The sequence below is a fragment of the Pseudochaenichthys georgianus genome, chromosome 12 (assembly GCF_902827115.2).
Source record: "Pseudochaenichthys georgianus chromosome 12, fPseGeo1.2, whole genome shotgun sequence".
NCBI lineage: Eukaryota > Metazoa > Chordata > Actinopteri > Perciformes > Channichthyidae > Pseudochaenichthys > Pseudochaenichthys georgianus.
This window is the reverse complement of record NC_047514.1, coordinates 25,476,812-25,620,990: the sequence shown is the minus strand read 5'-3', so window position 1 is coordinate 25,620,990 and position 144,179 is coordinate 25,476,812. Positions and strand designations below refer to the sequence as shown.

The 144,179-nt window shown below is 42.0% G+C and overlaps 4 protein-coding genes across 6 annotated transcripts; 2 read left to right on the top strand and 2 right to left on the bottom strand.

Annotated features, from left to right (window-relative positions):
• Positions 1-22,538: 22,538 nt before the first annotated feature.
• On the bottom strand, positions 22,539-24,246 carry foxd1 (forkhead box D1). The gene has a single exon (XM_034096167.1). It carries the CDS (start codon positions 24,014-24,016, stop codon positions 22,979-22,981), a length of 1,038 nt encoding a protein of 345 aa, XP_033952058.1. The 5' UTR covers positions 24,017-24,246; the 3' UTR covers positions 22,539-22,978.
• Positions 24,247-29,171: 4,925 nt separating this feature from the next.
• btf3 (basic transcription factor 3) lies at positions 29,172-33,099 on the top strand. Of its 2 annotated transcripts, none has more exons than XM_034096168.1 (6): positions 29,172-29,272; positions 30,390-30,458; positions 30,655-30,768; positions 30,866-31,067; positions 31,784-31,846; positions 32,602-33,099. In XM_034096168.1, exons 2-6 carry the CDS (start codon positions 30,390-30,392, stop codon positions 32,646-32,648), a joined length of 495 nt encoding a protein of 164 aa, XP_033952059.1. In that variant the 5' UTR covers positions 29,172-29,272; the 3' UTR covers positions 32,649-33,099. The 2 variants fall into 2 exon arrangements, with proteins under 2 accessions (XP_033952059.1, XP_033952060.1); XM_034096169.2 differs by lacking the exon at positions 29,172-29,272 and adding an exon at positions 29,301-29,335.
• A 793-nt stretch (positions 33,100-33,892) lies between these two features.
• ankra2 (ankyrin repeat, family A (RFXANK-like), 2) lies at positions 33,893-38,761 on the bottom strand. Of its 2 annotated transcripts, none has more exons than XM_034095819.2 (9): positions 38,652-38,761; positions 38,070-38,396; positions 37,227-37,385; positions 37,079-37,144; positions 35,374-35,471; positions 35,153-35,278; positions 35,012-35,078; positions 34,792-34,872; positions 33,893-34,643 (listed from the first exon to the last, which is right to left on the bottom strand). In XM_034095819.2, exons 2-9 carry the CDS (start codon positions 38,350-38,352, stop codon positions 34,588-34,590), a joined length of 936 nt encoding a protein of 311 aa, XP_033951710.1. In that variant the 5' UTR covers positions 38,353-38,396; positions 38,652-38,761; the 3' UTR covers positions 33,893-34,587. The 2 variants fall into 2 exon arrangements, with proteins under 2 accessions (XP_033951710.1, XP_033951711.1); XM_034095820.1 differs by lacking the exon at positions 38,652-38,761 and adding an exon at positions 38,475-38,645.
• Positions 38,762-41,896: 3,135 nt separating this feature from the next.
• On the top strand, positions 41,897-110,275 carry arhgef28a (Rho guanine nucleotide exchange factor (GEF) 28a). The gene is given in 38 exon segments (XM_034095770.2): positions 41,897-42,146; positions 44,519-44,573; positions 56,409-56,553; positions 56,641-56,997; positions 65,476-65,665; positions 65,797-65,980; positions 66,694-66,763; positions 69,118-69,164; positions 69,335-69,407; positions 72,952-73,049; positions 77,695-77,966; positions 78,050-78,233; positions 78,350-78,461; positions 79,146-79,232; positions 80,559-80,601; positions 81,889-81,990; positions 83,853-83,976; positions 88,097-88,232; positions 88,519-88,574; positions 88,689-88,749; positions 88,856-88,970; positions 89,065-89,180; positions 89,722-89,862; positions 91,048-91,298; positions 91,384-91,509; positions 91,949-92,066; positions 92,189-92,443; positions 93,781-93,857; positions 94,006-94,184; positions 94,444-94,535; positions 94,639-94,824; positions 95,666-95,901; positions 97,331-97,378; positions 98,943-99,461; positions 102,673-102,726; positions 102,728-102,824; positions 102,827-102,955; positions 108,132-110,275. Coding segments are annotated over 37 exon segments (5,283 nt in total). The 5' UTR covers positions 41,897-42,146; positions 44,519-44,540; the 3' UTR covers positions 108,302-110,275.
• The last annotated feature ends 33,904 nt before the right edge of the window (positions 110,276-144,179 follow it).

Sequence of the window (144,179 nt, the reverse complement as noted above, 5' to 3'; positions counted from 1 at the left end):
GTTGAGGGTGTTTTGCTGGTGGCTCTGTGCTCGTTGGCTCGGTGCCCATGCAGCCGGTTCATTACCACTGAATCAGCTACAGCAGACTGACACCCAGACTTCAACCCGTGCTCCTCTCCGCTCAGACCGCCTCCTCCTCTCCTCTGCCAAGATGGTGTGAGACCTCCTCTTTGTGAAGCAGGCTGCAGCCAACGGTCCTGTGACCTCTCCAGCAGGAACACATCTGAAAGTGCTCTCAGGTTGTTTGTGCTCTCTCCACCTGGGGAACTCTTTTCTAGATTGCCCTGTTTGTGTGTCAGAGTTATTGATCTGTTCATTCTGTTAAAGGAAAGGTTCAACATTTTGGGAAATGTTTGTTTTCTTTCTCCCCCATGTACTTTATCATGTTAGTACTTATGCAACTGTTGAAAAGGCTAGATTAGCATTATTTCTTTTATCCATATTCAGACACATTCATAACTGCCTGCCAAACCTTCATGTAGTTTAAAAGGGAAATATAATTAACACTGAGCTAAGCTTAGTTTATGGGCTAATAATGTGACGCTGGTATAACAACAGTTGAAATAAAAAGAAAAGGTCAAATTAGCACACACAGTCACAGTGAACAGCTGAAATTGTAAAAAAAGTAAGAGATTTAAATATGCATATTTCTGTGGAGAACTGGACCCTGTACATTCAGGTGGCAAATTAGATCTATCTGAAAATAGAGGTCTCTCTGATACAGGATGCCAATTGATACACTAATTGAACCATTTTTAAGTTGGTTGCCATGTTGGTAAAAGTAGGATGGGGCAAACTAACCCATCTGCCCTTTAACAAATAGACTGACATTTTAGGAAATGAGATTATTTGCATTTTTGTCAAGAGTGATATGTTTGACTGTAAAAAAGAAAGTTGCCTTTTTTCAAAGAGAGCAATAAATAGTCAGGCACAAAACCCCTCATAAAATATTGAATTGTCTCAACACGTTGTTTTTATGAATACAGTCACAACGCTTCCTCCTCCTCGTCATGAATCACCCTGAAGTAAAATGTGCTCTTACATAGTGAGCTTTGGAGGTGCTGGGTAACAGATTTAGTTACCTTTCCACATTATCTTGAGTTTTCCCTGTTTCCAGATTTTATGCTAAACTATGTTAGCCAGCAGCTTTATATTTACTTATTTTAAAATAAGGTAAAATAGTCATCTTTGGACTTGGCTCTATGTGTGAACAAGTAAGATGTAACAAGATAGTCGGTAAGATTTAGAGGCACAATTAGGTCTATGTTGTTATATACCTTTAGAAAGATCTAGGCTAGTTCTTCCTTTGCTACGCAATATGTGCTAAGCTACACTGAACAAAAATATAAATGCAACACTTTTGTTTTTGCTCCCATCTTTCATGAGATGAACTCAAAGATCTAAAACATTTTCTATAAACACAAAATAACCTTTTCTCTCAAATATTGTTCACAAATCTGAAAAACTCTGTGATAGTGAGCACTTCTCCTTTGCCGAGATAATCCATCCCACCTCACAGGTGTGGCATATCAAGATGCTGATTAGACAGCATGATTATTGCACAGGTGTGCCTTAGGCTGGCCACAATAAAAGGCCACTCTGAAACGTGCAGTTTTGCTTTATTGGGGGGGTCTGGGGGGGTCCGAAAACCAGTCAGTATCTGGTGTGACCACCATTTGCCTCACGCAGTGCAACACATCTCCTTGGCATAGAGTTGATCAGGTTGTTGATTGTGGCCTGTGGAATGTTGGTCCACTCCTCTTCAATGGCTGTGCCAAGTTGCTGGATATTGGCAGGAACTGGAACACGCTGTCGCCGATCCAGAGCATCCCAAACATGCTCAATGGGTGACATGTCCGGTGAGTATGCTGGCCATGCAAGAACTGGGATGTTTTCAGCCTCCAGGAACTGTGTACAGATCCTTGCAACATGGGGCCGTGCATTATCATGCTGCAACATGAGGTGATGGTCGTGGATGAATGGCACACCAATGGGCCTCAGGATCTCGTCACGGTATCTCTGTGCATTCACAATGCCATCAATAAAATGCACCTGTGTTCGTCGTCCATAACATACGCCTGCCCATACCATAACCCCACCACCACCATGGGCCACTCCATTCACAACATTGACATCAGAAAACCGCTCACCCACACGACGCCACACACGCTGTCTGCCATCTGCCCTGAACAGTGAAAACCGGGATTCATCCGTGAAGAGAACACCTCTCCAACGTGCCAGACGCCATCGAATGTGAGCATTTGCCCACTCAAGTCGGTTACGACGACGAACCGGAGTCAGGTGGAGACCCCGATGAGGACGACGAGCATGCAGATGAGCTTCCCTGAGACGGTTTCTGACAGTTTGTGCAGAAATTCTTTGGTTATGCAAAGCGATTGTTGCAGCAGCTGTCCGAGTGGCTGGTCTCAGACGATCTTGGAGGTGAACATGCTGGATGTGGAGGTCCTGGGCTGGTGTGGTTACACGTGGTCTGCGGTTGTGAGGCCGGTTGGATGTACTGCCAAATGCTCTGAAACGCCTTTGGAGACGGCTTATGGTAGAGAAATGAACATTCAATTCACGGGCAACAGCTCTGGTGGACATTCCTGCTGTCAGCATGCCAATTGCTCGCTCCCTCAAAACTTGCGACATCTGTGGCATTGTGCTGTGTGATAAAAATGCACGTTTCAGAGTGGCCTTTTATTGTGGCCAGCCTAAGGCACACCTGTGCAATAATCATGCTGTCTAATCAGCATCTTGATATGCCACACCTGTGAGGTGGGATGGATTATCTCGGCAAAGGAGAAGTGCTCACTATCACAGATATGTTCAGATTTGTGAACAATATTTGAGAGAAATGGTTATTTTGTGTTTATAGAAAATGTTTTAGATCTTTGAGTTCATCTCATGAAAAATGGGAGCAAAAACAAAAGTGTTGCATTTATATTTTTGTTCAGTGTAAGTAAGCTGGCTGCTGGTATCTTCATATTAACCATATACACATTTGAGTTTTATCAAAAGTAAAGCATATTCACTTTAGCATATTTATCAGTATATTAAACTGTACCTTAAGGTGTCAATTGTGTAAATAATTTTTTTTAAACGTGAACAATTTATTTCAGAGCAACTAAATGGCATCATTATTAAAACAAGTTGTATTAATATCTCATAAATGAAAGCTGTGCAGCTGGCCCTTTAGAGGGAAAAATGATTGAGAGGCGCAATTGAAAGAGGAAGTAAAGAGGGTCAAAAAGTTATCTTTATTTTCTTTAGCATCTCTGCTATTAGCCAGTGGTAGTTCCTTAACCTTTTTGGTCTTGAATCAAGGGCCCGCTCAGTTGAGTTTCCCCCAAAATAGAATTAGACTAAAATTACAGCATGAGGTCATGGCTCCCTGGCAATGAACTCCACAACTAAAAAGGGCTTAGCAAAAAATATGTAAACCTTTTGAAGAACAGGGCTCGGTATAGATATAAGCGTAAGAAATAAAGTCAATTATATTTACTGAAGTATGTCAGAGCATGTTAAAGCCAGAAACCTCAAAGTGGGAGGACTATAGCAGGAGTTTTATGGAAGTGGCCGGTTTCGGCATTCTTGTGATATTCCCAAAGGAACTAAAGATAGCAGGGCTGTAAAGTACACATGGAGGACACACAAACACAGCGCCTTAAGTCAATTCAAGTTTGTTCAGAAAGGTGCCTAAAATATCAGGTCTGTTTAATTGTTTTTACAATCATGGCCACTCGCCTTCTAATTATGTGATCTGCAGAATAAAATGGTTGCGGTATTGCATAAAGTTTATATTGTGAGGACTGCAGCATGTAGACAACACCAACATGGAGGGGAAATCATCACTGTTCTCAAATGTGTGTAAGAAGTTTCAACAACAGAACTCCAAACTCTTGGTTATGATAGCTGCGTGTTAGGTTGGGAGTTGTGTTAGCGTCTGGTTTTAAACATCTTTAAAGTGCAGGTTTGTTTTGCCTTGCTTGTGGTTCGTCTTTGTCAAACAGCTTTCCTTATGGGGCTTTTAAAACAAACGTCCTGAGGCATCATTTTAACCACCTTCACATGGAGCAGACCCTCCTCAGTGATGTGCTCCTCCTGCTTAAAGAGCATTGTTACAGGAAGAAACAACTATGTACTCATCTTACTACATTTAGAATTCATTTCATACTGTACCTTCTTACTAATAGAAAATCATGTTGCTGTGAGGCTGACGGTGACTCATCAGCTGTTTGATGTGATGACTAAATGCTGGGTATTTTTTTTCGTGCAGCGCTAACAACATAGAAACATGCATACAAAAAATGGGATTAAATCATCTTTGAAATAACTTTACATAACTTGTTAATATAGCCAGTGGCCAGGGAGTACGGCATGTCAATGTATCCCTGGGCAAGATACTTAACCCTGAGTGGCTCCCGATGGTCAACGGTGAATGAATGTGTGGGTGTTAGCTTCCCCTGAACAAGTGGTACTGCTCTGCATGCACGAGGGGTGAAAGGGGGAATGACTCGTAGTATGTAAAAAGCTTTGAGGGGTGGTAAAGACGTGAGAAAGCGCTGTATAAGTACAGCCTATTTACCATTTATATAGAAATGTTTAAAAAATAACGTTACAAAGTGGTCCAGTGGCTGGAACATGGCACTAAAACACAGACCTTAATGGTCAAATAGATATATAAATCCCACAGGACAGATAAAGGCATATTGCAATGATACGGCTTATGACAAAGGTCAAGGTCATAATATAAATATCATTTTGAATTAGATTTAAAAAATTGAATTTGAACATGAGTTACCTTTCCTTCAGATTCTGCAACTGCAGAATCTCCTTTAACATTAGGTTAAGTTGGTGAGACAGTAAGGAGATCTGGGTCAGGTGACCACAGACTAAATGTACTCTAGGGCTTTGCTGAGTCATGGTAATTAGCATAAATAACTAAATGATTTGAATGCGATGGGAGCCATTGTAATGAGACGGAGTAATGTGAGCAATCTGTTTTGGTGTTTGTTAAAAGACTGTTGGAGCACAGGAACAACAACCACCAACACAGATGAACCCAAAAAGGAAGTGACAACATGTTGTTTCAACACAACAACACTTGCACTGTAATTGTCTACAGCCAACAAATGAGCCTCACTGAGAATGGCAGAACAGCCTGGCGTGTGCAGCGGCCTTTCTCCACGCTGGGGAGCAGGAAGTGATTATCTGACAAAGACAAATGTATGGACAGTATCTTCAAGTGAAGCATTATCAAACTGCACTGGAAGAAGACTCACACGTTTTCCAATAGTTACAAAATACTGTGCACTCTGCTACACATGTGACAATATATTGAGTGTATCACACTGCTGTTCTAACTGGCATATATTGTATTCTCTTCCTGTTTTTCATTATTGGAAATGAATGCAATGAAGAATTAAGCTCTTTAACAAAGAAATCATTTTTGTATTGTTTCCCAAAAAAGGAAAATCAGTTCAGTTCCCCTGCTCTGATTGGCTCGTGAGAAAAATATGGTGCACTGTTTTCAAAGGTTCACAAGCTGTGGGTGGAGATCAAATCCAATTGTGTGTGCACAAGCGATGAGAGCAACGTTTTTTATTTCATTTCACTTTTAAGCTTAAATTCTTCTACAAATACACAGACTAAATCATAACGGTCAGAGAGAGATTTAGTTTAGTTTAGTCAATTTATTGAACATGTCAGAAACAAAAAAATATAACAATAATATATATATATATTCTCTTTTTTTCTTTTTTTCACTCGGATTAATAATTATAACAAAGTACCAAAAAAAAAAATAATAACAAAAAAAAAAAAAAAAAAAATAATAATAATAATAATTTTCAGATAGTCTCTGTTCATGTTCAACAGGGGCAAGAAGAAGCTTAAAAAAACTTTTCTGGTCCTACCACCTCTAACATATATTTTTCTTATAAAACATTAGGTCATCGTCATCAGCGACATGTTTTCGAGACATGATGAAATGGAACACATGTCACGTCTCTGTGCTGGTAGTATTCCAGGATGAATTCATCATACAATCACCTGCACTGCTGTATTAAATAAATGCTATGAGAGACATTCACCCTGATGAGTGTTAGAGAGTGGGTGGTCGGTCCCTACGCCACGCGTCAGCCAGACTCACATCCAGTACACTTCCTTCAACACAAAAAAGACGGGACAAAGCATAATGTATGTATGCAAGCAATCACACACATGCTGTGGAATACTCACAACACGACGCAGCAGACGCTCATGACTTTGCAGATTCATCCCTCTGAATGTGCCTTGAAGCCGTCGCCCTGCTCTTTGTCGTATCCTGCACGTACGACTTTAATGACCTCAGCTGTGAAAACAGAGTGGACTCATCTCCTCCTCCGCCCTGTCCTACGGCTCGTCCCTGGGGGCCGCTGTTGGCGAGGGTGGGGGGGAGGGGGGTTTGCAGCGGTTTTGGGGGTAGACCCAGATGCTTGGTTTGGAGGAAGCTAAATAACTTCAAGGTTCACTTGGTTAAGCGCCGTAAGACATATTTCAACACTTCCTTCACTCTCTCCCTCTCCCTCCTGGCGGGTGCGCCTCCACTGTATGTTTGTGTAAGGCCGTGTGAGAGAGTGAACGTTTGTGTTATTCTTCAGTGCATATCAATCCTTCTACATGGACGCAGCCCAAAAGGTGTTCTGTTGAATGAGAGAATATCAGGAATCAAGTGTATTATAACGCCAGAGCACGGAGAAGGAAAGCAAACAAGCGGTGAAGGGGTGAGTAGAAATGTTATTGTGGGTAAGTGTCAGTAAAGTAGTTAAACGCTTCCATCTCGCTCCTCTTCCCCTCCTCCTGCCCCTCAGGCTCCACAAAATGCCGTCCCTGAGGAGCATCACTAGGATAAACACACACTCATGAATGGCCTGCATTGAGCCGGGGCTGGAAGGGGATGCAGGGGAATACAGGGGTCACATGCGGACCCCTCCTGCAGGGGAGAGGTCACCACACTGACCGCCCTCAGAGCAGCCAAAGACAAGGAGGATACATTCTTGGGTAAGCCCCTTCTCCACTCCTCCACTGGCATCAGCCCTCGCTCCCTCCTTCATCCCCAAAGAGTGAAATGATAGCCCCATGAATCCCCCTGCCCGGCTACTGAGGGGCTGAGTATTTGTTTAGACTGGGAAAGTCATTAAGCATTAACGGGAGAGTATCAATCTGTCAGGCTGCTTCACTGTCAGCTTGAGCCATTTTGATCTCGAAAATAAGGTTACAGCAGTGGAAAGTATTTTGAAAGCATAAGGATGTGTATCATAATGAACTGTAACGACGGATTATTATCTGACATATTTGTAAGGCTTATTTGATTCAGTTAAAGTCTTCACTTCCTGGTTGAGCTTGAATGGAACTGCAGGACATGTTTGTCTTTGATACCTTCAGAAAAGTGAAACTGACAGGAAATGATAGTTTGACATTGGGCAAATACGCATGTTACTACTCATTCTGTACATGAGGACATGAGTGTAACTACTTGGATACATTGCTATGGAGTTTTAAATGTGTTTGTATGGTAAAGGGTTTGTTTTTACCTTTGGACAGAGCCATGCTAGAAACATTTAAGATTAAGAGAATACAAGCTGTCCACAGTGCTGTTATAAAACCATTTTTAATCCATTTCCTGTTTCATAAAAGACCCATTTCTAGCATCCAGGGAAAGGGAATACATTCACAACAGGAGAATTACTAGTTTTGTTTAGGTACTATTCTGTCCTCCAGACAGTCAGGAGAGTATTTGAAGTTTTATGGGCCATTCGTTTTTTTTGATAAGTTAACTGTTGCATCTCAATACTAAGTAATAGCTGCTTTTTGATCTCATGAATATTCATAAACTAGTGTCAACTATTTGTATACTCTATACTTTGAGAGACACAAGGACATTGATGAATTTGTCTGACTCTATTAAACCATAGATAGACTATGGTTTTCCATAGTTGCAAATGAAGTGTGAGGTTCATGAAGGAGGACAGGTTCCACAGCTAACAAAGGATCACCGTTTACAGATGGATGTGCACGCTCATCACATCCCAGCTCCATCCAAGCAGCTCTGCACTTCCTCCTCTTCCCTCTTCGGCACGCGGTAACCGTATCCCCTCTGGTGACGGGCAGAGAAATGGAAACACTGATCTGTGCAGCATGTGTGCTCAGGCTGGACTGAGACCACGTCCTGGACCCCTAACGCCTCGCTCCACCTGAGTGCTGAGTGACGAGGAGGATGGAGAGATGAAGAGGAGGAGACCGGTGTGACCAGAGAATCAATTAAGCTACTGTAGAAACAAGGAGGCGCAGAGGCAGGAGTGCCAGCTGGTGCATCCTGTTGTCAGGTTCTCTGAGAGCTAAACATCTAAAGACACATCTTTTTCGATGAGGTTTTTATTAACGACACCCCCATTTTAAATGGTCTTTTAATCTTCATTATTTCTTTATTTTTACATTGTTTTATTTATTTGATAGGTTTTTACTTTATTAGCGACATCCCTGTCACGATTCTCATGTTATGTCACGTTTTTAGTTTTGTATGTCCTAGGTTTGGGTTTATTTTGCTGTTCGGTTCTCCCCGTCTCCCTTGTGTATCGTCTGGTCCCTCTCTCTGTGTCTTCCCCTGTCGTTAGTTTCCCTGGTGTGTCTAGTTGTCTGATTGTGTTCACCTGTCGCCCTTGTGTTTCTCCTCCCCTGTCCGGCTGTTTCTCATCTCGTTTCTCGTCCCTCCCTGTAGTTAGTCTTGTCTCTTCCTGTGTTCAGTGTTGGTTCGTCTTTTGTTGGTGACTGAGTTCACCGGGGAGTGTTCTGTTTTGGGTTTATCAGAGTTATCTGCATTTGGGTCCTGCTTCCTTCACTCAACCATAACAGTACGAGCCGACCGAGAATGGACCCAGCAGACAGTTTGTACGAGGTGAAGTACAATTTAAAATGCTTGAGGAATGACTTTAGATATGCCTCCAGTAGTGAAGAGAGGCAGTCAGTTATTTCTGCGGCACGCCAGGAGGTAACCTCAAGGCTCTGGTTGAGGGAGTTGCTCCCCGAGTAGGTGGAGGACTTTTTGGGCAGCTTTGGGGTCAAACCTGTTTCCCGGCCTGCTAGCCCCTGGCATGCTAGCCCCCTGCCTCCCAATTCCCAGCCTGGCACCATACGCCTCGGTGGGTTCCGTCTGGAGTCAACCCGTGCTTCTGCCCCAGTTCCTGCTCCTGTCCAGGAGTCGTTTTCTGGAACTTGTGTAGGTCCACGGAGCATTCAGGCGGCTTCTAAGAGAAGGAGTCGCAAGTCCAGGCTCGCAACCCAAGCCCCAGCAGCCATGGTTCCATGCTCCAGTGCCGGCCCACACAGCCATGGTTCTGTGCTCCAGTACCATCCCACACAGCCATGGTTCCGTGTTCCGGTTCCGTGCCCAGCAGCCATGGTTCTGGCTACAGAACCGGCCCACACAGCCATGGTTCCAGCCCCAGTCCTGGCCCCAGAAACCATGGTTCGGGCCCCATTACCGGGCCCAGCAGCCATGGTTCCGGCCCCAGCAGCCATGGTTCCGGCCCCAGCAGCCATGGTTCCGGCTTCAGTACTGGCCCCAGTAGCCATGGTCCCGACTCCAGTTTCGGCTCCAGGACTGGCTTACCGGCCAACGCCAGCTCCCCGAGTCCTGTCGGCGTACCGGCCGACTCCAGCACCTCGTCTCCTGTTGGCTCTCCAGCCGACGCCAGCTCCCCGTGTCCTGTCGGTGTACCGACCGACACAAGTTCCCTCTCAAGTCCACTCTCAAGTCAACTCTCGGGTTTCCTCTCGAGTTCCCTCTCAAGCCCTCTCTCGAGTCCCCACTCAATTCCCTACTCAAGTGCCGTTGGAGGTTCCGCTGGGGGTCCTGCCAACCCTGTGTCCTGTGCCGTTGGAGGTCCCGCCGACTACTCTTCTGCCGGGGGTCCTGCCAACCCTGTGCCCTGTGCCGTTGGAGGCCCCGTCGCCGATTCTTCTGCCGGGGGTCCTGCCAACCCCATGTCCTGTGCCGTTGGAGGTTCCGCTGGGGGTCCTGCCAGCCCATGTCCTGTTCCGTTGGGGGTCCTGCCGACTACTCTTCCGCTGGGTGTCCTGCCAATCCCATGTCTTGTTCCGTTGGATGTCCCTCCTTCACCTGTCTCGCCGGGGGCCGTCCGCCCGAGTCCCCCTTCCGGGCCCTCCGCTGTGCTCCTGGGCTGTCAGCCCAAAATGTATTTTGTATTGTTTAATTGTATTATTATTATTTTGTCATTGTACTTATTCATTTAGTCTTTTATTTTACTGAGAGGGATAACAAAAATGTGTTTTTTGTATTATGATACCTTTAACCTCCTGTGTCCCTTAGTAACACGTATTGTACATCAAATCTGCACTGTTTGCACAATAACTTGACCTGCACACATACATGTAAATATATTTAACTCGGACTCAAATATATATGTTCATTTAATGTATTTCTTGTTTTAAAAGTTACTTATCTGTATATAATTACATTTGTATCTTTAATTGTATTAATCTTGTGTGAATCTGTTCTGTACTTTCACTCTTACTCTGTTGCTGCTTAAACTCCTGAAGTTCCCCACGAGGATTAATCTTATCTTATCTTAAAGTGTTATGTTAATACGCTGCATACGTGCAAAAAGACCTGACCTGACCTGAAGTGAATTAGTTGTTCTCTGTTTTAATTTGTGATGTGTGCCATGTTGTTTAAGCGCTTTGAGTGCACCTGGCGTATAAAGATGCTATAAAAATAAATAATATTAATCCTGGGTTTGAGGAATGGACATGAACACATGCTGTTTTCCTTTAAACGACTTTAAGGAAACATACCAAGCTCCTTAAAGCAAGTTTCCTCCTCTAAGCCGTCTCACTCATTGTCAAAACTCCTCCATGTTTGTCTAGCGCCTAATATCTTTCCTCCAAAAACAAGAACTCTCTTTAATCCAGTTCTGTTGAAAGTTTCCAAATGTATTATTCTACCATGTGTGCGTTGGCTGGATGTGAACATGAATCTGTAAAGAATAAACAGCCACTGAAGAGTACTCAGGGCATCGTTTGAGAAAGCTCCTCGGCTAAAGAAACAGAAACCGACTTTAAAACAAATGTTGATAATGTTATCTTAGGCTTCACATACTGCAGACCACAATTAGTGAAGCCCTGCATGTTCAGCGAAACCCACCACACATATTGTCTCAGGAAGAGGAGAAGGTCACAATGTTTCAGATGCAACACATAGTTAGGGTTGAAGTTGCTGCTGTCCATTTGTTTTCTTTTTTGATCGTTTAGTTGCTTAATTTGAACAACAACTAAGAAACCAGAACAGACCCATTGAACAAGTCTAAATTAGAGCATATGCAGGTTTCAACCCTCCTAGTGTCTTCATTCCCCCCCCCCTTACTTTGGTGTTTGCGGTCAAGTTTGACCGGTCCTGTTTTAACTGCTATTACATTAACACAAAAACCACATTCATCATCACCACATTTCATTTAACACCCTTTCAAACTGTAAACGTGTGTGTGTGTGTGTGTGTGTGTGTGTGTGTGTGTGTGTGTGTGTGTGTGTGTGTGTGTGTGTGTGTGTGTGTGTGTGTGTGTGTGTGTGTGTGTGTGTGTGTGTGTGTGTGTGTGTGTGTGTGTGTGTGTGTGTGTGTGTGTGTGTGTGTGTGTGTGTGTGTGTGTGTGCTAGCATTACTATACTTGTGGGGACCTACATCTGTTTACATAGTCACGTGTGGGGACTCGCCTCCCTTATGGGGACAAATTGGAGGTCCCCATGAGGGGGGTCATTAATTTTAGGGTGAAGACTTGGTTAGGGTTAGGATTAGGGTTAGGGTTAGGATAAGGGTAAGGTTAAGGGTAAGGGTTAGGGTTAGGCATGTGTTGGTTATGGTTAAGGTTAGGGTAAATCTCCAGGAAATGCATGTAAGTCAATGTAATGTCCCCTGAAGTGATGTATACATGGTATGTGTGTGTGTGTGTGTGTGTGTGTGTGTGTGTGTGTGTGTGTGTGTGTGTGTGTGTGTGTGTGTGTGTGTGTGTGTGTGTGTGTGTGTGTGTGTGTGTGTGTGTGTGTGTGTGTGTGTGTGTGTGTGTGTGTGTGTGTGTGTGTGTGTGTGTGTGTGTGTGTGTGTGTGTGTGTGTGTGTGTGTGTGTGTGTTATCTGATCCGGATGGTTACTAATTCCTTCCTTCTTTATGGACGGGAACACCATGGTGTTACAAAGTTGACTAAATCATCCAAAACTCAATGAAAGTGTGATCAGCAGTTTCATTGTTCAAATGTCTCCTCTGAAGGATGTCATGAAGCCTTAATGCAATCGAATGTAAAACTAAAAAGTTATGATTGATGAAAGTAGTAAATCGGTCAGATTTGACCCGAAGACAACAGGAGGGTTTTTAAAAGAATACTTAGGTCACAAAACGAAATACTCCAAGTGCCAACCCGACTGTAAAATTGTCTAATTATATAAATGTATGTTTCATTATTGATAATTACTTGTATTCTATCTGAAGAGATGCAGGTTTGGAACCTCACCCCCCTTTCATAACTTTATGAATTATGGAAGAAAATACCAAAACCATGTCACATGGTAACATCTCACAGGACACTCCATCATTTGAAATGAAGGAGATTTTCTTCAATAATAACAAATATGATGTTATTATGATGCTTTCATATTTAACAATAATATATTAAATTAGATATAAGTATAAATATCGAGTTGATGATTTGAATGACAAAAAAATAGCGTTGGAGACTGGCAAGAACAAATGAGGAATAATGAACTTGGTTAGCTGGTTACCTTAGCATGCTAACTATAGCTACAGTTACATTTCACACAATTAATCAATTGACCAAAATTGTGGCACGTATTCCAGGTATGATTCCAGTTGTGTTGTAAAGTGACTTCAAACTCCAACGACACCACGGAGAAGGAGAAGGAGCAGGAGCTGCCAATCAACTCAGGATAAACAAATCACCAGGGAAGCTTTATACTGTAACTATAACAACAGTTGGACATCTTTTGGTGAGGAGATGAATGTATAATATAATGTGGTTCCTGCTATAACAGATATGTTGCTGTTTGGAGAAAAGTCTGCCTGCATAATGATCAAACTGAATGACCACTATTGGGCGGTGGTAATTAGTCTTGGTGTTCCCATGTAAGAGTATGTGTGCACTGATGGCATGTGGGTGTGTAAAAGCCACTTTTCCAGCGTTGCCCCGTATGAGAGGGCAAAATGGAGCATAAGTGAGGCACTCTGAGCGTTGATAAAAGGTGAAATAGAGTGATTATGGAGTTAACTTGGATTCATGAAGAGGTTTCATTTTATGGAACGTCAGTAAACACACAAGTCGGACCTCTTTACTACTAATGTTGCACTTTTTGTGAATTGAGTAGGAGTGCAGATGTGTGGTACTTATTACGCTTGTGTTAGCAGTGGACTTGCATACGAAATCAGCCTGTAAAAGTAGCCTGTGCTAACATCAGAGCAAGGCTACATTTCAGCAGGTCTGCGGAACCCTGCTGGGCCCTGAATGTGTATCTGGTTACCGATCAGTGGAGATACTTCACATATCCAACAGAGTTCTGCTCAGAATTGGCGGGCTTGACCACCCTGGAGCACAGGGGCCAATGGACACCCCCTGACGACGTTATACTTTGATAGAGGCCCCTGAAAATGTTGTGACGGGGAACAGGAAGTGCCTACTGCCTTGGGAGGAAGTATCAAATAGAACAGAATCTTTTTTCAACTTTAGTGAGATCTTGCCAGTTATATGTTTTAGCACTGGCACTGCCGACAAACGGAGGCTTTCAGCAAGACAGTGTTGTTCCAGTGTCCTTCCTTCCTTTGAGAGTCAACATGGTTGTTGCACTCAAGGTATATGTTTTATTTTTTGATTTGATCAAACCTGTGGAGAGGAAGGAAGGGAATGGAGGTGGGTTTGACAACCTCTGTCACTCTCCAGAAGGTCCTCCAGGCCACTGTTAGCTGCATACATTAGAACATGCTTGGGAAATGAACACTCAAATACTCACATGTACTGTATTTCCTCTCACTCCCCCAGTAATTGATCTTTTTCCAGGCATTATCGAGTCATGACTCAGAGGGCAGCTGACAATTTAAGAACGTGTCTCTAAGGCATATCCCTCACCTCGACAATGTCATACATAACCATGCAGTGTGTGATCACAAAGTCAAAGCCTCACATCCCTAATACATAGCAGAGGGTCATGGTTGTGTCTTTTATGTGGCTCACAGTTTGGCAAAGCCTACATCCAAAAGTCTCTGTTTCTAATTGTGCGTTGATCTGTTTGCTGTGTGAGAAGAGCCCGTTGTCAAACATGGAGACGCATCAGGCAGACTTCCAAAAGCCTTGGAAGACACAGTGACACAGAAAGAGAGGTGGGGCGGATTGAAGCCCACCACTTAAATGCTCAGCTCCACGTCTCCCTGTTCCCTTTCAGAGATCGAGTCATCTGCCATAGACACTTTGTGGTCGAGTCAATGAGGCGGAGAGAGAGAGAGAGGAGGATGGGAGGCGAAGAAGTGTACAAACAGGAGGGAATGTTTGGGGGAGGAGAGAGCGAAGGGTATTTAGGAAAAGGAAGAGTGAGGAGTGAGTGGGCCGGCATGGGTGGCTTCCACTGTTGATGTCTTCCCCTTTGAGTGACAAGGCCATCGTCGTTGAGGAATCCGTGACATCAGGCAGAGGATACAGACTGAAGTTTCAAACTTGGAAGCTTTTTGAGGAAGTAAAACAAGTCTTTAGCCGCGTTCACACTGCGGTACTTTTCCCACAAAGGTTCATGCGAACTTAGTTCATGAGAACTCTTTAGTTCTCATGAACTAAGTACAGATCGCGTTCACACCAGAAAAAGTCCCTGGGGTGGATTAGGCAAATGAAGCCGCTGACGTCACTTCTTCTTCTTCTGCTTTGGGTTTACTGGCAGGCCGCAAACCACTTCACGGCGTATACTGCCGCCCAAAGTCCCCGGCCGGAAGTCCCCGGAGTTGGGGAAGGCTTCAGTAGAAGCTGCTGGGAGTCCCAGCAGCTTCCACTGAAGCCTTCCGAGTAAATCGCCAGAACGCCGACACCTCCTCATCTCCACCGCTCCCATGTTTTATTTTGTGTTGCCATAAGTTAGTCTCTCTGCGTTTCTGCGCTGGGCTAATGCTAATGCTAATAATGCTAATGCGAGGATAATAAAATGGCGGCTTCACAAAACTTTTTGGGAGTTTTACGGAGCGTGGTTTGCAATCCGCCCAGCCAATCAGAAATATAGCTCTTTTCTCACAAATGAGCCGCTCGAAAGTCCCTGCTCTCTAGCAGGGACTTTCGAGGGGGTAAAAAGGTTCGCATGAACTACTTTTAGTACCGGCTCTTTTTGGTGTGAACGCGATCATGAACTAAGTTCGCATGAACCTTTGTGGGAAAGGTACCGCAGTGTGAACGCGGCTTTTATGTTTAACCACCAGGCTAGAGCTTTCTATCTCTGTTTGTTATGGTTTTATATGTATTCCATTTTGTATTCATGGCATTTATTATAACACAAAACATGTACACTTTAGGCATTCTCTTTGTAGCCCATGGAAAGAAGCAGGGAGAAGAACGTCTTATTTGACCTGTCACTTACTCAAAAGCAGATGCCAATCACAGCTGACCACAACCAATACTTACAGTATCATGAAGGCACTTACACAAACACAACAATCTTCACTGAAAAGCTGAAAAGTTGGTTTTAATTAAATGTATCATGTCAACATATTTCACATAACTGTATTAGGTCAGTTGAAAGCAATAATATGAAGTTGAACCTATTTAAACGTAATAGTATTGCTCTCAACTAACCTAATACAGTTGTGTGAAACTGTTGACATAATACATTTAAATAAAGTCAACGGTTCATTTTTAAGTGTACCTTCACCGAAACAGTTTACCTGCCATCAATCAATCAATCAATCAATCAATCAATCAATCAATCAATCAATCAATGTTTATTTATATAGCCCAATATCACAAATGTTACATTTCTCTCAGTGGACTTCACAGTTTGTACAGAATATCAGAATGACAATATTATGACATCTTCACACTGTCTAATTATTCTTTTTTATAAATTTCCTTAAAGCGAAGGATGTCATACAGCTCTTTGAATATAATGAAAGTTCTGAATACTTGCTGTGATATGACTGTTAGTGTACCGCTCTGAGGGCTGGCAGTCTGTGCCGAGAGGCTCGAGGAGATGCTGTGTCCGCTGCAGCTCCGGTGTGGATTACCTGCGGGCGTCACCATGATGAACGGCTGCAGGAGCTCCATGAAGTGTTTACGACTGAAAGGCGTTGTTGCATGTAACCAATCAGGCCTGAAGCAGGTAGTGAAAAGCAGAGAGCCTTCTGAACGGTAACGCGATGATGTTAAACGATGTGTGGGATGCAGACGCTCGGCGGATGCTGCGATGACATCACACAGCTGCTGGACTTTGTGCAGCCAACTTCTTTTTGTACTATTTATTGTTGTAATCTAAGTAGGAGATGTCTAGGTAACCTCTGTACTTTGTTTCAAGTGGACAGAATAATACATTCTGCTAACAAATGGTTTGTTTCAAGCCGCCTGTTATTTTATCATCACATTCTGCACAAGCGTGATGGATAAGCTACGGGCCCCAGTTGTTTGCGTGAGCGGATAGCATGCCAAAGCAAACACGTGGAGGGCGAAAAAGAAAAGTGAAAAATGCAGTGAGAGGCAGTAACATAATTCTGCAGCAGATCCCGGATCTGCGGGTTCACACCGGGGTTAGACAGGCAAGATGTAGAACAATAAAAACACCTCCGAAAGTCTTCAGCTAAATAAATGATGTGCAAGGACGCGTCAGCGTGTATAGTTCATGAGGTGGTGAAAGCTCAGTGTTGCTTCTCCTCTCTGTCTGCAGCGGCCTGGAGCCAGACTCTTTCATTCTCTGTCAAACACTTCATGCTGAAACTGTACGGCTCATCGTGGACCATCACTTCTGTACAGTGAATGTAAAAGTTGTAAAAGTCCTGCAGTGCCATTGATGCCCAAGTAAAAAGTATTAGCATCAAAATATACTTAAAGTAAAAGTAGTCGTTGTGCAGATTGGTCCATTTCAGAATAATATATATGATGTGTTTTATAATGATTGATCATGAAAGTGTTCTCAAAGCTGGTGGAGGTGCAGCTAGTCTGAAGTACTTTGTAGACTGCAGGGTAGCTGGTGGATTTACTCCAGGTGGAACTAAAGTCTGATTCAACACTTGATTATATTTCACATCATTCATCCAGATCTGTGAAGTCACTAAAGGTGTTAAATACATGTAGTGGAGTAGAAGTACACGGTTTACCTCTGAATTTGAGTTGAGTTGAAGTACAAAGTAGCATAAAATTGAAATACACAAGTCCCTCAACATTGTAAGTACAGTACTTGAGTACATGTACTTAGTTACCTTCCAGCGCTGCGCCTGTATGCTTGGGCACTTTCCCCATCACTCTGTCTGGATCAAAAGTGCTAAAACATGATGAAAGCTTGGTTCTCCTTTTTGTGTGAGCAAGCTCCGATGAGAGGACACCGAAAGAAGAAAGGGAAGAAAGACAGAAAGAAAGTTGTAATGGGTCAGAAAAAGAGCGAGCTAAACGACGGCGTGACAAAAGGGGGGACGCAGAATCCATCCCAAAGCCACTCTTGTGTGGCAGGTCCTTGCAGCTCCGAGCAACCTCTAATTAGGGTAGCATTCAGGGGTGGCATTAGTTCCCAAACTTTTTAATGGGGTGGAAAGCGGAGCTCCCTTTAGAGAGGGATAAGTGTAGCGCCTGCTCACACTGAATAGCAGATGGAGAGATTCTGCACCTCCCTGGGAGGTATACACTCTTTCTACTTTTAAATGTAATTCCTTTTACTCGCCCCTTTTCCAATTGCTCTCTTTTTCTTCATATTCCTCCTCTGTTTTCCAGACAGGTCACTTCAGCAGAGGATCCCAGGTTAAGGCACACAGTCCTGCCTCTGATTCAAACCCATGGTCTGAGGGATAACATGACACACGTAGTGCTGCCGGTCAGTGTGAGTTATCCCTGTAATAAGTACAACTTTCTAGTTCAACAAATTCTATTGTATTTTTCATTATATATATATATTTAAGAAACACATATATGTGTTCTCGTGTGGGGCTTACACATGAATGGAAAAAGTAAATGAATGAACTTAATGATGACATTTGCATATATATTGACAACTTGTTTGAATACATATTTAAAACTTGAGTCAAGATAGAAACACATACTTTCTCTGTGGTTATTATGTAAGCTCTTTAAACGTATCTTTCTTTCAAGACATATTTCTTTACTTATTCATATATATATATACTCTATGTTTTTATTGCTGTTTAAATGTTAAAGAGACCATTTGAGATGTTGAATTTGTATTATCATGGGGTAAAACCATATTTCTAACAGCAGTCATTATTATTGGTTTGTTCGACTTGCACAGTAATTCACGATTATTATGATGATGTTCATTTTTAACTTGCATTATTAATTACAGAACAATTAAAAACATATACATAACTTGGTTCACCTCACTGAGGACTTCCGCTCACACTTGACGGAGGCATTACGAGGCCAGAAGCACAACATGTTAACTGCACCGCTTCATAAACTGTTTTTAATTAGACTCAACTCCTCTGACTGCAGGTCAACTTGCATTTATGATTTATTTTTATTTATTTTTATATAACGGTGTTAGAAAGGTTAGAATATTTCTTATACAAAAACAATCTTATTACAAAATCCTATTTTACAGCATTGTTGTTATTTATATTAAATACAAATAAAACCTCATGAAAGCAACAGACTGGTGTATTTAAGCATATTGGGGCAAAAAGGTTTTTTGAAATGAGTGATCAATACTTATTGTTTTTATTTCGTAGCACACATTTTAAGCCAGGAAAAACTCCTATTTTGCGTGTTTTCACAGATTAAATCCACGTCCAAATAGTTTTAAATGTTCCCTGCTGCTGCTCTGTCTTTACAAACACTGCTAGTGGCGTGATGTGCAGCTGCTGGGGTTGATACTTATTTATTCATATAGGTGTCTAAAGGTGGTGCAAAATGTGCCGTTTACTGGCACTAGGTTTCTTATTAGTAGCAAAAGTCTTTACGACTTCCTTTGAAATATAGATTATTCCCCCCGTGTTGAATGGCCCAACACATTTACCCAAAGCCGAATGTGTTTTATGGGCTGAGTGTGGTGCTTTGTCCCCTCTCCTCATGACCTGTGACCCAGCAGGATAAACTGCTAACTGAGCTTCAGTCATGCTCAAGAAGGCTGATGCCCACATGATCCATGACAAGCTCCTTTTTAACTGCAGGATTACCCACCTATTCTGCTGTTGGCGCTAAACTGCCCCTGACAAAACACTTAACAAAGCTAACCCTGAGACTCTGGATCAATGTTTTCCCTTCTTGAAAACAAACCTTATATTTTGTTACCACTCTTTGTTCAGCTTTTTTAAATTATGTTTTTCTTTGTATATATATCTTGCTGTGATTTGTTCTTTAACATGTGTGTACTATAAGAGGTTTGTGTACAAAAGTAGCCAATACAGCATTATGATTTAAATGACGTTTAGGAATTGCACCTGATTTGACTTTGTATAAATTCAATCAAATAAATGCCCTTAAATATTGACTGCTCCATTTTAAACCCAACAAGGCTTTATTTAAAATAATAGGCCTGTTTAATTATGTTTTTATTATATCTCTGAGTGATACATTTGAATATGTGGGATACTACTATACTGCTAATAGGCTTAAATGAATAATGCATTTTAGTAATGGCTATAGCCTAGTCTGTTTTTATCAGGACGAAAATCTTAAAGACCTTTGTGGTGATTTACCATACAACCCGGAACCGGTATATTTATTTATGTGATAACCTTTTGTAATCAACCGAACGAGTGCACGTTTCCCATTGGCTAAGAATGATAGAACTTGCCGTCGTCGTCAATTTTCTTCAAAAATATAATTATTATTCATTTTATTGAGTCTTTTTTTTAACCAGGATTTATTTTCAGATACATTATATCTTATTCAAAATGGCATCATTTAAAAACGATTCTTTCAAAAATGTAGCCTTGTAGCTAGGCTATACCACGATAGCATGGCCTGCAGAGGCATAAAGGAGAGTCTGCTTCATTCATTCTTAATGGAACGTGTTTTCAATATGGCGAAAGAATGCTTGGTATTAAATCCGTGTGTCCAAAGTATGATTTTAAATAGTTTGAAGCCCAGGATACGTTTGGAAACATCCATTCATTCGCATTAACAAACTCATATTATTAGAAACGAGTATTTAGAAAATAAGCTAACACCACAGCAACGAGACAGAGGAAAGACTGCTAAATTAACTTTAAGTTGAGTACAGGAAATCCTACAGAATATAACAGGACCGTAGACACATAGTTGCACCATTGTATAGAGAATAGCATTTTTGTAGACCATAAATCACCATGATATGTACCACAGTATTCAATATATCACATCTAATGCGTAAAACACATTATGTGTGTATACACGGCATAATAAATAGGCTTTTCAAGGCTAATATAAACACCGTAATCCAAACACACTGTTAATGGACTCTTATAGTAATTTGGAAAAGCACTATATTATAATGTATCATTATTTTAAACGCAATTGGAATATAAACTTATCGGCTACACGTCATTAAAGCTCGTCCTATTGCATTATGTATTCTCGCATGTTCCCTGTTTAACCTATACTCTATTTGTAAACAAGTCTATACACTACAACTGACCTCCTTCTCTTCAGTGTGTGTGTGTGTGTGTGTGTGTGTGTGTGTGTGTGTGTGTGTGTGTGTGTGTGTGTGTGTGTGTGTGTGTGTGTGTGTGTGTGTGTGTGTGTGTGTGTGTGTGTGTGTGTGTGTGTGTGTGTGTGTGTGTGTGTGTGTGTGTGAGTGTGTGAGTGTGCCTGTCAGTCTCTAGTTGCGTGTTACATCATCACGCAATCACTGTCCTCCCGTGGCCTACTGAACTGGCTCTAAGCGCTGCACCAATTTAGCTATCTACTACACACGCTGCTTGAATCAGGGCTGCAGACATGCGCAGCGGCCGCGCGCACACATCCAGTCACGGAAGCAGCGCGGCTACAGTACATGCTGCATGCAAACTCGTGAAATATTAAAGGGAAACACATGCAGCCTCACACAGGAGCTCCAGCCCTGCAGCACCTGCTTCACAAAGAAATATGTTTTTGAAAATAGTAATGTAAAAATATAACGTAATCCAATTCTACTGGCCCCTATATACTTGTGTGTACGCATGCCCTTCTGTAGTCAAATGAATGAGAAAGATCTGAGGGCGAAAAATAAAACCAATATTTTTGGTATTTTCTAAAACTGATTATTTGTATTTCATATAACAATTGTAGGCTGTGTAATTCATCACTTCTTGCTACTACACAGTTACTATCTGCACTTGCACATATAGAAAGTCAATATACTGTGCATTGATTGTTGTGTTTTAATCCAATGCAAACATATAATCTCCTAGTGTGTTACTAACCCTATTTTACTGTGGCTATTTTGGTGCGTAATTTTCTGCGTAAAACGTGGCACACTATTTGGCTTCTTGTGTCACCACACATGCCCTTTCCTGTCAAATAAATGGGAGTAAACACAAAAAAATGTAAAGTGGGTGAAGATGATTTTAACCTGCACGACATATCTGCCTGCACGCAGACCCTGTTGTCCCCCGTGGCACAGCAGAGCAAGACTCCACTGCAATTTCTTTTCTCTGGTTAGAACACCGTGTCAAATCAGAGCAGATCGTGACATAGTACACGAGGATTGTTTTCTCAAGAGCTGGCCAGCTGTCGACACCAGCACCGGGATAATCACCGACCTGGAGCAGGCAGAATGCAGCCTGCTCACCCAGTGACACCCTCCTGTCCGCTCACCGTCATTACGAGGATGAGTGTGAGAGAGGTCAGATGGACACGCAGGCCTCGTGTGCGCGCATGTTCCAAAGCATACAGCACTGACTTTAGATAATGTACCACATCTGAACAACCTGATCACAAACACTTCCTGCAATATAAAACACTTTCAAACCCCCATTAAAGCCATACTGATGTTATATATCCGTGTCCTGTCAGCTGAGAGAACATTAGCATAATCCCATGTAAAGTTCAAATAAAGTTTTCAAGGGCAAATCACTTCCTATTTGAGATATGTTTGCAGTATAGCCTCATTTCTTCCTAACTTTAAACCCCTGTGGTGGTAATATAGGCCCAGAAGGCTCTATGTTAATTAATAATTGTATTTCCAAACAAATTACCTTTTTTGCAAAACGAAATTTATTCTTGTTGAAAAACAAACTGTGTAAAAAGATCACACTTCAATTACACAAAACTTGCCAAAAAATGTACAATGTTTTATTACTGAAATAAACACACACTGCATATTATTATTATTATTATTATTATAAATGTATGACTTTGCTCTCTGTGTTTTTTTAATACAAAGTTCAAATCAAAACCTTAAAAAAAACGTTCTGATTTGCCAATAATACAAAAAAACATGGATGTGTTTGACACAAATACATCATCAGCCTATTCTCCACACATGTGATCATTAGTAACCCTTCCATTGAGTCCTTATCCTGAGACGCCCTAAACAGTGACTGAAACGAATTGCTCCATGGAAACACAAGTGGTAGTCTGATTCACACCGAAAAACATGAACATAAATATATATTTTTAAACAGCATGAATATAGGCACAAATAGTGATTTCTTTGTTATGTCCATCATTCAGCTGCGTGCTATCCAACAAACATACAAAAATAATCCTACCTTCGAAGAGGGGCGTTTTTTGTTATTGTTGCTGTTTAGTCTCTGGAAAAGTTTTTAAGACATTTAACAGTCGCTAGAGCCGCTCAACAGTCTGCTGGGGAAGATCTCTGCGGGGTGGCCGGCTGCTGGAGGCCCCAGAGAGGAGGCTAACACCGAGATAACGGCCGGGGAAGTCCTGGAGGGGCTCAGCGACCCCCCAATGATGCTCTCTATGGAGAAGGGGGACCTCTGCACCGGGGAGCTGGACTTCTGCACCGGGACTGCAGCCTGCACGCTGGCTGAGCCCAGGCTGGAGCTGAGCTGGGGATAGAACCTAGTCCTGGCTAAATCCGTGGTCATCAAAGAGGGCGCGGGGATAATGGTCCCGGTGTGTGAGTGCCTGGAGTGCAGCTGCTGCTGCTGCTGCTGCTGCTGCTGCTGCTGCTGCTGCTGCTGCTGCTGCTGCTGCTGCTGAAACGCAAAAAGTGCAGAGTGTGTGTGGTAGGACTGGAGCTGGATGCCGTATCCTCCGCAGCCGTACGGTCCGTACCCGTACGCAGCAGCCGCGGGGATAAAGCTGTTGTGTTCCCGCAGCAAGTCCTGTGCCTGCTGCCGCTTGAAGCGCTTCCTGCGCCGCAGAAAGCTTCCGTTGTCAAACATATCAGCAGACTCCGGGTCAAGGGTCCAGTAGTTGCCCTTCCCAGGGTTCCCGGGCTCCCTCGGTATCTTCACGAAGCAGTCATTCAGGGACAAGTTGTGTCTGATGGAGTTCTGCCATGCCGGGAACTTCTCCCTGTAGTACGGGAAGCGGTTGCTGATGAAGTCGCAGATCTCGCTGAGAGTGAGCCTCTTCTTGGGGCTCTGCAGGATGGCCATAGTGATTAAGGCGATGTAGGAGTAAGGGGGCTTCACCAGGGTGTTCTTGCCCGCCGGCTTGTAGGAGGAGGTGGAGCCGTCCAGGCACGGAGGAGAGCCGTCCAGGAGGATGCCGTCGTGCATCTGCGCCTCCTCGTCCACGTAGGAGCGCGTCTGGCTGTCTCCATCCTCCCCTTCGCCGACCACGTCTATGTCGGTCTCTTCCGAAAGGATGGAGGCATCCGACATCTCTGAGCTCAGAGTCATGGCTCACACACGGTTTTGCGCTCCGACGCCAGATGAGGAAGACGATGAGATGCCCTCCCTCTTCAAAAACTCATATGAGGAGGGGGAGAGGAGAGAACCACGTGTCGCCGTCGGTGAGAGCTGTCCCCCTGTTTTCTCGCTATTTCCATATGTTTTCAGTTTTTTTTATCGCCCACTATAACGAACGGTCCCGATATCAGGCAAGGGAAATGTGCCGGGAAAACCTACAAACGGTGCCAAACCTGAATAACAGAGGGGGCGGATCATATCCCGGTATTTATATTGCCGCCCTGGTCACATGGGCAGGAAACGTCACCGAGGCAAATGAAAAGAGAGAGAAAAAATTAAATAACACAAAACAAAAGGTCTTTGAAAATTAACTGAGTGGTTTAAAAAAAGTAAGTTTGGTGTGGCCTCCATCCTTTTTAGTGGTCATTCAGGGTGGCCTGTAGTCCGCATTAATCTGAAGTTTGTATTCTACCGCAGTGTTTTTGCGCAAAAATAGATGTTGGAAGAATAACAGATTGTTCAGAAAGTGTAATTGCAAAGATCGAAGTGGATATCTTGACAACCGTTGTATTTCTTTAAGCAGTTACTGGTGTGTTACATTGAGGAATCACATGCAATTTTGTTCTAATATGCAGAAATAATATATAAAAAAATACTCACAAAGTGTCCGCTAAAATAAAAATAGATTTATGTGGTGATTGCTTTTCTCTTTTTCTTCCATGACTGCCTTGTGAAATAGTGCCGCAGACTGGTGCACCGTATCCAGGCAGCTCAGTTTGCGTGATCCGGTAGTTATCTAGATTATCCTCAAGCCATTTGTAATGGAAAAGAGTCAGCTGTTAACTCGCATCAGTCACGGGTCACGCAGAGCATGCACGCCCCAGATATAGAAGGCCTCTGCCGTGCGTCTGGAGCACAGTGCCGGGTGTGTGTGTGGACATTTGTAATCATCTTTCTTTATTTCATGGAATGAGGAAAATGAAACGAATATTTTAAACGAGTGTCTAAAAACATGAAATACATTTTATACAGGTTAATCACATAAAATAAATAACAAAATGTGAACTATATAAAAAAATAAACAAAACATGTAGGGCCATTACAAACATTGTAACACGTAACATATCTATAGATTGACCCTTAATCAACGTGAAGTGATGTTTGTTGAATTAACATTATTATTCGGTTCATGGTTAATTTACAGAGATGAGTAAACTGAGTTTATAAATAAATAAAAGCGAGGGAACAAAACAAAGTAAGAATATGCTATAGATTATGTTGTATATTGATATTATTTTTAACGCCATCTTGCTGCGTTCAGATCTGCCTTTAAAACTGTTAATAACTTAGTTGGCCGAAAATTATTTTAACGTGGTTTCCTTTTATTGTTAGCCTGGGTGAAACATCAAGAGTTGCTTTAAATAGCGAAAACAAACGCATTTACCAAATGATTGCATTTTGCTGACTTAAATCAGATGTATTTTTTAAACTTTACCAAACTTATGTAAAGTTTACTTTTTTCTATCTAAAAACATAAACCCAGTTTTGTATAGATGCACTAGGCGTAAAAATACTTTTATACTTCAAATAAAACATATTTACCTGAAGCTTATGCTGACACAAGTTGTTCAGGTGTCAATCACCTTCTGAGGTTCCCATTGGACCACCGCCATCTAGCGGTGACAGAGTCTCACAATTAAAACACTTGACGTCCCATAAAAGTGAAAAACTGTTGCAGCTGTCACAACCATCAACTCACTAACCTCCCTTAAACTATCATTTTTTAATAAAGAGTTTGATTTAAAGTGGAAGTGCTTTGTCATCCTGGTAATAAAGCTCTAATTATGCTGGCCCCTATATGAGTATTTGTTTGTACTGTTCTGTTGTAAAATGAATCAAACATACAACCAATATTATCTGTATTTGTTGTGAACAGTAAACTGTTATTTTCCATTTAGATGATTGAAGGCTGTATTTTATTCATCGCTTCTGCATTTTCTTTTTTTTAGAAAGTATAAGTGCACTAAAATAAGTCAATAGCCTAACTCAGTATTTATTATTGTTTTTTTAATAAAAAAAAGATCTGATAGAAACTTTAAAAAAAAAAAAAAAAAAGTAGATATGACTCGCACGTTTTGTATGAATGAATGAATTATTCAATTTAAAGTTTCAAAAATATATTTAAACTAAGGTGAATCTTTCAGTGTCGTTTCCAAATGTATTGGAGTCATTGTTGGAACAAGTTTGTATCGTTTGCTATGATTCCTTTCGAAGCCATTCATCAATAGGCCGTATGGTTTGTGCAATGATTTAAGAAGTGTTAGCAAAAATCATGGATTAATCAAATCAAACTTTAAACTTCATTGAAAAAAAATGGATGTGGCTCTTTACAAATAAACACCTTATGGACATTACAAAAGTTATTACACGCCTATACATTATCCTTTATTATTCAGACCTTATTTTCAAGCCCAACGACGTCGTGAGTGGCTAACTCACGAACCTTTTTATTTGTATTTATTTGATCAAGTCAACATCAGACCTTCAGTTTGATTCCAAAGAATGGTTTAATTCTTGCTCGAGTTAAAAATGTATAGAAAACTGTTTTTTTTTTTTAAAAGAGAGCAAGTGCATTTCACTCTAAAGCGAAGTTTCGGAGCCAAAAAGGTTCAAATTAAGCGAAAGTGTCTGACTATCAGAAAAAATATCCACACTGAATAAAGACCAGGCGATTATATGTTCTCGTCTTGAGCCGACACTTGCAACACAGCTCTCGCATGTGTGGTAAACCACCTCTAAAGTGTTTCAATTCCCCCTCTGAGATCCGAGGGAGTTTCCGTGCTACGGGGTACCAAGAAAGCACTTGGCTGGTTCAACGCGATCCCTGCCTGCTGCTGCTCCGACAAAACCCGAGTGTCACCGACCCGGTCCGTCTGAGGGTCTGCGGCATGTGATCCGTGCGTGTATCACATGGATCACATGCAGAGGCGAGACCAACAGAGACTGGGAGAGGTGGACTGCAGGAGGAATAGCAGGGGAAAGATACTAAATATTGTTTTTATTATATATTCTATTTATAAAGACATAATGAGTTGATGGTGTCTGTATATATAACATCTGTTGGTTACATTTAAAACATGACATATGTTTTATTGTCTTCAAGGTTACGGAGTGATAGGTGCTTCTTATTCAAGTTTGTAAAAGACAAAATAATACACAAAGCAAACATTTACTTATCACACCTAATTATTATTAATATTCATAATGTTGGATATCAAGCCATACATTATTCGTTTTGTAGTGTGTGGTTTTTACACTACATGGTGCTATGTGTGTACAATTATTTTCATGCTGATGTTGTGACATCACTGTTAGGTTTAAGTTCAGTCTGTCAGAGGAAACGCTTCTCTGTACATGTTTCAAGTTATAATGTTCAACATCACACATCTTTACAGATACACTCAATAGACCACATGCAATGCAGTCACAAGACAAACACACACACACACACACACACCCCACCCACACACCCCCCCACCCACACCCCCCCCCCCCACACACACACACACACACACACACACACACACACACACACACACACACACACACACACACACACACACACACACACACACACACACACACACACACACACACACACACACACCACACACACACACACACACCGGCACACACACACACACACCTTCACACACACACACACACACACACACACACACACACACACACACACACACACACACACACACACACACACACACACACACACACACACACACACACACACACCACACACACACACACACACACACACACACACACACACACACACACACACACACACACGCACACACACAGTGGAGTAAAGCTGAGGTGAAATATCCTCTGAATTCAAAGAGAGGGCACACACTGATATCACATTCCCCCGTTTGATCCAACTGGCACGGCACACACTTACTTTTACTACTTTTTCACCTAAACTTTATTACATGTTCTGCAGCAAACAAACACACAGTACTTAGATTGAAGGTGAAAGGGTCATAGTGAGGGCTTTCTGCTTGGACAAGTGTATCTGCACATTTAGATGGACATTTGACTTATTTGTTATTATGAAAAATGTATAAAATAATGAAATTGTCTAATTAACACATTTAAAAACTATGTGGGTGCATATATGGTGTTTTTGCATATAAAAACATTATTTTGATGAAGATGCAATTCATGTCAAATTACAACATTTGCATAACAATACATAGTCTTCCCTCTGTTCATCTTAAAATAAGTTTCTCTGGTAAATGGGCTCTGTCATTATCATGCATAAGTAAACTGCAAATATATCATCATCAGTACGCTTAGTAAGGTTCATAATCAAACATATGTGTGCTCTTCCTCCACAGGTGGCTATGTGACTGTGTATATTTCCACAACCCATTACATAAAGGAATGATCAGCTGCAGCCTCTGTGTTGTATTCTATCTGCAGTGTTACCAGACAACATAACTAACGAGGTATATAAATACTTGTGTCATACGTATCTTATATAGAAAGTTCAATTAAATATTGGCCTGCAAATGTTACAAAGGCTGGTGTTTATTGCAGTGCCTATAGGGCGACTCCTGTGCTAGATTGCACGTTTTATGTCGCATCTTCCTCAGAGTTAAAAGATTGTAGCACTGAAAATACACAAATACAAGATGAACACTTCAAAGCAGTTCACTTCTCTCTATCTCAAAAATGTCTGCATTGTGCACCTGCATGTGCTTTAAAGTCAAACATACTTTCAGTCATGGAGATGTAGAACAAATAAAGCCTCGGATTTACAGTGAAGCAGACGCATGAAGATGACATTAACAGGACATGTTTTGCCAGGATGAATAATGGATATGTATGGCACATTCATTGTATAATGTAAAGTGCTTGCAAACACTTTGTTTAAGTTGTAGCCTTTAACTATGTTGTTGTTGTAACATAAATATAATAACATACATGTATAAACATTTAAATATCTAAAATGTGTTAAATCTGGGGCAGCCCAAAACCCACATATGCGCTCAGCTTTACTCCACATATTTTGACTGTCATTGATAACTTGGAAGTGTTGCCTGCAAAGCTAAACTCAGGGAATGAAAACCCTCCCACCAGTTTGCGCTTTTTGCCCTACGTCACTTCCTCCCTCCTCTCTCGCTTCCATCTTGCTCCCCGCATGTGTCTGCTGTTAGTTTACAGGTTAGTGAGGAGATTTAAATACCTTATTCCCTGCACTGTTTCCCCCCGTTCCGACGGCAAGAGGTAAACGAAAGCCTTTTCTGACTAGATGGCTGAAATCCTCCGGGCTAACGTTACGGACGCAGTTTGTGTGATAAGGCCGTCCACTCAACAGGCTCACAGCTAGCTCAGAAGCTAGCTAAAGTTAGCCTACAAGTTCTCGCATTAAAGCTAAACCACACCTTGTTTCGGGGCAGTAGTTTGCTGAATTAGTCATCTAGTGTTATCTTAAACGTAATTGTCTTTACCTGTGGTGTTTTTGGCTTATTTCTTAGCCCAACGCAGTGTTTTGTTATGTGTCTGTCTTAGCTTGTTGTCCATAATACAGACAACATAGAAGGGGGAGCATTAGCTTTCGAGTGTGTTGGCCTGTGTGTGTCGTTAAAGTAGTCATATCGTCACTTGCTTTCACATTTTTCATCATTTGGATGCGATGTATTTTCGAAGTAATCGCAACATTGCAGATATGGCTAAATGTGAGAGCTCATAACGTTTTTTCATTTGTAGTATTTATGTTTTAAATGTATGTGATTTACTCTTCATGTTTAGCATGATTGTTTTGCATGGGTGTTATGAACACGATACAGTAATATTATAAAATGTAGTAGGCCTACATTCGCTGTAGCAATATGATCATGACGGTGAGACCTAAATACATGGTTATATGTACATGCTCTTCTTTGTTAATGTGCATGTGTGTTTGTCAAACACTTCCAATAGGAAAGTCACATTTCTTTGTAATGTTGTGCAATCTCCATTTGGCAATTATTTATTGCAACACCAGTCAAAGTGTCATTGTGGTAGAGAAGTCTAATTTCCATTGCTTTGCAGTCTGACATTTGTACAGCCTGTACTTGTATGGTTTACTTTGTGTCTTGATGGCTGCTTTTTTGACATATTCATCTTTCACCCCTTACACGTTTATCTTTCTTGATCATGATGTAATATTTATAAAATATTAAATGTGGCGGTAATACTTATGTGAATCATCAAACATCCAAAGTGTGTTAAACTTAGAAGCTGTGAGTATACAGTTACACCTAAATAAAATAATGTTATTTATTTTCTTCTTTTTCAGATGAAAGAATCAATTATGAATCAAGAAAAACTAGCTAAACTACAGGCACAAGTCCGCATCGGCGGCAAGGTAAGTGAAACTCAAATATCATAGGTTCCATGAAGTAATACATGTTGTGCAACACACTGTCTGCTGTTTCTTAATGTGTTCAGTCATGCTTACTTTGAGCTTGGTGCCAAAACTATTACAAATGCAGCCTGAAACATAAATGATGCTTAGAGGTTTACTTATACATATTCATATGTTTGTATGAATGTCCCCACAGGGCAGTGCTCGCAGAAAGAAGAAGGTTGTACACAGAACGGCCACCGCAGATGACAAGAAGCTTCAGTTCTCCTTGAAGAAACTTGGTGTCAACAACATTTCTGGGATTGAGGAGGTAAGCATGACTCTCCGTCCCACTGTGATTTAAGATGACTGTTTCAGGGCTGCCTGTTGTTTTGTTTTTAACAGTGTAACTCTTTGGTCCGTTACAGGTTAACATGTTTACAAATCAAGGAACAGTCATCCACTTCAACAATCCCAAAGTGCAGGCCTCCCTGGCAGCCAACACCTTCACCATCACGGGCCACGCTGAGACCAAGCAGCTGACAGAGATGCTGCCGGGCATCCTGAACCAGCTGGGAGCCGACAGCCTGACGAGCCTCCGGAGACTCGCAGAGGCTCTGCCCAAACAGGGTCAGTAAGCTACTCTACTAAAACCTGTACAGGTGATGCAACATTAGGAACTGTGGTGTGATTGTATTCAAACTGGTTTAACCATCTGGGACTCACTGGGCCCTATACAAGTCCAAAGCCATGCCCGCTTTACACTGTCATAACGTTACGCTAGTGGCATGTCTTTTTTCCAACCGCCTTTGTTCCATAAAAGCCATTTAGTTCTGTGTATAAAACAATTGAGTTTAAAAGATGTGAAGAGTCACCCTATTTGCATGTTGGATTTGCTTAGTCTCTCTATGGAAAACATACATTTTTGTTAGTGACCTTTTCTGAATGGAACACTCCTATCTGCTCCATTGGATGTCACACACGGATCCAAACGGTTTGTACACACTTTCAGAGGAGTGTGATGACTCTGGGAATGTACTGCTAAAATGACCAGTTCTACGGAGAAACATAAAGGTATACAAATAAAGAAAGGTCTTAGCGTGGGTCTCTCGGGTTAAAGAGATTCTTTCCTTTTGGATTCAGTCATGATTGTCTCATTACATCACATGTCACTTGTTAGACTTTGGGGTGAAGCGTCTCAGGGACATGCTGACTGCAGTGGGGTTTGAACCTGTGCTCCCCTCATCCCAACACCAACGCTCTATCCACTGCGCCACACGCCTCCTCGTTGTATGGCCGTTTAAACTGCTCTTCAAGCTTCTAACAGGTATTTTCTGTTCTTGCAGCTTCAGATGGAAGAGCGCCAATTGCAACAGTAGAAGAAGAGGATGAAGATGATGATGTTCCAGGTGAGTGCTTCAATGTCTCATTACACTCATCTGTCCATGCAACATTAAAGATGTCTTCAACACGTCTCAAGTAACATGTGGTCCTCTCACATCCTGTGCAGTGTTCTTATGGAGATGCTCCTTCCCACTTGTCCATAATGGGAAACACCGTTTTCTTTTCTCTCGGTTAAATAGCCATGGTCCGTTTGTTTTCTTTTGGCTTGTGAAGGGAATTCATCAATGACTTCAGATTAATGATGGTGCAATGTTTGAGTCCCATGTTCATTGTTTATAAGATCTGAAGATTCAGTGTGCTTTTCTTTGTGAGGACAATAGGCCGAACACACGAGGTTGCCATTACTCAAATCTCAGCTTTCCCCAGGACCCCTGTCCCTGTAGCCTGGGCTCTCACTAACGATTACACATGTATTCAGCAATAGGAGCCGTGGGGGCCTGATGGCACAGGGCTAACAGCCATCACCATCATGTTGTTATTGGAGTTACGTTTCCTTTTTGTTCTCCCACTGAAGGAACATGTTTACTCAGACCTTTTGAATTGTTTCCATTTGAACCCTTTGAGCCAAAACGGCAGATTTCTCTCTTCTCGTGGAGTAATTGAAGCCAACCTTTTGATGCTTTACGCCATCATTTTCACAGCTGCTTTCAGAAGTTGTAAGGGCCTCATCTGTGCAGCACATTGCGGTCGATTTAAGAGAGGGGAAAGATGAGGCAAAATAAAATTGGATTTCATTGCACCTATTTTTGTGTCTTTTCAGACCTGGTGGAGAATTTTGATGAAGCGTCCAAGGATGAAGCTAACTAGAGGACACGGGACTCTGAAGTGTCGGAGCTTGACAGGACCATGTGAGGCTCAAGGTGTTTTTGTTGTTGTCTCTATTAAAGTGGAATGCTAACAGTTACAGTTCTGTCAACTTTTAGCATTCTCTAAAATGTAACTCCTGAACAAAGTATTGCCTACTCTGAAGTGCAATATTTTTGAGTAATTTTTCTAAATAGTACTCTTAAGTATTAAAACTGGGGGGGTAGCAGTATTAAAGCGTTAAGGCATTTTAGTCCTCATTCCACTTCTTCTTTTCCTTCAGACTCTCCAAGTGCTTGTTGTGCTCTGTGGTCTAGTTAGTGCGAGATTGTGTGTAAAATGTTGTGTTTAAGGCTCCTGCTGTACATCTTTTTCCTCTTAATGAAACTTGATCTTTGTGGCCTCGCTGAAACCAACATATCTGGAATAAACATTTGCTACTGTCAAAAGAAAAGTCTGCATTTTCTCTCACATTAAGTAGCACTAACACATTTGTAAATTGGTCAGCCATTATTATATAACTATTTTAAATGAGTACAATGAGAAACTTACTGAGGTACTTTTGAAATAAGATTTAAAAATATTTCTGTGTATAGATCTTACCTATATGATAACATTTATTTCTCTCACACTATAATTCTTTGTATATAAAAAATTGTTTTGGCACGTACATATTAAGATACATTATTTGTTTTCCTTTACATGTTATAATGTACTTTCAACTGTATTATCAAAGTGTTGAAATCAGTGTATATACCTTGCTCCTAGATACAGAAGTCAACTACTAAGTGTGTTTTCCCCCATGACGAGTGACTGGACCCTACACTCTTCCATAAGTGGGTCAAAAAGGACCCGTATTAGAATGTGTTTTTATGCCATTTGTCGTCATTTTGGTTAACACTAGAAATATTTTATATTTAAGTTTTCACTATTTATAATTTAGACTTTTTTACATTTTGAAAAAAAACGAAATTCCATAGAAAATGCATGCAGGTAATTTTTGACCCACTTGTGGAAGCTTGGGGCAGCAATACAACAACTACAATTTCTTAAAATTTGAATGGCATGATATCCAAAACATGTTTTGAGGAATAGCTGGAATATGAAATGATAAAATGTAATTACAAAGATACTCTAAGAACCACCTCACCGGGTTAAAAGAACCGCTTAATTTCAGTGGTTTGAGCCTTTAGAGTCTGGACTCTGAATCCGATGTATATCAGTGCAGAATGATGGAGGACACTGAGGGCAGTACAACGTGTTTCTTTTTGAACCATGTATGTCTGGTATAAAACTGAAGCAGCAACACAATAACATTATTGTGGGACGTTTTACCAAGGTGAGTTTTTTTTAAATCACAACACAGCAGACCGTATCACATTATACAAACACAAGAGACTTGCAGCAACACGATGACGTTTTCACATCAAAACACAATGTCTAAATTATTAAATAAATAAACTCAGGGCAACCGACTCAAACAGCTCGGCTGCATCATAAAAGCACGACAGCATGTTATAATGTATTTGATACGCCCACTGTCGTCCTTAGAGGAGCACAATGCAGACAGTATGAACATGAGGCAATTCAACATGTAACATTAATTTCACTTTTCAAAACTGTTCCTTATTACGGTTATAAGTTAGTTTAAAAAAAAAAAAACACTTCTTGGATGATGTCATATCTGATATTAAAAGACTCAAAACAATCATGCTTACTTGAAGCCAAATCAAACCTGCACTGCACATCTGGCAGGGTAAAGGATACTAGCAATGGAGTGCAGTGCTGCATGCTGGGTTCATGTGAATAACTCCACACAGCACAGACTTTCATGTCCACTGAATGCACAAAACATTCCTGTTGACGGACAGCCGGGCGTGCTCCATGATTGTCCAGAGCCCAGCGTCCTCCCTTCAGCCTTTGTTTTCCTTACGGTCACATTTCATTCTCTGATGCCCATCAGTAACTTCAGTAAGTGGGCCTCCATCACCTGTTGGACTAAACAGAAACATAAAGCAACATTTATCCACGGAGCCGAGTGTCATTTCAAGTGTATACTACAAAGGTGACTTTCTGAAGGAGCAGCAGAGAAACACCAATTTGACTTAGTGTTAAATCAGCGTGTCACACTTTGGGGTTAACATACCATTCCGGTGGCCCATAGCAACAGCCATGTCCATTGCATTGAATCCAGAGTCCGACTCAATGGTAGGATCAGCACCGCTCTCTGTCAGACACAATCGGACAAGTGAGGCACAACATAAAACAGGATGTGTTTGTCACGTATAGCCTGTTAATGGAGCTGGGTAAGTTACACCTATGATATTGATCATAGGTGTAACTTTCAGTAAGCAGTCCGTACTCACCTAACAAGATTTCAACACAGCGCACATGGTTCCCGTGCACAGCGTACAGCAGAGGGGCTCCTCCATTCTGAAAGCCACAGAGGGAACATCACAACAAGCCCCAGCGCTCATTTTCATAGTATAGCTTAGTATTCTTCTTACCCAGTCGTATTCATTGACATCAACCCCACAGTCAATGAGCATCTTCACGATATCAGTGTACCCCTTACTGCAGGCCAGGGACAGGGCGCTCTCCCTGCCTTTGGCCAGGAGGTTGGGGTCAGCAGCCTACAGCGCAGACGGGTACAGGCCGGTGAGTCAATAACATAGGAACAATAAAGCAAGCTGTGTATGATATAATTCACGCGAGTAGGTTTCCGTACATTTTGGAGCAGAAACTCAACAACAGCGATCTGTCCATGTGCAGCGGCCCACATCAGGGGGGTAAAGCCTTCTTCATCTTGGTGATTGATCACAGTCTCTATTCAAATGAAACATAAAAAGAAAAGTGATTACATGAATATTTCCATAATCTAACCCCCTATACCAGGGGTCGGCAGCCCACGGGTCGCATGCGGCCCTTTAAGCCCTCTGCTCTGGCTCCCTTGAGCTCAGACAAAAATAAGGAGGAAATAAAATAAAAGTATTTGTAGGACTATTTATATTTTGTTGCATGGTTGAAAATGTTTTGTATCTTGTATTTTGAGGTGATACTGTGACACATAAATAAAAAACAAAACTGTTTTAATTAGGTCAACTAAAATATGCGTCACATCCTGCTCCGGTCCCGCGCGAGCGCCTTTTCTTGGAGGCGAATAACCCCCGGCTCGATGAGCGAGCTATGGATAAATCAAAGAAAAGTACCGGAGGAACACAGGATTTAATTCTGCGTGGACAGAGTTATATGTTTTCACAGCAAACGATGCTGGTTTACCGGTATGTTTGATATGTGGAGAGAAGTTGTCAACGGTGGTGCAGCCTTTACGTATCGAGGAACAACGAGGGAGAGGAAGACAGCTGACGATCTTCAGTCATAATTCAATGGGGTATGTAATTTATTTCAGAAAACACTTTTTGTTATATTCCATGGAATGCTCTTAACGTCCCGATAGCAATGAATATATTAAATGCTTTGACAATAAATACATACAAAAATTAATCTGTGGAAGCCGTAGCGCTGTAAAAAGCACGACCAATCATCTGAGCCGGCCCAGCTAAAGTAACTGGATGGCCTACCTGCCTGTCAGCCTTCCATCTGTGCACAAACTTATCTCGTGCCCTCATTGGTCATGTGCGCGTTCGTGTGTGTTGGAGGAGGGGCTCTGTAAGGAAGTCTGAAGGAAGAGGCATATTTTTTCCGGTTGTGTACTTTCTAATTCGAGCGCACTCGAGCTGGTTTCTCCATTCTTACCTTTAACTCTTTTTAGGGTGCAGCTATATGTTTTATTTATTTCAAAGTGGGCCCATTTTAATAATATTTTTTTTCCCTTCAAATGTGCCGAGGACTCCCCAAGTGCTGTGTTTAATTTATTTTAAAGTAGGCCTGTGTATTATTTTTAATTCTCCTTATAAGAGTTCTTTGTTTCTTATTAGAGGTTAACAGTTTTATATCATGTAATAAATAGCCTAATAAATGCAAAAGAACTGTAGTTTTTCTCTGATATAACAATAAAAAACTATGAAATATGTTTTGCGGCTCCAGACAAAACATTTGTTGGGAAAAAGGAGCGAAATGGCTCTTTTGGTCAAAAAGGTTGCAGACCCCTGACCTATACCTTGGCAGCAGTGACTTAGAACAACAACATGTAAGATGAAGGCAATGCCAATTATTCAAATGTGTTCTGGTTCCTGCATCGTAAATATTAAAATGACCTACACTGTTTTTCTTATTATTTTCTTATTAAATGTATATCTTTTGTTTTGGGATTGTTTGTCTGACACAAGATGTTAAAAGATAGCTCTGGGAGATTATAGTGGCATTTTTCCCACTATGTTCTTAATCACTTAAAAAGCCCTAAAGAAGATAAACAATGATGAGTTTAGTTTAAGATCATTTCACCAACATGACAACCCATATTGGCTGCTTACCTTGTTCAATCCTGCTGGCCAGGAACACCATCTCACCCTGGGCTGCAAGCTGATGAATGGACAAAGCTGGGAGGATTTTTTTTTTAATTCATTAACATGTTTGACTTAATTCATGTTCAATGTAGTTTAACACAACTGTACTACTTACAATGCACCAAAAGAGGTGTGGAAGAAACCTCATTGCCTCTGTGTTTGTTGGTGAGTGTGGTGGACTGTTTGATGGGGGAGAAATGCTTGGTGGTGGAGGGGGTGTACACATGGCGCACTTGTATACCCGGGGAAGGTGAGGTCTGGATGTTGCACTCAGCTGAAAGAGAGGAGAAACATTCTTTGGTTAGTTAAAGCCTCGGTGTAAAGTAACTAAGTAACTATCTCAAAGCGTATCAGTATCCCTTGTTGTGAAGCACTTTGAGATTTGTCTTGGCAGATGAGAAGCGCTATATAAATTAAATATATTATTATTATTATTATTAAGTACGTTTTGTAAAATTGTAAGATACTTGTACTTTACTTGAGTATTTCATTTTTTTGCTACTTTGTACTTCTGCTCCACTACAATTCAGATGTAGATCGTGTACTCCACTACATGTATTTAATACCTTTAGTTACTTTACAGATGAATGATGTGAAATATAATCAAGTGTTGAATCAGACTTTAGTTCCACCTGGAGTAAATCCACAAGCTACCCTGCAGTCTACAAAGTCATTCAGACTAGCTGCACCTGCACCTTTACCAGCATTGAGAACACTTTCATGATCAATCATATATATTATTCTGAAATGGACCAATCTGCATACTTGTTACTTTAAGTAGATACAATACTTGTATACTTTTACTTGAGAAACATTAGGATTGCAGGACTTTTACTTGTAAGTAAAGTACTTGTATGCTAACACTGGTGCTTCTACTTTTACTACAAGATCTGAGTACTTCTCCCACCTCTGCTCGTACATTAGGCATTATCACAAGATTAATAAAATGGAGTCTTACCTTTGAATAAAACAGAAGCCACCTCCAGATCAGAGTTGACCTGGTCCTGGATGTTCTTGCTGTCCTCCTCGTTGAGCGACTTCACAAATCTTGAGCAGACATTCATGTCAAAGCGGTTGGGCAGGATGAACTTGATGCCCATGGCCACATTTTGGGGGCCTGTGTTAACTGGGCTTGGACCCACCGACTGCTCCGTCTTGATGTTGCTCAAATCCGGCATGACACAGATCCCCTCCATGTCCTCCGCTGTCCCCCCAGAGGCTGACATGTTAACGTTGTCCATTCAGCGAGCTGTCACACTGAGATTATACTGTAGACACTGCACGCCTGAAACCAGAAAATAATATATATTAGAAGACACAATTAGTTACCGTTCACATTACATTAAAACATATCCTTTTTTACCTGCAATTGCATGTGCAAACCTAATAACTGACTGTTAGCTATCAGTTAGCATGCTAGCTGTTGTTATCGTTGCTTTCAGTTAATAACTTTTAACGAGCTATGGCAACAAAATATGAACATGGACACAGATAACGAAATTAAATAACGTCATTATTTTGTAATTCATAAACGTCTTACTCCACCAGGCATTGTTTTTATTTAAATATCCTCATGCAGCCATCCCTCTTTATTCGGTGTTTTGATATTATCACGACACGCATGCGCAATTGATCGTCCACTACCGTGTGCATCCACTATTGGCCTCCCTGTCTTTAGTTCCGTTGAGCTGTGTTGCCCTCAGATAGAAAGTAGGCTTTTGCTGAGAAAGTAGACACTTTTTTCAGATTCAGCAAAACCGCTTGTTTATCGTATCATGTGCTTTAACATTGGGAGCAAACTTTAAATAATGGTAGGGATTAGATTAAATAATCTAAAAATTGTCAAAACACTACACTAGATTTAGTGTCTGATATTACACGAACGAAGGTAGAGTACACAACACTACTTATCTTTCTTGTATATTCTTGTGTGTCACTTTCTGAGTGAGAAGCTTTTTCTTCATTCACAGTGATCAGGAGCAGCCTATGCGGTGGATTAGATACGAATATAAAGTGTAAAAAGTAGGTTGGTGGACAAACATTTTTATTAAGACAAATACTCTTTGAATAGTATGTGTATTATTTAGTTACTTTACCTTTTTGGCCATACAACTGCATTTTAACCTATGGAGGAAGATGATCAGGATGATAAACATTTTAACAAAATAAAATTTAAATTACTTATGATTTGGAAATGTCGACAAATATTGTGGGACCTGAAATTATTTAAATAGCTTGATTTAATTATTGAATTTGATCGTGTATTTATGAGTCTTTCTAGCAGACCAACTATGTAAAAAGTCCCATTTATCTTGTTAAAATAAACTAGTGGCCTGAGATCCCTCATGGTCACCTTATTCTGGAGAAAGGGCTTATATAATAAATGTTCAACAAAGCAGAACAATTTGGAGCTTGTTCAAAATTATTTTAGATCACCAAATGAATGATGGAGAATTACAAGTTCCTTCCAGAAGTTCTTTACCCAAAGCCCTGAAATCTGATTAAGAGGTTACAGCAAACATTTCCACATAATCCGTCAAATCCCCCCATTGAAAGGCATAAACACAGGATTAGCCTTTTGTTTGTATTGTTGTGCAGTCAGAAGTGAGGAGATCAGAGGGTCAGCATGCTTCAGTCACTCTGTGTAAACTATATCCATCCATTCAAATCTAACTTTCTTTCTTTTGTATTTGTATGTGATTGTCTTGGGCCTACAAAACGGTATATTGGTGATTAGGATTTGCGGTCTAAACAAGTTCAAGCCCCTGGAGTATTTATCCCATTCATTGGTTCTAAATATAAAGTTTAATTATTGAGGCTGGGTATGTATAGCTTTCCTGCGTGATGCTTTATATCAGAAATGTTCCCAAGGGAGGTTAATGTTGTAAATGTTGTTAAAGTCAAGTGATCTATGTGCAAGTCACTTCTCTGTTTTCCCTACTTTTAAAAAACCCTCAGAGAAAATAAAAACTCAGAAATTGGGCAATTCTGTAAGAAGGAAATCTTTCTTCAGTAAAGAACAAAGACACATTCAGAAACACATGCTTTGCGTGCTAGGTATGTGTTGCAAAGTTAAAATCATTCACTCTCTAATGTGGGTCCGAATTGTTATGATGATGTGTTTGAGAGGTCAAACAGAGCTTTGGAGGCTCGGTGTGTTTGTTTGTTCAAGTGCAAAGACCAAACAGCAATCCCTAAGCTGTTATTCTTGGACTGAGTGGAATGTGTTTTTAGGGGGCTGACTGAAACTGTCTAATTGCAGTTTTCTTGGGATTACAGCACCAGGCACTGGGATACATGGTTGCCCTGCTGCCTCATGTTATTACTGTTTGCTTGACTGTCCTTTGAGTCTCCTAGTGATGAGGCTCCATGCACACCGCTGTGATGAGGCTCCATGCAGTCTCCTAGTGATGAGGCTCCATGCACCGCTGTGATGACGCCAAGGGCAATACAAAGCTGCAGTCGCAATGAGGACGTTGGTTTCAAGACCAAGATCACATGCAACCCTGATCTCAGCTGCTTTCTGATGACAGCATGAGATTAATTCCACTGTGTTCTGCTCCTGCCACCTACAGGACACCTGGATCACGTGCACTGCAAACCAGATGAGCAGGACATACACCGGGTCATGTTCACATCTCTGAACATCAATTTTTGGTGCATATTGTATTTTATTTAAAGACATAAATGTCACATTAGTGACATTTATGATGATGTGTTATCAGGAAGACCTCCACATGATGGCAGTATTGTTACTTAATTCACATTTTATTTGCTGATGTATTTTTGCCAACAGATGGCAGCCCGGTCACTTGCTGTGCTACGTATGAAGAGATGTGATCCAGTCCCAAATGGCCTCTAATCCTCTCATCTCCCCAATTAAACAAGACAACACTGTGCGGGCGGAACAGTACAATTATGTCACACCACATTTTACACATTGAATCTGTTGCTCATTATAAGTCAGTGGGATGAATCTGAGAGCAGGAAGGGTGGGACAGTCTTCCCCTCTCTTCCTGCTGCTGTCATATCGGTTTGTGATTACAATCCAAAAGAGACCTGCTCTGAGATTTCCATCCAACATAAGAGCACAAGGATAACTGTCATGCAAAGTGAGCAGATATGAAACAGGGTTTCTTCTACTCTACTCTTTAAACTTGACTCAATTAAGCACTTTCAGTTATGATGACACATATCTATAGTCTCAGATGAACTATATATGTTATAGGTTACACAAATCCCAGAATAATTGGTGATGAATGTGATGAATGCTTCTCAATGTCCCTGCTTAGTACCACAGTCACATTTACATTTAAGTGATTCAATCAGTAAAAAGGTAGCCTATATGTAAATGCTAATGCTAATCACCACAAACACAAACTACTGGTCAAATCAGTCCAAGTAAGAAAGTATAGGCTTTACCTTGTATGAAATATAAATATACGAAATAACAACCTATTGTTAATTGTTCAATGCTTGAGTAAATGTAGTTCACCTAGTACATTTCCACAACTGCAAAAAAAGTGACAGTATTTGTGTAGGATCCGATCCAGCATACAGTACAGAGGGCGACAAATTAACATAGGTGAAAGTGACGTTTCTCAAGCTCATCTCTGATTGGAGGAAATTGAAATTACAACTGACCCGTGCACAGCATGATAAACATATCATAATAAAGTATGAAATGTCGCTTTAAACTCAGTCTATATAGTAGACATAGCATGTAAGGGGACACACATAAACACATATAACGCTTATAGGAACGTTTGTGCCCCCTGACAGACTTCAGTCCTGCAGCCCGGTGTGTGTGGTGGGGGGAGGCGGGACCACAGGACAGCCTCACACAACTCTGCGACACCTGCAAACAAACTGCCAACAGACTGAAGAGAAGGGACGGAGAAAGCTGGAGCAAATCGTAATGCGGAATAAGGGTGCTTATTAACAAATAACCAAACAGAAAAACAACTTGTATAAAAAGTTGCGCGATTTGAGTTCTCTACGGATCGCACCGAGGACTGAGAAGAGACGACAGCAGGTAATGATTCATCTTCAGCTGACAACATCTGCGTACAATAGTTTTACATCAACAACTGCGCTTTGATATTATGATGGTTTTTCAATTTTGCACAAGTTGACTTCGGCTATAAACTATCAAATGTTGGTGCGTTCATAGGTACACCGTAAAAACAACGTGGTGAGTTCAATGCCTCACTGTTACTGACTCTTTGTCCATGTTGTGGTCTTGCAGTCTGTTTTATTATTGCTTTGATGCATTTACTGGCTGTATTTGACTGTGTTTCACTCCCCGGTGAAAGCAGAGTCATTGTTCCTGAAGGATATGTTAGAGTGCTGATCATGTGTGGGCTATTTATCTAAATCCTGTTTTCACTTCTTTCTGGGATAGTCGACCTGTCCATGCAGTGGCTTAGCATTTAGGTTATTTACAAAAAAAGTTTTTCATTGTTTACCTTATATCCATTGGTTTTAAAATTATGCCAAAATGTGGTCTGAAAAAAAGTTTCAACATCTTTTTTTTAATCACAAAAAGTTACTGTGACATTACTCTGAGTCCACATACCAAATGATAACATGTACCACATTAAAGTGTAGTAGCCTACCTAAAGGCTGAAAGCAGAAAAGTGCACCTATTAATACAGATTGCAGTTTGTCATGTGAGAGGAATTGGATTATTCAATCATGCATCCCCTAACAAAAATGTTACGGGACAACAGGATCAGCTGGCTCACGTCTGAAAATATTTGCATCACATAAAGATGTCTAAATGAGTTTCCCAAATGCGTTGTGACAATGTTCGTTCTCTTGTTATGTGTAATCTCTTTTCTCACGCTCTGTCCTGGCTGAGTGCGTGGCCACCAGCCAGGTCAGGTTTCTTATTCAGCACATTGTCAGAGGACATGTCAGAGGCTGAGGACGGCCTCAGGACAATGACCAACACAAGTTCTGCGCAGACAAGAACAACTGGACATTGGATTGGAGATTCTTTATCTCTGTGTGTTCCTCCTGTTCTTTGGCTACCTGATCACATGGTTATTTTGTACTAATATATGATTCAGAGTGTGTTATCGAGTTCAAGAACATTACATCAAGATGGATCTTGATCATTTTTCTGTGTTGAATCAGCTTATGTCTTTAAACCTTGCATACACACGAGCATAGCAGAATATTCACGTATGTTGATGTTATAGGGCGCAACCTGCCAACCTCGGACAATGTGTATTCTATCATATGAAACGTAAACCCTCTCTAGTTCCAAATTACAATCATTTAGCCCCATTGATATGAGCAGGATTAACAGCAGGAGATAGACGCCCAGGCCTGTGGCATTCACTTCTATTGATGCGATACAATATCAGAGGGATAGTGATATTATTGTTAGGTACACCCGAAGGACACCAGTCAGTTTAAAGTACTTGTTGTTAACCCCGTGGATACTGTTCTTGGTTTTTGTCTTCTGTGTCACTATAGTATTTTTTAATGAAGTAACTTTCAGTTCAACCGAGGTTCAGAGTATTTGAGGTTATTGTACTTTGGACACATTTAAAGTGTACACACCAAGTGTCAAAATGAAAACTCGTGGGATATGTTATTGTATGTCATCTGTTGAATTAGGGGTTGCATTGAGAATATTGGGACAAGTGTTGAAATAGGTACTTGATTGTTTTCAAAGTGTTGACATCATCTCTGAACAAGGTAACACCTGGTGGAACATCGTTTTCATCTCGCATTGCTGAACACTTTAAGAACAAGTGATGACTACAGATTCTGATGACCACTGAGCTGCAGAATTAAAACAGTTTTGTCTTGTCTGAGCGGCACCAGCTCATGCTAATGAGTGTCTGCAGAGCCGACACCACTGTGCAGCTTTGAAGCCATGCACTATTCAAGCTGAGAGTGAAGTCACAGCGGGTCCGGTGTGGGCTGACCATGCACTTGAGTGTATATCTATCCTGCTTGAGTGGGACGCTGTTGTTATGGTAGCTTCTCCCGTACAGGTTAACCACCTAAAGGCTTTAAAGGGGCCCTATTCTGTCCTAGTTTAGCGATTGTCTGGCTAAATCACAAAGGTCACGACGCTCCGCCCCTTTCTGAAACGCCTATATTGTAATCTTTTTCTGTAACATCAAAATAGGAACCCGGAAAATGAGCACAATGTGTCCTCTTTAAGAAGAGGATCAAATATAAAAGTGCACACATTGTTCACCAGAAAATGCCCTCAGATTAATTGACTGTTTTATAAACATAAGTTCTCATGGTTTGACACACATTTTTTTTCCCCTGAATGAATAACAAACAATTTCAATAAAATAAATGTCATGATTTATTAACTTTGAATGGTTAGTTTTTTCTTATCCTGACGTTACAGTAACACGACAATTTCCTCCCTAGGCTTCTGGTGGATGGAGTTAAAATGGACGTGAAGAGAAGAGAGGTGCCTCTATATGTAAGTGCTCATATATTTTGCTCCATTCTGTAAGTGTCTGATGTGTTGGTGGTCTATTTGGATATTTTTAGCGTGTGGTTGAGTGAGTACATGAACTCTGAATAGCAGTTTGCCATATTTAGACCCCACTCTGTGTTTTCCCACCAGAATTAGAGCGCTCTAGTTTTTTCCTCCCACCTCTCTCTCAGTCCTGACTCCCCCTCTGTGCTGGGGTTGACTAGCGAGCCTTGTGTCGCAGATGAAACTTAAGCCAGGAGGGTTTCAGTCCCCGGGGAAGCCAGGCCTTACACAGCCTGCTCACCGAGTGACAAGGCCCTCTACGCTTCGTAGTGAACAAGGGAAAGAATATCTGTAGTGGGTTTTCCTGGAAGGAGTGCACCGACCAGTGTGTTGAATAAATACACATTTTCCATTTGAAAACACAATATGCAGGTGTGTTTGGATTATTGTTTGACATAATAGAACTCTGTTTCTTTGTGGTACTTTATTTCTTCCATCTGTCTTTCTATTACTCGTCAATCCTCCATTTCTCTCTCTCTCTTGCCCTTATTCTCCTGTGTGTGTGTGTGTGTGTGTGTGTGTGTGTGTGGAAGTCTGGGTGGGCCATTCACTGAAGCGTTGCCAGATTTTTGGTAAGCAGAGTGTCTGCTTGTTTTGCTGTGTCACCAGTTTCAGAGGATTAAGTGGTTGGGGGGGGGGGAGGGGGTGGGCTCGCTCCAAAACCTTTGCCTTCCCTCGCTCATAGAGGCTGATTGAGGTCCGGTCTAAAAACCCAGGCATGTGAATCATTATGGGCTCTACCACTCTCGCACACACCTCTCCATTAGGAGGAAGTGGCGTCTCCACCCTCTAAGGTCACAGCTCAACAGCACAAACCCACTGCTGAATGAGATCCAGATTTCAATGCCAGGCTTTGTGCAGGCGAGCCAATCCACACGGCTGTTCTGTAAAAGCTGTTATTGTAACACCCTTAGTGAAGTGTTATAGTGCACCATACATACAACATCGTGTCAGGCCCATAGCAGGCACTGTTCCCCCAGATCAATGGATAAATGGCTGCATTGAGTTGCAGGCAGGAAGTGGGAGTTCCTGTCTTGGACGAAGTTTTATTGAGCTCCAGTGCAGTGATGTTGTGTGAGTAAAATGAATCCCCCTGCAAGAAGACTCAGGTCACTGAAATGTGAGAAGTTCACATCAGATGGAAGAGAGAAATATCCCCAGAAACGAATCCATCTAGCCAACAGCTCGATGACATTGTCAGACTGTTAGTGGGTCCACCATTTTTGCTTCAGACTGAAATACTTCAATAACTATCGAAGGGATTACATTGGAATTTTGTACAGGCAATTATGGTCCCCAGAGGATGTTTCCTACTGATTTTAGTAATAGCCTGACTTTTCCTTCAGTGCCCTCACAAGGTATAGGCTACATTTCCTGAACAACTATTGGATGGATTTACATTTTGTTCAAACCTTCATGGTCTCTCAACTTTGTTTTTCTGGCAGGTAAATTGTTTTGCACAGAAGTTTATAAGAACAAATCTTTAATTTATCTGTTGATTAGCCAACTTTGCACTGCCAAATAAATGACATTCCCTTAGCCAGGGGTTCCCCGATTGGGGGTCGCGAGATGATTACAAAAAAAAAAAAGAAAAAAAAATATATATTTTCTTTTAATCATTTAAAAAAAAAAAGATTATTATTAATAATAACGTGTGCATAGACATTTTTCAGGGGCGGACTGGCAGCGAGGCTCCCCCGTTGACAATCCACTAGCGCAGTGTTTCTCAAACCTTTTCATACCAAGGACACTTAACCATTAAAAAAACACTCACAGACCACCTGACTCCACACATATCCAAAAACAATAGGCCTGCTCACCACTCCAGCAGCACAAAACAGCTTCACCTTCTCTACTGTATATCGCCTCGTTCACACAATAAATCAACAATATAAATACAACTACAGATTATATAAGCATTTAGTTCAAATGCGATTTAAAATGCTCTCAGGTTTTACACCTCTTATGAAATGTATTACGGAGTTTATGTCCGAGCCAACAGACTCGCAGATCGTAGGCTACTGAGAGATATGCAAAATAGACCGCATGTAGTAAGGTTCAAGGTTCTTTATTTGGCAAACGAACATAGCTACAGTGTAGTTATGTCGATGGAAATCTTGTGTCACAGGCTTCTCCAACAGAGCAACTCTAAACACAGATAAACAGAAAAATATAGTGCAAGTAAATAGGAAATACAAGAAGAAAATAGTTTAAAAAAGTGAAATAGTGCAATAAGAGTCTATATGCAAGTCATTGAAATATGATATATTAGGTAAAATAGATAAATAATCTGTAAGTAGCAGCCAGATGAATATTGTGGACGTTGTTTCAACAGTTCAGGAGTTTAACAGTCTTATTGCCTGTGGGATGAAACTGTCCCTGAGTCTGGTGGATTTAGTAGGCCTACGACACAAACCCTGCTGTGGATTTTCAAAACAAAATACAGTAAAACTATGGTCGCAGGCCCAAGTTTAACTCTCTGAGGCCTGCATGGTCTGCCTACAAAACAAAACAAAAATAATGTGTATACAGCCCCAACAACAGCCTCTGATCATCAACAGACTTCATGCAATGCTTCATCAGATACATTAGATAATAATCTCTGTCAATCTCTCGTTGACAGGGCGTCGCCAGTCTGGCACTGTTATTTTGGGGGTGGCGGACTGAAAAGTGTGGGAACCCCTGCCCTGAGCTGTATTGTTAAGTGCTAATTAGTGAATTTTAGCATGCTAACACACTACACATAAATTATTACCATGTAAGACATTGCACCTGTTAAACATAAACATCTGGGCACTGTTAAGAGCAGCATGCTAGCATGTAGACGTTAGCATTTTTCTCAAATTACTTCTATTTCCAATACAGTCTTTTAAATCGTGCTTCTTTTACCGCAGCTGTTATCTCAACACAGCACAACTGCATGTTCACAAAATGGAGGCAGATTAGCCCTATCCTTCTTGTGCCATATTTATTCAATTCGCCCGTATGGTAATCTCACAGTGCTCTTTGAACGAGGGGGTATCTCTGTGTCATGGTTTATGATTTTGTTTGCCTTTTAAGTGCTGAGGTGGTTGAGTTTGCCATGCTTTCCTCATGTCAAACAAACAAAACCTCACTCTGCCTTTAGACGTTTGAGAAGCCAGTCAATCATAATAGAAGACAAATACTTGAACAAATAGACGCGCTCTCAGTTTTCTCCAATATTGCAGACCTGAAATAGATGTAGTAGTGATTAATGTCAGTAACAGCTTGCACAAACTCCACGCACTTCTTAGTATTTTTACTGAGTCTGTTCTTGGCAGCCCTATTCTTAGAAATGTGTGCAGCACTACTCCAGCTTTACTGACAGATCTTTCTGATGTGAAGATTAGTTATTAATATGTCATTTTCACAGCAGATTAAATCCGAGGTATGTGTCCCAGCTGAGTATGAGAACAGGCCTGCAGGACAGTTACAGCTGTCACCCTCGAGGCTCCAATCAGCTTCCGGTCCATTGAGTTTCTTTAAGCTTAGATGTGCGTACTTAATGTGTCACTTCGGCACTGTGACGTAGAAATACTTAAAATATTTTCCCTTTGAATTATTCTTAGAATTCGAAAAGTCATTACCTGAGATGTCAGCTGGTTGGAACTGTTCAAATAAATAATAATATATAGTGACTGTGTGGGGATTTCAACACATTTCATTGACGCAATGTAATTTGTGTCCGTTTCTAAACTGAAATACTATACTGTTAAAATGGCCAATAAATAAAACAAAAAAACAACCTCTGTCCGCGCTGACGTCAGGCTGTTTTCTCACTCGGATCAGCCTGTTATTGGAGCTGCTTTTGTTGTTGCAGTGTTGTTGCTCCCCTGACGTCACCTGCGTGTTACACTCAGGAGATCACAGCAAAGAGCTCCAAAGCTGATGACTGCTGGTTTCCTGGAGACGACAGGCAGCAGATCCCGCGTTGTTTTCCCCCACTGAAAGGACAATAACATGGGGATTATAAACACTGGTGGATTTCTAGTGACAACAAATATTAATATGCAGCAGGTATTATGTCATATTATGGTAATCTTGCATATTCTTACTAAAGCATACACGTCCAGACAATACATACTGAGTACGACAGATTCAACAGTAAAAGACAAATAAAGTATACAAAATAACACTTTCTTTTTTCCTCCATACATTAAGGCTAGCTGACACGACGGCACCCCCACCTTTTCAGATTGGTATCAAGCTCCTATTGCATAATGCGATAGACCTCCTCGTGTTCCATCATTTACACATTACATCTGACCTGAGAACTGCCCATATGAGAGGCATGAGGTGAAACTACAAGTTGTTGAATATTTCATTGTTACTGGATCAGCTCATGATAAAGCCCCACAGCAAAGGGCATATCACACCAGTCGTTTTTATTATCGCCAGCCTTCCTCCTTCCCTTTTCCCCAAGGCACAGGAGATGAAGTTGGGATCAAGCAAACTCTGTCTGATCAGATTGTACCTGTGTGAACAATATCGTCTGAGGCTGCTGCAGATGGTTGGGACAATAAAGTTGAAACTTCAGCCTCATTGTAGGGGTGGAAACAAAAACAAAAGATATACAAAAATAAACGTACACATGTTTCTGTGTTTTTCAACGCATTAAATCTACTAACTGGAAGACAATTTTCCAAAACATAAAGCAGCGGACGTAGACGATTGATAATTCTCCTGGGATATTTTATAATATTACTTGTAATGGGTACAGGACACACATGATGGTTATTTAATAAATGTAATGAAATTCAATGTGAGCCTTGCGTCTTGCTAGCCTTGTAAGAAATCAAAAAGGTTGCACAAACCACAGGCCAACATCTTATCTTTTAGTTTGCTGGAATAATTATCAGCGATATCCTTAACAGTGTAAAGTGGTTGCTAAGTGGTGGTAGTGCTACTAACCACTAAGTGCCCGCAGCAAGCTGAGAAACTGGAGGCTGAGTCAGACCTCTTTTATCAGTCTAAACTAACAGCCTGCCAACACAGGAGGTCAGTTTCAGTTCTACCTCTGAATCACCACCGACCGGACTCCAGAAGAAACGCTGGAAAGCTCCAGATGTTTGGGTTAAGGCAAATAAAAAGGAGAGTGACTTAAGTTTGAAAGGCCCAAACTAAAACGTAGACTTTTGATATTATTGTTTGGTTAGTCAGGGGGAAGATGGAAGATGGTCTACTCTCTATGAGGTTGTGCAGAGAAATCTTTCCCCTGTACAGTAATGGTGTTAACAAAAGTCATTTTGAAAATTAGGCCTGTATCTGTGTCCTTTAGCAGGCAGCTACTATCCAACCCAGTCTCACGGCATTTCGTGTTCACCAACACGATTTTCCCCTTTTTTTCGTGTTGCACAGCACGATTTTAAAAGCAATGTATTTCTACTGGTAATGTGTTTCGTGACTGCAGGCTGCAGCACGTCTTTTTCTCCGGTCGGGTCGTGGAAGACCGGAAGCTGTGTGGTTCATAAAAACATGTTCTTACTCAATATCAAGCCACAGTTATTGCTTTTATTTTAAATCGTATAATTTCGGACTTTTGTTGCCGTCTGTGAGGAAAATAAATGTGGCTCAGAGCCTCAGGATACTGAAATCTGTATTTTTTTTAATCTTTTTTTCCTTCTAATTTGTTATTCTTTTCAAAATAACACACTGTTATTTACTCACCAATAACACACAATTATCCTTGCTTTTATTTATTGGTTTAATTCCATAATCTCGGGCTTTTTTGGCATCCGTCAGGAACTGAATTTCAAAATAAAAATAACCGGAAACAGAAGTACGCATTTCGAGCGATTACCCAAGATCCTCAGCTATGGTTTAAGCTCGCTGATTGGATGTTTTAGCCGCAATGCATGCTGGGATTTGGTGTTTATATGATATGAATTCCGGAAAACATTTAAAAAGAATAAAATAATACTTAATTCCGAGTGCTCTTGCTTTTCTGTTTGAAAGTCATCACATAACGGCATTGTAATACACGGTTCGGCTGCATTACATATTACAGATCTGCCGTAGTTCTTTATTTATAGAGCCCTGATGAGAAGACCTTTGGAAAAACTGCCGCCGAAACTGAATACTTGACGTGGATCATAAATATATCAACAATTAAACAACATCTTCAATTTCTCTTCACACAATACGTCTCCTTGCAGTATCAACACTAATTCGGCTGACTTTTACACTTGATCCAATTGGTAGATAGGTTATATTTACACCATAACAGTGCACAGCTGATATAAAAGGACTTTTTAAAAGATATTACTGATTTTCTTTGAATATAAGAATGTAAATACTGAGTCTGAAATAGTATAGCAATATGCTGTAAAATGATGTGAAAGCATGAATAAAACTACACATCTTCAGATATTGTACATACATAAGTGTCCTACACTAATAAATAATACAAAGTTATTATGGCTGTGTGTACCTTGTGTGCACCTCCTAGTGGTTACAGCACGTTACTGAAATATTGTTATATTTGATGAAAACAATATTAAGAGTACATACTTTCATAGGGGGAAAGTAGAAGGTCTGTGATAGAAATATAGAATATAACAAATCAAGAAGATACTATAAGTGATCTCTTCAATAAAACAGTTTAGTGCAGGATGTACAAAGATATTAATAGGAGGATGTGCAAAACAGACAAACGAATGAACCTTTATTCAAACATTAAATAATACTTTAGATTAAGGTCTTCTTTTAAATAAGAAAAAAACTTTGCGGGCGTCTATCTACAGATAAATATTAAGCCTGACAAAGTACTTAACATAATTGCTTTCCTGCAATGTTAACTATGTTGAAGCACTTATTTTAACTGATATTATACACATTAATTATACTCTTATGTATGTAGATAGTATAAGAAATGTACAGAATATGACAGTTTAATGGTGGAGGTACACATATATTGATAGATGTCTTGTAATGCACTGTTGAGGAACCTGTGACCCAAGATTTTCATTCATTGCATAACTACACCGTAGTTGTGTATGATATGTCAATACACCTTTGAAAATCTTGAAGGGGATGTGCAAAATAGCCATAATATACAGTCTTTAATTAACTAAGTAGAGAATAACGAGTAATGAATATACTTTATTACTCGTTTCCATTCATGTCAATTGCAGATACATGTTTAGTCTTCTCAAGCACCAACTATCAAATATCTCTCCTGATTGTTAGCACTTGACAATCACCTTCCCTGAATTTTACTCAGGTGTAACTAAAGTCAAATTTAAGGGTTGTTTATATTTCACATCATTAATCAGAATCTGTAAAGTAACTCAAATAAGTGTAGTGGAGTAAAAATACCAGGTTAACCTCTGAATTGTAGTGGAGTAGAATTACAAAGTAACAAGGAGCTGTCATGTGGGTATATATTAATGCTGCGCATTATGGACACAAGCGATTTTCACCCATTTATTAATTATCTGTTTTACATTTGATAACACTCCATCAGTTGAGGTCAACGTCCAACAACTGATGGAGTGTTAGGGCGTTGGAAGGAACACTTTGAGGAACTCCTGAACCCGACAACTCCGCCCTCTATGTTAGAGGCAGAGCTGGAGTATGACGGGGGATCAACACCAATCTCCCGGCGGGAGGTCACTGAGGTTGTCAAACAACTCCACAGTGGCAAAGCCCCGGGGGTGGATGAGATCCGCCCGGAAATGCTGAAGGCTCTGGGTGTTGAGGGACTGTCATGGTTGACACGTCTCATCAACGTTGCGTGGAAGTCGGAAACGGTACCGAAGGAGTGGCAGACCGGGGTGGTGGTCCCCCTTTTCAAAAAGGGGGATCAGAGGGTGTGTGCCAATTACAGAGGCATCACACTACTCAGCCTCCCCGGGAAAGTTTACTCCAAGGTACTTGAAAGGAGGGTCAGGCCGATTGTCGGACCTCAGATTGAGGAGGAACAATGCGGATTCCGTCCTGGTCGTGGAACGACGGATCAGCTTTTTACTCTCGCAAGGATCCTGGAGGGGGCCTGGGAGTACGCTTATCCGGTCTACATGTGTTTTGTAGACTTGGAGAAGGCGTATGACCGGGCTCCCAGGGAGTTACTGTGGGAGGTGCTGCGGGAGTATGGGGTGAGGGGGTCTCTACTCAGGGCCATCCAATCTCTGTACTCCCAAAGCGAGAGCTGTGTCCGGGTCCTCGGCAGTAAGTCGGACCCATTTCCGGTGAGGGTTGGCCTCCGCCAGGGCTGCGCTTTGTCACCAATCCTGTTTGTAATATACATGGATCGGATTTCGAGGCGTAGTCGTGGGGGAGGGGGTCTGCAGTTCGGTGGACTAAGGATTGCACCACTGCTTTTTGCAGATGATGTGGTTCTAATGGCTTCATCGGTCTGCGACCTTCAGCACTCACTGGATCGGTTCGCAACCGAGTGTGAAGCGGCTGGGATGAGGATCAGCACCTCCAAATCTCAGGCCATGGTTCTCAGCAGGAAACCGATGGACTGTCCACTCCAAGTAGGGAATGAGTCCTTACCCCAAGTGAAGGAGTTCAAGTATCTCGGGGTCTTGTTCTCGAGTGAGGGATCAATGGAGCGTGAGATGGGCCGGAGAATCGGAGCAGCGGGAGCGGTACTGCAGTCGCTTTACCGCACCGTTGTGACGAAAAGGGAGCTGAGCCAGAAGGCAAAGCTCTCTGTCTACCGGGCCATTTTCGTTCCTACCCTCACCTATGGTCATGAAGGATGGGTCATGACCGAAAGAACGAGATCGCGGATACAAGCGGCCGAGTTGGGTTTTCTCCGCAGGGTGGCTGGTGTCTCCCTTAGAGATAAGGTGAGAAGTTCGGTCATCAGGGAGGGACTCGGAGTTGAACCGCTCCTCCTTCGCGTCGAAAGGAGCCAGTTGAGGTGGTTCGGGCACCTAGTTAGGATGCCACCTGAGCGCCTCCCTAGGGAGGTGTTCCAGGCACGTCCAGCTGGGAAGAGACCAAGGGGTAGACCTAGGACCAGGTGGAGGGATTATATCTCTTCGCTGGCCTGGGAGCGCCTTGGGATCCCCCAGTCAGAGCTGGTTGATGTCGCCAGGGAAAAGAAAGTTTGGGGCTCTCTGCTGGAACTGCTACCCCCGCGACCCGACCACGGATAAGCGGGAGAAAATGGATGGATGGACATTTGATAACACCAATGTGTTTAATACTGGCAACTTCTAATTGTGGGAAAAACGAAAACGTTCAGTAGAGACGTCCCATAGAACATTTTGCAAAACACAATAGTCAGCAATTGTAGTTCTGGGGGGGCGTTCGATTCCAGTTTTGGATAGTCTGGTGTGGTTTCCTTCCATTTCAAATAGCTGTTTGACGCTCGGCGTAACCTTTGCGCACTGCCACTCCAACATCCAATCCCAGAGCTTGAAGATTAATCACGGGGACTGTAGTCCTAAACGATATACTGGGGATTATGGGTAGTGTAGTGTCTTCGGCCATCCTAAACTCCTAGAGGCCTACGTCTGTTTCCGGTTATTTTTATTTTGAAATTCAGTTCCTGACGGACGCCAAAAAAGCCCGAGATTATGGAATTAAACCAATAAATAAAAGCAAGGATAATTGTGTGTTATTGGTGAGTAAATAACAGTGTGTTATTTAGAAAAGAATAACAAATTAGAAGGAAAAGATATTTAAAAATACAGATTTCAGTATCCTGAGGCTCTGAGCCCCATTTATTTTCCTCACAGACGGCAACAAAAGTCCGAAATTATACGATTTAAAATAAAAGCAATAATTGTGGCTTGATATTGAGTAAGAACATGTTTTTATGAACCACACAGCTTCCGGTCTTCCACGACCCGACCGGAGAAAAAGACGTGCTGCAGGCATGAAACACATTACCAGTAGAAATACATTGCTTTTTAAATCGTGCTGTGCAACACGAAAAAAAGGGGGAAATCGTGTTGGTGAACACGAAATGCCATGAGACTGGGTTGTACTACGATCCGGTTTCAGTACAATTACCTGCAAAAATATTCACAATCCCATCAGTACTCATCTATATTTTATTTTGTGCTAATTAGCAAATGATAGCTTATTATCAGACCAAACATAGTAAATATTATTCCTGCTATAAATTAGCATTTAAGCTAGCCCTCAGCATGTTAGCGTCCTGACGTTAGCTTTAAGCATGGCCCAACAGCCTCACAGCCACTCAAGACTCTTCATGTTTCAAAATATAATGATGATTATATTTAATCCACCCACACTCAAAGCTGTAATTATCAGCTGTTTATGCTTCAGTCCCTTTTTATTTAGCTGTCCTCACTCTGAAATGTTACAAGAACTAAGAGTCAGTTGTGCATTACGAAGCAACAAATGCTGTTGGCTTGAGAACAACATATTCCTGGTTGATGTAGGCCCTGTTAAATACAGTTAAGCATAATTAATGCCTTAGCCTTAAGTATTAAGAATAAGGACAAATGAAGGACGCCCCAATAAATCAATAGATTAAACCCTAAACTGAGCACAAGAAAAACAGATGATAAGCATATTGCACAAGCATTGAACTCCAAGTATGTGATCCCTCTTGAACTTCAACGATACCCTCTTGAAAAGGTCGGCTCTGGAGGGAAAAATAACACCGGGTAGTGAAGTGAATATTGCGTTTTTCCTGTTTGGTAATCTTATTGACATTCACTTTGCTCTGTCAGTGACTAAGAGGCACTTCATATCCGTGAATAATGTGGGTGATGGAGAGAAATTCAGTTGGTCTGTGTTGATCTTCCCCTCTAAAATCTTTTTCGAGGAAATGACTTGTGGGTGTTCTGGGAGTGATGCTGGAGGTCAAAGCAGAGTTCAGATGAGACATGTAAAAATAGCAAGGTCACTGATGTTACAGAAGTCATGAACCTCATTTTACAGATGCCTTTCACTCCTATTGTGGGAAAATGACTTGTGTCTCTCTTTCTTCCTTTTTTGGTGGCTGCCCCATATTTGCTCCTTCTATGTTGGGTCAGAGGTTGATAAGAAAATACATTTGTCCTCTAGAGAGAGCAGTTTAAGAAAGGCCTTTTACACTATAGGGAGGGACCCCATTACGCTCAATTTGTGCTTTTACTGTGACATGCCTGAAACGAGAGCCCAGTCTGCTCTGATTGGTCAGCTGGCCAGTTCTATTGTGATTGGTAAACTGCTTAGAAATGTCCCACCCCTATTTCCTATAATGTGTTGGAGCGCTAGCCACGAGTGTTACATGTCACTATGTTCAGGAAGTAAACAAAGGAGTCCAATGGAGGTGTGTGTGTGTGTGTGTGTGTGTGTGTGTGTGTGTGTGTGTGTGTGTGTGTGTGTGTGTGTGTGTGTGTGTGTGTGTGTGTGTGTGTGTGTGTGTGTGTGTGTGTGTGTGTGTGTGTGTGTGTGTGTGTGTGTGTGTGTGTGTGTGTGTGTGTGTGTGTGTGTGTGTGTGTGTGTGTGTGTGTGTGTGTGTGTGTGTGTGTGTGTGTGTGTGTGTGTGTGTGTGTGTGTGTGTGTGTGTGTGTGTGTGTGTGTGTGTGTGTGTGTGTGTGTGTGTGTGTGTGTGTGTGTGTGTGTGTGTGTGTGTGTGTGTGTGTGTGTGTGTGTGTGTGTGTGTGACAAAACTCCCCCTGGAGACAACTTTGGTATTAAAGCCTTTGCAGACCATTTACATGCACACAAACCATTATAACATACTACAAGAAAGGAAAAACCCCCAAAAGCATAATGGGGCCCCTTTTAAGTTGTAAAAGCAATTTAAATAGTTGGAGTTTCTTTTTCTCATTGCAGGGACAAGTGGAGGCCCATGTAAGGGTACAGGCGAACGCTCCTGAAAATGCAGAGTTTTACATCGTTGTGCAAGGCTCTGATCTCACACACGTGACTGCAGCAAAAAGAGGAGATGATGGGCGGAGCCTTTGCTACACAGTTCCCGGTATGTCCTTCAATCAAACATTTAGTTTTCACTTTTTGGCCCCGTCATTATCTACCCGCTTATCATGATTCTTTCTATCTTCCGCAGGCCACGCCCTCGTGGAGGTTGCCTCTGTGACACCCTACTTTTACGCAGAGGACCAAGTCACCCCATGTGAAGGTGAAGCTTCTCTCGGATACATCAGGGATGCTGCCCAGCAGGCTGCAGAGTACCTGAGTGCAAACAGGGAGCAGCTCGGCCCTCACAGCTACCTCGAGGTCCTGAAGAGGTTTTCCACGCAGGCATCTGACGAGGAGCCCTTCGCTCTGGGGTCAGACAGCGATGAGGAGGATAGTTCAGCTGATGAAGCTGGTCTCAGGCGGCTGGACGAGAAGATCACACAGGCTCTGGCCAACATGGATTACCCTCAGCAGTGGAAAGACACTGACAGTGAGCCGAGAGAAGGTAATGAAACGGGAGAGGAGAGTGTAAGTAACAAGCCATCTTGAGGTCATTGTTGTAGCCAGTACGAGCCACGGTGGTATGCCTTCGAAAGCAGAACTGGGTCTGCGTATTGTCGTGTATGAAAGAAAGCAAGGGTATATACATGTGGATTTATTTCATACTCAGAAGATTAAAGTCCACTCACATCCTGGATCCTTTGCAGAGATCAAGTATCAGGGAATCCCCTCTGGTCAGCAGATACAGTGTGAGGGTTACCAACTATTCAACTGCCAAAGCAGGGTTTTTCTTTGTTTTGTTCTATTGTTGCTGGGATGCACATCCTGGAGGGGTTCCTAAAGGCTGGTTCAGAAACACATATGTTGTCACTTAACTCCTGTGGTATCCAGCCACAGTTCTTGTCTCGCTTGCATGGGGTTTGACGTCAGATCTGTTATGTATCCAGACTGAAGGAGACTTGTTTTTAAACCATGCATAGTTCAATTACACTCGTCCACAAAGGGATACAAAATGACCCATATTGAAATGTTTTTTATTAATAATGAAAATATATCTTCATAGTGTTTCTCAAACTAGCTACCTTTTATTTACACACGCATTATTTCATGTGTAATGTTTATAGCCATGTTGATCTTAAAATGATCAAAAGTGCAAATGGTAAACTATTTCTCTAAATTATACAATTTAGATGCTGAACTAGCAAGCTCATTTATCGAGCTATGAAGTAGGGTAGTCCAGTTATAATTGCAGAAATACTTTTAACATTTTGCAAATAAAAGCTAACCCGGCACAGCATAAACATAACAACAGCTCAACAACAAGGGTATTACATTGTCTTGTAAGCAGTGTTGGGCAAGTTACTTCCAAAATGTAATATATTACATATTACTTATTACTCTTTTGAAAGTAATAAGTTACATTACAAAATTACTGTCTCTGAAATGTAATGAGTTACACTACTTTAGTTACTTTTCTAGTTACTTTCACCAAAATAACCGCAAAAGAATGGCTAGGTATTTGAAATGCTAAAATGTAGTTTAGTGCAGCTCATTATACATCCAGTGAAGGGCGATGTGGTATAGCATAACAACTGTGTAGGCCATTAAGGCTACTAACAACTTGTATTACACGGGTTAGTTGAATACTCAATTCTGATTGTAACTTCTTAACATGTGACACGTTGTTAATACAGCAGTACAGACCACTGTCAAGGACTCTAATGAAGGTTGCTCAGGAGGATCAAGAAAGAGAAAGGAAAAGAGGTTAAAAGACGGAGTGCTGGACGTCAGATAAACCACCAGAAGAAGGCAGACAGGAAGTAAACACTGACAGGACACGGAATGGGCTCTGTAGTGTGTTTAGTATATGGCCGTGTGCAGGCCCAGTTCCAGAACAAAATGACTCAGGGTGAATCTGAGGTTACAGGGGGCGCAGCAGTAGTAGGTTTACATGAGCAATAGTGGCCGGCAACAGCAATGAAAAATAGCATTCATGGTCCCCAATGAACAGATTATGGCCTTTGTTATGTTTTGAAACCAAGCAAGTGAGAACATTTCAAGTGAGTTAAAAGTGCAATCCTGTAATATCTCATATAGTCCAAAGTGGACTGTGGCAAAGAAAAGCACAAAAGCTTCAAAACTGTACTGATAAAAGAAATGAGAACATATTGTAAATCAAGGCAAATATTATTTAAACCAGCTCATGGTTTGAAATGGCAAACATTGAAAAGCAAAAGTATTATTAAAACCATGTAGCCTACTAAACATCACCTTGGTCCCATCATATACTCTGGGAAGAGAGTATTTACTGTCCTTGAAAACTGGTATCACATCATTATCATGTGAGGTTGACTTTGTGACCTGGAGATAATTTCAGCTGCAACATCAGCTTGTTGATAAGCTTGGGATATGAGATCTTTGTGTAGCCATTCGTGGTGAAGGCATCTGTGCTATTGGATGCATTATTTTTGACCCAACATTTCTACAGGCAGGGCAGAATATGGCACTATTTTCACATATTCTAGCCCTTGTCTATTTGTATACCACGAGCTGCAAAATGACCACCTAACCCCACTGTACAGGCGGGTACTTGTTTAGATTTACCTGAGCAGGCTCTGTGTTGCCGTGGTATCCTGGCTCGCACCTGCGGGCCGCAGAGGGGCGGCGTAGTTTCGGGCAACGAAGAGTGCTGCTCCGGGGTTGAGGGCGGCGAGTCAGGCGGGAGTAAGCTAGTGTCCACAACGGAGGGTAACGTGATGTCCCCATCTGACCTGTTGCTGCAGTCTGCAGTAGATGCAGTGTTGCTGGCGTTTAGTGATGGTTGCTTTAACCATTTTCGTATAAATGATTATCCACAGATGTGTGTCACTGCTGTGGAAGCACTTTGGAAATGATGCACGCGCAGCGGAGCAGGTCACGCGCAGCTGACACAATTTGTTGTTAGTATTTTTCGCTCCGTTCTCTTTGTGGAATAGAGGGTGAATAACATTCAACTTCCCCGGAGATCCCGACGCGAAGCCTGAAGGGTAAACACCAGGTTTACTAATCTACCCGCACAATGTGTCTGGTGTCGGAATGTCTCGCTATGTTAGTACATTGTTAAAAAACAAAACACCATTTAATTTCGGGTTAAAATGTGTTGTAACTGCGTTACTGAGCATTGTAACGGGTAATATATTACCCACATTTCATTAGTAATGCGTTACATTACTTCGTTACAGCAAAAAGTAATATATTACTGTAACTACTGTACTTTTGTAACGCGTTACACCCAACACTGCTTGTAAGTGGTAATATGAATGAGGGTGGAGATGTGGTCCACAGTGAATATATATACTAGGGATGCCAGCGATTATTCGAATATTCGTTACAGTCTCCATAAACGAATATTATTTTTAAAAATCGATTTTATTTATATATTTTTTTTTTATTATTTGTACATATTTTTTTATTATTTATGTATTTTTTTTTTTTTCTGGCTTAGTTTCAACCAAAATATATATAAATATATGCTAATAATAGTAATAGTATTAATAATTGTAAATGGCCATTGGTCACACCACCAGTTTGTTTTACTGTAAACTTGGAGGAAGCCTGCGTGCAGACAGAGCAGACTGCTGCTGCAGCACGCTGCACACCGACCCCGCCCCCTCTCCCTCACACGTGCGACTAAAGATGAACAAAGCGGCAGCCGGCAGGTAAAAAGTGTTCCTCCTCGTGGAACTACTTCGAACTTACAAGTCCAAAGGAAGTTAAATGCAAGCTCTGCGAAAAGACGTTGGTCTATCACAGCTCAACCTCAACAATGCGTTCGCATTTGAGTGCGAAGCCAAAGAGGTTACAGAGAAAGACGCAGCACAGCTGGCCATTGCCGACTTCACTTCAAGGCCACGTCGAGGTGATGACATGCTTGTTTGTTGTTTGTACTGTTAAACATGTTCCAGTAAAGAAAATAACGGAATTCCTTTTGTCTGAGTTTTTTTCCTTTCTCCCGCGGGGGTCGAATAATCGATTATTATTCGCCAGGGCTGCCGAATAATCGATTTTGATCATGGTCAGTTTCTGGCAACTCTAATATATACCTAGGAAAAGTAAGAGCTGTTCTTAGTGCTCACCATCTTCATCACATGATGTGCAGGACCAGCCAGCTGGCCAGTGTGCTCTGAAGAAGACGGAGCAATTACTGCCATTATTCCTCCTCAGCCAGATTAGAGTCGTCTTGCAGACCTCTGTGTCTGTTAAATACACTCCCACAGTCCTCCTCTGCACCGCACTCCCACTGCTCAACACCACTGCTGTGTCAGAGTGCTTTCTTGCATAAAGGCCTCAGAATTAGTTATTTATAATGGTTCATTATTACAAAGCATTTTTTTTAACAAACTGAGGGCCTAACACAAAAAAAGGTATTGATTTAACATGGGTGCATTTTAAGAGATATTATCTGTTATCGAAAAGTATAATTGGCTAATACAGCTAATTGCCTTTTTACAATTCCAGTACATAGCCTGGTTAAAAGGCCTCATACAGTCGTAGGCTGTCCTCTCATTAAAGGTAGTGTAGGTAAGAATGGAGAAACCAGCTCGAGTGCGCTAGAATTTGAAAGTACACAGCTGAAAAAAATCTGCCCCTTCCTTCAGACTTCCTCACAGAGCCCCTCCTCCAACACACACACACACACACACACACACATGACATGACCAATGAGGGCACAAGATAAGTTTGTGCACAGATGGAAGGCTGACAGGCAGGTAGGCCATCCAGTTATTTTAGCCGGGCCGGCTCAGATGATTGATTGTGCTTTTTACAGTACCACAGCTTCTACAGATGACATCTTTTATGTATTTATTGTCAAAGCATTTAATGTATTCATTGCTATCGGGATGTTCAGAGCATTCCATGGAATATAACAAGTGTTTCTGAAGTGAATTACCTACCCCACCTTTAAACAGCAGTATGGTATTTGCACATGCAAAACATGGGCAGGCTGCAAATGCAAAGTAGCTGTCGGCCCATAGTCCTTCTGGACACTATTTACTGGTGTGTTCGACAATGACATTCTTGTTTGTTGAACTTTGCATGGAGAGCATGATCAGTGTGCACTCCTCTCAGTTGGGTGAAACTGGGTCACAATTAACGGCGCCATTGTGGAGGTGACGGGGAGTTTCAGTTGCCCCCGGGGTTCCCGGCAACACATTGAAAACAGAGAAAATAAGAGTTAAATTATTCTGCAAATCTTTTCTGGGTGGGGAAAAAAGGCACCATGGCAACCTTCAGCTATTACCCGCACTTACAGGGAAGGCGTACAGATAACATACCTCGAGTCGACTCTAAAGCTGTCTTTCATCCCGTGCTTACAAAACAAGAAGGGTGTATATGGAGCATTTGTGCTGAGCAGTGATCATCAGAAGCGGTTGCCTCCCTGCTGCAGCATGCTATCAGCACTTTCATGTTAGCGAGTCATTCAGAGGGAGTGAGGGTTGTTTATACACCTGTATCCTTTGTGCTTATGCATCATTATACTCACACATGGCAGGAGGCGGGATCGGTTGGTTCACAGCAGGTGTTGGCTCAGTGAAATATCCAGTTTTTCTAGATAATATTTTATCGATATACTACAGACCAGAGTTCATTCCTCCATCTGTACGCTTTATTAATGCAATACATGCCGTACATATGCAGCAGAATATCTGTACATCTGAGCACAGTGGAGAAAGCGTGTGTACAAAACCACGCCTTGATCAATCTGAGGGTTGGAGGAAAAGGCTTACTTTATTTAAGTAAACCACAGTGATATTGGATTTCTAAAGCCAATAGTGATATCGATGAGGACTGCAACAATTTTTTTTTTCTTTTTCAATGAATATTTTGTTCTATAAAATGTCAGGAAATTATAAAAAAACAAAGCAAAAGTCCATCTCAGGTTCTCAAAGGCTAAGGTGAAGAAATGTAGTTTTTATATGATATAAAACCGATAACAGCCGGATATCTCTATATCTGTGAATCTGAACTCAGCATTTCCGATGATCGATTATCAAAATACGTGGCTTATATTTTTCTCTACTAACAGAGTAATAATTTGATACTGATGCTCAGGGGTTTCAGAAAATTATATATCAACCAAGAAGTTTTTTATTTTTTTTACGTAAATGCATAACATAAACAACTGGAGAATGCAATTCCTGAAGAAATTGCTAGTGGGAATGCTTTATGCTGAAAAGCTGACGCTGAATTGCTATGCTGAAATGTAATGTGTAAGAAGAAAGAGAAGAATTGAGATTGAAATGATACATGAACACTGGGGGCTTAAATGTGTGATGAGAGAAGAAAATAAATATATTGAATATTTGAACTAACTAACTTGATGGTGAATGATCTGTCGCCATGGCAATGGTATTTGATTACACCCCATAAAACATGACATTTCAACAGATTTTTAATTTTAAGTATTTTATTGAACAATTATTTGTTTCATTGAAGAACGAAAACAGGAATGTTGAGTTAAATATTACTCATCTGTGCATGTGATGGAGGAATGCACAGTGCCTGTAGGGGGTGTGGTCTCAATAGCCAAGCAGTGTGCTATGGCATGGATATTAATAATAATTCATTTATTTTATATAGGCGCCTTTCAAGCCTCTCAAGGTCGCCGTACAAACACATCAAAAACAAGATACACAATACATAACACCAGCATAAGAGACATAAACAAGACAATGCAGTATATAAATCAATCAAATAACCAAATAAATAAAAACAGAGGATGTGTGATGGGTAATGATCAGGGTGGATATGCGAGTGTGAAGAGATATGTTTTGAGGCGTGATTTGAAAATGGGGAGAGAGTCAGTGTTGCGGATGTCAGGTGGGAGGGAGTTCCAGAGGCGGGGTGCAGAGCGGCTGAAGGCTCTAGACCCCATGGTGGTTACCATTAGACGGAAAGGGGGTGCAGTGAGGCTGAGGGAAGCAGAAGATCTGAGTGTGCGGATGGGTGTGTTGATGTGCAGGAGGTCGGAGAGGTACAGAGGAGTGAGGTTATGGATGGCCTTAAAGGCGAGGAGCAGAATCTTAAAAACGATACGGGATTTGACGGGGAGCCAGTGAAGTTGCTGAAGAACAGGAGTGATGTGGTTAATGGAGGGGGTTCTGGTGATGATGCGGGCATCAAGTGTACTTGAATGGCATATACTTTCTCCAACTATATTTAAGTTCCCTATGAAGAGCCAACCTTCAATTAAAAAAATTCCTAGTTTATTCCCATAAATTCCCGTTAATTCCCATGGAAAGTTTCCATCTTTGAAAATTCCCGGAATTTTGCAACCCTAGTTGCCATGGCAACAGCTTTTGAGGAAAACTCACTAATGGCACATAGTCATGTTGAGGGCTGGACCATTAACTGTCATCTGAAGTCTGGTGGTGTTTTGACCATTTTCATATCAGTTACGATAACATCGTGTTTTTTGGCGAGGGATGCATTTCCATGGAAACAGCCTATGGTGAGATCTCAGATTTGGCGTAGAGCTGTTGAGGCATAGACCGTGATATACAAGTGAATATTGAGGACGATCGGACCGTGTCCATTGGAGTTACAGCGACATCGTGTTTCATGGCGAGGGAAGCGGCATATGATGACACCCCATAATTGACGTAGAGCTGTTGAGGAAAGGACCATTAACCATTATCTGAAGTCTGCTGCTGTTTTATGGCGAGGGATGCGTTGCCATAGTAACACCACATTGCATAACATCAGATTTGATGTAGAGCTGTGTTAACCATTATCTGAAATCTGCTGCTCTGAGCATGTCAGTTGGAGTTATGACATCATCGTGTTCCATGACACAGGTGTTTATATTTGTGTCCAGAGATCAAAGGTTTCCATGGTGACATCACCATGGAAACCTTTGATCTCTGGATCAAATAATAATAATCAGTGAGAGGAGAGCATTTGCATTGTTCTGAATGAGAGATAAACCTCTTATATGTGAACGTTTTGTTGAAGAACCGTAACAGATATCAGTGAAAGCATGTCAAGGAACTTGAGCATCTGAAGTGTAATTTTTGTGTACTTTCGGGTTAATAATGTGGCCGTTTTGGCAGTTTAACTAAAGGTGTGCGGCTACTGCCGTGAGGAAATATCAGCCTGAAATTACAATGGGCTTCAATGGAGGCATGTTGAAAGTTTGTGTCACTTCATGCCCTCAAGAAGCATTTTGTTTAATTATTTTTGCTTAATTATTTGTCATTTTTCAAGCTGCAAGATGTTTTCCTATGTTTGTCAGGAATGTAGGGTTTGGGAATTATGACAGTTTTAAAAAAATATATGAAGGCACATTTCAAGATTTCCTTGACATCACGCACTCTAGTTAATGTTAAAATCTGAAGAAAACCTCTTTAACAAGGTCTGAACAATGTTTAATATCTGTGACACTAATCAGATTTAGTGTCACACGAATAATGTCAGAAAGATGTGTAACATTTTAAAGTTGGAATGAGGTTTCTGCGTGAAAGTATGAATGAACAGTTAGCAGTTGAAGTCGCATGAAGATTTGTTGAAGTCTGAATCATTTCTCCATTGACTTCCATGTTAAAAATGTGATGTATTATGGGATTTATCTCTGGAATTATGAAAGTTATGAATGAGAAAAGTAATAGGCATCGATTCCCGACCGAGCTGAACGTTTTGATGTTTGAACGGAGTTTCTGCGATGTTCAATGCAGGAGGAGAAGAGAAAATTCCGGCGGAATAATACACTTTTTGTCCGTAGAATAACATATAGTTGGAATGCTGTATCAGCAACAAGCTGTACAGTATACTTTTGAAGCTTAATATAGTATGTAATAGTATTTAACACATGGCAACAACCTCACTTAACCAATCCCAAAATACTAATGCAATATATCTTGATTCCTCCAAACATTTCAGGTAAAGCAGCAGTTAACGTTATATCTTTGCCCGACTCCCTTTTCATTTTTGTCCGTTTTTCCAGCTGCTGTTCTCCATCCCAAAGAGACCCTCCTTCACCTCGCAGTGCGTTTGGGTTTAGTCCATCTCTCCCGTTTCTTAATCCACCAACCGAGAGGTCAGAGGGCGTTGACCTTACCCAATCAGGAGGGAGACACCCCCCTGCAGCTGGCTCAGAGGGACGGACAGCATGCCATGTTCAGGGTGCTTGCAGCGTAAGGCTACTCCCTTTTACAAATTGAATAATCAAGACTTCTGATAAGGCTGAATCCTAGGGAAGGCTCCTTTCTGTTCTCAGTAAATGAACTTTGCCTCACTTCCTGTCCTCTTTCCCGCTCCTCCTCAGTCCTCCTGCAGGCGGCCCTGCTCCAGGTGTGTGTTGTGTGTGGGCCGACAGCTCCTGCATGCTGAGGTTTTGTCCCGCGACGGACTCCCTGACCCTGACTGTGAGACGTACATCCACCCCCCCCCCTCAGGACGCCATCATCACCCTCCGAGACAGACTGGCAGACCACAGCATCCTCAAACGGGTGAGAGCAAACAACCAGGAACACCTTTATCTAACGTCCTTATTGTGTTCCTATCTATTGCACAATATAGAACAGAAAGGGCTGATAAATATTCCCATGGAATACCATCTGTTGATGATGTTATGTGTGTTGCTGTCGAGATAAGGCCGCTTGCACAGGTTTTGTTCCGGCTTGTGTAAACAGAAAGCCCTTGACTCCCACACCCTTTAATATACAGTCGGACATGTTGATAAGAGTTGAGCAGGTAGCGGTGAACACAACAATGCATAATAAATCAGAGGGCATGCGCGGTGATATGAAAGGACACACAGGTCCACATTGATAGGGCAACTTGTACGACTTCCAGTCAACCAGCGGCTGCAGTGACTCTGGTATTGTTTCCTCGATGTGTTTGTGTGGTTCAGTTGGTGTCTGCGGACAGTTTTGTAACAAGATTGCGTCGCAACCATTTACATGTGTCGTTGAAATAAAAATGAAAGTAAAGTTCAAAGATGGCCTTGTTTCAACAACGTGGTGTTTCGGTTGGCGTATATTTCTGTGGACATATTGTGTGACCTCGATAGCCTCCCCCTCTTTACGCATCCGGTGGGATCGAGCGCTGCAGCTAGTGTGATCCCATTACAGTACGTCTTGTATTCTTTTTGCCGTTTTTGGAGATTTGTTTGGGTATATTTTTCTGTTCAATTTTGTTAACATATCTGTTTTTTTTCCAGATCAACATGCTCAAAGCTGACAGTGAGGTAGACAAGACGGGCACAAAGGAATTCCTTCCTCGTGATGAAGGTAAAGTGGCTTATTTAAATCTAACTCTGTGCTGTATAAAGTATAACATTCCGTTTACAGTGGCTTTTTATTAACTGTAGATTTATTTGCATTCATCTGAAAACATTATTAAGGACTGTTTGTCACAAGATGCTTTTCACCATATCCTACCTGCATCCAAAGTACAATGCTACTTTAAGGATGTCTACTTTTAGACAAAAGGTACATTGCATATGTACACAATAATACTAATTTAAAGCAAGAACATGTAATCAAGTGTCAGCCTGGGATCATCTGCCACGAGGGACAGGTGAGCACAATCCAGATACCCGCTTTGTGTTTGTTCTCCTTTATGTTCCACACGTTCGCGGTCATTATGGTAACTGTGTAACACGAGCTCTGGAAAACACACGCCCGACACGTACACCTGAACACACTCAAAGTCCACCGTGACATTAGACTCAATGATGGAGTTGTGTGTAGTGCTGAACATATAAGTCATTACTTTAAGTTACATACGTTTGAAAAATCAATCAGTATTTTAACTCCTTTATGAAGCAGCTTCTAAACGTGACGTTGTTTGGGTTTTTAACTGTTTTCGGTCGGACCAATCATTTGAAGTCGTGTGCTTAGGCTGTGGTACATTTTCCCAGACGTCTTGTTTTATTATCAACACTAAATTATTATTTGATTCTGAGTAAAGAAAATAATCAACAGATAAATAAGAAATACGCCATGACAGTGTTTTCTTCTTGCAAAAGCAGTTTATAATATTTGCTCTCTGCATTTGTGGAAACCAATCCCCACAGATTCAGTCGAGCAGACCGTGTGGTCATCCATCGCTCACCACCTGAAGACACGAAGAAAACACTCTTGAGAGAGACCATAAAAGGCACACTCTCGTCCTACACGTGTGTGTGTTCTTCCTCAGAGAAATGTTGAGCGGCAGATTGTTTTTCTCTTCCTTCGGTGACATGCTTGTTGCTGGCTATTAACCGCACAGGAAGATCCCTTAGGACCTTCAGTGGTGGGTAGAGTAAACACAACGGGACTCCAGCAACACTATTGTTACTTTAGAATTATATTGACTCAAGTAAAAGTACATGTAAAAATAACTATCTTCAAGAAATAACAGCCATTAAAACTATTCAAGCAGAGATGAACTTAATTAGATGCTGTGTAATACATCACCTATTGTATTTTTCAAACGGATCCTCAATAAAAACAAATGAGAAGTGCACTGTCATTCAAGTGCCGAATAGAGAGAGATATGTGCAGGTAACGACTGGTAAACTCTTAGAAACCAGAGGGGTGTGTGTGTGTGTGTGTGTGTGTGTGTGTGTGTGTGTGTGTGTGTGTGTGTGTGTGTGTGTGTGTGTGTGTGTGTGGTGTGTGTGTTGTGTGTGTGTGTGTGTGTGTGTGTGTGTGTGTGTGTGTGTGTGTGTGTGTGTGTGTGTGTGTGTGTGTGTGTGTGGTGTGTGTGTGTGTGTGTGTGTGTGTGTGTGTGTGTGTGTGTGTGTGTGTGTGTGTGTGTGTGTGTGTGTGTGTGTTGCAAATATCAACTATTCATCAATTAATCTGACGACTGTATTTTCTAGAATAATCTTTCTATTGTTGGGTCTATAAAATGTCCGAAAACAGTGAAAAATGTCCCAGTTTCTCAAATGCAATGTCTTTAAACGTCTTGTTTTGTCAGTCGAGAACTACAAAATACCGGATATTAACATTATTCATGGTTATATATATATATACCTAAAATGAAGGAGAAGTTGGTCAGGGAAAAAAGTATTTCTGCAAAACAACCACTCTGACGATTGAGATGTTTTAATGAAATTATTAATAATGTAACCTAAACATAGTAAATGTAACTCATCACTTCCCACCACTGCAAATCCTACATGCTGCATCTTCTTGTCGCACACACACACACACACACACACACACACACACACACACACACACACACACACACACACACACACACACACACACACACACACACACACACACACACACACACACACACACACACACACACACACACTGGGTAGCACTCTCCTACCTGGTCACTGTTTTGAGTAACCATAGAGATGGCACGTGGCCGTATCGACTCATAGAGCAGAGCAGGAAGTGTACCTCAGTATTGACCTTAACCCTGTCCGACTTCAGCCCCGTCCATTAATCCTCTCCCAATAACAACCTCACGGGGGGAGTGTGTGCTCTGTTCCAACATCTCACAGAACATTTTTTAATTCCTGGAAAGTGAAGACACATCCAGAGGAGCTGATGCCGTGCCATGTGCACATTTCTTCTCGGGAGGAGAGCTGGAGCCTGTCATGAATAAACTGCTGGCTAAACATTTGTATTTTGTCCAGGCATCAGCACGGAGCTCCGAGTGGAGGAGCACACGCTGGGTGACAACGTGAGTATCCATGCACAGATATATTTGTGAGTGTCGCTGTAAATGTTTATACATTTGCCTCTTCAGTTCCTCCTGGTTCCTGCATTTCACTCTGATCGTATCTCTGTTTACTCAAAGTTTATTCTCTTAAGAGCCTTGCTTCCTCTGTGTGGTTTCTGGTTTGTTTAAAGGTATTTGATGAGCAGCTTGTCCTTTCTCTGGATGATGACGACGATGAAGACGAGTACACATCCTCATTATCTGGTAATTCTTCTCTTCTCTGATCTCCATTTTGCACACATCGAGAGAATTAGTTTGATGTTGTTGTTAAATAAATGCACACAGCACTTCATTCCAATATAAAGGGTTTTTAAGAAAGTAAAAAAGGCACTTTATTTGAAGTACCTCTAAATATACAAAATATGTGAATAAAGTGTTTTTTCTCTCCTCACTCAATGCATCTACCTCAACACAATACCAACGTAGCCAAACCCAAAACAGTTTTTCCATTTTAATATTATGGCAATAATACTGGCATCTGGTTTCAATTCCTGAAGAGTTGTATCCAGAATACCTGATGTGCTAATGCTAAATGTTTTCTTGGAGCAGATTCGTATGTCATTAATCAAACTTTGGTTAAATATTTGTATTTTGCACAGGTATAAGCAAGGAGCTCCATGCGTCTTAAATAATGAATCTGTTGCACAGAAAAAAGAAACACAACAGCATATCTGTGGCTGTACTGAGCAGCAGGGTGTGGAGGAGAAGCCCTGACTGGAGCTTCTCTGGTGGCGCTTGCATATGCAGAGCTCTGTTTTGAATCACATCATAGGAAATCAATACGCTAACTGCCTGGCAGACACAGACAGGGATCCACTTCTGGAGAAGGTTAATGAGCAGTTTTGTTTGATTAAACCCACGTATTATCCTCCTGGAGTCTGGCTGCAGGTCGCGTCCACAATGACGCAGGAATCTGCCCTGTCACTGGGACAAAGCAGGAATGGGGTCAGGAACGGAGATGCCCCCCCCCTCCTAGTCTGGCCTGTCTGCCTGCCGTCCCCTCCCCCGACTCCCCTGGATCGGACAGTGGGGCTCTGTACTTGAATTGAGAGGGGGGAATGTTAACAAGCTCACATTTCGTAGCTTTTTACAAAAGCTGACATTTTAGGTGAGCCACACACATTGACCTTGAGTTCTCTCTTAAACACGCAAGATTGTAGAAGCCCAGCTAAGCGCAAACAGTCACTGGCTTGTAAAGAACTTTGAGGAGGATGCTCAAATGTTTCAGGTGTTGCCAAGGTTACTGGGAGTCCTATTTTCCTGTGTGGAAGAATGAAGAGTTTGTTGTAAACTGCTGAATGGAGGCAATAAAGTGTGTGTGTGTGTGTGTGTGTGTGTGTGTGTGTGTGTGTGTGTGTGTGTGTGTGTGTGTGTGTGTGTGTGTGTGTGTGTGTGTGTGTGTGTGTGTGTGTGTGTGTGTGTGGTGTGTGTGTGTGTGTGTGTGTGTGTGTGTGTGTGTGTGTGTGTGTGTGTGTGTGTGTGTGTGTGTGTGTGTGTGTGTGTGTGTGTGTGTGTGTGTGTGTGTGTGTGTGTGTGTGTGTGTGTGTGTGTGTGTGTGTGTGTGTGTGTGTGTGTGTGTGTGTGTGTGTGTGTGTGTGTGTGTGTGTGTGTGGCAACGCTGGGGCATTGTTTTCCACTTAAGCAGGACTTCAGATTTTTCAGTATTGCTCAAGGCATCAAACTCCCAGCTGAGCTGAATATTTGTGTTGTCATGACAGCGCCTGACGATGGTTGTGGTATAAAGTTGTCATCCAGAGTTATTGTTTTTTCCAGATGTGTCGAAAATGGTCGTCTAGTTTCAACAGTTTCAGCTGTTGTTGGAACGTGCCTGTGTGACAATCATTCCACCATCTGAGTCTTCAATCTGTCACTATCTTTAAATGGAACAGAGGGGAGATGTCTGTGTCTGTGTGTGAAGCTGCATACATTGACAGTTTGATCTGAGCAAATCAAATGGAAGCATGCAGACAGAGACATATACAGAATGTAAGATAAACACAGAGTCTGCCTTGTGTGTTTGAGCTGCAGCTAATGTCTTCACTGTGTGAGCAGAGAGGAAATGCCTCTGTGATGCTCAGGATTTCCCTTACATTAGTGTGGGCACGGCCGCTCAGACATCAAAGTCTGAGGGGAAAGTGCTCCGAGGGCTTAGAAAATGGCTTCTCATCAAGAGAGGACATTTTCCACATTGTTATCTTAGAATTACCAGCTCTTGTTAACATGCACTTTAGTCTGCACAAGTATGTAAACTGCACCTATCTTTACTTATTTATCTGAGTTTCTTACATTTTTAAGGTGCTTTGACTGTGCTTTATTGTTGGTTTGTACTTTAACTACATTTTAAACAGAAACATTGCACTTTTTACTGCACTATACACATTTAAAAGCCTTATTTAGTGTACTTTTTACTCTATAAACACTAAATACAGGAGTCCAGATTAAAAAAATGTGAAGGATAAGTAATTGTCATATCGAAACATTTATAAATATACATTGATTCATAATATTTGATAAATATGTCTTCCTTTATTCCATATCGGCAGGTATTTTGTGAGACAAAGAGTCTTATATTCTCAGTCTACAAAAATAGTCCCAAAACCTAACCAAGGTATTAAAACCATGTTATTTTTAATTCAAATGGTGGCATTGCAAGTTTATTTATATAGCACTTTTCAACACAAGGCAATTCAAAGTGCGTTACAAAAATGAAAGACATGGCATTTAAAATCAGTCATTTAAAAGAAAAGCTAATAAAATAAACATTAAAAGAAAAAATACATGGATAAAAGTTACAGTGCAGTTTAAGATGTGAATAGTTCAATTAAAAGCAGCGACAAAAAGAAAAGTCTTCAGCCTGGATTTAAAAGTAGTCAGAGTTGCAGCGGACCTGCAGGTTTCTGGGAGTTTGTTCCAGATACTTGGAGCATAATAACTGAACGCTGCTTCTCCATGTTTAGTTCTGACTCTGGGGACAGAAAGCTGACCAGTCCCTGAAGACCTGAGAGATCTGGATGGTTCATAGTTTAGCAGGAGGTCAGAAATGTATTTTGGGCCTAAACCATTCAGTGCTTTATAAACCAGCATACAAACCATAATATTACACGACTGGTCCATATACAAAAAAAAGGAAAAACATTTTGAATATGTGAATTGTAGTCATGCCCAGAGTTCCCAATTTAGACATTTGCCTACATCCTGTTTTTATAATTCAATGTATGAATATGAAAGAGAGAGTATACATGATTACTGAAGCAGACGTGGTCTATAAAGGAGAACAAGGCTCCAGTCCATAATCCATTTCCTAGAAAACGGTCAGTTTGGCGGTAAGGTTGACATGTGCAGGTTTCTATCAAAACAAACCTGTAAAGGTCAGACAGGGAGAAGGTATGCTGTATCTCATTTTCCTTTCTTTACTCTATCCCTGACATTTCATAGGAGAAAGATCAATACATTATGGCACAATGATCCAAAAATCATTAGAAAGAAGCAGAACAGAAGGCTAACTGTTAACAGAAATATATGATGACATGTTTGGCCATTTATTTTCTCTTTTTATGGCATATCTGATGGAGAGTTTTCATTTAAATGGTTGTAATGTATTTTGGTTGTACAGGTTGGAAATCGTGTTAACTCATGGCACATTGAGAGCTGTTTTTTATATTTAACCAACTGATGTTAGGATGAATAATAGTAATGATAAGTGGCTTCATATAAACTTCACTGAAGATTGTACTGTTTGTTTTCACAGTAAAAGGGCATCCCATGCAGAGCCAGTTCAGGCAGCATGCTGCAGACCCTCTACTCTCCACGATGAACAGCAGCGATCGGATCATCACACACCCACAGGTCATACATCACCCTCTCTCTTTAAACACAGATTTATCATTTCAATGGACAGTTAACCCCAAAATAAACTATACTTATTATTCCTCATACCTGCAGTGCTATTTTTCAACCTAGATTGTTTTAGTGTGAGTTGCTGACTGTTAGCGGTATCAGCCCTAGAGATGTCTGCCTTTTTCTCAAGTATAATAAAACGTTGGGTTACGTATTGTAACCCTTGTCATATTAGCACAGGCGGAGCCCTCTACTGGACTCTATGGGTACTACCTTATCTTACCTTACCTTTCTATGGACGTAGCCGGCCCCGGGGCGGGCCTACCTGAATGCGTGCGCATCTCACTTCCGTATTAAAAGGAGACCTCGCCTCCTGACCACCATCCTACACCACTCTGTGCTAATATACAAGGGTTACAATACGTAACCCGACGTTATATCTCTCACAGGCTCCGCCCTCTACTGGACTCTATGGGTACAGTGGGCGGAGCCCCGATGTATGCACGCACTGTCGTCCAGCACACCGTTCCACCTCACTGTCCCTGACCGGCTTTAGCAGCCACTGCGCCTCACTTACCTCTCCCTCGGTTGTAACCGTGGAGAAGTCTGGGCTGCGGCCGATAGAGCACACCCTGACGCGCTTGCCTCACGAAAAAAAGTGTGCTCGAAAAAAACAGTGCTGAGGGCTCCCCTGCGTCCACCTATAGGCAGACAGGGAAAAACCCCAGCCCTGTATGGGTTCACCATGCACTCTCCCTCCTGAGTCCCTAAAGAGCACGGGGAGAATGCAAGTGCCCCCTATGTCCCCACACTCAAACACTGACCCTGTGCAGAGTGTGTAGGGACTATAGTATGGAGGGCTCTCCCCCTCCTGCCTGGGGACAGGAGGGGGAGAGCCCTCCAGCCCTTAAAAGGGCCCAGAGCACCCCACGTCCCCGCGACCCTCCAGGGGTCCGGAGAAACGTAAGGGCATTTTACGCCCGGGGAGAGGGTCAGATGCCCACTGACCAACAGCCCCCCCCCTCCTCACCAGTCCTGTGTTGCCCCAGCAAGCACAGACGTTGAGAAAGAGCCAGACATAGATAACAGATAACACTTTATGAAGGGACCTGGCGTTGACCAAGACGCCGCTGTGCATATATCCTCCACACTGGCACCGTTGAATAAGGCTGTTGATGCAGCCACATCTCGTGTGGAGTGCGCACGGAACCCCGTGGTACAGGCTCTCCCTGCCTGCTCGTAGGCGTGTGCAATGCCTTCGCAAAGCCAGCCTGCCAGGCGTTTCATGGACAGAGCTTTTCCAGTCACCCCGCCACCGAAGCACACAAACAGCTGTTCAGTGCGTCTCAGGGTAGCTGTGCGCTCTACATAAGGAGGTGTAATTTAGCTTCCCTGGCCCCACCATTGGGGTGGAAGACTAAAACCCCCCAACTGAATAGCCCTCGACCTGAACGCACTCCTTAGGCTCTTGGGCACAAAGGAGGGGTTCGGTCTGAGTGTCGCGCCGCTCCGGTCACCCCGAATCAGTAAACAGCTCGGGTGCACCGACAGAGCGGTTAACTCGGACACTCTTTTGGCTGACGTTAAGGCAAGAAGCAACGCTGTCTTCCACAACAGTGCTTTCAGGGAGGAGAGCTCCAGAGGCTCAAACGGTTCTGTGACCAGAGCCTCGAGCACTAGGGGCAGGTCCCACTGCGGGGTGGAGGCGCGCACTACTGGGCGCAGCCTCCTGACCCCCTGTAAAAACCGCAACATCAGTGGATGAGAAAAGGCTGACCTGCCGTTGAATCCCTCATGACAGGACGAGATGGCTGCTGCATACACTTTTATAGTAGAATGAAATAGTCCTCTGTCCACCAATCACTGTAAGAAGGACAAAACAGAGCCTAACTCACAAGATAAGGGCTCTATTTTCCGCTCCTCACACCATCGCTGGAATCCCAGCCACTTTGGCCTGTAACAGGCTGTGGTGGATCCAGCTCTAGCTGCCTGGATAGATTGAATAACGCTGTCAGACAATCCACCCTGTCTCAGCCTGTCACTCTCCTGGAGAGGACGGCCCAGAGTGGGTAACACCCCGATTGCACCTGCCTCTTGAGACATCGCCCCCCAGAACTGGGGAATCGCCCAACTGGAGCAATTTCCACATGAAAGTATGCGTCTTTCAGGTCGATGGTGGTCAACCAATCGCCCGGTTTGCACAAGCCCCATTAACTGTTTTATAGTTAACATGCAGAATTTTCTGCAGGCAATGTAGCGATTCGGGCTGCTGAGATCTAGAATAGATCTGAATTCCCCTGTCTTCCTGAGAACCAGGAAGTACATGGAATAAAGACCATTTTCTCTGTGCTGAGGGTGCACGACAGACACAGCCTGTTTCTTCACCAGAGCCTGAATCTCTGCTGAGAGGAAACCAATCTCCTCCTGGGAAGACAGATTTCCTCTCGCATGCCCATAAAAGGAGGTGGGACGCTGCAAAACTGGAGTGAATAGCCCCGTTTCGGCGTCCTGTTCATCCACTTTGTTAGAAAAGCCTGTGGAGGAGTGCGTGCTGCGGTGACTCTTCTCTCTTCTGAGGTCTTTGAACGCACCGCGGCCCGCCCTCAGTGGAGGGGGGCCGCGCGCCGTCACAATGCCGTCTCTTCGAAACGGACATTATGGGAAAAGTGGAATTGTGGAGAGAGATTACTCTTACTCTGGGATAAATGCACTCGTTCTCACTGAATGCATTTTTCACACACACACACACACACACACACACACACACACACACACACACACACACACACACACACACACACACACACACACACACACACACCACTCTAGAACTAGAGTTTACAAACGTAAACCACCGTTCCCCTGCGGAGGTCCCTGAACGCACCGCGGCCACTCTCACGAGGGCCGCGCGCCCACGTATTACGGCCCATCCACACAGCGGCGTGCGCTGACGCTTGCCGGCAGGCGTGTCTGAAACTCGACCAACAACCAATCACATGAATCTCCCGCCCCTGACACACAAGCAGCGGTTTGATTGGCTAGAGCTTGTACTGGCATATGATTCGATTGGCTGACGCTTCTGCAGAGGCGTCAAAAGTTGAACATTGCTCAACTTTTGCAGTGAGCCACGGCAGCTACGCTCCACGTCGCTTCCCACGATGCATTTCGGCTAAAAGTGACGTCACCCCATTCAAAGTGAATGGTGAAGCGTCAACGCACGCCGCTGTGTGGACGGGCCGTTAACGCTGTATCTCCCATTCAACGGTGAAATGCATTAATCGGAGCTATTATACCAGGCAAGGTGTGTTTTCTGACAACAGCACGCCGGCAATAGCGTCTCTTGAACCCGCACAGCGCTTTGACAGCACACGGTTTATTCCACTCTCGTGCACACGCCCACCTGCTGGCTCCCTATACTGGGGTTTACAGCGGGGGCGGGGAGTGTAGGACAGTGTTTCTTCCGCTGGGGATGGGCAAGAATCAGCCACGCTGTGATTACTCCTTATCCCGTGAGCAAGGAGATCGATCCAAAGAGCCCTTCCGTAAAGACGGGGGCTCCCAGGAGATCAACACGGTCCTCTTTGGAAAAATGCCATGCGACGTGATATCCCAGGGACATCACACGGCGGGCAGCGGCGGCGGCCTGTGATGAAGTAGGGTCGACCCTATATCATGTGAATCCACAGAGAACCGGTCCCCGGGGGAACCGGGCCTGGGGCAAGGCCCGTGGACCAAGCTATTTATTCGGCCTTGCGGCCCAATAATCGCTCTGACCTGGTGAGGCGGGGGCATCTCTAGCAATGAGTGAGTAGCCCACACACCCGCCGCCATGATCATCATCCAGGGAGAGTACAGCCCTGGGCGGTGGACCTCCATCATGGATGTATAATAAGAACCTCCATGACCTCCATGGACGCCGGACTCGGAAGGAATGGCGAACGTGAAATGGCACCGCCTCGGCCATATCCTGGTCCCCCAAACACTCGAAGCAGAGGTGGTGGGGGTCCGGCGCCCGCTATCTTTCTTTCTCTTTCTTCCTTTCTCTCAAAAAATACGTCTCGGACCCAGTGCTAGGCTCCGCTCGCTGAAGAGTAAAGGATGGTGGTCAGGAGGCGAGGCCTCCTTTTATACGGAAGTGAGATGCGCACGCATTCAGTAGGTGAATGCTTGCATGATAAGGTAGTCCAGTAGAGGGCGGAGCCTGTGAGAGATATAACCAGCTTTTGGTGATAAATTCGCTAAAATGTTTGCATTTGAAAAACTCAACAAATGTCTCTTTCCAGGAATCATGACCTGTTGCTCAAGGTGTTCCAGCTGGTGGGTGTAGTTCGGCAGAAAGATAATAGTTCCTACTTTGCTCATAACAAGGTCTGTTGATTATCTTCAGTAACCGGGTCTTGATTCTTGGAAAGAGAACATGCTGGCAATCTACTTCCTTGCCACTTGGAGTGCTATCCAGTTACATTATATTTGAGAGAAGGCAGACATCTTTTTGGCTTATATTTATATCACTCTGCTACTCACACAAAAACAATCTAAGTATTGTGGATTTTGGGGTGAGCTGTAGCTGGGAATCTTCCCCTGCTACTTTTATAAAAATACATTTCTGCTTCCTTTTGCACTCTTTAATCCGACTTGTGTATTTTGACTTCAGGATGAAGAGGCAGACCTTCAGTACAGCGTCAGCGGAGTGACGAGGGGCAGCACGGGGACGGACAGCGGGTTGTGGGACACGGTGGACTCGGATGATTTCCTTGCAGCCACTGACTCTCCTCCGCTCTATTCAGAAGAATTCTTCCTTCCCTCTCTCCCCTGCTCTCCCCCACTCTCCCTCGCTGACCAGGCCCTCGCAAGGCTAAAAAGTCCCACCTCCTCTGAGTCGACCAATGAGAGTGAAAATTCCCCCATGGAAACGTGCGACCTCAGGTATAAAACATTGCAGAACATGTCCTCTAATCAAGAGGCAGTGTTTCAGGTGACTCTGTGTAACTGGTCCTTTATGTCTCCAGTCCCAGCCTGGTGGCTCTGGAGCTGGACAGTGAAGAGGACAGCACTGAGCCAAAGTCTCCGCCCTCCCCGCTCCTGTCAGATGTTCAGAAGAGTGAAGAGAAAAGTGAAGCATCTCTCCCCCCCCATGACCTCACATGCACTCGCAGCCAATCTGCCTCCTCAGCATGTGAACCCAGCACTAAGGTAAAATACCATATCAGGCTCTCTCGAACCCTCATTCCCCCTTCCCCTCATATCATTCGTGACTAGCATTGTTTGAAGTCTTATGTTTCTAGGTTTTGAAATATTATTTTTCACAGGAATTGGGTGACCAGGGGATCCGCCCGCGTTCGTATTCCTACTCTTCCTCCAAAATGAGCTTGCGTCCCGCTCGTTTTGCGCGGGACAACCACACATCAGACATCAGCCCCGGTCAGTAACACAGTCAGAAATGTACAGTAGTCTAACTAATAACTAACAATGCTCTCATCAACTAACTTTACTTGTGTTGTGTGTCACTAACGGATGGTGCAGAGCTAACTTTTTACATTCTCTTTTTTACATTCACCAGCTGTTCAATGCAGATAATCACACTACTAATACAAAGTCAACTTCCGTAATAATATTGTGTCCTTTTGGGGAAATACACCTATTTGGTTTCTTGCAGACATTTAGATGAGAAGATCAATATCACTTTCTTTTTGTTTTTGTCTGTTTTATATGAACAAGGAGAAGAACGTTAGCTTAGCTTAGCTTAGCTTAGCTTAGCATAGGCTGTGAAACTCGCTAATTAAACCTGTTATATATTTATTTTGCTAAATTCATACAAAAACCCAAAGTGTTAGTTTATTTTGGAGATTATATGATGCACTATTTCTTAGCCAGGAAAATCGACTCTGACTGACATGAGAGTGATATTGATCTTCATCTCCAACTCTTGTCAAGAAAGCAAATATTTTCCAAGATTTTGAATTATTCAAAAACACTTTTCAAATCCTCACAGCGACCAGTGCAATCCACATTGATGTTAGAGCTCTCAGTCTGGATCTGACTGTATGCGGTGATATTCTGCTGCTCTGTGGTTGATGTGTGAGCTCTGTCCACTGTGTCCTGTAGATGCCGGGCTCCACAGTGTCAGCCACAGCCGATCTCTCCTTCAGGCCCTCTCTCTGTCTAAATCTCTGTCTCTTCTCCACCCTGGTAGTAAGTACTGGACACCTGCAGCCGTCACACTGCGCCAAGGCTCAGCATGCCGCTGTCAGTGTCAGTGCACACACACACACCGTGTGTGTGTGTGTGTGTGTGTGTGTGTGTGTGTGTGTGTGTGTGTGTGTGTGTGTGTGTGTGTGTGTGTGTGTGTGTGTGTGTGTGTGTGTGTGTGTGTGTGTGTGTGTGTGTGGTGTGTGTGTGTGTGTGTGTGTGTGTGTGTGTGTGTGTGTGTGTGTGTGTGTGTGTGTGTGTGTGTGTGTGTGTGTGTGTGTGTGTGTGTGTGTGTGTGTGTGTGTGTGTGTGTGTGTGTGTGTGTGAGAGAGTCAAGGTTATTATTGTTAACTGATTCTGATGATTGAATTAAAGTTTTGAAACATTTGATTTGATTTGAAGACAGAACGTTTGCAGTGCAAATATCCCCAGCTCTACAGATATTCATGTTTTATCTCGATTGTTTTGTTAAGCGGCCTCTAAATTCACTTTTGTGGTTAATTTCCGCTACTCTTATCGATGACATATCCTAATGCAGGCTGCTCACCCAAAAAGTAGACCGACTGTATGCTACCTGCTTTGCCACACCAACCAGAAAATGGTGGATCAGTGAGCAGTTTGTTTTCACTGCTCCCAAGTGGCCAAATACAATGTTGCACCTTTTAAAAAGGACTATATTTAAACTGTTGTCTGGTTCATATATAACTACCTGATCAGCAACATCATTCTGCATTCAAGTTGAGTATAAGATAAGTTAAGGTTCAAAGTTTGAGTACAAAACCGTGGACAATGAAACCACAATTAGATAAAAGTTTGAACAAGAATGGGGATTTTAAAATAATCAAAGTCAATTAGAATCATGAAAACATACTAACCTTGGCGTGTGTATGCATGTGTGTTTGTGTGTGTGGCTTCCCTAATCATGAGACAGCCTTATAGTAATCAGAACGGCAGTGGGAGTGCCAGAAGGAATCACATTTTCAGCCTGGTGTGGGGTCTCTGAGGGGTCTGCGCTCTGTGTCTGTCTGTGCTGCAGCTTCATATGTAATGCCATATACCCCGATCAGCTGTTGTCTTGCATATCGGTTGTGATTTAATTGATTATTATATATAAATATGTATTACTATGCTCTCATACGAAATGCTTCTCTGGCAAATAAATGAAACTTTTAGAAAATATTCACTCGCTGCAACAGTTTGAGGTTAAAATGATAGCTCTTTGTGTTTTGATGATATTGAATGCCACGTGTTCTTTTTTTTCTTTCGGATAACCATCAAACCCTTACATGTTTTAGTTTGATAACTTCTCATCATTGTTCATGTTCACAGAGCAAAGAGCCTCCAGTATATCAGAGCAGTCACATGACAAAAGGTATTTATTCTTTACTTTACTATTTTATTGAATTAAATCTTATTATTTATGACTTTATATTCCACGTGCCTTTTTCTCTCTTTTTAGTTTCAGTGTTTACAAAATGACTCATCTTTTCATATTAGCAGGTATTTAACTCTTAATTAAAACCAAATATCATTTCATCAAATATGTTATCCCCAGCGTGGGGAGCAACCTATGTTGGTAACCGTGACGACCGGGTTGCTTGGTGACAGCGGGCACTCTGTGAAGTTCGCTGCCGTCTTTTACAAAGCTCTTTTGTCCTCGTGGAGCAGAGGCTTTACGAGCTGGTGCTTCTGTTTCTAGTGACGTACAGTACAGATATCAGCCTGACCCTGACGGCTTCCTGCCTTGTTATTGAAATGCACAATGCTCTGGTTTTTTCCTCCATGGCTGTCTTGCCTCAGACGTGATCAGCTGCATCAAGGATGTCCCAATTCAAAATGAGTGTATACTACAATGCACAGGCACATGACGGTTTATGATCTGAACAATTGTATAACATGTAAGTGTACAAGTGACCGTGCTGCTTTCGATGGTTGCTGTCAGACCAAAGAGGGGTTAGCGTAACATAGGATTTCCTCCTCTTGTTTTCCTACTGATCTCACCATCTGTACTATCTTCATGTGTGCATACACTGATTGAACCACTGCACCTCAGGGGCTCCCCCTAGTGGAGGATACGAGACACATGTATGGCTAATATACAGAATGTACTTGATGCGTGTATACTGTATACGCATTGATATTCAATTCAATGTTTTAACAGTGAGCTTACAAGAAGGCAGCAACAAAGTGAAACAATGCATGCACACAATTACAACTGTCACACTAGATATAAATAATTTAAATATCCAGTTAATATGCAATACAACAAAATGCATACACAATACAATTATTCCATTGAAAAGTTTACCAGCAATCACAATGACCAAGACTGCTATTTTCTTAATGCTAATCTGCTTAAACTCCCCCATAGTAAAGTCATTCTTTTTATTTATTCTCGCAGCGTAGTTAACGTTTCTTTAGTTTAACGCTTGACGACTAACATCTGTAGAACATTTGAGGAGCAGAGGCCATGTTCATTAACACATGTCTGTAGTGTTAAAGATATGCAGGTGACAACTGAGCACGTCTTTGCTTTCTCTTCGTAGCCTTTCCCCTCGACCGCTGTGGCTTCTCATCAGCATTAACTCATCAGTGTGTGTGTGTGTGTGTGTGTGTGTGTGTGGGGGGGGTGTGTGTGTGTGTGCGTTGCTCTTCACAGGGAGATTAGGTTCCGTAAGCGAGCGCAGTCTGCTGACGATGAGGACAGCATGGAGCTGGCCGAGTCCCTCCAACATCTCACCCTGTCTGAGTTCCTCAAAGAGTATGTGGGGGGGTGGACCCCCGACCCCATGTTCGAGCATCCTTAACCACCCACCTCCAGCAACTAACCACGACTTTCAGCATGAACGCAGCACCTGGCAGCAACAACATCCTCCTCTCCTCTCCTCTCCTCTCGTCTCGTCTCCTCTCCTCTTCTCTCCTCTCCTTGTATTGTTTCCTTTCTTCCTCTCTACCTGTTGCATATCATCTCCTCTCCTTGTTTCCTCTTGTCCTTGTTGATTCTCGTCTCATCTCCTTTCTTGGTTTTCGCTCTTCTCTTGTTTCATCTCCTCCCCTTGATTCTTATCCTCTCCTTTTTTCATCTCCCCTCCTCTCATTTCATACTCTTGTTTCCTCTTCTCTACTTCCTCTCCTCTCCATGTTTCATCTCCCCTACCTCCTTCTTTCATACTCTTGTTTCCTCTTCTCTACTTCCTCTCCTCTCCCTGTTTAATCTCCCCTCCCTCCTTCTTTCATACTCTTGTTTCCTCTTCTCTACTTCCTCTCCTCTCCCTGTTTCATCTCCCCTCCCTCCTTCTTTCATACTCTTGTTTCCTCTTCTCTACTTCCTCTCCTCTCCCTGTTTCATCTCCCCTCCCTCCTTCTTTCATACTCTTGTTTCCTCTTCTCTACTTCCTCTCCTCTCCCTGTTTCATCTCCCCCTCCCTCCTTCTTTCATACTCTTGTTTCCTCTTCTCTACTTCCTCTCCTCTCCCTGTTTCATCTCCCCTCCCTCCTTCTTTCATACTCTTGTTTCCTCTTCTCTACTTCCTCTCCTCTCCCTGTTTCATCTCCCCTCCCTCCTTCTTTCATACTCTTGTTTCCTCTTCTCTACTTCCTCTCCTCTCCCTGTTTCATCTCCCCTCCCTCCTTCTTTCATATTCTTCTCTTCTCTTCTTCCTCTCCTCTCCCTGTTTCATCTCCCCTCCCTCCTTCTTTCATATTCTTCTCTTCTCTTCTTCCTCTCCTCTCCCTGTTTCATCTCCCCTCCCTCCTTCTTTCATATTCTTCTCTTCTTCCTCTCCTCTCCCTGTTTCATCTCCCCTCCCTCCTTCTTTCATATTCTTCTCTTCTCTTCTTCCTCTCCTCTCCCTGTTTCATCTCCCCTCCCTCCTTCTTTCATATTCTTCTCTTCTCTTCTTCCTCTCCTCTCCCTGTTTCATCTCCCCTCCCTCCTTCTTTCATATTCTTCTCTTCTCTTCTTCCTCTCCTCTCCCTGTTTCATCTCCCCTCCCTCCTTCTTTCATACTCTTGTTTCCTCTTCTCTACTTCCTCTCCTCTCCCTGTTTCATCTCCCCTCCCTCCTTCTTTCATATTCTTCTCTTCTCTTCTTCCTCTCCCTGTTTCATTTCCTCTCCTTGTTTAATCCCCTTTCTTCTCTTCTAACAGCACAACAAAAGTGTGGTTGTTATTGTCTTTTAACAATATGCACCAAAGTCTCTGTTATGGTTTTGCATGTATCCAGCGCCTAACGATTTCCTCTTTCACAGCACAGAGTCGCAGAGAATGAATACTTTTTACTGACTAAAATATTGCTTTATCAAACATTGATTATAACAGAAAGCACACCCTGGATGACCTGTTTATCATTTCATGGCAGGAGGTTTCAGTATGAACTAACCTGCTATATGCTTTTGTGCTCGAAGCATATAAGAATACATACACTTTTCTCACTGTGCCTGCGCCTGCATTAACCAAACGTGCCTTTGTCGTCCTGTAGACTCAGCAGGAAGAAAACAGGATGCTGTGACTTTATCACTTACCTCATGTCTGCAAAACAACCAAGATGTTTATACTGTTGCTGCTTATATACCCTTGTGATAGATAACAAATTGCACTCACATTATTTCATTTTTTCTTCAGAATTGAAGAGGAGGAGTTGGATAAGTACAACATCCCAACCAAGGTGGAGTCAGAGAAGTACAAAGTCATTCGCACCTTCAGTTTCCTCAAGAGCCGGATGTCTAGCACACGCAACAAGACAAAGGTAAAACCCAAACAGTCCACGCCTCTGATGTTACACCTGTCAAAGATTCCATTAGAGCAGTTGTTCTCAAATGGGGGTATGCGGACCCCTATGGGTACGTTGGAGTACTGCAGGGGGTACGTGAGATTTATGTTATGTTAATGAGAAAGAAAAAACACAAGTAATGCATTTAAACAAACTACTAATAGTAGATTAACTACTTTATTCAAAAGTGTACAGTAATTCTGGATAATAAATTGGGAAAAATAAACGGGGTGCTCTCTTTTCCTCTCCCTCTCCTGTTTGTTTGTTTGTAGCCTTTATTTAACCAGGTGAAGCCCCTTGAGATCAAAAGATCTCTTTTCAAGGGTGACCTGCAGGGACATTAGTTACACATGTAACATAACAACAACAGAACAACAATAAGGATGACATACAACATACATAATGTACAGGGTACAGTTTACAAAACTCTATTTACAGTGACAGGTACCATGAGTATCACACAGCATGTCACCCAGCCGAGTTTCAAAGTGATGCAGGGGAACCAAAGTGCTCAGTTTTAAACAGGTTTGCAGACTGTTCCATGTTAGTGGAGCTGCACAACTAAAAGCTTTCTTCCCTAAGACAGTCCTAGCACTTGGCACATTTAATAAAACCACAGCATGCGATCTCAGGCAATACGTACTTTCAATTCGTCCAGAGATCAGAGAGCAGATATAAAAAGGTAGTTTACCCAACATGGCTTTATAAATGAACATGTACCAGTGACTGAGCCTCCGTACAGTTAGTGGAGGCAGACCTGCCTTGGCATACAGGGTACAGTGATGAGTCAGTGCTTTACAGTTAGTAACAAATCTCAGAGCACTGTGATACGCAGCATCTAACTTTTCCAGGCAATGGGCAGGTGCATTCATATATATCAAATCACCATAGTCCAGCACAGGTCAAAGGTCACAGAGCCTTTTCCTGGCCTCAAGCGAGAAACAGGACTTGTTTCTGAAAAAGAACCCTAGCCTAACCCTCAGTTTTTTTAGCAGGTTATTGACATGAAGTTTAAAAGAGAGACAATTATCAAGCCAGATACCAAGGTATTTGTAACAGGCAACAACTTCAAGTTTTGTTCCTTGCGTAGTTACAATATCTAAAACAGGCTCTGGTGTCTTTTTAGCTTTTGAAAAGAGCATTACCTTGGTTTGATCCACATTTAAAAGAAGCTTTAGTTCAGAGAGCTGAGTCTGAATAGTGTTAAAAACAGCCTGTAATTTAACAACAGCCTCTTTAATGATGGGACCTGCACAACACATCACAGTATCATCCGCATAAAAATGTAAAGTAGCTTCATCCACATTATCACCTACACTGTTAATATATATGGAGAATAAAAGTGGTCCTAAAACAGAACCTTGTGGTACACCATTAGAAATGTTTAACCACTCAGAAGACAGTCCATCAAAATGAACACATTGGGACCTTTCAGAGAGGTAGTTCACAAACCACCCACTGCAAGGCTGGATATGCCAATACTGAGTAGCCTCTGCTTTAAAATGCGATGATCGACGGTATCAAACGCTTTGGAAAGGTCAATAAACAGAGCTGCACAACTCTGCTTATTATCTAAAATACTAGTAATGTCATTCACCACTTTCATCGTGGCAGTGATGGTGCTGTGTTTCTTTCTGAATCCTGACTGATGTTTAGACAGGATGTCATTTGTACATAAAAACTCCTTTACCTGCTCACTCACTAGGCGTTCAAGAACCTTAGCCAGAACTGACAACTTAGAGATTGGCCTATAGTTATTTAAAATAGTTGCCTCCCCTCCTTTCAGTAAAGGCAGGACATACGCTGACTTCCATACTTGTGGAATTGTATTTGTGCTGAGGGAGAGGTTAAAAAGAGAAGTAAGAGGTGGAGCAATAAAGTCTGCAGCTATCTTTAAAAAGAAAGGTTCTAAGTTGTCCGGGCCGGCCGGTTTCCTAGGATCTAGCTTAGATGAGGCTTCATGAACAACATCAACAGTAAAAGGGGTAAAACTGAAAGGGTTTTCCAGACCACGTTGTTCAGAGTCACAGACTGTGGTGTTTACAGAAGCAGAGTTAGTGACAGAATCAAATAGAGAACCGCAGGACACAAAATGCTCATTAAAGCAGTTTAGCATAGTGGCCCTGTCCGATATAGAGCCAGATGCTGTGGTAAGGCACGGAGGTAGCTCATTACGGATCTCACCGGTTGATATCGATTTTTATTGCTTTCCAACATTTCCTAGGATTATTTAGGTTTTCTGTGGTAACTGACAAATAGTACTTCGACTTTGCACTTTTTACATTTGAAGTGAAGCTATTCCTTAGCTGCCTAAAATGCAGCCATTCTATCTCTGAGCCTGATTGCCTAGCCTTTGCCCAGGCCTTGTTTCTCTCATGAAGGAGACTAGACAGCTCAGCAGGGTGCATGTCTATCAATGATCTCCATAAAACCAAGATAAAAATAAGACCATGCGGTTTCCACATCAGCACACAGATCGATCGACTGACAGCCCGTCAGTCTCGTGCAGCTCGCTGAACCTGTAATGAGTGACCCGACAGTAAAGAATACATATATTTATAACTAGTTTAGCTAGTTCCAGAGTAGATAAACTAGCTAAGTGTGTTAGGTCTAACTCTTAGTGTATTTAATGTTGCTCCACTCAACGGTCCGGCACAGCGGAGGAGCTGTGATCATGCAGAGCTGCGTGTTCTCCGTCAGCAGCAGCTGATCTGATCCCTCTCTCGCGTCCGGTTAGACTTCACTCGCGTTTATGTCTAAATCTATCAGATCTCATCTAGCTAGTTCTAGTTAATGATATGACTGCCTGCGTGTCAAAGGACCTAAACAATAAGCGTTGCTTGGCAAAGTGTAGCGCAGCATTATGCATATGTTTATATGAGGGGTCAAAATCCCATGCTCCTAAAATGCTCATATATGTTGTTCTCTTCGTTCCCCACGCCCCAAAACAAATAAATAAATAGATATACCAATTTTAGGAAAAGTAACAAAGTTTGAGCAGTGTGGGTTTTATATGAACAGAGTTACACATATTTTAAAAGGCGAAGTGTAATAGCTGCAGTGTGCCTCCCTGTCAGAATGACAAAGTGAAGCTCGAGCCCGTGTTTCACTACATTGAGTACAACTTATTAAAAAGATCAGTTCAATGCAACTAATGTCGTCTCAGTGTTATCGCATGATGTTAAAATTGGTTTGCCATAAATGTAGTGATGGATTGTAAACATTTGAAATGTAGCATTTAAGTGTTTCTCAGTTACTGTTGTTGTTTTAATAAATCAGACTCTGATGGTGCAGCGCTGCACTGTACCTCTCTAGAAGCATGTTTCCTTAACGCATTGTGTTTGCTCTGATCAGGGGGGACTTGGCTGACTTTTCTTTTCAAAGGGTACATTATTGAAAAAAGTTTGAGAACCACTGCTTTAGAGTATCAGGAATAACATAACAACACGTCCTCTTCCAGAACATACACGCCAGCTGTACATGCTATATTAGACTCAGCTTTGTTTATTAGCCTCAAAATAAAATGTGTTTTGCTTTTATTGATGTTTGTGCTCCTCTGCAGCAATTGTGTTTGTATATATTACAATATATATATATATATATATGTATATTTATTTATTTAATAAAGGTATGGATGATTTATAGATAATGACCATTATAAAACAGTTGTGAAGGCTAGTAGTCCAGGTCTGGACACAGGTTTGACATATGGGACACTGGGAGACACAACCAGGAAATGTTTTCTGGGAATAACTCAAGGTCACAGCGACAGACCAAACATGGTGTCCGGCCTCCTTCCTTTCAATGATTAATCCCCTGTTGTTGAGTCAGCACAGAGACCGGAAGCCCCCCCCCCCCGAGCTGCATCTGTTGTTTATGCTACACTCCATTTCCTTGTCGGTGGACTTTCTTATACTTTGGCAAAAGGCGGGGATTGCGTCCCGGCTCATGTATCTACCTACATGTGGAAGAGTTTACTCTGCAAATACAAACTCTCCCTGGTTTAGAGAAATATGAGTTAAGGCTCAGAGCTGTCACCGTTTCTCTGTCTGTCTGGCCTCTTTGTTTACTCATGTCTCCGGCATGGTTTTCAAAGGGGAAGGGGAAGGACAGGGAGGCCAAGGACCGGCAGCCAAATGGACATCGGTTCAACACAGGCTCCTGTTTGGGCCCCAACATGTGCGTGGTGTGTGACAAACCAGCTTCTGGAAAGGACCTGCTGCATTGCTCCAGTGAGTACAAGTGAAAACCCTCCATGGATTGGTTGTTTTGGTTTGATTTGATTAAGATATCTGTGGATTAGTCATTCTTTAAGCTGTTTTCATGCCGAGGGACTTATTTCCAGTTTAATTATGAGCATATCTCTGGGGAAGTTTTGCATGATTTATTATGGAGAAATTAGTTTCACAGACTCTCAATGAAATCCACTATTGATTATTTTTCTAAATCTTATTTGACTAAGAAACACAGCCCTAAAAACCACATACATTATCTCAAATGTTTGTGTTTCTTTCCCAGGTTGCACTGCTATCGTCCATAAGGGCTGTAAGGATTCTGTCCCCCCGTGTTTAAAGGTGAATATTGTGTCGAAATGTATTTGTTAGAAAGTGGTTTGAACTGCTTTATCTACTGTCCTTGTGTCAATTGTTTATACTCTGTTACCGGCCTCTCTCATTTGTATTACTTAGAAACTTCAGGATAAGTATGCTGTTACCACGGCGAAGAACAAGACGGCATCCCTCCCACAGAGTGAGTTTACAACACGAGGGTCACGAGGGTGTTGTTTGTGACATTTCCTGTTTGTATCATTTCATTCTGGGGAGGAGTATTGTTATATCTTTTCTTTTGTCCACAGATTTCACAGTGAGAGACAGTCCTCCTCTGTGTGTCCCCGTCTCTTCCTCTCTACCTGTCATGAAGGAAACTGCAGAGTCATGCCTCCTCGCTGGGTCTTTCACCAACAGTGACAGGTCATTAAGCTCTCAGACGTTATACATTACATCATTAATGTGGAGCTATTGGTGACAATTTGAGGGTGATATTAGTTGTCCGTGTTTTCCTCAGTCGGCTCAGTGAGGGTTCAGAGACAGAGTGTGACGGCTGGAAGGCGAACAGCCAATCAGAGGAGCTGCTGCAGACTCCAGTGTCGTCCACCTCCACTGACTCGTCCTTTGGAGAAGGTATGTGATGAATGAGGCTCATTGTTTTCAGTTTCCTATAAAGGACATTGTTTCACATGGAATGCATGTCCTCATGCACAAACATGTTGTCGTGTTTCCCATTGGAAATATTTGGAAAACCGATTGGCTGCATACATGTTTTACACAGATGTTATTACAGTTGTGTGTTTCCTGATCAACAAATAAAAACAGGAAGTCAATTTTTCATTATTAAAAAGGTGGATAAAAACCTGTTGTCTGATTATTCAACCAGCACTTAAAAACAACATAAATATGTAAATTATTGTATGTAAAATAAATGTACTTTAATTGAGTTGTTCTGTTTGTGGAGGGAGGAATGCCTTTATGATTACCTTAAATCACGATACAACTATATGAATATTTTATTTGTTAATAATGAAGAAAGGATTTGTTAACACATATAATTAGCCCCTGGGCTAAAGAAGTACATTAAGATGGAAGTTAATGTTGGGATTATAGAAATGTAATACCTTGCAGTTTTGATAAGAAAAACTGATTTGGTATGTCTTTTTCTCCCTAGACTGCGTGGATGCGTGTATCCATGACGACATCTCGGCTGACGCTGTGGATTACGAGGCGGAGTCGTGGAGTCTTACTGTGGAGCACAAGTTCTGCAAGAAGCAGGAGAAACGAGCCGTGAAGAGGCAGGACGTCATCTTTGGTGAGCAGAAGGAAAACCTCTGGGATGTGTCAGAATGCCACATTCCAGATGGCTGTAAACACACACAGATTGGCACAGATTGAAAAAAGTAGCTTCTTTACTTAAGTTAAACCTGCAGGTCCGCTGCAACTCTGACTACTTTAAATCCAGGCTGAAGACTTTTCTTTTTGTCGCTGCTTTTAATTGAACTATTCATATCTTAGACTGCACTGTAACTTTTATCCATGTATTTTTCCTTAATGTTTATTTGATTAGCTTTTCTTTTTTAATGCTTAATGTCTTTCATTTTTTGTTTGTTTGTGTAAAGCATTTTGAATTGCCTTGCGTTGAAAAGTGCTCTATAAATAAACTTGCCTTGCCTTAAGTAAAAGTAATAACACCACATCCTGAGTTTAAACAGATACCTAAACTTCAGGACAAAAGTATTATCAGCAAAATGTACTTAAAGTATCAAACATAAAAGTGCTTTCATATATAATAGTTTTTGTATTGATGTAATATGTCAATGGGGGCACGTTTTAGACACTGTGTGCTGCTGAATACATGAATGGCATTCACATCACATCGTGTTACGTCTGTAAAAGATAACTTCAAGTGTTAAACACATTTAGTGATGTAAAAAGTACAATATTTGCCAAAAATAAGTAGTAGAAAAGAGAAAGAAAAGATAAGTGGCAGAAAATAAACATACACAAGGACCTCAACATTTGACCAAATATACTTAATTAGCAGCGCTGATAATTGGTTGATATGATTTAGTGACGGATTTAAGATTCCGTAAGGGACATATTGCATGTTTGTATGTGACACACACATCTCCATGTGTGTATGTGACACACACATCTCCATGTGTGTATGTGACACACACATCTCCATGTCTGTATGTGACACACACATCTCCATGTCTGTATGTGACACACACATCTCCATGTCTGTATGTGACACACACATCTCCATGTCTGTATGTGACACACACATCTCCATGTCTGTATGTGACACACACATCTCCATGTCTGTATGTGACACACACATCTCCATGTCTGTATGTGACACACACATCTCCATGTCTGTATGTGACACACACATCTCCATGTTTGTATGTGACACACACATCTCCATGTCTGTATGTGACACACACATCTCCATGTCTGTATGTGACACACACATCTCCATGTGTGCCTGCAGAGCTGATGCAGACGGAGCTGCACCACCTGCAGACGCTGCACATCATGGCCGAGGTGTTCCGGCGAGGCATGAGGGAGGAGGTGCAGCTGGACGCGGAGGCGCTGGACCGGGTCTTCCCCTGCCTGGATCAGCTGCTGCTCCTCCATCACGCCTTCTTCTCTGCCATGAAGGAGCGGAGACAGAGCTCCGCCCAACCCCAGGGACACAGCAACTACCTCATCCAGAGAGTAGGGGACGTCCTGCTCCAACAGGTCCGCTCTTCTTCTGGGGTGTATTACCGTAGGTACTGTAGCAATGAGTTAGGATGCGGATAACTGAGTGTTCGTCTTTCTGCAGTTTTCAGACGAGAGCAGCGTGAAGATGAAGCAGGTGTACGGAGAGTTCTGCAGCCATCACAACGAGGCAGTCAGCTTTTTCAAAGAGCTCCAGCAGCATAACAAGAGATTTCAGAACTTCGTTAAGGTACGAAACCTTCGCAGATCTTTTTTGTGTTTTACTGTACGACTGTATCTTCAGCTTAATTATGAGACATGTGTGTGTCCAGTGTTTTAGACCTGAGGACTCCAACAAGTCCACAGTCAAAACAATAGACCAGTTCAACCATCGCTCAGCCCTAAAAGAGAAACAATAATGTCAAATAGGTTTCAAATCTATTCAAGCCTTTTTGAAAATCAAATATTAAAGTGAAAAGGCGCACGTCACGTGAGAAGCTAAACCCTGTTGATTATGCTGCGTGTTTTACAGACAAATGTTTAGAGAAATACAAAAGTTCCCATATCTTCTTTCTTTGATCCTTTTTTTATTTATAACGATTTTATTGATTTTATGTTATATATCATTCTGCAACAAAAGCACCCTGCTGAGGAAAGTGTTGCATAACTCTTGATTTTTCCTTTTAAAGCAACAAGGTAATAATTCCTTGGTGAGGCGGCGAGAGATCCCAGAATGCATCTTGCTTGTCACCCAAAGAATAACAAAGTACCCGGTGCTGCTGGAGAGGATCCTACAATACACTCAAGGTCAGTTATATACTGCCCTCTGCTGGCTGCATCTTTGTATGGTCAATGTACAGCCCATTTTACAATATTTGAATACACAATATAACATGTGCTCATCCTGTATGTGTCCTCCTGCCCCTCAGAGGGAACAGAGGAGCATGCCGACCTCTCCAGAGCCCTGGCTCAGATCCGAGAGGTGATAGCAGCCGTGAACCTGAGTGTCAGTGAGTACGAGCAGCACCAGCAGCTGCAGGAGGTGTGGAACCGCACGGAGAACCGCAGCGCAGCCAAACTGAAGAACGGACACACGTTCCGCAAGCAGGACATGATGAAGCCCGGACAGATGCTCAAACACCAGGGCCTGCTGCTGTGGAAGACGGCCACCGGGCGGCTGAAAGGTGACACTGCCCTGTTGTTCAATTCAAGGGAACGTTGGGATGCATGAACAATGTGCACATACTGTCCTTACATAGTACAGCCTACTTACACTTCCTCACAGGATATATTTGACTTTTAGTTTTAAGCAAAACAAATGCATGTATGTATTAGGGATGCCAGCGATTATTCGATTATTCGAATATTCGCTACAGTCTCCATAATCGAATATTATTTTTAAAAATCGATTTTATTTATATAATTATTTTTATTTATGTTTTTTTTTTTTTTTTTTCTGGCTTAGTTTCAACCAAAATATATATATATGCTAATAATAGTAATAGTATTAATAATTGTAAATGGGGGGGAGGGGTCGGTCGAATAATCGATTATTATTCGCCGGGGCTGCCGAATAATCGATTTTGATCATGGTCAGTTTCTGGCAACCCTAGTATGTATGTATGTAATACACCCTGTTTAATAGTAGATTGGTATATTCGAGCGTATTCTATTTTATTCTGTATTGTAAAATGTTTAGAATCTGAAAATACCTATATTTAGAGGAGTATCTAAACTTTAGATACTCCTCTAAATATAGGTATGTATTACTGCGAATATGTTTATTCTCTAGATTGTAGATTGACTGCCCATATGCTGCTATGCCAAATCATTTGGGGTAATGTGTATCTATGCATCTAGGTTCTGAAGTGTGATACCTATAGTAAATGGCGTTATCAAACTGAACCAAAGCGATGTACTGCAGTGGAAGAGGCAGCAGTCAAAAGTATTTCAGCCACCTAAGGAAACACATTGATATAAGAATCAACATCAGTTTAATCAATGCTTTATCACATATATGTATTTGCTGCTCTATATTGCTGTGTAACAGGTATACAGTCTGTCTATGAAAGGGATAGTTATCCATCCTCATTCCAAGGCCAGCGGACTGCATTTAAAAGTTTAGTATTCTTTGGCGAGAGAATAGACGGATACGACGGCTTCAGTCCCCTGCTGAAAAGGGCTGTCTGCTGACAATTAAAGTGGTGAAATATTCTAAATAAAGAGTACACTTAAACTGATATTAATTTGTTTTGGTAAGCCTGTCTTTGAGGTGGCCAACACATGTGTTCATGCCGCCCCGGTGCACAGCAGTTTGCTGCTCAGCCTGCATCATAAGACTCCTGTCTGCTTCTACACCGACGGACATTTACCGCCGTTATTACACAGATTATTGATTCGTACCTCGTACAACCCCACTTCAAAACATCCAAACTATCCTTTAATATGTTGTTTGCATTGTTTAGATGCATTCACATTATGTAAGCAAATGATCAAGCTCCTGACATGTTCCCTTCTACAGATGTCTTGGCTCTCCTACTCACAGATGCACTCATATTCTTGCAAGAAAAAGACCAGAAGTATACATTTGCCGCCGTGGTATGTACACATGAATTATGTCTGATCTCAAACAGCCACAACTCGGCTGTGTGTCTGTGATCATTTCACACCATATTACCTGTTGTATTTTATCTTGGGCCATTCACGTCCTGGAACAATGTACATCTCCATTTGTCATGTGCTTCAGGATCAGAAGCCTCCAGTCATCGCACTGCAGAAGTTAATCGTGCGAGAGGTAGCGAATGAAGAGAGAGGAATGTTCCTGATCAGCGCCTCAGCCGCCGGGCCGGAGATGTACGAGGTCCACACGTCGTCCAAAGAGGAGAGAAACACCTGGATGAGGCTCATCAGGGAGGCTGTGGAGAGGTGCGTAATACTGTTTTACATGTGTGTACGAAAGAACCCTTGGAACGAGAGACGATGAGTTGAGATAAAAAGCATAAAAGACAATGGAATGGAATTAAGAGTAGAAATAAACAATTCAAAAATGTAAACGTCTCAAAATAGAAATAAAACGGCAATACATTTTTTTTATAGAAAATATACATGTTGAAATACCACGAGGAGAATATTGAAGGCTACATTTTCCAGCATTTGTGAAAACATGTTGTTGTTCTGTGCTCAGCTGTCCTGAGGAAGAAGAAGAATACACAAGTGGATCGGAAGAGGAGAAGCGAGCTGCCGAGGCTCGTATTCAGAAGATCCATAAGTTACAAGGTATTTTTTATACTTTAGTTTGTCTTCCCTTTCCTCCATCTTTAGTTCCCCCGCCCCGAGTCACATGACCCCTCTCTGTGACCCACCTGACCCTGTGTTTCAGAGAGTCTGCTGAGCCAGGACCAGCGGATCTGCGGCAGCCTGGAGGAGAAGCTGCAGCTGTACGCAGCGCTCTCCGCTCTGCGGGGGCGGGGGGGCGGCTCGCTGCTGGACCCCCGGCTCCTCGTCCAGCCCCTCTCTGAGGAGCCTCCGCAGGCCGCCCTGCTGCTGGCTGCAGCTCTGCAAGAGGGTGAGAACTGTACTGTACCCTGCTGTTTGGTTTGTAACAACACGGGACACAAAAGTGAGGAAATATTAGATACCCTTATTTTGACCCCTCTTATAAACATTTTCAAATAGTTTAAAACCCATTATTATGTATTTGTAGGCAGATAAAGGGACATATTTAAGTTGTTACTAATGTATAGTATTTTTCATAAATAATAACGTCTTCTACATTAGTAAGAAATATTTTAATATCAGCAACTATCACTCCTCCTTTGCTTACCCATGAGTGGAGGCTGGGTTATAAACAGATAACCAATGACAACGTGGTAAAACACATCGGTAATAATATGACACTTATCATTTAAAACTATAGAACTTATAATAAAACTAATATGTATTCAAAACTACATAATGATGTGTTATAAACTAATATATGTTCATGTACTGCTTAAACATTTGTATTGGTGTGGGGCATAAAGTGTCAATAATATTTCCATCAAATAAAGAAATGCGACCTCATTATTTATTTATTAATTAACTTAATGTTGATTTATTTTCTATTCATTTTTCTGGTAGTTATCTTTAAAATGAAGGTCATGCTTATTTAATTGCCATTTGCAACCCATCATTGTGGATTAGAGGTTTGCTTAAAGAGTCCTTCATCCTGTGGCTTAAATGTATCTTGCGTTTTGCTCAGATATATTGTAACAAAAGAGAAATTAACTTTTATTCCAAATATTCAATTATTTATTTTTCAGTCTCTTGCCATCATGATACATCTTAAAGTTCTTCCAGGCGAACCCGGTCTCATATTTAATGGATGAGCAGTGCACTCAGTTGTTGTTGTTGTTTGTGTGTCCCAGCTAAGAACCTGAACGCCACGCTGTCCTCTAAGGCCTGCTCTCCATCCAGCCCCAGCCCGGACTCTGACACAGACTCTGTGTTTCCTGTCAGCTCGGCAGCTCCTGCCCCGCCCCCATCAGAGTCTGAGGCCTCACCTAAGACCCCGGGGGCCGGAGAGGGGAGCTGGACCGGCGGCTTCCTGCTGCAGGCCCCGTGTGGGCTGCCAAAACCAGACGGCAATGACATCGACTTAAAGGTACGAACTGGTGTGGTGGAATGTGAAAAAAATACATTTCTTTAAGGACAACTTCAGGTACTTGTTATTAACTTAAGTATAATCAATCTTGTACTTCTTTATACTTCTTAACCACTACCTTTCAGAGGGGGAAATGCAATGTTTTCCTACAATACGTTGATTCGACAGATGTAGTTACATGTTACTTTGGAAAGATTTTGATAAATATAAAATATAACCAATAGTCGACAACTAATAACTTATGATGTAATGTATAAATGAATCAACCCAAGCAGCAATTACAGGCAGCTCCGTCTTCACAAGCTGCAATATGAAAGTGATAATCACATTAAAGCATCAATATGTATTATACTGACATTCTTTATAATAAGCACTTTTAATGTTGGTGTTCAAAGTATATCTTGATAGATATGTTAAGTTTGAACTATATTTAAATGCAAGGCCTTTACTTTAGCAGTATAACATCATGTAGCGTACAGTGATTGTTGTATGACCTCCTTGTAAAATATCTAAAGCAGCGGTGTCAAACTCAATTTCATCCCGGGCCACATCAGCATTATGTTTGTACTCAAAGGGCCGGTTGTAATTTTAATTATATATAAATATACATATGTAAATATATAATGTATATTAAATAATGTATTGTATTACATTGTTGGCCCTGCATTGGATTATTATCAGTTCTGGTAATATCTTCCTAAATAACTACGTCTGAAAGCAGAAGTCTGGGACAAATAATTGAAAGTAAATATTCAACAATTACACCAATTGTATGGTATATTATATTCTTTGCAAGCTCTTGCGGGCCACATAAAATTAGGTCGTGGGCCGGATTTGGCCCCCGGGCCTTGAGTTTGACACCCCTGATCTAAAGGTTGTGGATGTATTAGTGAATAGAGCAATATGATGTAATGTTTTTCACTGTCATCATAGCCCGCATCTGAACCTCAGCGCTTTCCATTTCTCCACCGATGTGTGGCTCAAGATTGCCAACAGTTGTTTTAATAATTCAGTACGGCCTATTAGAACTGCATTTCAGTCTTAATGTGATACATTATTGATAAGCTCATAATAGAGGAAGAAGTCCATTTAGTTCCTTCAGGCATTCGGCATTAAAATGAATATGAATACTTATTCCAATTACTATGGAATAAGTTGTGCTTCCGTTTGCAGCTTTTCGTGACCTGTGAGGTAAAAGACTTTGAGAAGTGAGAATCATTTTATTGTCGACTGCAGAGCGTTCATTTAATCCAAAACAGTGTGAGGGGACAACAGGTGGCCTCAAGGGGGCGCACGTGTTGCAGGAATTAGGTTTAAAATGGGCATGAGTGGAAAAATCTGAGTCGATGAGTAGATTGTAAAACTCATGCATTAAAACACTGCCGGTTAATATACATGTGGTATTTAGATGTTCTCTTTCCATGACCAGGTTGCTCTGAGTGTCCAGAGCCTGACCCAGTTACTCTACAGTCTGCAGGTGAGTGACTTATTTAACATACAGTTAACCTTGTATTCCGCTCACAGCCCTCATCCATATTACTATCCAATCAGCAGGCCTGAAAACAAGCCCACCTCCCTTCTCCTTCCCTGAGAACACACACTTGCTTTGTTATTCTCACTCTCAGTCAGATAAAGGCTTTAATACGCCGGCACACTCCAGCTCCAGTGAACGGAGAACCATCGCTGAGCTCGGCTGTTTGAAGCCAGAGGTAGCAGCACTGAGATCCCACTGATCATGTTCCTGCTCATAGAGATGGGAGGATCCATGTTTCTCCACACACACTGACACACTGCTGTTAAGTGTAACATGTACATGTGTGCAAGGAGAACATGTGTGTATTAGCATGAGGGCGATAGGTGTGCACAGTCTTGTCAATCTTTGTGAGTATGAGCTTTTGATTTCACTGATGTTATCATATTCAAAGTTATTCAAATATTCGGGTGCAAGTGGAGCCTCGCAGATGGGGGTGCTGCAGCCCCCTCAGCACCCCCCCTTCCCGCGTCCATGGTGCTCAGGCTGAGTTTCTCGCTGTCTCGCAGACCCCACGCAGCAACCAGGAAACGACACCAGTAACCCAGCTCACACTGTCCGCCCCTCACAACACGGCCCCCAGACCCCACGCAGCATGCTCATCTGTTTGTCATCACTGGTGTCATTTCCTGGTTGCTAACAAACGCCATTGTAACACATAATCACTGATGTTCCGCTTTAACGTGGTGGACTCATCAGAGCACAGTGGGCTCACGGGGGGGGGGGGCAGGAGCTCCAACAAGCCGTTTAGAACAGAGAGTGAATACATACTATACAGAGATGCTGTGAGAAACCAATGTGAGTTTGGAACATTGTAAATCTATTACAATGGAATTATGATCAGTAGAAATGGCCATGTCATCGGACCTTTAACATAAGAACTTTAGTTGTTCATCTTTTTTTTCCCCATTCAAATCACCGTCTCTTATTAACTGTATGTAACTACTGTAAGTACATTTACTCATATACTGTATTTAAGTAAAAAATGTCGGTACAAGTACTTTACCTGAGTATTTTTTATTTACTTTATATTTTTACTTCACTACATTTTGTAAGCAAATACCTTTTTACTCCACTACCTTTATTTGACATGTTTGTTAAAAAATATACATCGAAATACGTTATCATTTATTATTATGGGTTGAGCTTCCCAGTAGTATATCAAGTAATACAAATAAAAGCCACTTGTATATAGTGCCACATTGAAGTGATGAACACATTAATGCACCAATGATTTTTTTTAATACAATTAACGTAAAATATCTTGGGCTTAAAATGGCCATTTTGCATAACGAGTCATTTTACTTTCGGTACTTTTTATTTAGTTTTTTCATTGCTAGTACTTTTTCTTTATTTGTAACTGAGTACTTCTACCATGTAGCATTGCTACTTTCACTTGAGCTAATAATCTCAGCACTTCTTCTACCTCTGCCTGGTGTGAGCAGGATGTATGTAATTACAGTTGTGCTTGAGCCTTTATATTCCCATGAACCCCATCTTTGTGCTCTAGGCCGCAGTGACCATCCAGGACAGCTGCTTCGAGGTCCAGAGGCTCCTCCTCCAGGAGACGGGGCGCCCCTCCCCCCGAGCCCAGCGAACGCACCTCCCCAGCATCCGGGGCAACGCCCTGCAGGAACAGGAGAAGCAGCGGAACCTGGAGAAGAGGAAAGAAGAAGTGGTGGCGGCTCGGCGGCTCCAGGACCGGCTGCGCCAGGAGAAGGATCGCTGGGAGAGGGAGTGCCAGGCCAGGGAGAGCCAGCAGGGGGAGCAGGAGAGCAGGCTGGAGGAGCGGGAGAGGCAGTGCCACCTGGAGATGGAGAGGCTGAAGCGCGAGAGGGGAGAGCTGGACGAGCAGCTGGAGGAGTACCAGCAGAGTCTGGAGCGGCTCAGGGAGGGCCAGAGGAGCGTGGAGAGGGAGAGGGAGCGCCTGGACCACCAGCAGACCCTGCTGCAGACCTGGAGGCACAGCCGGCAGAGCAGCCTGCCCACTGGCACCCCCCACATGGTCATCCCTCTGGATGGGACGCAGGTAAGGGGCCGCACAACTCACTACTGTTTCCTCTGTCTATAGACTTTGATATCACTTCTCGTGTGTAATCGGGCGATGATCAAGGGGTTAGAACACTTCTGTATAAAGCAGGGTCGTCCACTGGAGGTCAGGTTTATCAACCAATCAATCTGTTTATTTATCTAGCCCAATATCACACATTTTATAGTTTGTAAAGAAGATGGATACAACACCCTCTGTCCTTAGACCCTCACCCTCAGGAAGAAAGCCCTCAGGATTATCAAAGACCCCCGTCACCCCAGCAACAAAGTGTTCTGTCTGCTGCCGTCTGGCAGGCGGTACCGCAGCATCCGGACTAAAACCACCAGACTCACCTGAGCACCTGAGCTTGCACTATTTTAGTTTTTATTGTTTTTTTTTATATTTATTGTTTGTTGAGGAACCTGCGATCTAAGTGTAGGGGAAATAGGAAGGGTTTATTTCAAGCTTGTTCTGCAGATAAATTATTGGGCTTTTATTATTCCTTTGCACTTTAAGAATTTGCTGTGGGCCAATTAAAAATGGACCACGGGCCGCACTTTGGGCCCCCATCGTCCAAAGCTCTTGACCCTGACTCAAGTGTAAATAACATCCCAAAAAAAAGTATTACGAATAGTCTGTGGTGTTGGTAAATATGAACACACAACTCCCATATTCAAAAAACTCAATCTATTCAAATTTGTTGATATAGTAAAACTTAAAACAGTACTGATTATGCACAACATTTACCATAACCAAATGCCTACTAACATTCAAAAGCAGTTCCAAACCACAGTTAGGAAATACCCAACCAGGCATCCTAACTGGTTGTATAGCAAGCCCTGTAGAACAACCATCAAATCACACAGCTTATCCATAATCGGAGTTAGAACGTGGAATGGACTTCACCCAGACCTTTCAAGTATTACTAGTCATCAACAATTCAAAGCTAAAGTAAAAACAATTATATTTGCAGATTACTCCAGCTAACAAGTATTTGATATTCCCAGTGTTGCTTATATATGCTTTACTTTTTTCTTGCCCTAACTGTTATTTTATTTATTTTATTTTTTTTCCAGTTTTCGTTAATTTTCTTTATTTTTTTGTACTCCTTAATTTCTATACGTTTTTGACGAAATATGTGCCATTACTATATTGATGCTAATGATGATGCACGGGAGGGCTACTCCCCATAAGCTATGCTTCAGCCCTCCCGCTTCTACTAATTTTGTTCATTTGTGTGTATGAATTATACGTTTTTGTTTTTGTATGATTTTAGTAGAATAAATTAAAAAAAAAAAAAATTAAAAAAAAAAGTGTGCGGTAGATACGCAGAGTTTATGGACTATTTCTGAAGTCATTGACTCGAAGCTTTTCTCAGACAGCTTTCAGCCTGAGTTACGCTGCTTCACACGCTTACACACACTTACACACACTTACACACACTTACACACGCTTACACACGCTCACACACACAGCTCAATCCCCTCTTGATGTACGACCTGCGATAATGAGAGCAATTCCAGCATCATTTGTCTTAGTGCTCCTGCAGGTCCACTCACCCGTAAACATCTTAATGATTGATGATAAGTAAACCGTTGCAAATAAGAGCTCCGACAAAATAATTAAAACCGGAGGCACGCAGCCCGAGTATCCAATCAATCGTGTTGGAAAGGATTTCAATTTATTAACGCTTTGTTTGAAAAACACTACGGTGAAAAGCCCCCCGCAGCAGGACAGCAGGGGGGATAAAGGGGGCACTGTTCCCCGTGCCCTTTAACTTTCAATGCACCTCCTCTGGGCTCAATGCAGCACACACACCTCTGCGCTGCTTTGTGCCGCTCCGCTCAGCAGGTGTGAGCGCTCAGCAGACGCACTCCAACGGACACATGAGCCGACTCGTGTTACAATATTCCCTCTCCCCCTCATTAATTTACACACCACCCTGGGCTTTCTTCACAGGCTGGGTGGGATCAGGCTCTCCTGGCTCTGGGCGGACCTTTTTTTAATTTCAATTCTTCTATTATAGTCGCTGTGGAGGCTGCCGTGTTCTGAAAGAGGCGTGCAGAGGTCCTAATGTTCCCCTGCTAATGTTTTAGCCAGAGGCAGCAGTTCACAGGGTCAGACACAGATCCAATGACGCATGGACACACACACACACACACACGCACGCACGCACGCACGCACACACACACACACACACACACACACACACACACACACACACACACACACACACACACACACACACACACACACACACACACACACACACACACTCCCTGTATTAGCCGTGCTGCCTCGGCTTTGCACAGGAAAGGAGGGCACATTGATGTGAAGATGAGACAGTGACAGGGGTATGAGAGAGGACAGAAGCAGCAGTAATACCCTTTCCCTATGCGATAAAGGGTCCACCACACATTAATCTCCATGTGTTCCACTTATCGCTACTTCTAGTGTATGTGACCATTTATTACTCCAGAGCTTAAGAATTCTTTCTCAAGAGTTTTTTTTTTTCTAAGAAATGTTTAAAAAAGTGTATTTTTTTCAGAAATAGAATGACAGGAATCAACACAATGCACACAACACACTGTAAAGAGGTCTCAAACACTTCTCACAGTAAAGACTGTGTATTTCATATTATTTATATATTGTAAAGCGCTTTGAGCACTGGAAAAGCGCTATAATAAATGCAAGGAATTATTATTATTATTATTATTATATATAATATTTAGGTGAAATGTTATTCTCTTATTGGGTTGGAAAGTGGAATCTCAGACAGAAAATATCCCAAACCTGGACAAATAAAAATTATGTATCAATCTATTATTAGAGATGTCCCGATCCGATCACGTGATCGGGGATCGGAGCCGATCACGTGATTTTCAAAAGATCGGAATCGGGAGGAAACATTTTTTTTTTTATATAAAATATTATACATGATACCAATAGGCAAGCGGGACAATTGATTTTGGGGCGCTTATAATTATTTTTAATAAGATTTTTTGACAAATTTATATTAAGGTCCACTAACTTTTTTAAATTCTAAAATGAATTCATGACCTCTCGTTAAAATGCACCGGTTGCATTTCAAAGGATAACTGTTGAATTGTTTTGTAGGTGTAGAAACTATCCAATCATCATTCTTTCTTAAACAGCTGTCCTTCTGAATGTGTGTTCACTGTGTCCTTGATGTCCTCGCCCCCTCCTCCAGGAATCGACCCAGTCCAGAGACCTGGCCGGGAACGGCTCCGTGTTTGTGAACGAGGGCCGCCTTCACGAGCTCTGCCATCAACAACCGCAAAGGCCGCCACCAAAAGAAGATGACCCCAGCGCGCCACAACTGTCTCAACTCCCTGCTGGCAAAATCAACAGCAGACGCCCCGTGGGGCAAAAGACGCCCCACAGCCCACTCTCAGACCCCCAGGGGTGGACGACAGGGACAGGGTACCTGTACAGTCCTGCAGGGAGGCTGGAGCTGCAGCACAGCGCCAGAGGTGAGGACGGTCAGCTGGTATCTGACATGGAGGAAGTGGCCATGACCCGGCTCATGGGGAGCCATATTTAAAAAGTGTTGTCTCCGGCTTCTAATACATCCTCTGTTGGACGGCTAGGATCTCGATCTCGTCTAAGCAGGTGTCCGAAGTCTATAAGTGAAATGTGTTGACTCTACATGTCTCAGATTGTCTCATTTAAGAGGTCAAACTGTCCATGTGTTATCTGAACAGCAAAAGAGTAGAACGCCTTATATCGGGCATTATGTTAACCCCTTAGACCCCTCGTGACGCATTTATGGGGGTCTCTACCGCAGGCAGAGAAACACTGAAATAGCTAACGACGTAAAAAAAAGCAAATCCTCAAGTTAGTTGCTGTAACTAGAGAGAATTTAAAAGTTTCTTCTTGATGAAGTACTTAACGATTATCAGGATAATCTGTTCTTATCATTCGACAAATCAATTGTTGCTCAAGTGTAGACCTATGGTGTAGACCTATGGTGTAGACCTATGGTGTAGACCGATGGTGTAGACCTATGGTGTAGACCTATGGTGTAGACCGATGGTGCAGACCGATGGTGCAGACCGATGGTGCAGACCTATGGTGCAGACCTATGGTGTAAATAAAATAAAAATCACGCAACCTCCTACCAGTGCATAAGGTCGGTTATTAGAAATAAGACACGCATTCGGAAACATGTAAAGATGAATGGATACTCTTTTGGCAGCGAACGCATCATCTGATGTGCAGCAGTTGAAGTGTCCTACACAGATTGAGGTCTAGTTGCCAAGTCAACCACAAAAGCACTGTGTGGCACACAATAAACAAAGCAAAGAGGCTTTTCAATTGTTAACCACAACTATTTGTGTGACATCAAGTGTCCAATTCATGATGGTGACAGGTCTAATTGCAGGTCCTCATGGGAGGAATGCATTGTGGGGTAGATGTCGGCTGGGAACGCGCCCTGGTTCCACCCCGGCTTGTTACCGAGGTGACTCAGGCTTCCACTGGGGCCGGTGTGAGCGCTCAGTAACCAGGACAGGTTGATAAGCTGATCAATGAGGAAGAGATGCCTGCTGTGGCCTCTGAACAAAACCAGCAGCTCCGCCAGCCGCACTCAGCCCTGACCCGGCCAATTAGAAAAGAGCAACACGTGTCACCTGTCCTTTCCTGTGGACATTAGAGTGAGCGTGTCGCACGGATGGATTAGGAACGGCGTACACGTCAGAATGTATCCGACACCTCGCGAGTGAAACGCAGATGAATACACGTCTCTCATTTCCCCCCCCCCCTCCTGATGCGATGACAAGTCATGCCGTCATGACTTTTACAAAGATGTGTTTCGATCGATGTCCCAATCAGTCCGCCATCGCCTCTGAACTGTGATTCACATGCTGGTGTCTGCCCTGCCAGTCCACAGATAGAGCGACCATTGATTTTCTCTCCCTGGCAGGTGGGGGCCTGGCTCACTGCTGCTGCAGGTGGTGAGGAGGGGGGGGGGGGGGTTTGTGTGTGTGTGTGTGTGTGTGTGTGTGTGTGTGTGTGTGTGTGTGTGTGTGAAATATTGAGTTGACACTTGATTGTCACACAAATAGTTGTGGTTAACAATTGAAAAGCCTCTTTGCTTTGTTTATTGTGTGCCACACAGTGCTTTTGTGGTTGACTTGGCAACTAGACCTCAATCTGTGTAGGACACTTCAACTGCTGCACATCAGATGATGCGTTCGCTGCCCAAAAGAGTATCCATTCATCTTTACATGTTTCCGAAATGCGTGTCTTATTTCTAATAACCGACCTTATGCACTGGTAGGAGGTTGCGTGATTTTTATTTTCAAGAACTCAAAAATGGATCAGGGATACACACTTTGTTTTGCCTCCAACTGATACTCACTTCTATTCACACGTAACTGCTTTTTCTCTTAGCATTATCGCCGTCACTCTTTCTCTCCCATTCTTTCCCACACCCTAGCTACACTCACACTGCACACTAAGCTTTTTACTAAATCACTACGCTCCTCGTACATAACACCATGTTTCCATCTGAAACATTTGAACACTTGCATAACGAGCCTCTGAGCTGTCTTACGCGGTGCTGAGCCCACAGGGGACTCTGCTGTGGAAGGAGAGATCTGCTCTCAGCACCTCGTGTTGTCACGGTGACATATGGCCTGTTCAGAAGAACCTGTCCCACGGCAGCGAGAGCTGGACCCACACTCTCTTTCTCCCAATATTTGAAACCGTGTGCACTTGTTACCCAGTCGATAGATACTTTCTATTTGTTGCCACAGTTTGAACTTTAAATTCCCTTTTTATTGGATTTGGAACCCAAGGATTTAGCAAACATGATGGCAGTCATCTCATGTAATTGCGATTATGTTATAAATGCAATGGGATAATTATTGCCTTCTTCCCATAAATCCCTGTTAGATGTATGTCTCCTTTGTGCCTCCATTGAGTATGTTATGCGCAATGACTCAGATGTGTAGTCCTCTTCGTACCGGATCACTGGTGCCTGCTGTGCAGAGGAACCGGGTATCTCTTGTCTCGTGTGAAAAAGAAGAGGAATCTCTTTCAAATTGCAAATCCTCCATTGTGCCGCCTCTCACGTTGATCTAAACACGATCTCACTTCTCACCTGAGCATGTGAACATGTCTTCTCACGCGCACACACACCCACACCACACACCACACACACACACACACACACACACACACACACACACACACACACACGCACACTCCATAATTTGTTCCTGCACGATGTAATCTCGGAGAACCAGTTGGATGGAATTTCCTGTGAGATGACGTTTCATCTGATGAGTCGTGTCTGCCTTCTGTTGCTCACCTCTTCGTGCAGAGGGGTGAGAGCACTATGAGTTGGCTGAGGGAGAAAAGAGAGAGCCTGGTGCTCTTCACAGTATGCAGACCAGTCACACAGATAGTGTGCTGCGTGACACACACACTGGAATGTGACTTTCTAACAAAGCATTGGTTACGCAGTAATGGTGAAATGCCACTGATTATTCTTTCTCAATACTGACACTGACATACAGAGAGTTAGATCCTTTTGGGCAGGGGGGGGGGGGTGTGGGAGAGAAACTCCCTCTGGAGGGAACACAGGGATGTTAGCCTTAGCAAACCATTTACATGCAACTGAAACCTATAACTACAGACAAGGGAAACCCAGAAGCATATAGGGTGTCTTAAACTTTTTAAATATGAAACAAATATACTTATTTGTACCTATGCTTTTCCTAAACCTAAAGTTGTGTTGTTGTCACAACAGGTTGTTTGTTGCAGAGGCTACTGGTCGTTTGCACTGAAGGAGAACAATACATATTCTCATAAGATGTCAAAACAACCGCAACTGCAAAAATCCTTTGTATTCCTTTCCCTTTCCAGATGTGTTGTGTTGCCTTGTCCAGAAAGCTTTAACTCACATTCAGAGCGGAAGCGTTGCAGACCAGGTTTTCCTGTAGCATCTTACAAAGCATCTAATGACGTTGGCAAGGGAATCCACAATGTTCCAGGTCGTTCTAATGACCCGGCCATCTGGTTTCTGTTAGGGTAACCATACAAGACTGATATTCATTTCTCCAAATGTTCTGCAGCCCGTACAAATGGATTTTTTTTGTGGTGCTTTCTTTTAATAGCATGCATTAAGCTGCCTGTGTTCCAACATATTAATAACGTTAAAATCGTACATTATAGATGAAGACAGAAGTGAGTGTTTTTATCATCTTGCATGCACGCTTGATGTCTCATCTATCAGAGGCCTGGCCTATAGTGGCTAACGGATCCACTCTAACAGACTCTTATATAATTAATCAAACAAAGGCACTTTCCTTCAGGGACACAATGAGGCAACGCCATCTGTTACCATGACAGCACACCTGCCCTAATGCTAGACAGCACCCACCACGCACCACATGTAAGCACACACTTTCTCAACTAGAGGCCACCCATGAAAACAATGTATCTTTCAGATCGCCTTTAATTCAATCGTAATGTTATTGATCCTTGAGGGGAACACAACTGAAGCTTTCTTTAAAAAACATATTTATCAAATACATATTTAAAATTGTTTCTTAAACACCTGAATGTCCTCAGGGATCAATAGAAATCTATCTTACAAACTATTAAAAAAAAAAAAAAAGATTATTTATTTACAATACATTTAAATATAAAAACTAAGCACAATACAAAAAATAAGTATATAAATATAGAGAGGAATGTGCATGGTTCACAGTATTACAATTGTAAAATATTCGTTAATTCCTTTTTCCTCATCTCTCTGGTTTACAGTCAATGTGAGAAGGCGTTAGTCATGAAAATCGTAACATGGCGATGGATGATGCTGACAACAATAATGATAAAAGGGACACCTCTAAGTAGAAGGGGGAATGATGGATAGTTAAAAACCTCTTTCTGTTCTCACTCTCACTCTCATGCTCCGCTGCTGAACGGGGGGGGGGGGTTGATCTATATGCAGGTAGTGATTAGAAGAGTGGGCGCAACAATTAGACTGAACCATTAACCAATTAATCCTGGTGATTATGAATCACTGGTTAGTGAATGATTGATCAGGTCAATGTAGTAGCTGCTTTTATTCTACACACAGTACGACAGGGCTGGACAGAATAGTTGAAAGCTTCATGCATAACGTGTGACTTCTAAATGAACATTTAAATGCTGCACCTCTTTTTTCTTTTTACTACACTAATATTAGTATTCTACACTTTATAGAAATAGATTCCGGTGGTGATGGCTGTGTAGGGACTTTTTCAGTCTTGTGTGATCAAAACATTTCAAATAACTCCAGAGAGTTTGTAAAGTCCAATAGTTGAAATTCACCACATGTTTTCTCTCACTAAATATTTTAGCTTGAATCCACTTTTGTTGCCATTATTTAGCCTTTCAAAAACAACATTTCCACTGCAGTCTAAAACGGTTTTCCCTCTTGCCAGCCGCACACAAAGGGAGGCAAATAATGACTTAAAATGTATTTTAATCCAATAAATCACTTTATGCAAATCGAGGATTTTGTTCAATTACATAACTTTTGTTGTGGTTATGGCATTGTAAAGCATGATGACATTTATTTAAAAATAATTCAAAATTCCCATTAGAAGCTTCAAATGTAGAACATGTTTTAATATTTGTATTTCTCTCTCTCAGATCCTCACAGCTACATCGGGGACACATGGCCGTCAACAGCCAATGGGGCTGACCCGTATCCTCTGCTCTCGCATCCCGCTGACCCTCAGCTGGACCTCCGTGCTCTGGTTTCCTTAGAGACTGACAGCGGTGGTGAGGAGGGCTGTGAGGAAACCATTGTGTACCTCTGAACGGTGAAACATTTCAGACTCTCAAACAGCCAACACAGCACTTGGAAAAAATATAAAGACATTTATGAAGCAACAGGATTGGAATCGGGGTAGCTTCCGTGAGCATTTCACTGAGAAACAGTCTTTTGTCACGTTTTCTTTTATATTTTAAAGATGTTTTGTGGTCTTTTGTAAGTGTAAAGTGTCCCGGAACACAGAGCGAGGAAACACGGGTGTTCCATACTCAATCTCACATGCTTCATGCACCTTAGCTCGAGGCACTACTGGGTGTTCAATGTCATTGTCTGTGTGTGTGTATATGTGTGTGGTCTTTGTTGACTGGGTCCCTGCAGCCTCACTACTTCCCCTCTCTGCTACTTCCATACCTACGTATTTCCCTTTCTTTCTCAGGTCCCTTAGCACTATATTTATTATGTTTACCACAGAAGAAGAGAAAATGCGTATACCCATCACAAGCGAAGCATCAGGCGGTCCTCTCTAGTGTGATTGTCTTACCATCGAGTAACTTCCCTCATCTATCAGACGGCTTCTGTGTATGCACAAGCCGACATTAGGATTGAAAGATGAGGTGCAACAGCGTCAGTCCCACGTTTTTTCAAACCCCAATATTTATTTATTTTTATCTGAAGCAGAAATAAGCGAAGATGAGGCTGTAAGAGAGATGTTGCAGCTCTGCTAATAAGTCGGTTTATCACAACGTAGACATTCATCCGCAAAAGTCTGAGAAAGCATTTTTAAGCACACTTGTCCTTGGGGAAAGAAATGTGGTGCAGAAGATTGAAAGAAAGAAAACATGTTAAACGGTCGCTCCATTTGTATTTCTCTCATTCATGTTTATTAGCATTTAGCTCAAAGCACCACTGTGCCTCAGTACAGCCTCATTCACACCAACGCAACTCCGGTTCAAGCTCCGTGCTAGAGCTTTTCAGGTTCAGAACCGGTTCTTCGGTTTAGCGCCGGCTCTTTTCACACCGCCCAAATCCGACTTGTGCTGCGTCATTGCGTCATCGTTTGCGCCATGACGTAACCGTTTGCGTGCCTGCTTCGTAAAGCCACACCGCGCGATTGTGCTCCAGCTTCCTCTGCACCTCTTCGGAAGACCAGATTCCCAGCAGGTAGCTGGTCTCTTCAGTGGACCACTGCTGCTTGTTAAGTTTTTCCATCGTTGTGTACAAACTGGATAAAACGCCAGCTTCTTGTTGTTGTTCAGGAGTTGAACAACAACCGCCTCGGCGTAAGCGTGACGTATGCAGTGCTTTTGCTCCAGCCGGACAATCTTTCGGTGCTTGAAACGAACCGGATTCCGGAGCTAAGAGGCTGCTCCGCTGCGGTGTGAACAGGAAAACCCGGTGCTTTTCAAGCTCCAGCTCCGAACCGGCCCTGAAACACCGTTGGTGTGAATGAGGTGAATAGAGCTGCTCGGATGGCTTTAGACCCCTATGTCGATTGTTTCTGTCATTACTTTATATACAAAATATATTTTAACTTTATACAAGCTGTAAAGGGTTGAATATATTGTCCTGAAATTATATTGGTAAGTTCCCAGAACAGTAAATTGCCGTATTGATGTTGTCATGCTAATGCTATAAGCTATCACATTTGAATATTCATGTTGTATATTAAATATAATCTCTCATGGGCATTGCTGTGTGTAAAGAGGTCCCTGTGCCAATGCTTTAGATGTCCCTTCAAAGACACTGTAAGGGATTAATAAAGTGCTTCTTCTTCTTCTTACAGACACTAAAAGATACATGTAATTCCTGTTGTCAATGGGTTGTAATGCAGTGGCAGTATGTTGTTGTAATTGTAGTACCTTATATGCCTGTGCTTTTATTTATTCATTCCAGTACAAAAGAGTTTAACAGTGCTTTGTGAAGGGTTGTGTTGTACATAAAAGTGTATCTGTGTGAAGACGTCTCTTTTTTTGTGGACTAAGACATGTCCGCATTGATAAAAATAACTTTTATTGACTGACTCAGTGCTTTGTTTTTCTTTCGGCTGTTAAATGGGGCTCAGTGAAGATGACAGTACAATATTATAGAATACAAAAACGTTGCTTAAGCACAAACACCAATTGTACGCCTGTGTCTATGGTACAAATATCCCTTCAGTTGTATGGCTCTGTTCTGAATGCAGTGACAGTTGGTCGAGCAGGTGCACGGATGTTAATGATTTTCTTTCAGACTGCACCTCGAGATTGCAATCACCAAAAACACATCCGTATCGAATTAATGAAGGCAATATTTTTGTCACCAAATGTATGTTTTATTAATACATGACTATTTTTACATACATTTCAGAATACATTAAACTTTTATGGGTATAAACATCCCAACTAATCACAACCTGTCTCAAGAAAAGGCTACAGATAAAAACTGAGCTAACCTAATTGGAGCTTTCTGGCTTTCCCTGACAGCAGTAAAGTATGTCACATGCTTACCTCTGGTGCCTTCCCGTTTTAGACAGAAGAGCAGATGCCTGGGATCAGCCGGCTCCCTGCTCTACCCCCCCCCCCCCCCCCCCATGCGCCTTATTATTTCAACAAGGTGCTGCATACAAACACCCACTCGTTCCCCGTCACGCACTCCTCAGCCTGTTTTCTATCTTATTGCATTCTGCTTTATGAAATGCAATTTGCAATGACATCAAGTGCTAATTAATGCTTTAATGATCGTGTAATGATTTTTAATAATTTAACATGAACTTGATTCAACCTTATTTCTATTTTATCCACTCCTTAACATTTCAGTCTAAATTAATGAACAGAGGTGGATAATCTGTCGTAATGAACCAGTACAAATTACCCTCTGAACCATCCACTACCACCAAATGGTTGATCTTCTTCATCGTCTTCTACTTATTCTTCTCATCTTTAAGTATTGATTTTAAAATCTCAAGGCTCAAAATACCTCTCTGATCTGTTTCAGTTGTACGGCCTCTCGGGTCATCTGGGACGGTTTCACTTCTAAGGGTGGAAGAAACATAGTCGTTAGTTTCTCTGCACCACGGATCTGGAACATCTGAGGTCTGCTGTAAATTCAACAGTTTCTCTGTCTGCGCCTGCTTTATTACGGTTTTGGTTATTGTTGCACTGTAATCACATTACACCGTTATTTCTCTGGCTAATATTCTACTCTAATATATGCTTAGATCTTTTTGAAAATGCGTTTTCAAACCTTATAAAAGGATATTGTGTTGCTTCCACTTCCTGATCTTTTACACTAAAAAGGAAATGTGGTCAAGCCTCTGTTTGGAACTCTTTCTTCTTCACACGCCATTCTTCTCATTATACTTGCTGTTAAATTGGAGATTACCCTCACTTCCATCATCTCTTTTTGGGCCCGCACATAATCACTTTTGAAACGGTTTGTATGCGTCAGCGAGCGGCCGTTTCTACCTTGATTTGATGGACCATAAAGTAGGATATAATGTAAATGTTCCTGTTTGTTATGTGCCTCTGCAAGTTGTTCAGCTCTGCCTAAGGGAAACTTTCAAAACCATTAACAGCTGTTTGAGGAGAAAGGGAAGAGAACATTTTATTAAAAAAACTAACTTTTTGTATGCATGTCATATGTCTATGTTAGAAGCTGTGTTTGTTTGACATGGTGTTATTGAACAAATAGAGGCTCTAACTGCGATCAACGCCAACCAGCCATCTGGGTACTTCCAGTTCAACTGACACTCTGATAGCATTCCCTTATAAAATGATAAAAGTATTTTCATTTCCTGATAACTCTATCAAGTTGGATCTCTTTTCAGTGTGTGTGGCAATAGTAAATATCCTTTAGTTCCTTTACTAAACCTTACAAGCCCAATATTACAACTAAAATAGTGTTAAATACTTAATAGCTCTTAAGTGTTTCTCTCCTGCAGCTTCGCTCAGTGTGGATTCAATAATCAGAAGTAGTTCCTTCCTCATTACACAGTAGGAAACCAGTGCTGTATGTGGCCTGTGTCTCTCTCCCCTAGTTGTTTTTTAATGGCCTCGGTGGAAGGTAACCAATAAGGGGAAATATATTATCGCTGAGTCATCTGCCAGGGTGAAACACGCGTCGCTAAAGTCTTTCCCAAGGGGAAGTGTAATGATTTCTGTCGGCGCACAGAATAAACCTGCCCGGCCCAAATATAAATAACAGCCATTAAAGCTTATCCCAGTGAGGAATGCTTTTATGAGAAACCCTGAACAATATACAGCATATACAGGTTATTATATTTCTCTTGGGGTGAAATATAGTGACACGCCAGACTCAATAAATATACTGACTGCACCCGTAGGAGAAAATAAAATCTTCGACAACTTCCTCCAAATTAGTTAGACTTTCAATAAAAAAATTTCTCGTTAACAAAATATGTCCGTGTGAATTTAACACTCCCTGAAACATGTTTGAGCAGCTTCTCTTTGCAAAGAATGCAGTGTTACGTTTGAAGTGACATATGCTCTGAGCTGTATTTTGGGTCCTGGATTTAATTGGTTTCACTCATCGTGTCCCTTTTAAGTCACAGTCTCATGCATCTGGGCCAAAGCCAAATGCAATGATGTTTACCCCAAAATAAATGCGAACTACAGAACTCCCAGCAAGAAGTCAAGGTGCGAAAGTCAGATTGGCAGTGAAGGTTACAATGTACCAGAAATGAATTGGCTACAAAAAAAGGGTTACATTTTTTTGTAGCTAATTCATTATGTCAGGGGTCTAAAATGGTCCTACAACGGTGCCGACAATATTATCGTTTATCACAATATTTTCCGGGAAAATGTATCCAACAAAATTAATTATCGTGAGAGGCCTATACATGAAACACACAAACAAATATACAGACTTACTCCAAATTGCCGAATATATTAATTAACACACTCTCACTCTCATATACTCTTTGACTCTATTTTGGCCTAGTTAGTAGAACAAGAAGCAGCAGACTTTTACTTTTTTATCATTTCTACTGGATCTTAGATCTGCGCATGCGCAATACGGGTCGGATTGACCAACCGGCTCTGTTAACGTTAACGTTGTTAAGAGTGGTGGGGGCGGGGAGGGAGCGGATCGACAGCTTGAGTAGCTGTCAACTCAACATTATAAATAACAAACCAAAAACGATCGCCGGTTCATCTTGTTTTTTGCGTGAGAATAGTTTGGGCAGCGTGAGAGCGTGAGATTGAGAGTGAAAGCGTGTGTCACATGCCAGATGCGTGAGAGTTGGCAACCCTGCTTTAAGCCCGGATGCCCCCGAGGGAGACATGCTAATTAGAGATGTCCCGATCCGATCACGTGATCGGGGATCGGAGCCGATCACGTGATTTTCAAAAGATCGGAATCGGGAGAAAAAAATCGGGGATCGGGAAAATATATATATATTTTTTTTATAAAATATTTTTATTATTTTATTTAATGTTACAAAACAAAAATGACCATGTTCACGTCTTAAAGTCATCCTGAGGACTTAGTTTTGGTTTAAAATTACACAACATCATGTATGTGTTGCTTTCTTTGGGCTTGTTTTCATAGACCTGGTTGCTTATTTCTCTGAAATCTGGCAACAGAGTGGGCGCAGTGTCTAATAGTAGCAGTAAGCTAGCGAGAGGCTACGTTCAGCTGGTGACTCGGGAGTCGGGACAGAGAAAATGTCAGGAGTTTGGAAGTATTATAAAATTGAAAGCGAAGGCAGTGTAACAGCCAGATGCAATGTTTGCAAGGCAAAAATCGGTATCGGCAGATTGTCAAAATCAAATGATCGGAATCGGATCGGGAGCAAAAAAAGGTGATCGGGACATCCCTAATGCTAATGCTACATTAGCATCGGCGATCTTTTATTACTTCATGCTATCTGCACAAATGGTTAACATTGAACACTAAAAAGATCAGGCAGTTCAGGTAGAAACGTAGGAAGGCAGGCAGCTTTGCATGACATTCTTCTGGACGTGTTTCATTGTGGTGATAGTGAGGGTAGCCAATCCCTTGTTTGGCAAGACAGTAGTGACGGCCATCTTGGTGACGTGTGCTGTTGTGCGAGACCAGAGATGTAGTTTATTGAGCAGTTTCACACAAAAAAAGTCTTACTTCACAGTTTTTTTTACTTGCAAAATTATCTTTTAAATTGACAAACATCATATGTGTAATGGGATCGAAAGATAACGTTTTTCTCGCCATTGACTTCAATACATAATTTTTCCGAAATAAGGTCCCATGGAGGTCCACCGGAAAGGGAGGGACTTCGCCTCTATGCAAGCCCACTGCACCTCGTGGGAGCGCGCACATTTTTCCCACGGAAAATATTCAGTTAACGCAACCTCTGCTTAGGACATAAAAGTTTATCAGCCATTTTATTTTCATACTTATCCAGGTCAACCACTGAACTTCAAGTAAACAACTTCATACATGTTATATCACCCACCCTAAAGGGTAATGGTAATAATGATCAAGAAATTGACATAAATCCTGACAAGGCGATTCAATTCCACATCTAAGCAACATCTAAATCTACTTTTCAAAATTAGGTGGGTGGCGCCCCTACAGATATACTTAAAATAAATGATGTGACACTACAGAGAAAGACATAGTGTTTTCCCTGACTTTAAAACACAGTAATTTCTCTCATTTTCTCAAGGCAAAGAAATATATTATATCAAACCTGCAACATTAGGCACCCTCACATACTGTAAAGCACTATCTACATAGACTTAACAAATAAACTATTTCATACCCAAGTGGTAATGGTAGTAATTATCTTAGAAATTAAAATAAATACTGACGATGCACACATGCACCACATCTGGGGTGCACCTGACTCTACTTTCCCACACTGAGGTTGGGGGCGTCACCACAGATGAAGAAGTAATACGATGATATAAGACTCATTGGAAAAACACAGAAAACAAGCACTGTATGTGCTTGTTTTCTGTGTATTCTCCCCCTTTGTAAACAAAATTTTAAAAAAATTCCTCGAGAGGATATTGATGTTATTGGTGAGAATATGTCAAAAGGGATACGCTTGATAATCCATATACTTGTAATAGCTTTCAAACAACTAACACTGCCTGGGGGTGTGCACAAGTCGTTACAAAATGATCCAAATAAATCCACGTTGACTGCGTTTCTGCTTCTTTTATCCCTTTCTTTGTGCAGTTGGTAATTATTTGCATTAAGCTTGCAGACTATGGTTAGCCAACACCTGTATGCCTCTAACATGTTTGCTATTTGTCTTATTGTTTAAATAAGGGAATAGGAACTTTGAAGACACCGCATCCAGCTTCTGTTACACCACCTGTTGGAGGTATTGCTGCACGTGTTCCATTTTTCACGGCCATTCTTTCAGCACTGCTCCATTCTGTCATCAGCCTCATCAGTTGTTCCTTACAGGAGAGCGTGTAAGCTTTGTGTGTTAGCTTGTATGAGAAGTGAAACATGTGTTTGATTATCTGTGTGGCGTTTGGCTACATCAGCTGCTCGGAAAGGAAGAGACCGACAATGTTTTTCATCACGGTCACGGCCCGGGGGGGGGTGGGGGGGGATAGGTACTGATATACATACCTTCCAGAGTGTGTGACATGCATCTGATGGGGTTCGTGAGAGCAGGGGGGAGCGGTTCTCTGTGATCCTGCACCGTGACGGCTTGGTAATCCTCAACAAAAGGCTCACTCATTAGTTCAACACACCCATCTGCTTCTCAATAGGACCCTCATTTTCCTTCTTTGTCCCTCTTAATCATAGAGGACAGTTAGGTGTCCATGTGGTGCGTGTGAGGGAGAGGCCGTATATCTGTTGGGTAATGGATAATGGATGGGTAGGCTGTTGTGTAGGTTTCAAGCTAAGGGATTACCTGTGACGATTTACCATGCTGGGGGACGTGAAGATGTCACGATTTTGTTCCTTCAAACGTGACAGTTACACGGTATTGTTAACATGGCCCAACCAGTGGAGAAATACCCAGAAATGCCAAGCAAATGCTCTACCACGATGGTCGGTTGTTATTGTCAATATTAATATAATAATTATTTATTTTTTAATAGTCACACTCGATTTCGCCAATTTTCTTGTTGCCCCAGCTGGTCGACACCTCTTTGAGCAGAAACAAAGGCTACATTAATGTATTAAATCGATGTTAATCCATGTGTGTGGATGTGGAATTAACGGACGTGACGTTTAGGCAACAGCTTGGGTATAACCCTAGTTATATTTAAAAATATTTTAGAAGGCCTCTCAAAATACTTTAATGTAAATTCAAATTAAAATGAAGGAATGTGTGTATAACAAAATACATCCGTCATAAACAATACCGGAAACAGACGTAGGCAAGAACCTCAGCTCGGTGATTGGATGTTTTAGCCGCAATGCACGCTGGGATATGGTGTTTATGCAACACATTCTCACTCCCAACTCGGCCTATGTTGACGTTATGTCAGGGTCCCTGCCTTCACTTTCCAACGCAAGGGGGGGGGGGGCCCTTTAGCGTCGAGTTTCAACTATCAGGGAGTCCCATTGACTTGCATAGAGCTCCCTGAACGTTGGTAATAGACGAGTTGGGATCGCGGCGAAATGCTCACCGCTGATCCATTCTCACAGCGTTTATCAACCTTTTTTTTTCAACTTAATATCAAGCCACACTTATTGTGTTTACTTCTTTATTTTAATTGAATAATGTCAGACTTTTGTTGCAGTCTACTCTGTACAGGCAAAACCCAAAGCTCAAACTGAGAGTAGACATGCAGTGCTATTTATTGCTTGAATAACCAATGTAGCAGGACACACCTGGGCAACACAAAACACCTGTCAGTCACATGTTGCAATACTTTTGCTCACATGGAAAATGGGTGGGTTCAAACAAAAGGTGCTATCTTCTCAGTTGTTTAACAGATCTAGATGTAAATACCTGGAATTAAAAGCTGACATACTGACCTTTTGTCTCATATTCATCTTTTGATGTCAAACCTAATTGTTTTCAGTGTACAGCAAAAATAAAGCAATTGGCCTCGCTGTTCCAATAGTTTTGGAAGGGACTGTATCTTTTATTGCATTCTCCACAGTTAATGCTGAAAACTGCGAATATCCAGGATCCATTAGATGAAAGTTTTACCAAACCACATTTCTTCTGGGAGAAAACTGATATTGATTTCCCTGAAAATGTTGTAAATAATCCCAAAATGTTCGTCTATAAATGGTGATGGCTGTTTTCAAGACAGAATTCCACCACTTGCCTAATTTGTCTTCTGAATCCATTTGGCTAATGTGTGGGTGTGTTCAGTAGCTGAATGATCACATTTACAGCAATTATCTTGTCAGATGAAAGGTTAATATTATTATTAGTATTATTATTGCCAGGAGGAATGTACGGCCGAGGTTGAAATAACAGTTATCCTTTATGTTGCTCACCTGAATGCATATGTGTACATGCAGCTTGTCTCTTAATGAGTATCCTTCAGTTCAGTGGACCGTGAGCTCTTTAATGTTAGTCTCTCACTCTGCCTCCCCTTTGATAACGACCTTCCCAACTTCAGAGGAAGTAGCAGTTAACAGAGAGCCGGCCCTCCTAGCAGATGAACACTTTGTCATTAAAAAAGGGTGAAAACAAGGTCAGTCCACACCTCCATCCACCCGTGCACAAAGAGGAACGGGCTTTCGGAGGTCATTTGCTGTCAGTCACAGACACAGCAGCCCGGCTTCTGCCCTGTGATCAGCCGGGGAAAAAGACTGGAGTTAGTGAAGCTTTGTACACCAGATCTTTATGCCAGAGCAGATTAAACAAGTTACACACCCCACCCGTGGCTGAAATGGGTCATCATGCATTTCCTTTGACCCATCAGGCATGAGAAGAAATCAGTTTGACACCGCTGAGAAGAGACAGAAGGAAGGAGCCTAATGGCTGTGAGAACTGGACATTTATGTGGAGGTCATTGTTCTATTTTTTAGCACACATTGATTATGCTTTTTGTATTGTATGTCACATATTAGTGCCTATAAGTAATCCATAATTTACGGCCTCTTTGATAGTATGCCAAGTGGCCCCTCGAACATTTTAAAAGCTAATTCACAATGAGATTGAAATTGACTCACAATGGGAATTTTCTTTTGTACCTTTAATGTAAATAAGGTGTGAGGCTACATAGAAATACATCATGTCTCACAGAGCATGTGGAAGACAATAAAACTGATTTATACTGGGCCCCTAGCCTCCTGTCGCTTTGCAAAAGGTGGCCCCAAGGCCAAACAAGTTAAGTAGCTGCTCCGGGCCAATAAAAGCAGAGGGTCAGTCTCATGACTGTAACACGGTTGTTTTGTTGTGAAGTCTGTGTAAACAAATAATTCTGTGATAGCAAATTAGGAAAGCATCATAGTCCTCGGCGTAGTTAAAAAACACCAACATCCATTTACTTTACTTAATTTTAGTTTTTAGTTTTTAAACACACCTGTCAGAAACAGGGGTACAAAGTAACACAATACACATGTATTTGAAACACTAGTTGGCCTACAGATTCTAAAATTAGTTTTGTTACTGTAGTGCCTGACGGAGTTATTGGTTAAAATGTTCACAATTTGTAGTCCGACAATCTCTTCAAGTCAGTGTGGAATTTCTGTGCTGTGTTATTTACTATTTCACACAGCAGCCTTTTCCATCTTTATAACTTCAAAACATATAAAAACATGCCCTATCCTGAAATTGAATTGTTTGTCAAGTTTTCCTTCTTGAATAATGTTACACATCAATTTTAAATATGCTGTTGTAAAAACATTGATACAAAAAAGAGGTCACAGAAAGTGCAAACACTTCAGGGGTTTCATGCACCACCCGGTGGGCACGCTACATCACCCAAATCAAACGCACCCACGTTTTTGCGTGCTCGACAGGTGCACCAGTCCACCTAACTTGCTAGTTCAATGCTGAAGTGCTTCTGTGTTCATCCTAAAACTTCCACCTTCACTTTGGTGTTAGAAGACTTTAGCTGTTTGAGTTGTAACTACAGAGTCTCAATTAACTACAAATGTAAAAACAAACAAAAACACACAAACAAACGAAGGAGCTCATGGGAAGCAAGGCCGAATGAACTGCTATGATTTGGTTTTGTTGAAAAGCAGTTGAACCCAAAACAGAGGAGGACTTCACAGCAGGGGCGGACTGGGGATTCATTGACAGACAGGCCCACTTAATGCGCGGCATGTATCGGCCGGCCGGCGACGAAAGTATGTTACTTAACAAAAAACCCTATGCATTTAATGTTATTTTTGACCATTATTCATATAGTAATCACATTACCTGAGCCCTTGAGTTGCCTACAGCAAAATAGTTACAGCATATATTTAGTGATTTTAATGTTAACAGATCATTGATGCAATAACATTTCGACCCAATTTGCCTGACTTGACACATGGAATAAAACATGGGCGTAGGAAGCATCCTCAATGTGGGTGAGACAATTTAACAGGGGGTGTGGGCAGGTGGTGGACCTAACTTCTTCTAGGGGGGTCCGGGGGCATGCTTTTAAATGTTGAAGTTAAATGCATCAATCTGGTGCACTTTGAGAGCAAAATTAGGGACTAAATCTATGGACACATCTCTCAACACCCATATGAACAGATTTACTTTTTCTTTCAGCATTTATTTGAACAGCACAGTTCAGAACCTCCGGCCCACGCACAGCACCGGCCCACTCCCGGTATTCCCAGTGGCCAGTCCGCCCCTGCTTCACAGAATGGAGTTGTACAGGTGGGTAAACAAACTATAACTCTGATGGTGAAGAACAGAATTGTTTGTGGGATGTGCATTCAAAGTCTGCTGCTCTGTGTATGCTTTATAATGTGGGTCTGCTGCTACTATTGTTTATTGGGTTTATATTCTGCTGTTGACCCAATTAGAAGAGGCAGGTTAATTGATTGATGTGCTTGTTGCACACGCCATGGTGTCAAGCTCTTTTAAATTGTTGGTATGTTTTTTGTAATTGAGTTGTTTTCCTGTTTTCTGGTTGTTTTAAGTTATGCTTCACCGAGGACAGCTGTTTATAACATAATCAGTCGTACTGTAGGGCTGCAAAGTGCCATCAGGAATTGACTGTTGGTTAGGATATATGGGCTTTATGGTGTATTGTGGAAGCCTTTACTGTACATGGGTCTATCATATAACCTCATCAGATACATTTTATTTACCCTCCTTCCCTCCACTTTACTGTTAACTTTTATCTCGGTACACATTTACACAAGTTTTACCTCCTAAAAGTAAGACATACTTTAACTTGCAATAGTATTATTGTAGTCTTGGCCTCCTCTCTCCACCCAGTAGTTTGAAGTTTCTATATTTGGTGTACTCGCATACAAAACTCAACATGCCTTCACCTTGGTAAGTTGTTTTCAACAGTTGTGCTCACATTCTTTTAAGCATCTCATGTTTGAAATGCAACAGTTCCTCGGCTGTATCCTTTAGACATGCCGTGCATTGCGTCTGTGCCAAACAGTCTAATAGCAGGGGGCGAGGTAAAGGGCTCTTACGTCTTCCCAGTGATCAATGTTTAATTAAAAGCTGCAGAGAAGCGAGCAGAGCAATCACAACCTTGGAATTCACTTGAGGTTAGGCATTGCTTAAGAGATAGCTTGCATATTGTTTGTTTTGCAAAGCAAGTGAAATTATATAATGCTCTGTAAGCAAATGGTATTCATGGGGTTAGGTTGCACAAACCCTGTTTTCTGGAGTTGGATGACTTTGTAAACTGAATTGATAGATTGTGACCTTTTATAGCATGTGGGGGTCTTCACTCAGTCACAAGGAGGGTCATGGAAAGGCTACCCTCACATTGTTAAAAACAAGAGTCTCGAGAGCCATGCTAACATTTCTGTGGTGATTATTTGGTTATTTTAGGGCTAAACGATGCCTAATAAGTAACCATTTTCCTCTGCAGATACATTATCTGTAGTTACTGGCTCTCAGTTTATCTTTGCTGTGAAATTAAATCACCTTTTATTAATAATATTACCAGGCTGGAATATAAGCATATTAAAAGGGAGTTAAAAAACGAATTAAAATGTTATGTCCCAGTCACACTGAGGTCATACGTTTACTTCTGAGGCTGAAGCCATTGCTTAATTAAAGCTCTAAGTCTGCCAGGTGCAATAAATTGAACAAATAGTGTTTCTCATTTATCTGCAGTTCAGCTTTAATAATCTCTGAGGTGGTATATTTGGTTTATCCCAGCAGCGGTTCACACACTCTCATTGGTCTTGTGAGATGATACTCATTCGGCCTGATATTGACACTCAGTGATTTTGGTCTTTTGATGTCTTTGATGTGATTTCTCCTCCAGAGGAAACGGCTGCTCTTCTTTCCACCCCAACAGAAGGGGGAGACGGCTCTCAGCTCTCCTGTGCAAACACACACACAAACTGGCAAACACACATACACAGTTATATTCATAACTCCGGCAGTATGAGTTAAAAGGATTTGGTCTCATTAAAAGATTTTGGGAGTTATTGAGGAAGAGGGATCAGACTTTATTTGATAGCCTGAGGCTGGGGAGCGCTGCACTTCAATCACAGAACAATTGCTTTAAAATCTTTCGGTATTAGCTTTCCCCTCCCCTCAGCTCAACTACTGAGGCTCCATGTTTGTTTGTTGTTCACACTGCCATTTATGATTGATCTAGCGGTGGTGCGCTGCGAGGCAATAATCAAATGTTATTTCTCTTAAATTCAAAACACATTTCAAAGCTTTGTAGCACGGAAACAGGCCTCTTAAATGCATTCATACTTCAGGCAGCCAACAGCAGTGTTACGACTGGAGCACACAAAAACTGAAAGGACCCAAATGCACGACTCCAGACAAAAGATGATTACAAAAAAGGTTTTTACTGTGGTGATAAGCAAGGTAATCCATTCACAAGGTTCAAAAACGATCTGGCACTTGGCACAGGGAACACACAGAATATATACACATACAAGGGTGCAAACAATAAGGGCGGGGCAGGTAATCAGGTCAGTGAACATACTGACAAGGTAGGAGTCGAACTACCTAAAATGAGAAAGGAAATAACAAAGTAAAACAGGAAATGGCAGATAAGGACTTGACAATATAAACTAACAGAGAAATAATATTAACAAATCTGACGAGACACAACAGTACCCCCCCACCTCTACGGCCGACTCCGGACGGCCCAGAGTCCTGTGGATTAAGCCTAAAAAAGTCCTTTATCAGCTTCTCATCCACAACAAAACTTGCTGGTACCCACAACCGATGTTCTGGACCGTATCCTTTCCAGTCTACAAGGAACTGTCGGCCGCGTCCTCTCTTCCTGACTGCTAGCAGGTTCTTGACGTCGTATATCAGACCGCCGTCTAACATCCGAGGGGGGGGGGAGGGGGCTTGGATGGAGGAACCAAACGACTCTCCCGAACCGTTTTGACTTTGGCAACATGAAAGGTCGGATGGACTCTCAGGGACCTGGGCAGGCGAACAGCCACCGGGTTAACAACCGTAGTTATGGGAAACGAACCCACAAACCTCGGAGCCAGCTTCCTGGAGGCCACACACAGGGGTAGATCTCTTGTAGATAGCCAAACCTTTTGCCCGGGTCTGTAGACAGGTGCCGGACGACGATGTTGATCTGCTGCGCTCTTCATGCGAGCAGCACTCTTCAGGAGAACCTGGCGAGCTCCTGCCCAGACTCTGCGACACCGCCTCACCAGGGCATGTGCTGACGGTACAGTCACTTCCTTCTCTACTTCAGGAAACAGAGGAGGTTGGTAACCATAGGCGCAGTGAAAAGGGGAGAGACCCGTGGCAGATGTAGGTTGGGTGTTGTGGGCATACTCCACCCATATCAGCTGCTTGCTCCAAGTTGTGGGATTCTGGGACACCAGACACCGTAAACACGTCTCCAGTTCCTGGTTGATCCTCTCTGACTGACCATTAGCCTGTGGGTGGTAACCAGATGTGAGGCTGGGAGTGGCTCCTATCAGGCTGCAGAACTCCTTCCAAAACTGGGAAACGAACTGCGGCCCACGGTCTGACACCACATCTCGAGGAAATCCATGCAACCTGAAGACATGAGACAAGAGAGCTTCTGCTGTCTCTTTAGCAGAGGGCGATTTGGGCATGGGAATAAAATGAGTCATTTTAGTAAATCCGTCAACAACAGTGCGGATGGTGGTGTTACCTGCAGAGTTCGGCAGTCCAGTGACAAAATCTAGCGAGATGTCGTCTTGGAATGGACAAAGGTTGCAGTAGACCCATAGGAGACTGGGTAGAGGTCTTATTCCGAGCACAGGTAGTGCAGGCTGCCACATACTCAGTAACCTCCTTCTCCATTTTAGGCCACCAAAACCTTTGCTTTATCATGTACATAGTTCGTTTGATACCTGGATGACATGTTAATACAGATGTGTGAGCCCAGTGAATCACGTAAGAGCGGACAGATGGGGGAACGAAGAGGCGGTTAGGGGGGCCACCACTGGGTACGGTTTTTCCCTCTGGGTCAAAGAGCCTGGATAACGCGTTTGGTTTGGCATTCTGTTAGCCAGGACGGTAGGAGAGAGTGAAGTTACACCTATTGAAGAATAAGGTCCATCGTGCCTGTCTGGAGTTTAACCTCTTAGCCTTGCGTATGTACTCCACATTTGTGTGGTCTGTCCACACAATAAATGGCTGTTGTGCCCCTTCTAGCCAGTGCCTCCACTCATCCAGTGCTACCTTCACGGCTAATAACTCTTTATTGCCTACATCATAGTTTCTTTCAGCCGCAGTCAACTTACGTGAAAGGTAGGCACATGGATGGAACTTACTGTCTTTCTCTGGCCTCTGGGAGAGGACCGCCCCGATGCCCTCGTTGGAGGCATCCACCTCCACCGTGAACTGCCGTTGAGGATCCGGGATGGTAAGTATTGGAGCTGTTGTGAACACTTTTTTTAACTTCTGGAAAGCTTGGTCTGCCTGTGGGGTCCGAACAAACTGAACAGAAGGAGAGGTGAGTACATGCATAGGTGCGGCAATAGCACTACAATTCCTAACAAACTTCCTGTAGAAGTTAGCAAATCCAAGGAACTGTTGGACTTTTTTCCTGGAAGAGGGTGTGGGCCAATCAGCCACAGCGCTCACTTTAGCAGGATCCATCATTATCTGGTCAGGACCCAGGATGAAACCCAGAAATGAAGTGGAACTGACGTGGAACTCACATTTTTCAGCCTTAAAATAAAGTTGATTGTCCAACAACTTTCTTAATACCTGACGAACATGCGGAACGTGTGAATCTTCATGGGAAAAAATCTAAATATCATCAAGATAGACAAAAACAAAATGATTCAAAAACTCCCTCAACACATCATTTATGAGGGCCTGAAAAACGGCAGGTGCGTTTGTAAGACCAAAAGGCATTACTAGATATTCATAATGCCCGCTTGGAGTGTTGAAACCAGTCTTCCACTCGTCCCCCTCCCGTATCCTTACCAAGTGGTAAGCGTTACGCAGGTGAAGTTTTGAAAAAACTCTAGCACCATTCAAAAGTTCAAACGCTGAGGTCATAAGCGGAAGGGGGTACCTGTTATTGATGGTTTTGTCGTTTAGGGGGCTGTAGTCGATGCAGGGTCTCTGGGATCCATCTTTCTTCTCAACGAAGAAAAAACCAGCTCCGGCGGGAGATAACGAGGGGCTGATGAGGCCCGTTTTGAGAGAGCTGTCTACAGTATGTACTCCCTCATAGACTCTCTCTCTGGAGCTGAGAGAGAGTGCAGTCTTCCCTTTGGCTAGGGGCACCCAGGCAGGAGATCGATGGCGCAGTCATAGGTGCGGTGAGGAGGAAGGGATGTCGCTTTGGTCTTATTGAACACCTCCTTTAGATCTCGGTAGCAGCTGGGCACGTTCGAAAGGTCAGGGAAGTCTGAGTCTTGGTTCTTTTCATCTTCCCTGTCAGTGTCTATAATGGGCTCTCTAACAGTTTCAGTAATTTTACCCCTGAAACACGAATGAGTGCAGTCGCTTCCCCACCCCAAAACTTTACCAGTCCGCCAATCAATGTGAGGGTTATGTTTACACAACCAGGGATAGCCCAGAATTACTGCATGTTGTGCAGAATCAAACAGATGGAAAGTCATATGCTCTGTGTGTTCATGATCAATAGTTATTTTAAGAGGCATGGTTCTATGAGTCACTTTGCACATGAGAGTAACGTCAAGAGCGCTAGCTTCAAGTGTCTGAGTCAATGGCACGGAGGCAATTTTCAAACGTTTAGCTAACCCCCAGTCCATTAGATTAGTGTCAGCCCCTGAATCTACAAGTACTTTCAAACCTATGCTCATTATTACTAACCTCAACATGGGTCATGGAACGTGAAGGGAAATCTGCGGTTGTCAGTTGGCTCACCAGCACCCTCCGTTTTGCTGGTGAGCCCCGTCTTTTAACGGGCAGGCTCCCAGGAAATGTCACTGCTTCCCACAATAGAAACATAAACGCTCCCGGAGACGCCGCTGCTTCTCCTCGGGAGACAACCTGGCCCTTCCGAGCTGCATGGGTTCCTCTTCTGTGTTCCACGAAGCAGGTTTCACGGTAGAGGAGGGATAGTTGGTACGAAATCCGGGTCGTCGTGGAGATCGTGCAGGAGGTGAGCTTCCTCGTTTAGTTAGCGGAGGTGACGCTTTCCTGGCTTTCACCCTCCATCGCTCTTGCAGCCGAGTGTCTGTGCGTATAGCCAAGGCGATCATACTGTCCAAATCCGGCGGAAGATCAAGAGGAACAAGAAGATCCCGCACACAGTCACTGAGTCCGCTGAAAAACATGTCATATAGTGCGTCTTCATTCCAACCACTGTCCGTGGCCAAAGTACGAAAATCAATGGCGTAGTCAGACACACTCTGATTCTGCTGGGAGATCTGTGTCAGGGCTCTGGCAGCTTCTCTCCCCGGTGTGGTTCGGTCAAAGATTTTTTTTATAGTCTCAGTGAATAGTTGTAGTGAATTACACACCGGAGACTTCCGTGCCCACTCCGCCGTAGCCCAGGCTTCCGCTCTTCCTGTGAGGTGAGACACAATGAACGCCACCTTGGCGGGATCGCTGGGGAAAGCAGCAGGCTGGCAGGTAAAATGCAGATCACACTGCGTTAGAAAAGGACTGCAATTACCAGACTCACCCAAAAACTTCGCAGGAGGAGCAAGACGAATCATGGAAGTTGGCATGGGAAAAACAGCTGTAGGCTCTGGGGTTGGGGCAGCCACGTCGGAAGGAGCGGTGGGCACACGATCCAAACGTGTGAGTACATTCTGGAGCTGTTCAGCCAGGTGATTGATTTGCGTCGTAACCGCGCCACGGCTGTTAATCAGGGTCATTACTCCCTGGTTTATGTCCTTCATGTCCTCCTCCTGCTGCCGCAGACGTTGAGCCTGAGAGCAAAGCGCTGCTCTCAGGGTTTGAGAGTCGGCTGAGTCCATTTGTGGGCCAGATCGTAATGTTACGACTGGAGCACACAAAAACTGAGGAAGGACCCAAATGCACGACTCCAGACAAAAGATGATTTAAAAAAAGGTTTTTACTGTGGTGATAAGCAAGGTAATCCATTCACAAGGTTCAAAAACGATCTGGCACTTGGCACAGGGAACACACAGAGCCGTAACGGTATAGCAGCAGATCCAGAGATCCAGCAGACTCGTCATCATGCAGGAGTCAAAAGCAGACTGAGATTCGCAAAATCGCAAAATGACCCTTTTTTTTGTGATCAACATGTTTTATTAAAGCAAAATACACGACTTTGCACACATCTAACACATACAAACACCAGTATTGCAATGATTACGCAGTCCATGAGAAAATAGGGGGGGGGGCATATGATTAGATATACATACACACTGTTTTCATGACCCACATATATATATATATAAATATGTTCATTTTAATTATTTTTTATTTTTCATAGTTATTTTATCATGGGTGGAAATACTGGGTGAAGATATGCTTGATTTTTTTGTGTGTGCATTTAAAAAAATAAGTGTTTTGCATTATATGTATATAGTTATTTGAATATGTTCCGTTACTAAAGCAAATTTTGCACAGTTGTGTTTTAATTTAATAATAATAATTGTATAGTTAAGACATTTTATATATTCTAACTGTTTTGCAATTTTCTATCATTTGTCATTGTTTGTTTCTTTTTGTGTGCTATGTTCAAAATAAACGTTTTGCCAAGTAAGATCCTTATTGGAAATGCAGCTTTACACGCAGGAGACTGTTGCACAACATGACAATTTTGTTAGAAGTCTACACTGAAACTTAATTTAGAGCCGGAAACATATTGGACTTAATCAAAATCGCGGGATCCGTGAATCCAGGACAATGATCGAGAGAGACCAGTAGCCTACGAGTTTTAGTCAGCGGAACTTCACAGACTCAGATTCTCAAATCCTGACTCACTGTGCAAAACACAGCAGACTGGTGCGGACTCAGAGCCGTAACCATATAGCAGCAGATCCAGAGATCCAGCAGACTCGTTGTCATGCACGAGTCAACAGCAGACTCAGATTCGCCAAATCGCAAAATAACCCTTTTTTTTGTGATCAATATTTTTTATTAAAGCAAAAGACACTGTGTAGCGGAGGTTAATATAACGTCAGTTTAATATGCTCGTGAAATGCAACAAGTTTTCGGTTTCACCGATAGGATTTCTACGGTCTTGGTGATGCTGACTCATATGACTCATATGACTCAAATGACTCGTATGATCCGGATCTCTTCAATGACTGACTCAGAAGACCCTGAGTCCGTAAAAGGATCCGGATTTGCCATCTCTACTTTGTTTACTTCTGTAACATAATGGCATCTTTATGTAACGATTGCGCTTATATTGGCTAGCCCTCATCACATGATAGGCTAAGGGGCAGTACATCTCTAGGCGGTCGACCAATCACAACAGAGCCAGCCAGCTAACCAATCAGAGCAGACTGGGCTCTGGTTTCAGACAGAGGGTGAAAAGAGGTATGTGGAAATAAAACACTTAAAAACATTAAGCATGTATATGTCACAGTTGAGGCACAAAATGTAAATATGAACCTGAAAAGGAGCAAATGTGCTCTTTTAAATGGTGTTTAAAATCCCCATAGATTGTTTCTATATACTGTAAAGGAAATGTGCATACATCACAGTTGATTTGTGAGATTGGGTGGGTAACATGTGAAAACACAGAAGAACACAATGTTCCAAATATGTGTATGCCAATTCTCTACATGCCTCAAGCAATTTGAGTGAGAACTTTGCCTTAATCAAAACAAAATATTTTGTTACAGGCCAGTGATTTAAACACTGGCAAACCCTACCACTGCAAAAGTAGAGAAAATAAAGAATGAGTCAAGGAAGTGAATGCAAGAAAGTGATTACAATGCCTGGCTTTATTAGCAAACACGTGGGATGCCAACATAAACAGGCAACCTGAGAGTTGGCTTCAGAAGTAGATAGCAAACAGGATATGAGCTGTGAGATCCTTCTCAGGGTCCCTGCAGACACACAGTGGTGTTTCTGCAGGGAATTAGCCAGTTAGCAGCTTCAATGAAACAGAGAGAGAGAGAGTGCTGACAGTGAATCTATCTTCAATATTTAGTGCTAAATAAATGCATTTCATTTAATTAACGAGTCTAAAGATTCTCATTTTAACATATTTGATGTACTTTTATGTAAAAAGATAAAAACGTGGCATCATTTTTCAGGACTTTAGGCTACGTAACACTGTAATTATTTTACAATAGTAGGAAGGAAAACATGTTCTTAGGCAATGTGAAGTTTGAGCTTCTATAATAAATGTTTTTATTGAAGATTGTGAAACCACCTGCAGTATCTTTTAATCATTACCATATTAGCAGAGAAGTTCCAAATAACCATGCAAATGAGCATGTCCAACCCAGTCTCACAAAAAAACGTGTAAAAACTACGTTGGTCTGCGTTTTGATGTCATTTGATGCGAGAAATATGAGTTGTTATTTCAGATTATGTGTGCAGTGGATGTACATGTTCTTTAGTTTGCTAGTTATTAGGAAGATTACTTCAGGAAATTGTGTCCATTCAACGTTTTCATTGTTACCAAGGTGGTTGCTAGGGACGCTGCTATCGATATTATTTCTGTTGTGTAACTGTTTAATGGTGTTATCTTTATTGCTCGTCAATTTATAGTGTTGGTCCACAGCGCAAACGTATTAGTTTAACAAAATCCGCATCTAAAATTGTGGCATAGATACGTTATTTTCCCCTGTGCAATTCTCCAAACCAGTCTCACATCTCACATCACATCGTCATAATCAAATACCGGAAACAGACCGAAAACATTTTTTTAAAATAAAATAATACTTTATCCCGTGTGCTTGCTTTTCTCTTAATCACATAACGGCATTGTAATACACGGGTCGGGTGCATTAAATATTACATATACATATACATACGTAGTTCTCTATTTATAGAGTCCTGATGAGAAGACTTCTAGACAAACATGAGGAAATGCCGCCAACACTGAAAACGTGACGTGGATCATGAATATATCAGCAATTAAACAACATCTTACATTTATTTTCACGCAATACGTCTCCTTGCAGTACCAACACTATTTCGGCTGACTTTTATATTTGATCCAATTGGTAGATAGGCTGTATGTCACAGTCTGCTCCATTTTTCACCAGTAGTTTTCCATTCACCTGTCTCACCTATTAACCACACCCACGTTTTTGCTCACTCTCTTTCTCTTCTGCACCCATTAGCTTCACTGCCAGTATTTAAACCCTCACCAGACACACACCCGTTGCCAGATCGTACTTTGCCTTCATGCTAGTCTTTCACGCGTTTGTCATCAGATTGCCTACCCGGTTCCGACCCTGCCTGTCCCCGACCTGCCTGCTCTGCCTGATCCCTGATCCAGCCTGTCCTTGGACTATCCTGCCTTGCCTGCTGTCTGACCCTGCCTGTACCTACGCTGACCGCCTCGCCTGCTCCCTGACCCTCTGCCCGGCCCTGACTCACCTTCTGCCCGCTGTCCTCCGGTTCGTTTGCCTGTACATCATCCGGTATTCCTCTGCTCTGGTATTATTACCAATAAAGTACATTACCAATACTCCGTGGTTTCTCGAGTGCTGCATTTGGGTCCTTCGTAAGATTGTGACACTGTATTTACACCATAACGGTGCACAGCTGATAGAAAGGGACACCTAGTGGTTAAAGCATGTTATTGAATTTCATTATTTTTATTATTAGATATTAATAGGATCCCTATAAAGTATATTCATTACTCGTTATTCTCTACTAATAGTTAAGTAAAGACTGTATATAATGACTATTTTGCACATCCCTTTCAAGATTTCAAGATTTTCTAAGGTTTATTGACATATCATATACACAACAACGGTGTAGTTATGCAATGAATGAACAACTTGGGTCGCAGGTTCCTCAACAGTGCATGACAAGACATCTATCAATATGTGTGTATACATCCAGCAATGTTAACTATGTTGAAGAACTTATTTTAATTGATATTATATGTATTATACTCTTATAAGATGTATGTAGATAGTATAAGAAATGTGCAGAATACGACAGTTTGGTGGAGGTATACACACATATTGATAGATGTCTTATAATGCACTGTTGAGGAACCTGCGACCCAAGTTTTTCATCTCCGACCTTGTCAGGTATTGAACAATCAATAAATAAAGAACACAGAATTATTAAATATAAAACACAGAATTTGTGTGATTATACTAAATGATTTACAAATAACACCACTGCATATTTACAACTGTTACTCATGCTGATGTAACGCAAATGTTTCCAACTTGGGATCAATAAAGTATATCTTATCTTAAGATGATCGATGGCTTCTGCCATATTTGCAAAATTTGCCTCTGAACCTTGACAAGTGCATGTTTCAGGCTTATCAATTAACAACAGGGGTCACAGACATAAGACCAGCTGTTAAATAAAGCTCTTCTGACCTTAGCTGGCGTGTGGGTATATATATTAATACTGCCCATTATGGGCACAAGCAATTTTCACCCATTTATTAATTATATGTTTTAAATTTGAGTGTTTCCTATCCCCTAAACTTCCAGGGATGTACACAGTTTAATACTGGCAACTTCTTATTATGGGAAATACGAAAACGTCTTTTAAAACTACAATTCCCAGTAGAGACGTGCCATAGAGAACATGTTGCGAAACACAATAGCCAGCATGTGTAGTTCTGGGGACGGGGTGGGGGGGGGGGGGGGACGCGGTGGACCCGTTCAAATCCAGTTTTGGACAGCCTGCCGTGGTTCCATCCCATTTCAAGTGCTGTTCGATGCTCGGTGTAACACTCGGAGCACACTCAAACATCCAATCACAGAGCTTGAGGACTCTCACGGGGTTTGTCAGGCGAAGCGGAGAGAATACTTACTTCTGGGTGTAATTCTCTAATAGTGATGGGAATTATGGCTCCGTTCCTTTCCGTTCAAAAGAGCCGTTCAAAAGAGCCGTTCAAAAGAGCCTTTTTTTTTTAAAGGGGGCGGGTTACTAGGTTTATCTGCGAAATAATCACCAGGATAATAATTGACTGTATTGCCAGACCTAATGTCAATAATCGGCATTGTAAAGTTAAAGTTGCCTTGCATTAAATGAAATTCATGCAACTCTTATATTAGATACTGTGTTTTTAAGTGGCGATGGAGATTATTTGTTGACCCTGCTTTAAAGGATATTTTGCCTTTACAAATGGTGCGCTTTATCACTGCCTGGGTTTTGGTTGAAGTGCATCCAAATGCTGCTGCATTTTCGCGTTTGACTCATTTTCTATTCGAAAAACACGTTGTCTACCTGTCCTGTACCACTTGTTATGACTTCTCTCTCTCGCGAGTCGCGTATTCCGTTAAGACCCACCCCATCTCATTCCTCGTGCTGGAACCTACCAATCAGAGTAGGGGCGGGTCTTCACAGAATATGTTTGGGGAACAAAATCAAGCTTTTTAAAAGGCGAGTGGATTTTGGCAGGCAGTGAGTGCGGACCAACGATTGAACGATAACAAGAACGGCTCTCACCAAGTAGGACTCGGTTCCCCTCGTTCGTAACAAAGAGCCATTCAAAAGAATCCGCTCGTTCGCGACCGACACATCACTATTCTCTAAAGCAAATGAGCTGCTCCGACCCTCGGTCCTGACGGACTCCAACTTGTGTTTATTAATCAAACAAATAAATAAACACAAGGATAATTATGTGTTATTGTTGAGTAAATGGAGAATTGCACAGGGGAAAATAACGTATATATGCCACAATTTTAGATGCGGATTTTGTTAAACGAATACGTTTGCACTGTGGACCAACGCTATAAATTGACGGGGAAGGGGGTAGCAATAAAGATAACACCATTAAACAGTTACACAACATAACAGAAATAATATTGATAGCAGCGTCCCTAGCAACCACCTTGGTAACAATGAAAACGTTGAATAGACAAAATTTCCTGAAGTAATCTTCATAATAACAAGCAAACTAAAGATCATGTACATCCACTGCACACATAATCTGAAATAACAACTCATATTTCTCGCATCAAATGACATCAAAATGCATTTTAATGGCCAAACTAACCTTAAAATAGACATTTTCCACCGAGAATAAAACGAATGTCGGCCATGTTTTTTTTTTCTGCAGGGAGAAATGTGAAGATCACGTGACATAGACGCCAGCCATTGGAATGAATGGTCAATCAATCAATAAATCAATGTTTATTTATATAGCCCAATATCACAAATGTTACATTTGTCTCAGTGGACTTCACAGTTTGTACAGAATATCAGTATGACAATACGACACCCTCTGTCCTTAGACCCTTTTACAAATTTTTATGATTCCTTATAATATTGCCGAACGGAAGCATAATGTGAACAAAATAGGTCCAAGCACTGAGCCCTGTGGCACTCCATGGCTAACTTTGGTTTGCGTGGAAGATTCATCATTGACACGTACAAACTGAGAGCGTTCAGATAGATAGGACCTAAACCAGCCTGAAGCAGTTCCCTGTATGCCAACTAAGTGCTCAAGTCTTTGCAATAAGATATCATGATCGATAGTATCAAATGCAGCACTGAGATTGAGCAAAACAAGAATAGAGACAAGTCCCTTGTCAGAGGCTATTAGAATGTCATTTGTGACTTTAACCAGAGCTGTCTCTGTGCTATGATGTGTTCTAAAGCCAGGCTGAAAATCTTCAAATAAATCATTGTTTTTTAAGTAATCACACAACTGTTTTGCGACTGCTTTCTCAAGAATTTTTGAGAGGAACGGAAGATTAGAAATAGGTCTATAGTTGGCTAAAACCTCTGGATCGAGGTTGTGCTTTTTAAGAAGCGGTTTTATCACTGCTACTTTGAATGATTGTGGAACATAGCCTGATAATAAAGACATATTCATAATATTTAATAAAGAAGTGCTAATTAATGGAAAAACTTCCTTCAACAGCTTAGTTGGAATTGAGTCTAACATACACGTTGATGGTTTAGAAGAGAGAATCATTGAATTTAATTGTTCAAGGTTTATGGCTGAAAAGCATTCTAGTTTACTATCTAGTGTAATATTAGAACTTACGTTTCCGGGAGCTGTTGATAACACTATACTGGTCAAAGGCAAGAGGTCATTAATTTTGTTTCTAAGAGTAACCATTTTATCGTTAAAAAAGCACATAAAATCATTACTACTGAGTGCTATGGGAATAGAACGCTCAATGGAGCTGTGGCTCTCTGTCAGCCTGGCTACAGTGCTGAAAAGAAATCTTGCATTATTCTTATTCTCATCTATTAATGAAGAGTAGTAGGCTGCTCTCGCTTTACGCAATGCTTTCTTATATTCATTGAGAGTAATATGCCAAATTGAACGAGATTCTTCAAGTTTAGTGGAACGCCATATCCTTTCAAGTTGTCTCGACTTTTGCTTTATTTTTGCGGGTTTCGGCATTATGCCATGGAGCTAATCTATGTTGTTTTATTTTCTTCTTTTTCAAAGGAGCAACAGAGTCTAATTTTATTCGCAGCGCATCTGTAGCACTATCAACAACATGATCAATTTGGGGTGGTGTACATTTTGTATAAGTTTCCTCCCCTACATGCAGACATGCTATCGAGTTAAGTATTGGTGGAATCTCTTCCTTAAATGTGGCTATAGCACTAACAGATAGGTTTCTGCTGCAGGAGCTTTTGACTAATGCTTTGTAGTCTAGTAACAGTACTTCAAAAGTTACTAAGAAATGGTCGGATAAAGCAGGATTAACAGTAAGGCTATTTTTATCATCGTCAACATGAATATTAAAGTCACCTACGATAATTACTTTTTCTGTTTTAAGAACCAAAGTTGCTAAAAACTCAGAGAATTCTGATAAGAATTCTGAATAAGGACCTGGTGCACGATACACTGTAACAAATAAGATTGGCTGCAAAGTTTTCCAGGTCGGATGCGTAAGACTAAGAACGAGACTTTCAAAGGAGGTATAATTTAATTTTGGTTTAGTATTGATAAGTAAACTTGAGTCAAAGATTGCTGCAACTCCACCTCCTCGGCCCGTGCCTCGGGCAATATGAGTATTGATATGGCTGGGTGGAGTGGCCTCATTTATGCTGACATATTCTTCATGTCTCAACCAAGTTTCAGTGAGACAGCATATATCAATATTATAATCTGATATTAAATCATTTACCAATATTGCTTTAGATGCTAGAGATCTTATGTTTAAGAGACCACATTTAATCTTCCTGTTTTGTTGCACTGTAGTAGTTGTTACATTTACTTGTATTAGGTTATTATGTATGACACCTCTATTAGGTTTTACCTTAAATTGTCCTTGGGCAGACACACACACCGCTAATATTGGGTATTTTATTGGGTTCGGGATTCCTATGGATGACTGCCTAGGAGAGAGCGCAGAGAAGCGTGTAAGACTGCGACTCCGCCTCCTGGTCTCAACTCCAGTTTGTCATGGATTAAGTCCACAAAGCCCTGAAATGTTTGCCGAAATGAGATCTGCACCTTCCAAAGTAGGATGAATGCCGTCTCTCTTAATCAGATCAGGTTTTCCCCAGAAGGCTGTCCAATTATTTACGAAGCCCACATTGTTTGCTGGGCACCACCAAGACAACCAGCGCTGAAATGATGACATGTGGCTATACATGTCATCATTGATCAGATTGGAATGGTGAAAAAAAACGTAGGGATCTTACAATTTCAGAGGCGTTTTTGTAGAAATACTACGTCCCAAGTTGTGGACCAACGTAGTTATTAGACCTTTTTTTGTGAGACTGGGTTGGCATGTCCGATAGCAAGAAATGTATGAGCCTCCCTCCGTACAATACCTAAATGTTCTTGTTTTTAATATAATGGTTGATTTGTACACTGCTTGTGTAGAAGATAAACTCACCATCAATGTTCAAGTGGAAAGACTGAGAGAGTAAGTGAACTAAAAGCTATTTACATTTTCTACTATCAAAAGCCCCCCACGCTTCTCTACAATACACCCACACATAGACGCATGACACACTACCAACCCGTGGGCCCCCGTATGAATTTTAATCACACGAGGGCAAAGCAGTGAAGTGCAAATTCAGACACAATGCCACAATTACCAGCCTATAGCGGTGGCTTCGGGGCCCAATTAGCAGCAGAAAGCGCCGCCGAAGAGATCCCGCTAGTCCTACTAACAAGAGACGCTTGACAAAGGTCAAAGAGCTTGCTGTAACTTCTCTTTGGATAATTAATCCGACTGTTTAAAATGTGTGATAGTAAAATGTTGTTTTTCTCCACTGGTATTTGTACCTTACATTTGTCTAATAAAAGCTCAAGTAATGCTTTAATGAATTTGAACAGCAATGAGCTAAGACTCTATATAGCCTACATGTGTTTACCACGAGACATCGCTTTAGCTCCCACATTATGGAAAGCCTCCCAGCATGACTCATGGATATGCTTAATGAGGGAAGCACATTTAACACTCACTGGATCCCCTTAAAATACAATAAAAGACACTTTGATGTACAGAGTTGAGGGCTATTAAAAGTTTTCTTTCATAGGGATTCTCGTTTTATAATAAATGGACAGCTGCTTGGTCATGGGTGACTTACTTCTGGTTGGCTTTTTAAGAGACAACTTTGCCTAAATTACACAGAACATCTCACCCCCAGAACTGATTGACAATGTAAGAATATGTGATAGTTTTCATTGGAAAGCAATAAGGTCAACACGTTTTTCTCAGAGCCATGAAATGTATTTTCATGACTCAGACATTGGATTTAATTCATGTCATGTGTTGTGTTTGAACTCAGACACAGAGCTCTGCAGCATCGCATGGTAATCCTGTGATTGCATGCTAGAAAGCAGAGACGAGCATCTGCATTTCAAAATACCGAAAGAAGGTATAGAAATCCAATAGCAGTTGTTCCTCTCAGAGTGTGTGTGCGTGTGCGTGTGTGTGTGTGTGTGTGTGTGTGTGTGTGTGTGTGTGTGTGTGTGTGTGTGTGTGTGTGTGTGTGTGTGTGTGTGTGTGTGTGTGTGTGTGTGTGTGTGTGTGTGTGTGTGTGTGTGTGTGTGTGTGTGTGTGTGTGTGTGTGTGTGTGTGTGTGTGTGTGTGTGTGTGTGTGTGTGTGTGTGTGTGTACCTGGCACACAATACATATTCCTTGTGCTTGTAAAGAACAAAAGCAAACAGATAGTTGTTTGCCAGCGTGGAAAAAACATTTCCTGTGTTTGTGCCCTGCGTTTCTTTGGACCTATGAATGGCTTTTTCTTTACCCGAGACATGAGTGTGAGGAACCATGCTGCAATAAAATATTATTCACGAAGAACATTATTTAATACAAAAGAAAGGAGAGGACGTGGGGAATGGGAGCTGTACCTGATGGTGATAGGTCGCTGCACGTGCCTCCATGGCTGGGAGGGTGAGACACAGATGGAAACACACTCTGAGCAGCGTGACTGACAGCTCCTGTCTCTGTCTGCGTTTCATTTACACGCCGGCCTGTCTGGCACTGATAACCTCAGAGATAGAGCTGCCGCGGTGGAGGAGTCGGAGGAGCGGGAGAAGTGTTTAATTGTGATTCATCTGGTGGTCACTCATCGGTTGGGGCTCCACGCTGCGGGGCTATAAGAGAACGGGCCAGCTGATGATGGATCATGGGTAATGAGAGTGTGAGAAGTTCATGTGTCATCCAAGTCATCAGTCCCTATACCACCTCTGTTGAGTTGGTGAATCACATCCTTTTGTGTCGAGGGAGAAGAGAAGCACTCCTATTTCATTTGCGAGTGAGAGCGTTGTGATCCATCAGCTGGTGGAAATGTCTCTCTGAGAGCCGAGTCAACGACACGAGATCGACTCACCGCATGGAGGCGTCATGTGGGGAACGTCCTCAGTTGTGGCCTTTCACTCTGGACAGATTTGTACCCCAAACTAATTAAACGTACGGTTACCACAGACACTTGATATCTGAGCTGTTTGTCTGTACAGGTCGGCAATTTACACATATTTTTAGTATCGGTTAATCTGCAAATAATTTCATTTATGCAAATAATTTCATTTAAAAAAGTCATTTTCAATTAATCGATAAATGTTTATAGTAGATTCATCGATTCATTGTTTTGTCTATGTTGTCCATCCCGGTTTTGTCAATGCAAAATCTATTTGTTTTCAGTTTAAAACAGAGAAAGCAGGAAATCTCCTTATTTGAAAGGGTTAAGAACACATTTTTATTTTATTTTTTTAACGTAAAAACCAGTGAAGAGTAAATAAATCGAGTAATCCTTTCAGCTCTTTATATTTGCAATTATTTTCATTATCGATTCACCCGAAGAACATTTTCTAATATGGCTGCAATTGAGGGTTACTTACTGATTATCGATTCATCTGCCTTATTGAATTATTTTATAGACTAATTGATTACAATTGTTGCTGTGTTGTTTATCCCAGTTTCTCAAAGTCCAGGTAGATGTTTTATTCATGTAGATGTTTTATTCATGTTTTATTCATACAAAACCCAAACACTGTCAGTTTAATATGATATAAAACAGAGAGAACAAACAAAAGATCTGTGATTATTATTCTGTTGATCGATTAGTTGATCAGCCGTTGCAGCTCTGCCTCCGTTACCTACGCAGATGAGATGAGGTGTTTCTGTAGAGTGGGTGAGTTGAATGATAAATCATGTCAGGAGCCCATGAGTATGAGAGAGCCGTGCCATCGATCACCTGTGCTATGTCATACAGCTGCACATGTAATGAGGACATTTGGGAAGACATGGGGCGGAGACAGCAGTCTGTCACCGTGGGTGGCTCTCAATCTATTTCATATTCAAGCTTTTAGTAGACACTCTTATTCAGGACAATTTAGTATGATACAGCAATGTAATAGTCTTGCCAAAATGCATCAAAGCAATCCTTTACCTCTACAATGAGGCATTAGATTAAATCTGTTCGGTCAAAACCATTAACCAGGAACACAGTCTGAGGGAAACATGTTCTTTAATCACAACCAGCAGGAAGAATTGCCTAATATAGTGGCATTTTCTGATACATAATAAAGCACATCATTCTAGGTATTGTCAACCAATCTTATGAAAAGACCAAAAGCAACAATGTTTTAGGGCCGTCTCTTAATATTTCTGACTTCTCTGTTTGTTGCACTCTGCACCAATCCCATTGATAATCACTGCAAATGGTTCAAAAACCGATGAGAAATATATACTTTTATTATGTGAAACTGCTGAGGACTGAAGTATGAACCAACACTCTCTGAATTAGCAGTATGATAAAGTTAAATAAGATTTTAATATTACATTAAAAATAACAAGGAGGAAAGTAGGAATGTAGTCAATGCAGATGCATCCAGTAATAAACAAAATATTAAAAGAAAATACACATTTTTTGCATTTTTTTTTTTTACTTTGTTTACCATAAGAGAAATGCAGATTATCACCTGACTAAAAGTCAAATGCAATCTTTGTGAAGATATAGCTGTATAGTATAAATAGTTTAATTGTTATACCTCACACTGTTTTTATGCATTAAAAAGTCCTTAACACGTGATAGCCCATTTGTGTTTAGAGACGGTGTTTCTGTTTGGCAAGTTAAATTGTTTTATCGGGGATTTCAGAAGAGTAAGGTTTGCTTTGTACGTCTCCTTTTAAGCCGAGAACATATATATTTATAACTGTTAGAAAAACGCCTTGAGACCTACGGACCAGAGGACATGATGTCATTCCAGCTCTTGACCTCAGGGGAGTGAGTATAGAATTGTATCAAAATGGAGCAACAATAAAGAGCAATATGATGTACAGCAGTCCTGACTATCTGTGATGCAGGTAACAGGATCCCCCACACCTGCATCTGTTGTGCAAGTGGAAATTAGTTTTGGGGGAGACATTAAAACAAGAGCAGCTCTGTGTTTTTACCTTCATACATGACAGAGATGACATACGAAGAGAGAGCGGTAATTGCATCCCCCCCCAGCAGTTCATATCACAGGAGAAATATGAGAGGGCTGCTTGTGTGAAGGGTCGTGGCAGCTTGACAGCCAATTTAGTCCTGCAGAAACAGAGCTGCCCCCCCCCCCCCCCCAGCACTGCGGGGTTACAGCTGTCACACAGGCACTGGCCCTGCATCTCTTCTGTGTTAACCCCCTCACCCATCCCTTTCCATTTGCTGCATGTAGTCTCGTTGACCGCAGCTGAATAGAATCTGACTGGGTTTTATTGTTTGAAAAAAGAGTCTCTGTTATTGAGTTATGAAGATAAAACAAATATTCTATGGAACGACCGCTCTTGACAGAGACAAAGTGTTTTTTTATATTTTGGAATTCACTTTTTTAGCGGGGCCCTGTCTGCTTTCCTCAAAATGCTGCTGAAGGGTAACACAATACCGAAGGGTCTTAAACTTTTCTCAGTTAAAATACAGTATGGCTATATGCCTTGGTTTGTTAAAAAAAGGAGACAAAATAAAACTTCTAGTCAGCCTGTCAGATCGGTTAAAATGATTCCTTTTACAGTTTTACTTTCTTTGTGCTGCTTTTGCATTTAATTTTTTTTAATTGGCCCTGAATAAATATTGCTACATTTATAGAAAATACTTGATAAGTTCTTTAGATGAGAAGATTGATGACACTCAAGAGTCAAGAGTCGATTAGCTTAGCTTAGCATAAAGACTGACATGACGTTAGAAATAGCTATTCTGGTTCACTCCAATGACAACAATAAGCCTACCAGCACCTATTAAGCAATTAGCGCATACAGTTGGTTGTTTAAACATTTACCAAGTAAACAGCATATTTATTGCTGAGCATAGAGGTGCTGGCAGGCAGAATGTTTAGCTGTGAAGGGAGCCAGGCGGAGCTGTTAGCTTCCAGTTAGGAATGCACCATTACCCTTATTGGATTTCGGGGCCATAATAACCAAATAGCTGGTAAGTGTACCGGTGTCAATGGGGAAAATGTATTCAGTTAAATTAAATGTTTTTATGCTATATACGTACATTATGGACCGAACTTTTTACTTCTCTTACTGTTTTGAACAATTTGTATATAAAAAGGCTTGTAGCCTACTTTAAAGGTTATGCCTATTAATTTAGAGTTTTTCTTTAAGGTGCAAGTATACACTTTAATATTTAAAAATGTATATCAATTTAGTAAACATCTACTTATTTGATAAGGCAATTATGTTTCTATAAAGATAGTAATAATTCCAGTCATTCCCCCACAGTAAGGTCCACAGCTTTATTAAATTAACATTGGTATAAGATTTGCACTTGGTGTCTGCCGATCCAAAGCAGGTATTGGGAACGATCTCTATAATAAGCCAACAACTATATGTTTTGCAATGACATGAAAAGGACATCAATACTTCGTTAAACAGCAGTGCCCAAAAAAATCAGATTTCCCATAATGTTGAACTATTCCTTTCAAAGTTTAAACCAAACCTTGTCAGTGTTGTTTCTTATGGCGCGTTTCCACTGCAGCGGGTAGCTCGCTTTAAGCGTGCCGAGCCGTGAGGGGCCATTTTTGGTTGCGTTTCCACTTGGGCTAGGGGTCCTAATTCACAATTTCTGGCCCCATAAAATCGTGGTTCTAGGGCCAGGAACAACCAGGCTGAGTCGGGCTGAGTATGCTAAACTAGAGAGAGAATCGCTGGCAAGGGGGCTACAACTACAACAAGATGAACATATTTGATCGTGATTTAATTGTAATACACGTTTCAAAATGATGCCGAAGTAACAACATACTGATACCGGTTAGTAAACACCATGAATTAATGCTTTGACAAGTCTGCAGACAGACGGCAGGCGAAAAACCCTTTTAAAATGCGTGTTTTCTAAATGGAGCTTGGCTAAGCTAACTATATATGCTCCGACCGTCCACACTCACAGCAACGGCCTACAGACATAAATAAACCAGCGACTGTATTCGCCATGACACAGGCAGTCTGTGGTTTGTACTTGTTTCACTTGTGTCTAGTTTCTGAACAGATATGAAGAGCTGTGAGCTCTGAGGGCTAACAGCTAACGGCTGTGTTGTTTTTCTGGGGCTCTCATTGAAGATGACGTCACGGCTCCGCCTACACTGCGTTACTATAGTAACTACCCCAGTTCCTAAATTGTAATGGAAGCGCAGCATTAAAGTGAGCCGGGCCTAATAAGGCCTAACCAAACCGAGCGAGGCCGAACGAGGCCTGCTGTGGAAACGCGCCATTAGTAACTTTCCTCTCACAGCCTTGCCCTTCTGTGGAGGTTGCATGAATGTATGAGGGATGGGATGTAGATACTTTGCCCCAGCTGGATACAAGGATACATTAAGTAAACGTCACTGATTTAGATATAAATCCATTTAATTTGCTGAGCCTTGGCAGCGCGATGAGATATGTTCATAAGTTTATCGCGCTACTTTGCGGCGGAGTGTTTGTGCCCATTTCAGCTGCTGTAAATCAACAAGGAGGTTAGAAAAATCACAGCACAGCATCTGATAGCTTCCAGTCCTTGGCTAACCTTCACTCTGAATGTGTGTGTTTGTGTGCATGCCAGAAAGCTTTTTTATCTATCATACACGAATGACTGCCCAAAACTAATTTGCTTTGTTGTTTTTAAGATTGTTCGCTGTCATGTTTTAACCCAAAAAAGTGAGGCATCATCATAACTGTCTCCTCTGTATATACTATATATAATTATTTATATTTATTTATAATTATTAGCTGTTACAATTCCAAAGTCAATGAAATTGCACACTGCCCTTCTCTCAAAGGCAACACTTCCTGTTTTAGCCTTTTCAAAGCTGGTGCATGTGACTCCTGCTTGTGGGCTACTTGTGGGCAAATCAACACACATTGCTGAAACACACATGCACTGACATCGAACAATAGCGGCATCAAAACCATCTAGGATCTTTTCAAACACTAGCACAATACGCAGGCTGCATTTAAATCCACACTAGTACATATCTGAGGTCAGGAGTCAATACACAGGAAGCCAGGTTTGGTCTGTATAACACAATTGTGTTAAGCTCACCGGAGCTCATCTGATCTGCAACTGATCATGAAAACCCTGCGCCTGAGAAAAGAGCAGAAGTGTTAAGGCTGTATACTCTATATCACAGAGCACAACAGCTCTCAGAGGTTTACTGAAATACTCTTTTACTTCTTTAAGTTTGTAACAATACACCTGACTGTTGAATAAAACATGAAGGGCTTTCTTATTAAGCCTGCAGGTGGATGGCTCTCAGGAAAAGTTTCACTTGAGGCTGGATTTTGTGCAGTTTCTCCTGGAACCCCTGCGGTGTGTCCGTGTTAGGAGAGGATGAAAGGAAAGTCAAACCTGTTGGGCGTGCACACAGATGGTTCCTGCAGCAAAGGGTTCTCTGCCCCAAGCAGGAATGTGACTGCACTGTCACTGAAAAGCTGGAACACAATGGCCTGCTGCTGATATATATTAAAGGTCCCTATTATACTCTTTTTCAACAATATATTATAGGTCTTACTGTTATAGTATTTTATACCTGTTTCCTTTATTCTCTTATTTTTTTATAACTATAATGATTATATAAAGATGTGCCTTTACCTCACTGGTTGGAGAAAAAGCTTCTTATATTCGTTAGCATAGCTAGCTAACCAGATGCTAATAACAACAAAGTTATTGACTGTATGATCAGTATGACAGATGAACAGATCGCCACTGGGCTTTCAACTAAAGACACAGCCACGCAAAAACTGCGGCATGTGTACGGCTCCTTATGGCTACTGACATTTGTGAAGTCCCGGCCCGGAGCGGCGTTCTGGTGCTCTGCTCTCCGGCAGCTCTAAACCCTTGTCGGACGAGACCATGGATGTATAATAAGAACTGGATACAGCGTGGGAGGCGGGGCCTCATTCATTCCTATGAGAGTTGCTCAATGGTGCATGATGACAAAATGGACCAACTTTTGAGAGAGCGAAACGTCACAGATTACCCGGCATGCCTGAGAAGTACCCGTATGTGCACTCATAGCGCATGCGCAACTTTAACCACGCCGCCCAAAAGGCTCGTTCACATTAAGCACGTGAATTTGCGTACACGTAACAGCACCGCGCGTTCATGACAGCATGGTACTGGATTTATATTAACGAGGCGGCAGTTAGCAGCTAGCAGCTAGCTAGTAAATTATGCTAAGTTATACACATCAATCGTTATGTACTTTTATATTACGCTGACATCAGGATCTAGTGATATCCAAGCAACAGAGCTTCATTTAGCATGATACTTGTGTGGGTTGTACATGAAACCACTTGGTAATATATAAAAATGTATATGTTGAAGCCTGTTATGATCAATTGTGAGTTAAAACTTTTATCTAAAAAGTAAAGCTGATGATGGATTACTGTGGTGGAGTTAAAATAACAATAGCCTATTTCTTTTTGAAATGTGATGGAGTAAAAGGATA

Excerpts from the sequence above, each read along its gene's own strand:
- foxd1 (XM_034096167.1), bottom strand. The coding sequence starts at position 24,016 with ATGACTCTGAGCTCAGAGATGTCGGATGCCTCCATCCTTTCGGAAGAG.
- btf3 (XM_034096168.1), top strand. The coding sequence starts at position 30,390 with ATGAAAGAATCAATTATGAATCAAGAAAAACTAGCTAAACTACAGGCA. Across the intron at positions 31,068-31,783 it reads AGAGGCTCTGCCCAAACAGG|CTTCAGATGGAAGAGCGCCA; the intron begins GTCAGTAAGCTA and ends CTGTTCTTGCAG. Across the intron at positions 31,847-32,601 it reads TGAAGATGATGATGTTCCAG|ACCTGGTGGAGAATTTTGAT; the intron begins GTGAGTGCTTCA and ends GTGTCTTTTCAG.
- ankra2 (XM_034095819.2), bottom strand. The coding sequence starts at position 38,352 with ATGGACAACGTTAACATGTCAGCCTCTGGGGGGACAGCGGAGGACATG. Across the intron at positions 35,472-37,078 it reads GGCCAGCAGGATTGAACAAG|AGACTGTGATCAATCACCAA; the intron begins GTAAGCAGCCAA and ends TCATTTGAATAG. Across the intron at positions 35,079-35,152 it reads ATGTCAATGAATACGACTGG|AATGGAGGAGCCCCTCTGCT; the intron begins GTAAGAAGAATA and ends TGTGGCTTTCAG.